The sequence below is a fragment of the Protopterus annectens genome, chromosome 1.part0 (assembly GCF_019279795.1).
Source record: "Protopterus annectens isolate FY-2018-M chromosome 1.part0, PAN1.0, whole genome shotgun sequence".
NCBI lineage: Eukaryota > Metazoa > Chordata > Ceratodontiformes > Protopteridae > Protopterus > Protopterus annectens.
The window spans coordinates 1699301901-1699446079 of NC_056725.1; positions in this window are offsets into that span (position 1 = coordinate 1699301901).

The window sequence follows — 144179 nt, forward strand, 5'->3', positions numbered from 1 at the left end:
ATGTTACAGATGCCAGTGGGAGGAATTCCACCTTTTCAGGGGATAATTGCTCATCCATCAGACCACATTCTTTTTATTTCTACCTGTCCTTCATCACATGCTGCCCAGGGCATGATAGAACCAGTTCTACCTTCCTATGTAAGAAAAGGTTTTTATTCAAGGATGTTTTAATGCCAAAGAAAGAAAAAAGAAAATGCTTGGAGTCCAGCTCTGTATCATACTTTCATAAATCTATTTGTGATATTGCCCAGATTCAAAATGAAGTAATTTCACAACCTATCATATCTTCTTCCTCATTCAAGTTTCCTGGTAACACCAGAATTAAAAGGTACTCATGATCACATCCCTATTCATCCAGACTTCAGGTATTTCTTAAGGTTTTGTGCATCTAGATCACATTATCAGTTCTCTGCCTCACTCTTTGGGCTATCTACTGCACCAAGCATGTTCACAAAGTGTCTAGCTCCAGTTATAGCTTATTGAGGACTACAGGTTATCCACATTTTTTTTTATATTTAGATGACTTGTTTATCTTTGCAGAGTCTTTTTCAAAGTGTCAGGAATGGCTCACTTGGGTGAGAGATCTCTTATGTAAGCTAGGATTCCAAGAGAACATTCAAAAGTGTTTTTGATTTCATCACACAGGACTGTGGTGTTAGTTATTACCTCAGTTCAAAGAGTTTTTGAGATCCTTGTCTAGCTCTTTTTCTAAGGTTTTCCACTCAGACGTTAGTCACTGTGAGGGAATACCTCAGGATTGCCAATATCATGGTATCTGTGATTCTCATAATAGCCCTGGCAAAGACTCCACATGATGAATGATACTCCATACCTTAGATGTCCTCAGGCAACTCAGGTACTATGATATAACTAAAACTTTCAGATCTTAGGATCAAGGGAGAACCTGTATCAATATAGAATATTTCCAAATGGTTGCCTCAAGCTTCTACCTTTTGTTATACTCATCACAGTGAACTACTCCAGGCAAGGATAAGGCCCACTCGTCTAAGACCTTGTCTTCATCTATGGCTTTTTGCAAAGGGTTGGATTCTAGAAGTTGCAAATTGGTCCTCTCTGCATAGTTTTACAAGGCACTACAAGCTTGAATCCTTCTCAAGATCTAGATCAGGCTTTGCTAGAACCACTATCTGTGGACTCTTGGAACCTTTCTTTTTCACCTTCAAGATGTAATAAACTAGGGAAATCTTCCTGTATAGCCAAGGCTATTGCAGCAGTGATCAATATGATGAGCATAGCACAGTTGTGAAAGTAAACTTGGCATAACAGTAGATATTTGAATAATCCTTACTGCAGTAGCCTCTCCCTTGCACCACCCCTATTTTTAGGTATGTTGTTTATTCCAGGATGTGGGTGTTTATTTTGTTTTTCCTAGTGTTGTTCTTTCAGGGCTTAGCCTCCATCTCTGTGTTGACAGGAAAGCTCTGAAGGGCATAGCACCCAAACCTGTTTTTTTTAGTCAGCTCATCTTGAGAGAACTGATGGTTTGAATAAGTGAAAGGTGTGCTGAAGCTTTGGAAGCTGATTGGCTGCTATATCTTTTGCAGGATACAGCTCATATAGCAAAGGCTACTGCAGCAGTGATCATTTGAACATCTATTGTTACAGTAAGTTAACTTGCAGAACTGTACTTTCTCTTCCCCATTGATCATTTTTTAAAGTCTGACAGCCTCCACAATTTAACATTTTCCTCTCAGTCTTCTGTCAAAATTTCTGTTGTTACCCATTGCTGACACAAACCATTAGTCCCGTCTCTGTCTCTGAATATCTTTGTCTTAGGCAATTGAGAGCCATATGAACAAAATTGTATTCCCCTTTTTCTGCATTAACCTCCACAAAAACTTGCATTGTCTATGATAATACTATAAGCTTTGATTTCTTATTAGTGAGAATATCTACAATTAGCTGTAAGCCTGTTCTTTCTACTTTCTGCTGTTTGTCAGAGATTTCACAAATACTCAAGTCAAAGCTGCGGTATCCCTTGCTGCAACTTATTATCTACCTTGAGTGCATCCTGCTGTTTGTCCACTCTAAAGAGTTTTAAAGTTTAACAAATCAGTTATTTCACTTTGTAGAAGCTCAGGAAAAAACAATCTCACAAGTCATTTTCCTTTGCTTCCATTTGATTTTGGCTCAGAAGTATTTTATTCCTATCATACTTGGCATTACATTTTCAAGTGTTACCTCAACCTCATAATATATATCAAAAGTTAATCTGGAAAAAGCAAATAAAAAAGCGGGATAACAATAAGTGAACAGGAAAACAAGTTGATGGAGTGAGTGTGTGTGTGTGTGTGTGTGTGTGTGTGTGTGTGTGTGTGTGTGTGTGTGTGTGTGTGTGTGTGTGTGTGTGTGTGTGTGTGTGTGTGTGTGTGTGTGTGTGTGTGTGTGTGTGTGTGCGTGCGTGTGTGTGCGTGTGTGTGTGTGTGTGTGTGCGCGTTTGTCTGTGTAACAGATATATATATATATATATATATATAGAGAGAGAGAGAGAAAGAGAAACAGAGAGAAAATAAGGGAAAGAGAGAGAGAGAGAGACAGTGAGACAGTAATGGTCTTTTTTTTATGATCTCAACTTTTGGAAGAAAAGACAAAGCTGCAGAGAGTTAACACACACTGAAATAAAAATGTATTCAGACATGAAGAAAATGCAGAATCATAGCCAGGTCAAAAATTGTGATGACTATGTGAGTCAGAGTGTCATGTTTAAAGTAATTGGAAAAGAGTGAATTAAATCAGTAGTTCAAAGGGTGTCCACTTTGTCATAGTTTTTGGGAAGATGAAGGGCAAGTTCCAGGAAAGTAAGTTTTGAAATAGCAAGGCTATAGAAAGAAACTGAGTAACTATAGTGTGAAAAAAAGGTATTTGTAGGCCAAGTGAACACTCTGCCAGCCCTTTGTAGGTAATTTCCAAAAATATTTAATCATGAAGAGCTAGAAGAATTCAACTGCAGAATATTAAGGCAAAAACATAAAAAAATAAATGAAAGGAAATGTACCATACAGATATTATACAGAACTTTCAAACACATACTCAGCAAGAAAGGAGTTCTGGAAAGAAAAAGTGAGCTGTAAACAGACCACAAACAGAGAAAGCATAAATGAACCATAACAACAAGGTGCTGTCTGCCCAAGCATCACAAATGTTGTTTTACAAGAACTTAATGAGTAAAAGTCAGACTCAGTTCTGCAAAGCAGTTTAAAAGCAAGCAAAATATAAAACACTGGATTAAAAATCAGCTTTACATTTGCAGTACTTATAAAGACTTATAGTTTCCTTTGCAATAGACAAATAATACAAACGTTTAATATAGTTGTAACTAATCATTATAAAAAATATACATATGGAGATTTTGTTTTTAAATACTGAACAAAATGTGCACTCTGTATTGTGTTTATTACCTTTTTTTTATATCACCTCAAATGAGTGTGAATTTATTGTGTCCTGCTGATTTTTCATCTAGTGCAATCACCAGTCTGATGAGTTCAAAAAATATATTTCCAAAAGCATAAGCAGGATTTTGAACAAGATATAAACCTATGCTTAATTATTAATTAATTATGAAGGAGATGGATGATGATCATGAGAGGTTGAGGGTCAAGGTGTGAAAGCACAACCTTAGGCCTTCAACATGGGTGAGGGCATGAGAATTGAAGGCCATGTTCTATATGCTTGTTCATAGCTGGGAAGGGTAGCAGACAACTATTTCCGGGCTCCTGAAGGTCATCCTTCTGTAGGCATGGCTGTGGAATAGCAGCTTTATCTTCACTTGCCATGCCTATATACTGCAAAGTGATGGGTGCCAGCTTGTCAGTTTTCAAGTTTACACAGCTGTTAGCAACACTGGACCCCTCAGTAGGAAATTATGCAAGCATTACCTTGCTGTCTTACTGATCACTGGAAATGCAAGCAAGAGGCAATGTATCTTGCAGGGCAAGAGTGGAGGTGAATAGTCAGTGATATCTGCAAAAGTCAGAGTGCCCCTTGATTTGGACAGGTTTTGGGCTTGTTGGGTGGGTCTGGCTGATTTAATAGCTGGTGCAAGCTGGAGGACCCCTTTTATAAAGGAAATATTTTGGTGGACTCCTTTATTCTGGATTGCATTTTTATTTTATTATTTTTAATTATTTTACATTTGTTAACCAGGAAAGTCCAACTGGATACAAGTCCATTTTCAGAGGAGGCCCGGGGAGAAAAGCTCCACCTGTACATAGATACAGAAGACTTTACAATTATAGATTTTTTATACAAGAACATATAGATATATAGTCCAGATTTGCCGGAATACATAAAAAAATTACAATTATTAATTTTTATCCTAGAACGCATACATTTTTAAAAGTACATAGTTGTCCAAGTAGCCATACCATTCGATAGTACAATCCATTAGAAATGAGACATGTAATCATTCTTGTAAAACAGCTGATGTTTCAGACTCATTATAAAGACCATTTCTACATGCAGCCAGGGGTATATAGTTTTAGACTGTTATTATATAATAATTAATATAAATAAAGCAACATTTAAATTTTAAAAACTTTATATTTCAGTGTTTCATTTATAAATTCAGTGTCTGCTGCCCTTGAAGAATAAATTGTCTGTGTTACATTATAAAAATGGTAAGATGGTAATATTGCAATAGGCCAGGGAATGGATGTAAACTGATAACAGGTTTATAGTTACTAGGCATCTCATCCAAAGGAGGACATACTCAGGAAAGATTACCCCCACCCCCTTAAAATACAACACAGTATCAGCAATCCATTTACATGTGATGGGTATAGAAACCACAGTCTTCTACAAAAAGCCACAAGCATGCTACTTGTTGTGCTACTAACACTGCTGTAAAAGTCTATACCACAATAGTGATACCATTTGCTGGATGTGATGTCAGCTATGTATGCTCTAAGTCCTGAATTGGGAGACAGTGGAGGTAAGGACATGGTGGGGGAGATGCACGAGGGAGGAACAGACAATGGGAACTATAGCAGAGAAGACATGTCTACTGATAGGGTTGAGGAGCCTGTTGATAATAGAAGAGAGAGGTTTGTGAGTACATTGGATGAAGTGAGGTAGATAGCTCTCAGAGTGAGGTACTCTGCTCTACACAGATAAAGATGGACATCTGAGGAGTGTGGCTTGCACTGATGTGCCTGTCATGGGGGTCATAAGACATTTGTAAGTGGAATCATCTCTGAGGTATTGCTCCATGAGTGCACATCTAAAGCTAGGGAGTGATGACAGCTAGGGAGTAGTGGTTGCTAATGAGAGAGCAGCTACAGCACTGATTGAAAAATAATTATGTTTTCTTGGGTGTCCTGCAGTAATGAAGCAGCTAATATTGTTTTAGACATTTTGTAACACTTGAGTGTTATAGGGTTAACTATGTAATATCTGCTGCTTACAAACAGATGTGTCCTTAACTGTGACACAGACAACTGGTTCTCATTTGGTGACCCCAGCCCACCACAGGGGAAGCAAGGCTGAGATGGGGGAAGAGTGAAGGGGCTTGTCCTTCTTTCCACTCCTGGGGGTTAGTAGGGTTTCATGTGCATCTGAGGGCACAGTGGATGGTGCAGTCTCTCTGATGTAGACTGGATGGACCATCACTCATGCTGTGAGAAGAGAGTAAGGGTTACATGAGGGAAATATTCCTTGCAGAAGTGAGGTGATGTCCTCTGCAGATGACCCTTTACCCTTTTCTCCCTGGTACCTAGTCAAGTACACACAAATTAGGAATGTGGAGAATAAAATTAAAATGCAAACTGCCTCTAATAGCTATCTAGATGATTGCCCTTGATGGCTGACTTTCTCATTACTGATGGGGAACAAGTGGTCAAACTGGCTAGGAGGAGCTGATAATTGAAAGACAAAGAGGGCAAGGTTCTACAAAAATAAAGTAAATAAACATTTAATATACAATTTATAGATTAAATAATATGAATTTTAAGTACTTCTGTTTTATTTCATGCATAATTCGTTGTGTAATGAAATGACATATATTTTCAAGTCTACCTTACACTTTTTAATCATTGGAGATATAAGTTTTCCCTGTTTCCATTTAATAATTTGCATATTTAACATTATAGATATGTAATATAATAGTGCAATATATGCTTTTTGAATGGCAAAGACATTTCTCTGTTTCCCTCATTCTTGTGAAAAAGGAAACATAGTGCAAAATCTCAGACTGTAGCTAAAAGTTGTACTCAGAAATATGTTACTTTTTTCTTATGGATTGTAACGCACCTTCTCTGACCTGGGTGGATGACCTGTTTCTAAAAGAAGGTAAATTGACTTATTTGAAAAAAATGACCAACAGTGGACATTCAGTAACTCTTATCTTCTGTTCTCTTCTGCTATAAATATGGTCATTTGTAATAGCATGCTATGTCCCTGATAACTGTTTTTACAGGTTTCCTTCTGTAGTTTAGACTAAGTGGAATAACATTAGCATGGAATCTAAGACATACTGAAATACAACATTCAAAATTCCTTTTTACCAGTCAGTTTGCACTGACAATAAGATTCCCAGATTTCATAAATTTCATTAGACATATCTAAAGATATTTCATAGCTAAAGGGGCTAATTGACAATTATTTTTATTTAGGACAGAAATAATTAGGCATGTTGGAGTTTCTGACTTATGTTCTTGGTACTGATATACTTCATTTCCTTTCAACTGTATAGATTTTCACAGATTGTCCAGATTTTTGCATCATACCTTTGGTCTGTTTTTCATGAAATTTTGGTTTTCTACAAATCATTAAAGACTGAAGTCAGAAAATAATGACAGACATTTGAGTCTGAGACTTCATACCCTTCATAAAATCCATGCTAATGCAAACCTTATTATTCTATCAACTTTCTAAGTTTGTAAGAGCAATATTTAAAAATTGTCCCTATTTTTGGGCCTTTGTCCGCCCCATTATTTATGGTTTTGTCCAGATTTTTTTGATCTAAGAGGTTGAGAGGTATGCATTTGATTTAGAAATGAAGTGTTTTAGGGCTTCATTAAAGAGAACATTTTTTTTTAATTATTTCTGGTCTCCAGCATAAGTCAACAGGTTGTTAGCCACTGAAAACACATTCCCTGGGATTCAGCAACTCTGCACGGTGTGCAGGAATAGTGCAAGAGCTGCTGCATGCAATATGGCCAACGAGCAATCCAGGAACGAGCTCCTGGGACGTGCATGAGTGCTCTTACCCTATTCCTGCATGGACACAGCTCCTGTATGCTAATAACCCCATTTACTGGTGAAAACCATGCACATGAGGTGAATTAGCGATTTAGGAAGCAGGCATGCATCTGTGCAGGAATAGTGCAACTTGCAGAAATGTATTTGGTTACTAACTGAATACATTTCTGCAAATTACAAAACGGAGGCATGGCAGCTAGAAAGAAAGCATGTAGTCAATGTAGCAGGCATGCCAATGGCCAAATATATGGCCATTGGCATGGGAAATACTTTCAAAATTATAAAAAGTAACTTTTATTTTTTTGGATGATTTCAGCTGTTTAAGCATAGGGCAGCGATGTGCAAACAGGATTGGCCCGAAAATAAGGAAAAAAGTTGGAAACAAGCTTTTAAACCTAAATCACCATTCTGCCATAATAGTCAATGGCACGCATAAAACAACAATACCATGGAATAGTGGTTCCTAAGGGGAAGGCTGAGTGTCAGTTTTGTAACCATGCATTAGCAGTCAGTTTTATGCAAATGACGGGAATGATACTGAATCACTGATTTCCCCTCACTTTTAGCTTGCACCCAACCGTGTAGGTGCAGCAACACCATCGTATAAGCATAAGAGGTAGATGACCTCATAAGGGGAAGGGTCATGCATGCTGTAAGCTTATTGGAGTTCTGTGGCCCATGTTTGCCCTTAGCTAAGCACAGCTAAGGAAGGGGTGTGTTTCTGAGGCTGTCTAGCAGTGTTTACATTGCCTAAATGGGTGTGCATGCCACGCACCAGGTTTTAAACAAAAAAAAAAAAAACCACAGGAAATAGCAGCTCTGTTCATATCTGAGCACTGGTATGCATGCCATGTCTCGGGGCTTAAACAGGAAGGCAATGGGAAGGGAAAGCAGCAGTAGAAAGGCAATCAAGGAGAACTAGCATAGCTGGCAGGTGAAATGTATCAGAATCAGCCAATTACTCAGGCAGCAGGCCAGCCCAGCACACTACTATAAACTATGCAAACACCTTTCACTCTGATTTTGCTCACAAACTCTACACCCGGGATTCAGCAAACTCTGCACAGTGTGCAGGAATAGTGCAAGAGCTGCTGCACACAATATGGCCAACGAGCAATCCAGGAATGAGCTCCCGGATGTGTACACAGATGGGGAAATTTTACCTGACAAAACTAACAAAATAATAGGGGCTGTTGTCGCTTTCATACATCAATATGTGGAAGAGGCTGAGGGTGGTGAGGATGAGAATGTTGACGACCAACCCACAGTGAGGAGAAGGAGAAGAGTGTACAGACCCAGGGTAACAAACCAAGGGATACATTAGCTGGAGATAGTGGAGCACTATAGGGTGGACAGGGACATCCTACAGAAAATTGTTGAGCTGTGCCAGCCACACCTCACACACAGAACCAACAGAGGGGAACCCATCCCAGTGGATACCAAGGTATGTGTAAGGTTAAGAATACTAGCCACAGGTACCTTCCAAAGGTCAACTGGGGATATCATGGGGATCTCACAGGCATCTGCATCCAGGGTACTCCACCAGTTTCTGGATGCCATATCAGCACATGCCAGTGAGCACATATATTTCCTCAACACCTGTGAGGTATTGACCAGCAATATGCATCTCTTCCACCAAATAGCAGAATACCCTGAGGTAGTGGTGCAATAAACTGCATGCACATACACATCAAAGCACCACCCAGTGAGCGGGGTAGGGTCTACATAAACTGCAAGGGCCTCCCCTCCATCAACTGCCAAATCATGTACGATGCCCAGGGCATTATCTTGAATGTGTGTGCTGGCAGCCCTAAAATCTATCAGGACTCCCACATCTGGCATATGACACAGCTGTATCAGAGATTTGCCAGTGGGGACATCCCATATGGTCACCTAAAGGGGGATGCTGGTTACACACTGGAGCCGTGGCTGATGACACCCATCAGAAATGCACACACACCCAAACAAGAACTCCATAATGAGGCACACACGCAAACCAGAATCATAATAGAGTATGTGTTTGGGATGCTCAAGTCGTGGTTCCGGTGCCTGGACATATGTGGTGGATCCTTGCAGTACTCTCCAGCTATGTGTACACAAATTTTCATTGTATGTGCCATGCTACACGATATGATCCTGTGGAAGCAGCTGCAGCAGGAACAACACGGGGCAGGGCCACACAGCCCCCCACCATTACCAAGGCCAGCACATCCTATGTATTAATGCAGTAACATGTAAGTATGGGTTTAATAACAGTGGAGCACAGATTACTTGAGTTGGCCCAATTTACAGGATAGATTGTTGCATGTGTACAATATGCAGGGGTCTGTGTGTTAGGTTGTTGTGTCTTCTATATTGTGTGGAAGTGGTCAACATGTAGGCATGGAGGGTTGTGTCTCAGTGGCCTATGGCCAGTACTGTTGATGACATGGCCATGTTCTGACAACTGCAGTGCCAACCACAATGCATCCCAGTAAGACCCAATTCAGCAGTCATCCATACTCACTGTTCAGATGTCAATATCTGTCACCATCTGAAAGATGGATATGCCATGAATGTGGGCCCACTTGTCTGTGTAGTATGGAATACTGATGCAGTCTGGCCAATCACTGGCAGACCACCAAAGGCACAGTTATGAAGTAATGAGCGACTGCCTATGTCCCCGCACAAGGCAGCATAAGGGGAATGTCCAGGTATATCTATGACTCAGCTGCAAGAAGCTTCCATATCACTCATGCACTCAGCTCACCCCACCATCAGCCACAGGTTTATCACAGGTAATATCCCTGCTGTTGGGAATGAGTACAGTATGACCCCCACTTCTGTATGGGAATACCCACAAAATACAGCATGCTGAAGTGGTGTCCCATGAAGGTGTGTCCCTAGCTGTAAGCAGCACCCTGCCAGCATCCAGACCAATGGATTAATATGGACAAGAACTATTGCCATTAACACCTCACATACTAACCCTGTCACCCCAGGGGAATCTAGTGGCTCGCAGCCTGCGAATGTAGGAGTGACAGAATGCACTAGCCTGCATCACTACTAAATGTCCTACAGTCCTTTGTCAAAGGCCTGTGCCTCACCCATACTGCAAATGCATGTTATATCATGGGGTCCCAACTAACAATATAACACAGTCTAGTAATAGTCTCACAGTAAAACTGGATATATTTGATACCAGGGAATGCCGATAAGTGATCAAACACCAATCAAACCGTAAACACCACTTGCATAAAAAGCCAAACTCTTACCAGTTCGAGTATATATTTGCTGTTGAAATAATCACCATAACTGGAAACGGACTATCACAAAAACCAATAATAATGCCAAATGGCTTGTGTTCAAAATGAACTCCTCATTGCAGCGACTTATTCCTCATAAGTTTAATGCAGCACACCTTTCCATTTAAAAGTCACTGGTTTATTGACAAAATGCTCAAAAGTGACTGAGTAATCCCTTCAATAGCATGTCCGAGGTTAACACAGACAACCGCTACTTGCTTACAACATAAAAAATAAAAAATAATGATAAACTCACAATAAATGAAATAACGACGGACTAGTTGGAAACGGTTAAGCGCTTTCATCCATAGTTCATGGGCTTCATCAGAATGCCTTCATTTCAAACTGCCCGCCTATTAAAACTTTTTTGGCGCCAAACTAAAATTCTCATTCAACTTTTTTTAAAGAAACAGTACTTAAAAATACTAACTATTCACACTGTAAACAATAAAACCTAGTCAGATGTCTAACACTCTTGTAACTATGAACAATCTTCACTTTACTTTTCACAGAAACTTGGATATACATCGTACAGTACTTAAAATTAGTACACCTGCTTTGCTTTAAAAAGCGATGATAAAAATCAGTAATGAAAATCATCAAACCGCTGATAGTACGAATGTCTTCCTGCTAGCCCACCCATCATTTTCTACTATTGAACCAAGAAATTTATTTATTACAAATCAAAAAACAATAAAGAATTTTGGTATAATATAATTTTCAAAAATATATTTATAAAATGTAATATATATAATGCTAAACTATACAATGTGATGAAATTAATTATATACGACTGTGAATGCAAATGATTATTAATCAAAATTGTAGTATGTTGTGATTGGCAAGTGTACTGTCAATCTACTGGTTAATTATTCACCATGTTATATTCACAAAATAATAAATCAACAGAATAAAAAATGTATGTAAAATGCGTCTTGTTGTTACTTATTTGCTACATGATTGTTATGTTAAACCCTTGTAATATGTGGTCATGAACCTCAAAATAATTAACTCACTGTTAAAATGTATACTGTTTGTTTTTGAAAAATGTATATTATATTCTACATATTTGCCTCAAGTATAGCCTTAAGTGATATACTATCATTAAAAGCACTGAAAGGTGAAAGCGCTTAACCGTTTCCAACTAGTCCGTCGTTATTTCATTTATTGTGTGTTTATCATTATTTTTTATTTTTTATGTTGTAAGCAAGTAGCGGTTGTCTGTGCTAACCTCGGAAATACTAGTGAAGAGGTTACTTAGTCAATTTTGAGCATTTTGTCAATAAACCAGTGACTTTTAAATGGAAAGGTGTGCTGCATTAAACTTATGAGGAATAAGTCGCTGCAATGAGGAGTTCATTTTGAACACAAGCCATTTGGAATTATTATTGGTTTTTGTGATAGTCCGTTTCCAGTTATGGTGATTATTTCAACAGCAAATATATACTTGAACTGGTAAGAGTTAGGCAAATAAAGGCTTACAGTGGCCCCTTTGCTATGTTCCCCACTGGACACCTGCAATAACTGTAGAGTCTGCAAATGTAACCCAAAAAGGGAATACCATGCCATATACACATGCCCTGTATGGACAGACACCACTAACTCCACTGAATACTTGTATCGTGCTGTCAATGTAGGTGCAAACATGACCTCAGTTCCATAGCCAGGTCTCACAAAATGAGGTCAGGAATGCTACATCAGAAGATAACAATCTGTCCACACAACATGTCCCAGAGACCTCAAGTGCACTTTCACATGTCAAAGAACATGTGTGTTGGAAATGTGCACAACCCAGACACTGTACATGTTATGGAATATAGATCACATACATGGGAAGCAGTGCACATCACTGGCCACCCACAGTAGTAACCCAGATGAGTGGATGGGGAATACAATACCCACCTGTGGGGAACCACTCCAGGGACTACACCCCTAAGCCACACTGAAGACTATTGTCACATGGCCTGATGCCAAGGTATTCCCTTTACCTAGCCTTGAGCAGCCTTCAGGCCCATTCACCTACCACATACCTGTGAAGCAATGAACCTATGCATCTCAGTACTGGCAAGTGTGTGTGTGTGTGTGTGTGTGTGTGTGTGTGTGTGTGTGTGTGTGTGTGTGTGTGTGTGTGTGTGTGTGTGTGTGTGTGGAGATTAATGATTTTGAAGCCATTCACACTCACTACACCTCCCACTGCCCCACTTTAGCACACCTGCTGATGTCATTCACCTTGAAATAACCCTTTGGCCATGTTTCTGCCATATAAGCTCTGTGGTGCTTATAATAACTGCATCATACTGTAGTGTAGCAACCTAGTTAGGTAGGAGTTCTAATCCTAATCCTGCCAACTGTGATAATGTGTGTGTTTACCAAAGAGAGTGTGTGTCTTTGTTAACACCTGATTTTGTGGACATTCACACTTACTACACTTCCCTTACCCCCTCCTTTAGCACTGTTGCTGATGATATCTTTCAATAGCTCTCCAACATCTAAGCTCTCTGGTGTGTGCAATAACTGTGTAACACTGTAATAACGGTACATAGTCAGGCAGGGGTTTGAAACTCAGTACTGGTAAGTGTTTGTTTGAGTGTGTGTCATCAGTATCCTGTGTGGGTGTTGGGGGATTGTGTAATGACAGGATCCATTGTAGTTCGGGTTTTGCTACATCATTATATTGATGACCTATATGTCTCAATATCCACATTACAAGGCCAACAGTTTTCAAACGCTGTAGAGGTTGTTGTAGACAATCCTCAGCCATAAATGTGTACAGCCATGTGCAATTACTATGTGACAGTATGAATTAGTAAACAATATAGGCAACCGTTATAATACCCAGATACCACTCTCCACCCACGGATCATGCACAAACAAACTTGGCTTTTAATCTCTTACTCCCTTTCTTACTTTGTCTCTGTCTCTCCCTTTCTCTCTCCTTCTCTGATGGATGTGGAAAAGTACATCTGTTTTGCATAGGCAGCAGCTTGAGTTTTGTAAGTAATGCTCATGATCAGCTGATAGCCTGTGCATGAATTTCAGACCCCACTTGCTTATTGCATGTGGAACAGCTATGCTATCATTCCTATAGCCAATTGTATGGAAACACACTCCTATAACTAAACACTTCTTGTGGGTGATGGCCCTTTCTTTTCCTTCACTGTAAGCAGGACTTCATGTGGGTGTTTGACAAACAGCATCACAGAGAGTAGTTGGAAATACCTCTTAAAACATACACTGTGGAGACAGGCCAACAAACAGGAGGGGGATGTTCCAGACATGGGAACAGAATGTAAGTATTACTGTTCTACATTTGAAGTAATGCTGGTTTAATGGGGTTTATGTGGATATGGCTGTTCTACATGATTTACAGTCTGGCATGACAGTGTTATGTGGTTGAGGAAACTCTCACCTGTAGGGCTATCTGCAGACTGGCCAGAGTTTGGAGTCTTACATGTGGTGTTACTCACACATTTCTTATCTTTAGAAATGCAGTAGCATACTCTGATGACTGCAGTCAGTACATGGTGACATTCATGTGAGTTACTGACTTCATATCTCTCAGAAGAGATATGTCGCAACAGACCCTGCTACACCAGGAATTGCCTCAGTTTATCACAGCAATATGTCAATATTGGCTCTGTGTTTGTGCCGCTGTCCCTCAAGTCTGTCACCCTTTGTCCATATATCATGCAGTAAGAGGTGCGTATGTACAGTATATCATTATTTACTGACATCATACCTGATAACAAGCTAATGAGATATCAGACTGCTAGACATGTTACATATAGTAGGCCTTATATTTGAGGACAAAACCTGCACATTCTGTTGTAGTCTGTACAGTAGTGAGGTCTGTGTACTTATGGTGGTTGTTGACAGAGTGTGTATTGTGAATATGTTACTTGGCCTGTGTACAGTCTGTGGTAGATGTCATTGTTCTTGGTCCTTTTCTATCTGACATTACATGCTGCTCCAGTTTATGGTACCCTATCAGAGTATATGTTTGTAGGGCCAAACTGACACACGTCCCATACCACAGTCAGGCATCAGACTACACTGTGTATTGGGCCAGTATATGTAGGGTTAGCGTGTGAGTGGTACATATAAAGATGGTTTTGTTCACACAGTCCATATACTGTACTATTAATTAGGCTTCCCATAATGTGACTGTGACTGTGTTCAGATTGGTTGTGGGTATGCATTTTCACACTGGTGTCTGTTTCTCCATGCTGTTACATGTTGTTACATGCCAGTAGTGCCTGCTATATTTGCAAGTCGATGTGCATTCCCCCATAGGAAACTTGTGTCAGTGTTGAGGCAGTCTGTCTGTAGTTTGCTCAGTGCTTTGTGACATGCCTAGCAGCTCAGTGTATTTACCTAGTGTGATGTTATGTCCAGATATTTGTCAGATGTACTGTTGCCTGGCCACCATAAGTGTTGTGTATTTCTGAAAAAGTAGTGGGATGCTGTGATAGTGATTTTGATAAAGAGAGTAGAGTTGTTTGTGAAAAATTTAGGTTTAGAGGTTATCCCTCTGATGTAACTACAAATGCTTTGAGAGAAGTTAATTGCATAAGATATAATGAAGCTACATCCAATGAAACTGTTAAAAGTAAGAAAGATTTTAGTGTCCGTATACAAATTAGTAACTCAGTTGATAGTCACAATATCAAGAAGTTAATAACTAACAATTGGAAAATATTACAAAGTTCAATTGAATTTAAGGATAGATTAGGTGATAGACCTCAGTTTATGTATAAAAAAGGCAAAAGTTTTAAGAGTTTGTTTCAAAGTAAGATGGACAAATCTATTAGTGTAGACACTAAAAGGCTAGGTATGTTCAAGTGTTTTAACTGTAAGTTATGTGATTATTTGTTAACGTATGTATGTGAAGTCATTATCAATGGCTTTAGATATAGTTTTAAGAAATCTTTTAGTTGTAAAAGCAAGTATGTTGTTTATTTAATTTTAAGTCAATCATGCCCTTCTTTTTATGTTGGGCGTACTGTCAGAGAACTGTATAAACGTGTATATGAACACAAGCATGCTGTTGAGATAGGGGATTTAAAGAATGCTTTAGCGAAGCATTATGCCAACAGTAAAAGCAGCATTAAGTTTAAATTTATAGTTCTTGAAGAAATTTGTAATCATGACAGAAGGTTTGATGCAGAAAGTGAATTAAGCTGGAGAGAGTATATGTGGCAAGTGAGACTAAATGCTTGTTTTCCACCCGGCTTAAACAACAGAAATGAGCTTATAGCCTATTTAAAAAGAAAGGGCTTGAAGCATCACTTAAAGGATGCATGATTATTTAATTATTTAATCATTCAATTAGAAGTCTGATAGTATGTGCTTTAAAAAAGCAGTGGTTTTAGTCATTATTCAGTCTGAAGAAGTCACTATATGTGATGAAAGTGCTTACTGTTTAGTGCTTTGTCATTAAAGCTTTTTTGTTATCTTTGGGTGATCCTTGCCGTCTTTTTATTTTCATTGTTTACATTAAGTACGGCTACTGTTTGGTGTTTTTGTCTATATACATATATATATATATATATATATATATATATATATATATATATATATATATATTTACACATGTATACACACACACATATATATATATATATATATACATATATATATATATATATATATATATATATATATATATATATATATACACACACACACACACACACACACACATATATATATATAAATATATATATATATATATATATATATATATATATATATATATATATATGTATATATATATATATACACACACACACACACACACACACACACAACAATACACACATATATATATATATATATATATATATATTAATATATGTGTGTATTTACATGTATACATATATCTCCATATGTATATATGGGTCTACTGTATATGTTCGAAAACTCACGTCTTCGAAAATAAACAGTAGACCCACACCTCCACGAAAGTGCACTTGTGAAACTGCACTTCCGAGAACATTGGTTCAACAAACTGATAAAAAACAATAAAGCATTGTTTATGCAGGGGGGCAAGCCCTCCTGCACCCCCCATGTGGGGGGCTGTGCCCCCACACCCCACTACTTAAATATACCAACTCGGAGATCGCATTACAGTGGGAAAACACATAAATTCCCTTTCCCCACTATAGTGTGCTTCAGCACCCGTGTTCCTTAATGGTTCGTTGAACTGTTCTTCGTGGAAGTGCACTTTCACTTTAAGTGCACTTTTGCAAAACCGAAAATACACCGTTCGTTTTCTAACAAGTGGATTTTCTGTGTTTTTCAGTAGACCCGTATATATATATATATATATATATATATATATATATATATATATATCCATATCCTTGTTATGTGCAAACGTGAGTGTTGTATATACCTTCCCAAATGTATCCCACGATATTTAACTGATATGTGTATATTTAGATATAACAACATACTGATTCAACACTATTTTCACTAACAAGTACTGAACAATTGTAGAAGTCAAAGCAGTTGTTCACTACTATTCAGTATGTATACTGAAAGATATATTTGAATAAACAACAGCCATTGTCACAGCTTTAATGGCTTAGTGGTTAACTGCTGTGACCATAGTGTACAATGTCCTGGGATCAAGACCTGCAAGGGCGATTTATTTTGTTGCTAGGCAGAACAAGGACTGTTGGATACAGAGTGGGTAAGGCAGTTTTGAGCAGCTTTAAGAAGGTTTGTGTGGGTTTGTGCGATGGTAATCAGTGTTAATGTACGGTTAAATGAAAAGGTGCTTACACCATGTAGACTTCGCTTACCAGTGCGCAAATGTGCTTAGCATTTATATTTAAGCAATGCTTAAACCTGATAAGCATAGCTCAGCCGTGCTAACCAGTGATCACATTCCAGTCTGATGAAATAGCAGGGTAATGACATCTTTAATGATTGTATTTAATTCCATGTACATAATATTCTGTGTGCTGTTATTACAGTAGCAAGGGGTGTGAGTATACTGTATGGGACACCTGAGTATATATGGCTAGTACAACAATCTTTTATCTTTGTATGTGTTTCGTACATGGGTAGTATCCTAGGTTATATGCAGTCACACTTGCATTTATTGTATCATTACATTACTACTATTAACACTGCTTTCCCAAGTAAGAGTAGATTGCAGATTGTAGTACTGAAACCAAACACCCCTGCATGCCAAGCTGGACTCTAAGTACTGACTATCATGTTCTCAGTGTGTGAGCTGTGTGTTATTAAGCATTTGCTACTGGATATTGATCTGATATGTGGATATTAACTGTAGACTACTATGTGTATAGGGCATGTCATTGAGGGCTGCTGTCATGTAGTAATGGCATACCTATCAGTGTCAGACGTGTATCTGTCAAAATATTCATCCTAATGCATAACCTGTTGGCTAGCTGATTTCTTTCTGTCCTTTGTACAGATGCACAGATGTCAGGTATCCATATTTGCTGCTTACAGGCAATCTATGCTTGACTGACACTGACATGTCTGCCCAGCTGTGTTATGAATGCCACAGCTAGGAAATGCCACCCTGTATACACCACATGCCATGAATACCTCAACTAGACTACCACAGTCAATGGAGCATGCTTGGGTATAGGTCTCCAACCCAGTCACTGGCCATGTTATGTAATATATGTTGCATACATATCAATTGAAGCATCTCACTGGCCTTCTGCAAGACAAAACCAGATGATTGCATGTTGCATTTAAATGTCACCCTGGGGATCACTCAAGTAGCATCAGTTGATAGATGGCCTGCTGACAAATGTCAGGTGGCATGAAATCAGTGTGCCCACATCCCCTACTCTTCTCATCTCTCCATGGACATTAGCCTGGTACGCACCTAAAAACACCTGAACCTATGGACCCCACTACTGACAAATGTGTCAGTGTGCATTACTGAGAATAACAGTGTCTGTGTGTTTGCAAACTTGTAGTTGATAATACGCTGAGGGGCTTCTCACCCACTACACCCCCATTGCCGTAGTTAGAAATGGCTGCTGCTGTAATGGACATTAAATATACGTTGTTGCACTCTTCACCCTATGGGCTACCTGGAGTTTGCTGTACCAGCAATACACTGTATTTCAAATGGGTAGATAGGCATGGGTTACCCTCTGAGTCCTGGCAAGTGTGTGTATGTGTGCAAGTGTGTATATTTGTAGTATACAGCATTCTGAGGCCACATTCTCCAAATACAATACACCTTGCCATACATTATAAGGGATAGTGATGTTGCTGACATAAGAAAGCCATGACAAATCCTCACCCTACTATCCCTGTGGCATGTGCAATAAATGCATATCCCTGTAGTAGCACTGGTTAGATAGACAAGGGGCTGTTTTGCAGTCCTGGTCAATGTGTGATTGTGGGTATGTCAGAGCATTAGCATGGGTTTCAGTGAGTAAAATATCCAATGTGGGGTGTGGGTGATGGGTATACTATCTTTACACCATGGTACCCTCAGTACATGTCCCAAGGTCCATTGTATGAGGATCAATGTCACCATCAACCATACAGGTAACTGATTACACTATCCAGCCAAATGATGCAGGTGTTGTGTGCAAATTCTCTGTAACCGAATGGACTCACTGACAAGGTAGTTAGCACTGATGAACCCAGGTCTCTCAGATGTGTCTATGACTGTTATGTGTTTGTCAATGTGTATATGACAGTACGTCATACTATGTATTATTCATTAACACCCAGTACATCCCCCATTACCATACTGTACAAGGCCTGGTGATGTTCTTCACTTAACAAGAAACTCGGGACACACCTCATCCTAAAAGCTGCATGGTGTGTGCAATTAAGGCCAAACACATTAGTAGCAATAAGTACCAAGGTAGGGGTTCTGCTCTCAGTGTTGCTAAGTAAGTGTGTGTGTATGTGAAGGGATCTCCTTCAGTTTGCAGAAAATACATGTCCAAGGAGGTCATTTGTCTGAGAACTGACTGGCAAACACTAACATTTCAAAGGAATCATCTTGTGGAAATTCATTCCATCAAAACTAGTAGTAGATGTGGAAATGCCCTCTTCCCCACTGTACAGCTGTACAGTGATACTGGAGTTGGTGTATATATAGTTAGGTGTGGATGTTGTGGGTACAGCCACCCTCATTGGGTTCATTGTTGTGTGTATCCCCCCGCTTAGTCTGCTGTAATACTGTACAGTTTATGTTAACAGGTTAAGTAGTTGTTAATTCCACTATGTGTGGTTCTCCGCCACCCTATACCCTCCAAAGTTGAGGGCTGTACCACCCACACCAGCACACATATGTTTACCAACTGCAGGATTGCACTACATTGGGGAAGAGGACATATACCCTACCAGTACCATTGTTAATGACATTAAACTAGCAGACTGATTATTTACTGATGTGATGTTTTGCCCTTTATGTCCTGGTGGAATTACATAGGCTAAAATGAGTTCACTGCAAAATTATGTACATCCATGTGTACAGTATTCTCTGTGTATTGCATCAACACCAAAGCCTCTGTGTGTGTTATTCACAAACATTTGGTGTGTGCCACCCATTACACTGACAACTGTCCACTGTAGAAGAGCTGCTAACATCAGCCACCATGCACTCACCTGTATGCACCCCTCAGACCTATCAGCAATGTGGCATATGCAGTAACTATTATACAAACCTGTTACTTGTGTTCAGCTGTACCCAGCATATGACACAGTTAATTTTCACCACAGTGCCATACCCCTTGTAGGAAACAACAGCAGAACCAAAATCCTGCTGACATATAGACACCTACAACACAAACTGAATACGTTATGGAGACCACAATCAGTCAGTGTTAATAACAGCTATAATGCATCATGGCATGCATCCTGACATGTAAGCATTAAACTTTCCAGCTGAAAACATGTTACACAGCATTACATTGCTAAAACTTAGTACATTCACCCGGTGCATCAGAACCATATTAGCATGTCCCTGCATCAGTGGTATGGATGACAGGGATGTGGCACAGGTATCATCATATGCATAGGGAGTGTTGTGGTTTGCCAGAGACCCAGGCTGAGCCATTTGGTTGTCGTCATGTGTGTGTGTTAGGGGGTTTTGTTATCAACTGGGCTGTGCAGATGTGGTGTGTGCAGGTATGGAGGTGCCCTAGCTGTGCTGGTGATGTGTGTGCATATGTATGCACACAGTTCTGCCATGTGGCTGCCCTATACAGGGCTTTGTTGGACAGCTGCAGACCATACATGGCACAGTATACAGTTCACCGTGTCCGGCCACGGACATGAGAACTGTGCCTGCCAGGGGTTCCATGGGCACTTCCAGGTAGAATCCCAGATATGGTACTCTCCCTTGATGATGAGAAATGTCTTCTAGATCTGGGTCCCTGTTGGGACCAGCCAGGACAATGTGCATGTGGTCTGCTGTGTTGTGGTGTGGACAGCACCCCCTGCAGTGCTGGTGCTGATACTGCCAGTACAGGAGTGGCTGTGACTTGTTGCACGTTCACGTAGACCTCCATCTGTTGGCATTGCTGACCTATGTCAACGTGGCTGTCGCCCTACGTCCACAATATGCTCTAACATAGACATTGCACGGTCAAGGATTCCCACCATCACACCCAACCATCTATGCAGGACCTCTGCAAAATAACGGTGGGCACCTGCAAGATCACGGATGTTGTCAAGTATGGATGGGCATCTGTTTATTTTCTACATTAATGTTGTCCCACACTTCATAGTCAAATACATGACTGTCTGCACTGTTTGCCATGGTATATGCAATGGTGAGGTAAGGCTACATCTCCCACTCCTGAGTGCTACCTTTCAGACATGGGATCCATTCCATAGTTTGTAAGATGTGTGCAAGCCATGGCTGCCTCTGTTGCAGGTTAGTAGGCAAATTTCATGGACATACTTCTTGGGCAGCAGACCATTACTTGGTGTGACATTGAGGCCCTGTACTTGATGGAAGGTGCGTACTCAAGAAGAGGGAATGCTGTCAGTACCTCAAAAGCTGCTTTCACAATATGTTATTTGGAGTGTGTGCACACATATGCTTCCAGTGTTTGTTAAGGTATGTATTCCCCATATTTGTTGTCCTAACATAGGATTCCATATAACACATTCATTGCTCATGTTAGGATCACATTACAGGTTGTAAAATGTGTGGAATGTGTTATTGTGATATGCTGTTGTGTAGATCTATAACAGTTGTTATTGTAATAATGGTGTATACACTGTTGTAGTCACTGTATAAGGGTAATGTTTCAGAGATGTCCCTACTGTAGGTCATTTGTCCCCACATTATGTTCATCTCTGTCCACACATATTGCATTGACAAGTTGTTAGGTATACTGCAGGACTCTTACATGCCCTTCAGATATGCAATCATGGTGTCCACTGTGATGCAGTGCAGTTAAAAGCTAAAATAAGTGAACATGTACAGCATGCATTATGGGTAGGTGTTAAATGTGTGCATGGCAAATACCATGGCCATAACATGGCCGGTATATTAGCAAACCTGATCAAAACAACTCCATACTCACCAGCTACAGGCTGCTGCCCCAGTTGTATACCAGAGTGACCTACATAGTTGTGTGTGAGATGTAATGTCAGTAGCCACACCTGTGGCATTGGTACAGAATGGGAGCAACATTTCAGTACATCAACAGTACAAACCCACACATCTGTTCATTACCATACTGCAGCAACAGACTGTTATCTGACATATGCATGAAGATACTTTACAGACGAAGATGGATAAGCAACAGTGGTCTACTAATGGGCCCTGGGGCCTTACCTGCATGCTCATCCATTGCATGGGTAGCACCCACCTCCACAATGCTATCGTCAGGTTCCTGGCTTGGCTGGCAGGTGGGTGCCCAAGGCTGGTGAGGAGCTCCACAGCATGTTTCAATGGGGGATGGATGGCATGACCTGCACCTGTGGCTAGCTGGTTCCTCCTAACTGCAGCAGTACACTGACAGGCATGGTGGATGAGATCAGTGCAACGATGTCGCACCTGCTCATAACTGTGGTTATGCAGGCCGACATTGTTTACCCTGTGGGCGAGCTTATTTCACAGGGCGGTCCTCTCCTGCAGATTATGGTCCGTGCATCCAAAGAGGATTCTGCAATGTTGTACAATGAAGTTTATTATTATATCATTCTCCTGGGGAGTATATGCAGGGAAACAATCAAGGGACATGGTACCTGGAAGACCTATACAGGAAAAAAGGTCAGAGCAACTCATACTGCAAGGATATAATAGCTATTAATTGACATCTATCTCTCCCCCACACCATAGCTGCAACAATAATCTGAACACACAAATCAGTGGGTATGTTTACACCAAACCTACTGTTGGGACATATATCCTGTTGTTCAACAAATATTGAAATGTGTTTCTATTCATGTTCTATGTTGAAACACTATCACTGGTGGCATGTTGCGATCAATGTAACCTGCATGCTGTTGTAATGGCCACTGTGGTTCCATATATGCATGCGTTTTGTTTGCTATGCAACTGTTTTAAATCTGGTGTTTTGGGTTAATCAGATTATCTATGCATCCTGTTATAACTAATCCTGGATTGTTTTGACTATTACTAACCCACATATGTTCTAAAACTGCAACACCATAGCATGTTTGGAAAGGCCATTTCCAACAGACCCACCTCTCACACCTCATCTGGCTGTGGCACCAGGTGACAGCACATGTGGGATGCCCTGGAACCTCCTTATCCACTGGTCCTGCACTACCTTCAGGTGGAACCACATCAGGGGATGTGGTATGTCCCTCCCCATGAGAGGGCACAGACAGGATCCTGTCACCAGAAGTCAGGTCAAGGGTCTGGTGCATAGAGAGCTCCACAGAGAATTGGGAGGTCTGCTACACCAGCTTGAGGGTCTCATGGCACAATTAGAGGGTCAGCCTGCCCCTCCTGCTCAGCCTCCAGCACAGCCACCTTCAGGGCCTTGAAGGTGCAGTGGTGACTGCCTATGGGTGGGGACCTCAGTCCCACGGTTTCCATTTGGAGGCTCATGGGCTTCCAATTTCCAAAAACCCCTCCCCGTCCAAGGTGTTTACCCCCCACATGTGTCATATACCACCCATGTATGCTGTCTTGTCTGTCTTCTGACCCAACCTACCTCTCCAAATATACCTACTATCCTTCACTAACATCCTACTCTCACCCTAACAAAAAAAGGGCAATCTGTTCCCAAACAGAATTTCACACCATACATAACTGTCCATTTTGCACCAGCTTACAACTGCTTAAAACTGACTTAATCACTCTGTATCCAACAGCCCTTGTTCTGGCCAGAAAATAAATTATCAGCCCTTGCAAGTGTCTAACCCAGGACCCTGTACACCATAGCCACAGCAATTGACCACTAAGCCATCTGAGCTGCAGCAAATATGTGTGGTGTTTTCTCAAACATTTCATGCAGCACAGTCATTTAACAGTAGGGAAAAAAAAAAATATATATATATATATATATGTATGTGTTTGTGTTTGTATATATGTAGACATACATGTCTATAGGTTCCCTATTAGAAGACCGAAGATGCATTCTTTCAAATGCGTCTTCGTCAAACTCAAAAGACGGAAATGGCAAAAGATCGAAGTGTCGTTTAAGCAAATTCTTTCCCTGGGAAAAAATTTGCTTGGCCACTTCGTTACTTTGCCATTTTCGGAACTGTAGTGCGGTCTTAGAGTTGGTATATTTAAGTAGGGGGTATGGGGGGGTGAAGCCCCCCCACTTAATGTAATGTTTAAAGTGTTTTTTTTTTTTGTTGTAACAGTGATTGTTTTCCCTAGGAAAAAAATCGCTGTTCTGACAGTTTGCAATTGTAAGCCTTTGCTTACATAGGGTCAATTAATCACCGTTCACTTTTTTAAGCATTCGGGGATCTAATATACACCCTGTATATATATATATATATATATATATATATATAGAGAGAGAGAGAGTGCATTCAGACATCAAATCCACACTCTGAACCTCCTTCCTCCACAGCTGAACTGTTCTGCCATGCTATGAAACAAAGCGTCAGATGTGGACACAGCCTAACATTAGGAGGGGGTATATAGGGACAGATCATAGGTATGCCTATTACAAACCTATGAAGTTTGTACATGATACATTTCACATTACCATGACTGTTCTAAAGATGATGGGGACTGAAACTCATGTGTCTATCATGACTTCATTACTTCCACCATCAACTATTTGCCAGATTAATATAGATGTTTGGAGGAACATAACAAACACTATGATGGCTTAAATTTTGACATTCTGTGCAGATCTGCATAGTTGACAGGTATGGCACACTGCCCACAGGGCCAGATGCTATGTCCATAGCAGTTGTTCAGCAGGGCATCATTACAGCAAGTCTTGATGGCACATATACATATTTCAACATCATCTATCGCATTATTACAGACCAAGTACTACATTCAATTGCACTCTGACATGTTTCACATACCTGTTTTATTATTGTGCTCTCTTCTGTTACCAGTTGGATGTCTTCCATGTTTGTTTGTTTTTTTTTTCATATTTTTGTTTTTTAGCATTATTTTTTTATCTCTCTCTCTATCTATCTCTATCTATCTATCTATCTATCTATCTATCTATCTATCTATCTATCTATCTCTCTCCACTACAGGGATCAAGCTGGTTTGAATAGGTTGCAGCATGGCTTTTGTAGGTGATGCTCATGATCTGGTGATGGCCTCTGCACCAACTGGTGTTCCCCACTTCCTAGCTGCATGCAGCCAGCTCCGTAGGACTTCCAATAGCCAATGTCATAGCAACCCACTACTATAAATGTCTACTTCATGTGGGCATTGTCCCTTTACCTTTCCTGTATGAAAGACACCCTTCCTGTGTGTGGGCAGCAGTGTTACAGACAACAGGTAACAATACCTCTTACAACAGGACTTTTGGACACAGGCCAACTACATGTTTGTATAAGGTTCCAGACATAGGAACAGTGTGTGAGTATTGCTGTTATATGCTTTGAATACTGCTAGTTTTGCAGGGTTTGTGTGTACATGATAGTTTTGCATGGAATGCAGTCTGTCTGCATAGCTCTCAACTGTGGGCCTATCCACATCATGGCCAGAGGATTAGCTGTTATGTTTTATCTGTTCACCACACAGGTCTTGTCTCTGACATATCAGTGCCATTCTCTCCGTTGATTGCTATCAGTACATGGCAACATCCATTTGTGTTTCTGACTTCATATTCCTGAGTAAGGGTATGTTGCAACCAATCCTGTAACACCAGCAACTTTCACTCTGTATAACAGTAATATTTCAAATATGGCCCTGTGTTTCAGCCTCTGTCCTCCACCTATGTACCAGGCTTTGTCCAGATGTCATGCAGTAAGAGGTTGTTAGGTAATGTCCTATCATTATTCAGTGCTGGCATTCCTGAAATCATTCCAGTGATGTTGTGGACTCCCACACAAATTGTGGGGTAGGGTCATATATATGAGGGCTACTGCTGAACAAACCATATGTGACCCTGTACAGACCAGAGGTCAGTGCATGGAGAACACTGTTATATGACATTGTAAGACATTTTATGGGGGAAGGGTATTAAATGTTTTTAACCTAGACTGTTACAACATGTGTGGGATATCAGTAATAAGAAACATTAAGGTATATGACTGTACATTTTCATACATTTCACCATGGGAATAGTGGTGGTCTAGAGCTTACTGTCTTACACACAGTTCTGTTTGTCAGGGTGATAGTGACATTTTAAGTTAAGTATTGTTATGTAACATATACATTTACATTGTGACAACTAATCCTTTTCCCCCTAAGGTTGAGTACATAGTGTCACTGGTGGCTGCTGAACTTCATCTGTAATTAAGTGCTGATTGATTCTTATCTTCAAGGCAAGTGTGTTTTTTACTGTTTTACTACTTGAAGGCTTTAGCCTAGACAGTAAAATATGTTATGTTTTGCAGATTACTGTATCATATGTTTTGTTTGAGAATTTCATTAAATAGGTTATTATGTATTTCAAACACCTAACTGCTGTAAGAAATGGCATAAACAACTGAAATAGTACACAAATAAACATTTCTATGTATGCAAACTTGTGTGTGGTGTCCTGTCCTTTGCATTGTGTGTGGGTATATGTTTCATGCAATAATTCTCATTTGTAGGAAAGAATCAGACACTGGCCATTTGAAAATGTGGCAACTGTAGGAATAATGGCTGTTTGATATGCTGTGCACCCTCTATATATACTCTCTCTCTCTCTCTCTGTAGATATATATATATATATATATATATATATATATATATATATATATATATATATAAGTATTTATATATTTATATGTGTATGTATGTGTATGCACACACACACACACACACACACACACACACATATATATATATATATATATATATATATATATATATATATATGTGTGTGTGTGTATATATATATATTTGGGCCACCTAAATTCCACTCTTCAAATTTTCCCTTAAAGCTACCTTCCGCGAACTATACTACTGATCTAATCATCGTATACTATAACTAAAAAGATCATCTCTACTTGACTCCAAGTAGACTATTCTCTATCTGTTAAGCCTAGCACTTGCTCCTACAGTACTTATTACCTTGATACGGTGCTCTTGTCATAGATAGTACCCCAAAAAGGCAAACCCCCATTTCTCGGTCATCCACGTCCCCGGAATCTTCTTTAAAGTTTTTTGTCTATTCCTTCTAGCATGTCGAGGGATCAGTTGCTAGTGTCCTCTCCTGCTCAGCTGGTGAACCTGGGAATATTGAGGCAATGTTACAATTGCCTCATGTACACAGACAACCCTCTCCTCCTCCCACAAAACACAAATACATGCGAGAGATGCAACTATACAGCCAAACTGGAAGCTGAGCTCTCTCAACATAGGACTGGCAAGACCAGTCGGGAGGAGAAGGTTACCACACACACTATAGACCCAGTCTCACATAGTACCATCACAACCTCAAATCATACACATAAACACACAAAGACATACTCGGAGGCTCTGATCAAAAATCTACCAAAACAGCAGAGGCCACCAAAGCAGACACCCAAACAACCACCACCTCAGAACACATCACCTGAAACACATAGACCTCACAGTCAGAGTGTCAAACAGTCACAGCCCTTAAGGCCAAACAAAATGCCAGACACACTAGTCATTGGTGACTCCATAGTCAGACACACTGACGCCCCGCTCACCAGACTGAGTAAGGAGAAGGTCACAGTAAGCTGCCTGTCGGGCGCTAGAATCCGCCACATAACGCAAGCACTCAGGTCTCTCAACAGCAGGTACAAATACGACTCAGTCATTGTCCACGCTGGTGTAAACGACCTGAGACGTACCTCCTGGACTACATGAAAAGAGACATCGAGGAGCTCTCTGATTATGTAGCCCAGGCAGGTATGACCCTGACCTTGAGCAGTATCCTACCTTCACCAAGAATGATGCCACAATACAGAGATAAGATGATCAGCTTTAACAATTGGCTTAAACACTGGTGTCATTCAAAGGGGATCCAGTGTCTGTCTGCCTGGGATGACATGCTGGACAAGCCACGCTGCTTCAAGGGACGGCTTGCACCTGTCACCCTGGGATTCGGATATTGGCAAAGGCTCTTGCCACCCCATAGTGCCTTTTTTAGGCAAAGCTCAAATTCTAAACCTACCACCCTAGAACACAAAAAAGGAAAAAAACTAAGGGTAATGCTGCTCAATGCCAGAAGTCTGAATCTCAAAATGCACGCACTCGAGGCCCTTCTCAGTATGGAGAACATCGATGTCTGTGCTGTGACAGAAACCTGGTTTAAGGCTCCTGAGAGCACCCCAGCACTATCAGGTTTTACCTCATATCATGCGTTCCGGCCCCAAAATCCGGACAATACCAAGAAAGGAGGGGGTGTATCCATACTCATCAAGGACTCCCAAATCTCAAGACTGGTTGCAACGCACGATGCATCGGAGACCATCCAGGTGCAATTAACCATAGGCAAGACTGCTCTGCAAATTGTAGCATGTTACAGGCCACCCTCACAAACTCAGGAACCTCACATGGCCTTCCTGAAAACACTAGAGGGGATAAATGTATCACCAAACACCATCATACTAGGTGACTTCAACTACCCTAATATAGACTGGGAACACTACTCAAGCCCAAACACCCTAGCTCAAAAGTTCCTGGAATTCATAAACTCAAATGCCATGGAACAACTAGTTACCATACCCACAAGAGGAGATAACATACTTGACCTCATCATCACGAACATGGGAGCACAATGTTCAACACCGGAAGTATACCCCTCACTGGTGAGATCAGATCACAAACTAATCTCGCTGGAGGTCCTCATCCCACCCCACCTGAAATAAAAAGACCACAGTAAAGAACTTCGAAGCCGACTTCACACTTCTAAAGACTAGTCTGCTCTGCTTTACGGCCCCCGAGCCTCCGGAAAACAGTACACATGCCGCTGAATCACTTACAAATGCCTTCTACCAGCACCTGCAGGACTGCATGGATAAGGCAATCCCAAGCAAAACAAAGACTCTCTGTACCAAAGGCAAGCGTCCAGTCTGGTGGACGCCAGCCATAAACAAACTCTACAACAAAAGGAGGAAGCTACTACAAGATAGAGCAAAATCCTTAAAAGGTAAGACACCCTTGATCACTATAAGTAAAAACTAAGAGCTCTCATAAAATCATCCAAAGCAAATTTTGAGAGAAAAATAGCTAAAGACTCAAAAGACAATCATAAGGCCTTCTTTAGCTATGTTAGAAACCTGGGAGGAAACTCCCAGATATGCTCAGAACTAGTTCAAAATGATGTGAAGATTACTGATCCTACGGACATTGCCAACATACTGGCTGACAGGTTCAGTGCAAACTTCTCCCCCCCTCCCAAAAGGAGAGATATCTATACCAAATGATTGCAGCGCCCCAAACATCTCCAACGCCCAAGTGAGAACTGCTCTCCAAAGCAAAAACACAGCATCCATGGGACCTGATGGTGTCCCGGCTGTGTGCTCCACGAACTCAATGAGGAATTAAACCCACAGCTAGGACAGCTGTTTAATCAGAGCCTTACCTCTGGATACACCCAGGAGTGGCGACTGCAACTGTGGTCCCACTTCACAAAGGCGGTGCCTCCACCGACCCTGGAAATTACCGCCCATTAGCTTGACAAGCCTTATCTGCAAAGCCATGGAGAGGATCATAATGGACCTCATAAATAAAGACATAGGGAATTTGCAGACTTTGGATCCAACCCAGTTTGGCTTTGTTAAAGGCAGATCATGCCTTTTAAACTTGGTTGACTTTTTCGAAACAGTCACCAAAGCCATTGATGAGGAAAGGCAGTCCATACAGCCTACCTCGATCTGGCGAAGGCCTTGATACAATACCCCACTCGGGTATCATTGAAAAACTCATCAGCTTAAATATTAACCCATACATCACAAGATGGGTTGCAAACTGGCTGAGTGACAGAACCCACAGGGTCAGAGTTGCTGGCGCCATGTCAGACTCAAAGCCTGTCACAAGTGGTGTCCCACAGGGCTCAGTCCTAGGCCCACTCTTGTTTGGCATCTACTTCTCCAGTACAAGCAAACACAGGAGGGTTATGGCTGACAAAGTTTGCAGATGACTGCAAACTGGGCCATAGTAGAAAACACATCTGACACAGATATCCTTCAGAAGGGTCTCACAGAAATGGATAACTGGTGCCAGAGCCATGGCCTAAAGTTAAATGCCAAAAATGCATAGTCATACCCTTCGGAAAAACAAGGTTACCCCTAGCTACCAAATAGGTGGCAATCCACTGAGCACAGAAGAAGTTATCAGGGACCTGGGGACCCAGGTTGATAGTAGTCTGTCATTCGACACCCATGTAGCTAAAGTAGTTAGGAAGACCTTCTACATTGCCCACCTTATCATGAAGGGATTCTCATCTAGATCAAGGGAGGTCATTGTCTCCCTCTACTCATCACTCATCAGACCAATGATTGAGTACAATGCCCCATTCGGAATGTATCTGACCCGACACTTGCAGCAGCTGGAGAGGCCACAAAAGTTCCTCACCAAAAGGATAAAGGGTCTCAAAAATCTGTCCTATGCTGCCCGACTGAAAGAACTCCAGCTCTATTCAGTGGCTTACCGGTTGCTCAGAGGTGACCTTTGCCTAACATACAAGGCCATGTCAAACCCAGATTTGATGAATATGCTTCACCTCAAAAAATCTAGATCCATCAGAGCCACAAGGGCGGGAGACTTAAACCTCGACACGGCTATTAATAGGACGTGCTGGAGGGATAGATTCATCACCCAAAGACTCCCTATGCTGTGGAACAAAATCCCGGTATATGTGAGGCAGAGCACCTCGCTGGCCTTGTTCAAGAGAAATCTTGACCAATGGATGGGAGATCACAGATATACCCCAGGGATTACCTCAGTGTCACTGCTCGACAGAGGCACAGCAAAATAATGGGTATATTTCCCCATACTAAAGGGGTGGCGTAAGCCACAAAACTATGGGCTAGGCTTGTAAATGCCCTTGGGCAGATAGCCTAGTATGAACCTATGAACCTATGAACCTATATATATATATATATATATGTGTGTGTGTGTGTGTGTGTGTGTGTGTGTGTGTGTGTGTGTGTGTGTGTATGTATATGTATATATGTGTGTATGTATATGTATAATTGGATTGTTTAGTACTTCCACATTATACATTTCCTATGGTAGACTGACTGTTTTGCATGACATGTTACAGAAATCATACTGATATCTTACAGTTGAGATGGCTTACTGTTAATTTATTGTGGCTAGGTCGTGCAGAGTCCTGGGTTCAAGTCTTGCAAGTGCTGGCTATTGTGTTGCAAGAGAGATCAGCTCAGCTGTGTAGGAAGGGATTATGGCAATAATTACAAAAGATCTCTATTTTGGTTCACTTCACCCCCATTAACAATGCCTTTGGTCAGATGTTTTGCAGCGAGAGGTTCAGAGTGTGTATCCAAAGTGTGAATGCAATATATATATATATATATATATATATATATATATATATATATATATATATATATATATATAGACATAGACATATATATATATATATATATATATATATATATATATATATATAGGATCACTACTAAATATTGAATTACAGAATCCCGAGAATTTGAAAACCTAAGACCAGACTCTTGAGATTCCGTAATCTCGAAAGTAAAAAAAAAAAAAAAAAGAAATATCAAATCAAAAAAAGATTTAAACAGGTGTATGCAGGGGGGCAAGCCCCCCTGCACTCCCCACACACCCCACACCTTAAATATACCAACTCTGAAATCGCACTACAGTGGAGTGAATGGCAAAATTTCCATTCCACTCTGCATGGCACCATTTTGCCATTCACTCCACTGTGGTGCAATCTCAGAGTTGGCATATTGAAGATGCATGGGGTGTGGGGTGCAGGGTGGCTTGCCCCCCTGCATAGGCTTTCTAAACTGTTTTTTTTTTTTTTTTTTTGAGATTACGGAATCTTGAGATTCTGGTCTTCATTATTCAGATTCTCGGGATTCCGTCTTCGATATTTAGTAGTGATCCCATACATATATACATATATATCTATATATGTCTTGATATATATATATATATATATATATATATATATATATATATATATATATACATACATACATACATATATAAATACATTCTCCCTACTGTTGACTGACTGTGCTGCATGATATGTTTGAGAAAACATCACACTTACATAGAGCTCTAATGGCTTGGTGGTAAATTGCTGTGGCTGTGTTGGGCAGTTAACTGGGTTTGAGACTTGCAAGGGCTGATTATTTTGTTGCTGGGTAGAAAAAGGGCTGTTGGATACAAAGTGATTAAGGCACTTTTAAGCAGTTGTAAGTGGGTTTGCGTGGGTTTGCGTGGTGGTAAGCAATGCTAACTTCCGGTTAAATAAACTTACAGACACAGCCTGACATTGCTTAATCTGTGTAGCCATTGCTTGCCCCATGCAAACAGGCTTAAACCCACTTACTACTGCTTAAAACTGCTTACTCTCGCTTACCCCATGCTAATTTCTTTAAAAGAAAAGAAAAAAGGGGTGATAGAAATGTGGTGAAAAAGGGGGCTTGTAGAGGGAAAGACAATAGGGAAAGTAGCTAGGAATGTGCAGGGAAGGTCCATAGTCATCCATTTCTTCTACAGCAACAGCTGTGCATATATACTGAATTTGGTGGTAGATTTGGACACTCAAACTCCTGAGAGAGGGGTGAAGACAACAATAATATGTTGTGAAGCCAATTAGACCAGATTATATGTGTCCTGTGGACACTTGTGCAAAATGGACAGCTATGTATGGGGCAAATTTTTTGAGGGGAACAGTTTGCCCTTTTTTTTAATGTGAGAGTAGGATGTTGGGGAAGGATAGTAGGTATATTTGGGGAGGTAGGTTTGGTAGGAAGACAGACAAGACAGACAAGACACCATATATAGGCAGTACATGACACGTAGGGGGTAAACACCTTGGATGGGGAGGGGTGTTTGGAAATAGGAAGCCCATGAGCCCCAAATGGAAACCATGGAACTGAGGTCCCCACCCATGGGAAATCACCGCTGCACCATCACGGCCTCAAAGGTGGCTGTGCTGGGTGCTTTGCAATAAGGGCAGTCTGACCCTCTAAATATGCCACATGGCCCTCAAGCTTGTGTAGCAGATCTCCAACTTCGGAGTTCGCTACGCACCATTCCCCAGACTTGACTTCAGGTGACAGGATCCTGTTTGCACCCACTCCCGGGGGGGGGGATCCCCATCCCCTGAGGCAGTTCCACCCAAAGGTGGTGCAGGACCACCAGTCGAGGAGGTCCTGGGGTGGGTCCAAGACGTGCTGGGGCACAGTGCCAAGGCCAGATAAGATGGGATAAGTGGGTCCACTGGGACTGGCCTTCCCAAATGTGCTATGGTGTTGCAGTATTAAAACATATGTGGGTTAGTAATAGTCAACACAATCCAGGATTAGTTATAACAGCATGCATGAATATTCCCATTAACACAAAACACCAGATTTGGAAAAGTTGCATAGCAAACAGAACACATGCATATATGGAACCACAGTGGCCATTACAATGGCATGCAGGTTACATTAATAGCAACAGGCTACCAATGATATTATTTCAACATGGAACATTAATAGAAACACATTTCAATATTTATTGAACAATAGGACATATGTCCCAACAGTAGGTTTGGTGTAAACATACCCATTGATTTGTGTATTTAGATTATTGTTGCAGATATGATGGGGGATGTAGTACTCACAACTTTAATGATCATTGCTCTAATCATTAAAGTACAGGTATTATTACAATACCATATGGCCTTGGATTGGGCAGTGGTATGTTTGTACACAGTGTATACTTCATCTGTCTTATAGCTAAATTCTACATCTCTTACCTGGTAGACAAGTGGATGGAAAGTATGTTAACACTACCTGACTGTTTTTACACATTTTCCCAGATTCCAAGTTGATATTATGCACCTACCTCTCAATCTGTTAATGCACACACTCTGAACAAAGCTTGACAACATGGGGGTACAAATTCGGACATATTTTGAATATTGCTCTCATAAACCTGGAGTGTTGCTAGAGTGACAGGATTTGTTTTAATATAACATGTTTTGAAGTTTTTGAGGTCTGAAAATCAAATGTATGTCATTATTTAGTGACTACAATTCTGGGAGCATCCCACTGATTTGCCAGGGGGACAGAGGAACAGGCAGAAAATATGAGCCAATTATCTGGACATTATGAAAAAATTTGTACAGTTGAGAGGCATGATTATGCATATAGCTTACTACCACTCCCAGGATTCGAACCATGGCTGTCTGCTAAAAATACAACAATTGAAGCTTTAGCAGAATTTGTTATTTGGATATTGCTGTCTGTTCCTTCGGTGCTTTCTTTCTAAATCTCTCTTGGTTGCACATTCTGATCTTGTAATTACAACAGTCTTATACAGATATTCCTAGACATTTTTTTATGTAGCACAGTGTGAGAAACAGTGGTTGACACAACAGTACTATTCTGATATCAGATGTTATGCTAGATGTCATGCCATACTATACCAGAGTAAACACTACCAGTCCGGGATTTAAATCTTTATTGGCAGGTACAGTTTTCTTATCTGACAGACCTGTGGAGGGAATGTTTGTTAACACTACCTGACTATTTCTACACATATTCCCAGATTACAAGTTAATATTATGCACACACCTCTCAATCTCTTAATGCACACACTCTGGACAAAGCTTAACAACATGGGGGTACAAATAGGGACATATTTTGAATATTGCTCTCATAAACTTGGAGAGTTGCTAGAGTGACAGGATTTGTTTTAATATACATTTTCTATAGGTTTTGAGGTCTGAAAATCAAATGTATGTCATTATTTAGTGACTACAATTCTGAGATCATCCCACTGATTTGCCAGGGGGGCAGAGGAACAGGCAAAAAAATATGAGCCTGACATTCAGAAAAAATCTGTACAGTTGTGATGTATGATTATGTATATAGCTTACTACCACTCCCAGGATTTGAACCATGGCTATGTCTGCTAAAAATACAGCAATTTTAAGTTTCCAGAGTGTGCTATTTGGAAATTGCTGGCAATCTCTTCAATGTATTCTGTCTAAGCCGCTCTTGGTTGTACTATCTGATCTTGTACTTACAACAGTCTTATACAAACATTCCTAGATATTTTTTTATGTAGCACAGTGTGGGTAACAGTGGTTAACACAACATTACTATTCAGAGAATACAACAATAAATGCCATACAATACCAGAATAAACACAACCAGTTCAGGATTTAGGGCTTTCTTGTCAGGCAGTTACAGTTTTATTTAAATATGACCTATATTGGACTATTCCTGTCATATTGTCTGGTTTATTCAGTACAAACCATACACAGGTTTTATACCACCAGGTGACTTTCTACTACTTTATATTTAATTGGTATGACTGCTACAAGCAGGATTGTTACTCACCAGCCTTGCAACACAGCCTTTGTAACCTACTAGCATGGGCTTCCTGATTCACAGCCCGCTCAGCTGCAGCTGTAAGAGAAATAGAGAAATATTTAGGCATACCTATCCATTATATACACAGGCTGGACATTAGTAAACAGTTATTAGTATGAGTACTTACACACTGCTGGGACATCACCCCTCTGCCTTGCTTCTTGGACCCAGTCATCCAAGAGTGCCCTCTTTCTTCACTTCAAATCGGCATAGTGGTGCCGGACATGCTCACCTGTCTGAGGGATACCAGTGGCACTGGTGAGATCATGGGTGAGATGGTCCCAGGCTTCCACTTTATATTGGGAGCCTTGGTTACTGGCCCTGCAGCAGTCTCTTGTCATGGTTATGCACCAGGAGTCCTACCATGACCTCGGACTCCTGTATGCCCCAGCGCTGCACACGGAAGTGCATGCCCTCACCAACTCCTGCCATACTGCCTACAGTAGGAAGCTGCAACCAGTTATGAGCTGTATTCCCACCTGTGCAGTTTAAATATGGCCATTTTCCTGCCCTTTGCCATGATTGGATGGTTTTGAATATGCTGAGGTAAGTTAATCTATGGGCAAACCTGCTTAGCTAAGGTTGACAGTGCTTAAAGGGACAGGTTCAGCACTGCTTACCAATGGGCAAATCCACTTAGCTGGACTAATCATTGCTTAGCAGTCACATTTACGCACTGCTTACACCTGGTAAGCAGAGCTGTGCAATGCTTAACATTGCTTATTTTTCATTTTATAGACTACCTGCTATATGGCATTGATTCCTCATTCATTGCATATTATAAATTTATTTACTGTCCCTGACATCCCCCAATGTCCTTTCATTACATTTATTCATGTGTGACAATACTGTATGAGGCACTTGTGTTTATATGGGGGTTTCACAGCTTTATTAAACTGACACCTCATATCTGGACCTAATGCAGTACTCTGGTTAACAAATATATGTTATTTAGTAGCTAATAATAAAAAAAAATGTTTATGTACTGCTTTCACATGTAAAATGCAAATTGATTACAGTGTGGAATCAAACCAGGAATGGTTGTTTGCAAAGTGCATGTTCTAACCACTACACTACTGCAGTACTGCTTATTTTGGATGTCTCTTGGTATTTAACTTCTTGTGTTGTTTAATCTGGACTAAGCATAGCTAAGCAACAGGCACACCTGCGAAGCTGCTCTTAAACTTTATCACATTTATAAAAAAATATATTTGTTGTATTATTTTATTTGTATCCTTCAGAATATCCCTGCTAATGCTGAATCTGTTATTCTAACAACTTTCTGCTTTGTGGGACAATTGTCCCTTTTGGTTTTGTCCACATTCCTTATTCTGACAGATTGGGAGATGTGTGTTATGTTCTTATGCTACCTGTCTTATCCTAACAACTTTTGGCTTGGTAGGTGCGATTGTCCCTTATGGCTTTTACCAGATTTTTTATCCTGACAGTTTGGGGGTATTACAAGCCTTCTCCCTCATTTTAAATTGCTGAAAGGCACTTCAGGAGTGCAGGGTGTGTGTGTATTGTGAGAGCTCTGCTCTCAGACACAGCTCCTGTGCTCATGCACCAAACCTTGTCTGTTTTAGAGCATGGCAGTGTGCCTTCATGAATATGCATGGCGCACTGTTGTGCTGAACAGGAACGGTCCCTGCCATGCAAGAATAACGTATTCCTGCACGGCTGCTTGCTGAACCCCAGGGATTTTTTTTTCTGGGGGAGTAATTTTCATTTAATTCTGTATTACCATTCACAAATGCTGACTGCATGGTAATAGAGCTCTTTGCCATTGTTGCACTGTAGCCTGTTTAGTTGTCATTATATTGTCTTCATAAATTGTGCTATTGTTATTATGTGGTATTTTTAAAATGCTAGTTCTGATGCACTGCTGTGTTTGCCATTTTGATGCTAGTAACTTATTGTGACACAACCTTCTGCTGTAGTAGAAACCTTGTCAGATTGCTTAGCCATGATACCGAATGCCAAAAATGCTGCTTGATTGGCCCAGTATGTAAAAAACAAAACCAACTTTTTTGTTGAGTGTTCTATTTCCCTCAGTGGGACTCCATAACATGTTGTGACTTTGGTTTAACCATTATACTGCCTTTAAAGCATTTGCTGAGACTCTCATCACTGCAATTTTAAGTTCAATTTTATGTATGTGCCTTAGCCCAGGCACCGTGCAGTCTTTTAAATGATAATAGACATAAGTCTTAACACATAAATATAAATTAGAACAAGCTAAGTAAAACAGCAAATTAAAAAAAAACTATTTAATTACAAACCAGTTCTAACAATTGTGTTTTTAACCCTGTCTTAAATTCTGCTAAAGTGTAAGAGTTCTGAAGCCAGCTGCCTTGATAACTAAATGAACAACAACCAGATGATTTTAGATTATATGGAAAACTGACAGCAAGTCTTGTATACTTGAACAAAGTGTATAACCAGTATTATACCTGTGTAGTAGCTCTGATAATTAAGGGGGACTATAGTTATGAAAGGGTAGGTAAACTAGGATAGGATCTTGTAGGTAATTCACTGCTTTATTGGTAGCCAATGGAGGCTCCACAGAATCAGAGTGATATGATGGAATCTTAAAATCACAGTTAGTAACTGAACTGTGGAGTTTTACAGCAGCTATAAACAATGAATTTCAGAGTCTGGTAGATTAATGTATAATGCACTGCAGTAATCTAAGGGGAAAAGACTGAGGCATGAGGCTCTGTGCTGAGATCACTAGCAGGAATAAGGTGCTTGTTATGGGTGATGTTCTGTAGACACAAACATGACTATACAACACCTGCAAAAGTCTGTTTGTTAGGAGGTAACAAAACAGGAAATACAATCCAAACCATGAAAACATCCAAAAAAGGCTCACTCTGGATAAAAAACACAAACCACTTTCATTTTCCACTTTGTCACAACATGTGTAAGTGCTTTCATCCCGGTTTCAATTTTTACAGGAACTTCATTACACAAACCATAAAATCACAGACACATTTTTAAATACTCCTGAGACATAACATCACTTCCTGTAGCATATTTAAAGATAAAGTAATAAAATATTGTAGGTGAAATAAACATCTACAAAAACACATTGTAAAATTACATTCATAAGATCAGCAAGTGTGTCCTAAATCTGTTTATAATAAATTCAGTCCTTCAGTTTCAAAACCAATTCAAATAATTAAAAAAATGTCTTAATGAACAAGTATATATTTTGACAAATAAAAAGACATGACGACCTAAAACATACATAGCACCCAAGCCAAAGCTCAAACCCAAAACCCTAGAATTAAGAGTCTGATACTCTATCAAGTGAGCCACTATCTGCATGGTCCATTAAGCTTTAAAAGACTAGCAATAGATAAACATTTGTTTAACCCAGACCAACGGGTGGAGTCTAGACGTAGTTCAGCTTTCTCTAATAGATATTGCCACGCACCTCCCCTACATGAAGGATAAATAGTGTCAAGAATAATAAACTTAAATCTATGCCCAGAGTGTTGTATGATGTGCTTAGCAAGGACATTGGTATCACAATTATCCCTGATGTTTCTAAGATGTTCTCCTATCCTGTTCTTGAGTTTACACTCAGTTTTGCCAATGTAAAAATAAGGACATGACTCACATAAAGCACCATAGACAGCTCTTTCTGTATAGCAGCTAAATCTATTCTTGATTTGAATTCTCATCCCATTAATAATTACTTCCTTCACCTCTTGTATATAAGGGCAAAACTTGCATGACCCACATTTATACATGTGGCTGTTTTTGTGGGGTTTCCTTTGATGTTCAAGTAAGAGTTTTATATTGTTCCCCTTACAAAATACACACAAAGTGAAAAAAATGCCAGGTAAATCCAAACGTAGCCCAGAAGAGATGATAAATGAACTAATAGCAAGAGCAGTATCCTTAACGCAAGTTTATTGTTTTTTACAAACACATGTTTTCGCTACTGTTCGACAGTAGCTTCTTCAGAGAAACAGAACCAACAGAAGCGCCAAACATTTAAACTTGTAGATGACGTGAATGCGTTGTCACGTCACAGCAAATTACAAAATAATAATGTGCGTTGACTAGCTACAATGTGTTAGTACAACTATAAGCTGCATATACATTAACCAAATCGATGCTGTGTTTTAAAAATATATATATACAATAAAAACATTAAGAAAATTAGTACTAAGAAAATTAGTACTTCTAAAAAAGTCAGTAGCTACTTCAGTAACGCATATTATACAATGTCAGCTATACTACTACACATTTTCTAAAATTCATGTACAAGTAAATTAGTCAATAAATTGGTAATTCAGTAAGCTGTATAGTTTTACTATTTGATTGTTTAATTAATATATACCAAGTGTATTTTAAAATATGTATATCCAGAAAATATTCTTCTTTACAAAGAATATTTTAGTTGATAATATAATAATACAAATAGTAATAATGAGTAAAAAGTGTCACAAGTATAAAAATCACATGAAATAAGGGGATCTTCTTTTTTAAAAATGTGTACCTATAAGGAATTTTAATTATAGATTTAATTATTTACAAGTTTTGGGTACAATATATTAACAAGTCATAGCATTTTATCTCAAAGTACTCCTTAGTTTTAATATACAGTTGATATTGCAATTTTCATTCAACCCAGGTGTACAAAACGCGTCTAATGTTAGTTGCCATTCTAATTCACTAGCTTCTAAAAGTAGTGAAAAAGGACCTCCTCTAATAGAATAAGGTACATGGTCTATAGCTAAAAAATGAAAGCTGTGACCAGGGTTGTTGAAAATATGTTTCACCAAAGCATTGTCCACTTTATTTTTCTTTATAGCATAGATGTGTTCATACAGCCTTTCACGTAGTTTACGATCTGTTTTCCCTACGTAAAAGGCTGGACAACAATCACATGTAGCTAAATAAATAATAGATTTAGTCTCACAGTTAATTTTATAATTAATGCAATATGTTTTATTTCTAATAGTGAAAGAATTTGATGTTCTCAAATATTTACAATAATTGCAAGAACCACAAATAAATGTCCCCTTTTGTCTCGAATTGAAATCGGTTTCTTTATTTCTTTCGAGAAGCATTTTAAGATTGTTACCTTTCTTATATACTATAATAGGGTTTTGTCCTAGTTTTTCTGAAAGTTGTAAATTGTTCCTAATAAAATACCAGTTCTTAAAAACTATGTGTCTAATCTGGTTAGAGTTAGTATTAAAAGTGGTAATAAAACTAGTAGTAAGTTGTTTAACAAAAGGAATATTAGAACAGTTCTGGTTGTCCATAGTGTTTAAAGTAGAAATGTCAAGGGGGGGCTAGTGTGGTTGTCAAAGGTGTTACAACTATCTTTGACAAGTAATGGTGTAAAAATTCCGTTAAGTCGTTTTAAACCAACTTCTTGAATCATCTCATCAATAAGTACTAAGGGATAACTACGATTAAGGAACATATTTTTCATAAACTGACATTCTCTTTGAAAAGTTGTATCAAAGGAGCACATCCTAGCTGCTCTAATAAGTTGCCCTTTAATTATTGACCGTTTTTGTTTGAATGGATGGGAGCTCGAAAAATGGAGAAAGGAATTACAATAGGTAGATTTTCTGAAAATGGATGAAAAATAAATGTTTTTTACAGGATCTTTGTTGAGTTTGACGTCTAAATAGTCAATCTCTGTAGTAAAGAAATGATGGGTGAATTTAAGGAAGTTAGTTGTAGAATTGAAAAAATCAATCAAATCTAATGCTTCACTTACATTCCCATTAAAGAGAATGAAGACGTCATCTAGAAATCTGGTGTAGTATTTAATGCGTGGCATAAACTCTGGGTTTTTGAAGATGCAATGTTTTTCCCAGTATGCTACAAATAAGTTTGCCACACTAGCACCACATGGTGAACCCATTGCTATCCCTTGTTTTTGTAGGTAGTATTCTTTATTGAAAATAAAGAAATTAGATGTTAGAATTATATCTAACAGTTCGGAAACTACATCAATTTCTCTTTGAGTTGCATTAAGCTCCTTTAAAATGAGTGTAATCCATTCTACCGCCTCATTGTGTGGAATAGATGTATATAAGTCGACAACGTCAACTGTAAGGAAATTGTTAGAAATATCAAAGGTCAAATTGTTGATACTACTAAGAAATGACCATGAGTCCTTACAAATTTCCAGGATGTTTTTTATATATTTTGAAAGGATGTTGTCCACTAATTGTGCACAAGGATATGTCATAGATCCACGGCCATCAATAAGGGCTCGCATAGGAGGGTTGTTAAGATCCTTATGTATTTTAGGGATCCCAAATATTATGGGAACCTTAGGAAAGAGAATGTCAATATAGTTGTAAGTATCATAATCTATCTTGGCTCCAATGAAAAGATCCCTAAAATAACCTCTGATTCTAGAATGAGATATGTTCATTTCATTTGGTGAGGATAAGGTATATGCTGGACTTTGTAGTACTGTTAACATTTTAGTAATGTACTCAGGGTTATCAAAGATAACCAAACCACCACCTTTGTCTGGTTTAATCACCCTCACGGGGGATGCACAGAGGTTATTAAAAAAATTGTTAAACAATAAGTGTAGATTGAGTTTCCTCACATAACATTTTAAGTCAATAATAGTTAATAGTTACACTTATTGTTTAACAATTCAGTGTTTACAGCTCCAGACACTTTAAGGTCTAGTAGTACATTTAATCCCCCTTTACATCCCGCGTTATTAACTTTCGAAAATATGTGTGAATTAGACATTAGACATCTTAGTCAAACGTCATACCTAAGTAACAAGTATGAGAAACCTAACATATCGAGAGAGCAGTTGACCTCTTTTAATAACCTCTGTGCATCCCCCGTGAGGGTGATTAAACCAGACAAAGGTGGTGGTTTGGTTATCTTTGATAACCCTGAGTACATTACTAAAATGTTAACAGTACTACAAAGTCCAGCATATACCTCATCTTCACTAAATGAAATGAACATATCTCATTCTAGAATCAGAGGTTATTTTAGGGATCTTTTCATTGGAGCCAAGATAGATTATGATACTTACAACTATATTGACATTCTCTTTCCTAAGGTTCCTATAATATTTGGGATCCCTAAAATACATAAGGATCTTAACAACCCACCTATGCGAGCCCTTATTGATGGCCGTGGATCTATGACATATCCTTGTGCACAATTAGTGGACAACATCCTTTCAAAATATATAAAAAACATCCTGGAAATTTGTAAGGACTCATGGTCATTTCTTAGTAGTATCAACAATTTGACCTTTGATATTTCTAACAATTTCCTTACAGTTGACGTTGTCGACTTATATACATCTATTCCACACAATGAGGCGGTAGAATGGATTACACTCATTTTAAAGGAGCTTAATGCAACTCAAAGAGAAATTGATGTAGTTTCCGAACTGTTAGATATAATTCTAACATCTAATTTCTTTATTTTCAATAAAGAATACTACCTACAAAAACAAGGGATAGCAATGGGTTCACCATGTGGTGCTAGTGTGGCAAACTTATTTGTAGCATACTGGGAAAAACATTGCATCTTCAAAAACCCATAGTTTATGCCACGCATTAAATACTACACCAGATTTCTAGATGACGTCTTCATTCTCTTTAATGGGAATGTAAGTGAAGCATTAGATTTGATTGATTTTTTCAATTCTACAACTAACTTCCTTAAATTCACCCATCATTTCTCTACTACAGAGATTGACTATTTAGACGTCAAACTCAACAAAGATCCTGTAAAAAACATTTATTTTTCATCCATTTTCAGAAAATCTACCTATTGTAATTCCTTTCTCCATTTTTCGAGCTCCCATCCATTCAAACAAAAACGGTCAATAATTAAAGGGCAACTTATTAGAGCAGCTAGGATGTGCTCCTTTGATACAACTTTTCAAAGAGAATGTCAGTTTATGAAAAATATGTTCCTTAATCGTAGTTATCCCTTAGTACTTATTGATGAGATGATTCAAGAAGTTGGTTTAAAACGACTTAACGGAATTTTTACACCATTACTTGTCAAAGATAGTTGTAACACCTTTGACAACCACACTAGCCCCCCCTTGACATTTCTACTTTAAACACTATGGACAACCAGAACTGTTCTAATATTCCTTTTGTTAAACAACTTACTACTAGTTTTATTACCACTTTTAATACTAACTCTAACCAGATTAGACAAATAGTTTTTAAGAACTGGTATTTTATTAGGAACAATTTACAACTTTCAGAAAAACTAGGACAAAACCCTATTATAGTATATAAGAAAGGTAACAATCTTAAAATGCTTCTCGAAAGAAATAAAGAAACTGATTTCCATTTGAGACAAAAGGGGACATTTATTTGTGGTTCTTGCAATTATTGTAAATATTTGAGAACATCAAATTATTTCACTATTAGAAATAAAACATATTGCATTAATTATAAAATTAACTGTGAGACTAAATCTATTATTTATTTAGCTACATGTGATTGTTGTCCAGCCTTTTACGTAGGGAAAACAGATCGTAAACTACATGAAAGGCTGTATGAACACATCTATGCTATAAAGAAAAATAAAGTGGACAATGCTTTGGCGAAACATATTTTCAACAACCCTGGTCACAGCTTTCATTTTTTAGCTATAGACCATGTACCTTATTCTATTAGAGGAGGTCCTTTTTCACTACTTTTAGAAGCTAGTGAATTAGAATGGCAACTAACATTAGACGCGTTTTGTACACCTGGGTTGAATGAAAATTGCAATATCAACTGTATATTAAAACTAAGAAGTACTGTGAGATAAAATGCTAGGATTTGTTAATACATTGTACCCAAAAACTTGTAAATAATTAAATCTATAATTAAAATTCCTTATAGGTACACATTTTTAAAAAAGAAGATCCCCTTATTTCATGTGATTTTTATACTTGTGACACTTTTTACTCATTATTACTATTTGTATTATTATATTATCAACTAAAATATTCTTTGTAAAGAAGAATATTTTCTGGATATACATATTTTAAAATACACTTGGTATATATTAATTAAACAATCAAATAGTAAAACTATACAGCTTACTGAATTGCCAATTTATTGACTAATTTACTTGTACATGAATTTTAGAAAATGTGTAGTAGTATAGCTGACATATAATATGCGTTACTGAAGTAGCTACTGACTTTTTCAGAAGTACTAATTTTCTTAGTACTAATTTTCTTAATGTTTTTATTGTATATATATATATATATATATATATATATATATATATATATATTTTTTTTAAAACACAGCATCGATTTGGTTAATGTATATGCAGCTTATAGTTGTACTAACACATTGTAGCTAGTCAACGCACATTATTATTTTGTAATTTGCTGTGACGTGACTTAACGCATTCACGTGATCTACAAGTTTAAATGTTTGGCGCTTCTGTTGGTTCTGTTTCTCTGAAGAAGCTACTGTCGAACAGTAGCGAAAACGTGTGTTGTTTGTAAAAAACAATAAACTTGCGTTAAGGATACTGCTCTTGCTATTAGTTCATTTATCATCTCTTCTGGGCTACGTTTGGATTTACCTGGCATTTTTTTCACTTTGTGTGTGTTTGGATTTCAATACCCCTTACAAAATATCCAAGTAGGTCTATCTCCCAAAATCCCTCTGACGTTTGTCTCACCTATCAAAAGTGCCCAATTTTTCTCCAAGATGTTTTTGATCTCATAGGCATCAATAGAAATAGTTGTATTGAAACTTGATCTATACTTATTTGCCTGTTCAGTTAAGGTTCCAGAATTGGATCCTATGGTTTCTAATGATTCACAACTATAAATGTTTGAGGGGATATAATGCCCAATGTTTACTCCTGTGTGTAAAAGAAGGGTAAAATGACCTCACTTTTTAGAGATAACCTCTTTCATTATATTTGCCACCACTGAGTGGGGATTTCCTGTACTGATAAACATACACTCAATTTTTGACATTCATTCAAAAAAAAGAATTGTATAAGGTGACCATTCGGGTGGCTCTTACAAATTATCCATTTAAAACCCCTCCTTTTTTAATGTGAGGGTGACAAATTGTAAAGTGCAAAAAATTATTAGAATAGGTCACCTTATAATATATTTCAGACACAAATCTATTATTTTGGATGTCTTTTCTCAGTAGAATGTCCAAATAGGCGATTTCAGTATCACCGAAAGTGTGTGTGAATTTCAAAAATGTGTTGAATTATTGATGTAATCAAGGAGGGGACCAATTAATTCTTTTGGTCCATCCCATACAATAAAAATGTCATCCAAAAAGCAGGTGTACAGATGGCAGAATGGGAAAAACTGAGATGTAATTAGAAATGTTTTCTCCCATTCCAGCATAACGATATTAGCATACATGCCTCTGCATGCTGCCCCCATTGCTACTCCTTCTTTTTGGACATGTAGTTGTTTTTCAAACACAATAAAGTTTTTTTTTAATACCATCTCAGGTAAATGTTCTAACATATTAATTCTGTCCTGTGGTATATTTCTGTCCCCCATATAGTCACAAAACCATTGAATTCCTGTCTTATGAGGAATAACAATGTAAAGATCCTTTACATCCACAGTTATGAAAGTAAAGGAGTTGTTGAAGGTGACAGTATTTATTTTTTCAAAAATTCCCAAGAATCCTTACACAGTAAAGGTTCAGTTTTTAATAAATCCTTAACCTCAAAGTCTAAGAACTTTGCTAATGGTTGGGTGATGGACCGTCTAGCATCCACAGTAGGGCGTAAAAGGGGTTGGTGCATGTCCTTATGCATCTTTGGTATTCCAAAGATAGTAGGAGTAATGGGATGGTCAATAAAAAGAAACTGGAATTCTTCAATGGTCAACATTCCGTCTATAAAAAGATTGTGCAATTATACAGCAACCCCCCCCCATTAATATTCCAAAACATGCACGCTGATTGGTCAGTGTGCACGTTGTAAATCAGACTTATACTAATGGAAAAAATCCAGTCGCCCGGACTTTTTCCATTAGTATAAGTCTTTTTTTTTTCTTACAGCAATGGAGAAAGCAAGATCTACGTTGCTTTTTAGAAAGTGTCTTACTATGTTAAAGGAGTTTAACATAGCGAGACAGCTTTAAAAAAAGCAACGGAGAAAGGAAGATCTCCACTGCTTTTTTTAAAGCTGTCTCGCTATGTTAAACTCCTTTAACATAGCAAAACACTTTCTAAAGCAACGGCAAGATCTCCATTGCTTTTTAGAAAGTGTCTTGTTATGTTAAAGGAGTTTAACATAGCAAGACAGCTTTAAAAAAAGCAACTGAACTTTTTCTGTTGATTTTTTAAAGCTCTCGCTATGTTAAACTCCTTTAATATAGCGAGACACTTTCTAAAAAAACAACGGAGATCTTGCTTTCTCCATTGCTTAAACCCACAGCTCTGATGTACTGTGTAAGCGTACGCATATGTACTTCAGAACTGCCGCAGAATACCAGACAGCTGTGGAAGGGCAGCAAGGAGGCATTATACAATGCCATTATTTAAGAAAACTAAGTATTTTTTTTCTTAAATAATGTCATTGTATAATAGCAATAACCAACTTCTGGGTGTGGGTAATGCTGGATTTACCCACGATTGTCTTTGTTTGGCCACTCGGGCTTCACCCTCGTGACCAAACCACACCAGCCGTGGGTAAATCCAGCATTACCCACACCCAGGCATGGGTTATTGTTTAAATATCCCCTGATTTGCCTGTAAGCCAAGTGTAGTTCATTTATTGAACTATGGGTGTATGTAGGGGTCTCCAGAATCTCTTCCATTTTTCTAATGTAGTAATTTTACCACATAAAGACCACCCCACCCCCTTTATCTGGTTTCATTACCCTTACATTAATGTTTTGAAGTCAGGAAATCAAGTTCTACAAGTTCATCAGGGCATAAATTGTTCTTGATGGATTGTTTTTTAATTTTCTCACAATGTGTTCTAATATTTAATTCACACACCCATTCAAAGGTGTCTAAAATGGGCACAATGGGAGGGTTGTTTGTACTGGAAATTTTAAGGGGGTGAATAACAGTTTCAACCCCTTGAAATAACAAGTTTAAATTTAATTTCCTGATATATTGTTTTAAGTCCAACATTATGTTTACCAAATCTGCAGATTTATTTGGTGTGAAAGTGAAGCCTTTTTCTAATAAGTTGCATAAATGTACACTGATATCAAAATTGGTAAAATGATATACTTTAAAGTCCTTTTCTTCATTCAGTTGAATGACAAGAGGTGGTAGTAACACACCATTGTCCATTTTAACACATGTATTGTTGAGGTCATCAGAGTTTATGATCACTGAATTTAATTCCTCCCTCGATTCCTTCTCCATGATCCCCTGTAGCGACCCCTGTTTGATCTGTTGGTCTGCTGTTGATGGGTGAAAGTCTGTTTTCTCCCATAGTTGGAACCACCCTGGTTGCGTTGGTTCCTGATCCGCTTTGATCTCCTCAGAGTAGGAAAGTCCCCCCCCTAAAAAAGAATTATCCAAATTGTTGTCCAATAGATTCTTGACAGTCAATATTGTGTTCTGGTTCTTGGTCATAAACTTGTATGTTGTTATAAGTCCATTCATGGGAAGGGGGAGGAGGGGGATATGCATTATTAGTGTTATAGTCTTTTTTCATCCCTAAGAATCTTTTTTATTTTTGATAGTGTCCATCTGTTCTTCTATAGATCGAAAAATGTGTGTTTTCAAATTTGTTTGTTGGAAACAGAGGATCTTTTGTGATTTTATTATCCAGCAGCTTGACTTCCTGGCCCAGGCATTCTATCTGGGCCTCATTATGTTTAACTACCATTTCCATGTACTCCAGACCAAAACGGTCAAACAGTATGATCAAGTCTTTGTGAAAGTGTGAGTTAGTAACAAGGCCAGTGGGGTAATGCCACATGCATAATCCCTTTGGTACTATTCTCTTATTAATACAATCATTGAAATAGCTATTGTCCATCTGGAGCTTTTTCACTTTTACTAAAATAAGGTCAAATTCACTCAAGTTGTAATTAAATGAATGATTTGTTTCACTCTCCCTAGTCCGCTGATTAAGAGTGCATTTTTTGCTTAACCAATCTTTCAAAGAAGTGTTTATACCAAACAGTGAGTTGCTAGCAGTACTGCCATGAAATGCATTACCATTTAAAATGCCATTTGACATACCACTAACCTGTGCACCAATTTGCTACATGATTCTCTGAGGAGAAGTCTGGTTTAAGCTGGCCATATCTAAACGTACGACATGTTCGGCTATTTCAGATGTCTCCAGGGTGCTTGGTATAGAATGAAAAGTTAACTGAGATGAGGTTGATCATTCCAAATGCTCCATTCCCTCCATTAACTGCTGAATCAAGACAGTAAGGTCGCCAGGCGAGGAAGGTGACTGTGATACTTCATCGGCATTCTCCATGTGCAGTTACCGAAAATCTCTCTTTCTTTAGTAAAACCAAGCTGAGTTGACAACTAAAGGGTTCCAAACTAAAATACAAGTTGTAAAATGTCCAGTGGTACCAAGAATATTTGTTGAGGTGAAGAAAATTAATAAAACAGGAAATATAATCCAAACCACGAAAACATCCAAAAAAGGCTCACTCCAGATAAAAAAACACAAACCACTTTTATTTTCCACTTTGTCACAACATGTGTAAGCGCTTTTGTCCCAGTTTAAATTTTTACAGGAACTATGCTATGTCTCAGGAGTATTTACAAATGTGACTGTGATTTTATGGTTTGTCTGATGAAGTTCCTGTAAAAATTGAAACCAGGACAAAAGCGCTTACAAATGTTGTGACAAAATGGAAAATAAAAGTGGTTTGTATGTTTTATCTGGAGTGAGCCTTTTTTGGATGTTTTCATGGTTTGGATTGTATTTCCTGTTTTATTAGTTTTCTTCATCTCACCAGATATTCTTGGTACCACTGGACATTTTACAACTTGTATTTTGGTTTGGAACCCTTTAGTTGTCAACTCAGCCTGGTTTTACTAAAGAAAGAGAGATTTTTGGTAACTGCACATGGAGAACGCCGATGGAGTACCACAGTCACCTTCCTCGCCTGGCGACCTTACTGTCTTGATTCAGCAGTTAATGGAGAGAATGGACTGTTTGGAACAATCAACCTCATCTCAGTTAACTGTTCATTCTATACCAAGCACCCTGGAGACATCTGAAATAGCTGAACATGTCGTCCGTTTAGATATGGCCAGCTTAAACCAGACTTCTCCTGGGAGAATCATGCAGCAAACTGCTGCACAGGTTAGTGGTATATCAAACAGCATTTTAAATGGTAATGCATTTCATGGCAATACCGCTAGCAACTCACTGTTTGGTATAAACACTTCTTTGAAAGACTGGTTAAGTAACAAATACACTCTCAATCAGCGGACTAGGGAGAGTGAAACAAATCATTAATTTAATTACAACTTAAGTGAATTTGACCATATTTTAGTAAAAAATTAAAAAGCTCCAGATGGACAATAGCTATTTCATTGATTGTATTAATAAGAGAATAGTACCAAAGGGGTTATGCATGGGGCATTACCCCACTGGCCTTGTTACTAACTCACACTTTCACAAAGACTTGATCATACTGTTTGACCGTTTTGGTCTGGAGTACATGGAAATGGTTGTTAAACATAACGAGGCCCAGACAGAATGCCTGGGCCAGGAAGTCAAGCTGCTGGATAATAAAATCACAAAAGATCCTCTGTTTCCAATAAACAAATTTGAATACACACGCATTTTTTTGATCTATAGAAGAACAGAAGGACACTATCAAAAATAAAAAAATAAAAAAGATTCTTATGGATGAAAAAGACTATAACAATAATAATGCATATCCCCGTCCTCCCCTTCCCAAAAATGGACTTATAACAACAGAGAAGTTTATGACCAAGAACCAGAACACAATATTGACTGTCAAGACCTATTGGACAACAATTTGGATGGTTCTTTTTGGGGAGGGGGACTTTCCTACTCTGGGGAGATCAGAGCGGATTAGGAACCAATGCAACCAGGGTGGTTCCAACAATGGGACACAACAGACTTTCAACCATTGACAGGAGACCAACAGATCGAACAGAGGTCACTACAGGGCATCAAGGAGAAGGAATCGAGGGAGGAATTAAATTCAGCGATCATAAACTCTGATGACCTCAACAATACATGTGTTAGAATGGACAATGGTGTGTTACTACCACCTCTTGTCATTCAATTAAATGAAGAAAAGGACTTTAAAGTATATAATTTTATCAATTTTGACATCTGTGTACATTTATGTAACTTATTAGCGAAAAGGCTTCATTTTCACACCAAATAAATCTGCCAATTTGGTAATCACACTTTTGGACTTAAAACAATATATTAGGAAATTGAATTTAAACTTGCTATTTCAAGGAGTCGAAACTGTTATCCACCCCCTAAAAATTTCCAGTACCTACAACCCTCCCATTGTGCCCATTTTAGATACATTGAATGGGTGTGTGAATTAAATATTAGAACACGTGAGAAAATTAAAAAACAATCCATCAAGAACAATTTATGCCCTGATGAACTTGTAGAACTTGAATTCCTGACTTCTAATACTAATGTAAGGGTGATGACACCAGATAAAGGGGGTGGGGAGGTCCTTATGTGGAAAAATTACTGCATTAGAAAAATGGAAGAGATTCTGGAGGCCCCTACATACGCCCATAGTTCAATAAATGAACTACACGGGGCTTATAAGCAAATCAGGGGATATTTACACAATCTTTTTATAGACGGAATGTTGACTGTTGAAGAATTCCAATTTCTTTCTGTTGACCATTCCATTACTCCTACTATCTTTGGAATACCAAAGATACATACGGACATACACCAACCCCCTTTATGCCCTACTGTGGCTGCTAGAGGGTCCATCACCCAACCACTAGCAAAGTTCTTAGAATTTGAGGTTAAGGATTTATTAAAAAACAAACTTTTACTGTGTAAGGATTCTTGGGACTTTTTGAAAAAAATAAATACTGTCGCATTCAACAACTCCTTTACTTTCATAACTGTGGATGTAAAGGATCTTTACACTGTTATTCCTCATGAGACAGGAATTCAATGGTTTTGTGACTATCTGGGGGACAGAAACATACCAAAGGACAGAATTAATATGTTAGAAGAGTTACTTGAGATGGTATTAAAAAACAACTTTATTGTTTTTGAAATACAACTATATGTCCAAAAAGAAGGAGTAGCGATGGGGCAGCATGCAGAGGCATGTATGCTAATATTGTTATGCTGGAATGGGAGAAAAAATTTCTAATTACATCTCAGTTTTTCCCATTCTGCCATCTATATACCTGCTTTTTGGACAAAATTTTTATTTTATGGAATGGGCCAAAAGAATTAATTGACCTCTTCCTTGATTACATCAATAATTCAACACCTTTTTTGAAATTCACACACACTTTAGGTGAGAATGAAAGTGCCTATTTGGACATTCTACTTAAAAAAAGACATCCAAAATAATAGATTTGTGTCTGAAATATGTCATAAAGTGACATATTCTAGTAATTTTTTGTACTTTACAAATTGTTACCTCCACATTTAAAAAAGAGGGGTTTTAAAGGGACAATCTGTAAGAGCTGCCCGAATGGTCACCTTATACGATTCTTTTTTGAATGAATGTCAAAAATTGAGTGTATGTTTATCAGTAGAGGATATCCCCACTCAATGGTGGCAAATATAATGAAAGAGGTTATCTCTAAAAGGGAAAATGGCAATTTTATCCCTTTTTTAAACACAGGTGTAAATGTTGGGCATCATACCCCCTCAGTCATTTATAGTTGTGAATCATTAGAAACCATAGGATCCAATTCTGGAACCTTAATTGAACAAGCAAACAAGTATAGATCAAGTTTCATCACAACTTTTTCTATTGATGCCTATGAGATTAAAAACATCTTGGAGAAAATCTGGTCACTTTTGATAGATGAGACAGACATCAGAGGGATTTTGTGGGATAGACCTACTTGTGTTTTTTGTAAGGGGAACAATATAAATAAACCCCACAAAAACAGCCACATGTATAAATAGTTTCATAGGTTGGTACTAGGCTATCAGCCCTAGGGCCTATACAAGCCTAGCCATAACAATTCCCTAGCTATTTCTTCCTACAGTATTTACTTCCCTGGACCCCTGTCTAGCAGGGCGACTGATGTGATCCCCAGGGTGAATTTCCTATCTCCCTTCCAATCATCAAGGTTCCTTTTGAAGAGGTCCAAAGTGGCACTTTGCTTGACATGTATGGGCAGTCTATTCCAGAGTCTGGGGAGTCTCTGGGTCAGGAACCTATCCCTCCAGCTTGTTTTGTTCATTGTGATGACAAGGTTTAGATCCCTGGAGTGTGTCTCTCTGAGGGATTGGGATTTCTTTAAGTGTAGCATGTCCAACAGCTCTGGGTTTGACATGGCCTTGTATGTCAAGCAGAGATCGCCTCTGAGTAGACGATATACAACAGAGTGCAGGTGGAGTTTTTTTAGATGGTCAGCATAGGGCATCTGCTTTAGGCCTGTGATTCTTTTAGTGAGGTATTTCTGAGGCCTTTCCAGTTGTTGCAGATGTCTTGAGATGTACATACCAAATGGGGTATTGTATTCTATAATGGGTCTAATGAGGGATGAGTACAGTGGGATAATGACCTCCTTTTTTCTGGATGAAAAGCCCTTAGTGATGATGTTTGCCACATAGAAGGATTTTGTAACTGTTGTGGCGATGTGGTTATTGAAGGTGAGACCACTGTCCACCTGTGTCCCTAAGTCTCTTATCACACTTTCGGTGTTTAGTGTACTGCCACCTATGTGGTAATTCATGGGTACATGTTCTTTTCCCAAAGGGGATAGCTATACATTTCTTAGCATTGAGCATGAGTCCATGGCTCGGGCACCAAGAATCTGTTTCTGTAAGGCCCTTTTGTAGTATATCTACATCATTTGGGGATTCAGTAATTGCTTCCAGTTTGCAGTCTGCGAACTTTGTTAGCCAGAGTCCCTTAGTGTTGGCCTGTACTTCAGAGAAGCAGATGCCAAACAAGAGTGGTCCCAGGACTGAACTGTGAGGTACTCCACTTGTCACTTGTCTGGAGCTGGATTTAGAGTCAGCTACTTTTACAGTGTGAGTTCTGTCAGTAAGCCAGTTGGCAGCCCATCGAGTGACATAGGGATTAATGGCCAGCTTAGTAAGTTTATCTATGATTCCAGAGTGGGGGATGGTGTTGAGGCCTTGGCGAGTTCCAGATAGGCTATGTGGACCATCTTACCCTGGTCCACAGCTCTGGAGACTGACTCAAAGAAGTCAATCAGGTTCAGGAGACAAGATCGGCCCTTCACAAACCCAAACTGCATGGGGTCCAGTGTTTGAAGGTTGCCAATGTCTTTGTTTATAAGTTCCATGATAATACGTTCCATGGCCTTGCAGATCAGGCTAGTCAGACTGAGGGGGCAGTAGTTTCAAGGATCCAAGGTGTATTACCCTTGTAGAGTAGGATAATTGTAGCTGTGCACCACTCAGTGGACACAAAGCCTGAGGTGAGGCTATGATTAAACATGACACTTAGGTGAGATGCCAGTTCATTTTGTAGTTCATGTAGTACACAGCCTGGGATGTCCTCTGGTCCCATGGATACTGCATTATTAGCTTTGGAGAGAGTGTTTTTTACCTGTGTGGCCATTATTACTGGAATTTGGCAATCTTTCGGTATTGAGATGGGCCCTTTAGGGGATGAGAGGGGGGTGAAGTTGGCACTGAATCGATCTGCCAGGATACTGGCAAAATCCTTGGGATCAGTATATTTAATGCCATTCTGTTGTAGCTCAGAGCAGATCTGAGCATTGCCATATAGATTCTTGACACAGCTATAGAATGCCTTGTGGTTGTCTTTGGAATGTTTGAGGATTGTGATTTCTTTAAGTGGAGCATGTCCAACAGCTCAGGGTTTGACATGGCCTTGTATGTTAAGCAGAGATTGCCTCTGAGTAGACGATATGCCACAGAGTATAGCTGGAGTTTTTTTAGACGGTCAGCATATGGCATCTGCTTTAGGCCTGTGATTCTTTTAGTGAGGTATTTCTGTGGTCTTTCCAGCTATTGCAGATGTCTTGTGAGGTACATACCAAATGGGGCATTATACTCTATAATGGGTCTAATGAAGGATGAGTACAGAGGGACAATGCCCTCCTTTTTTCTGGATGAAAAATCCTTAGTGATGAGGTGTGCCACATAGAAGGATTTCCTGACTGCTGTGGCGATGTGGTTATCGAAAGTGAGACCACTGTCCACCTGTGTCCCTAAGTCTGTCATTACACTTTCAATGTTTAGTGTACTGCCACCTATGTGGTAATTCATGGGTACATGTTTTTTTTCAAAGGGGATAACTATACATTTCTTGGCATTAAGCTTGAGCCCATGGCTCTGGAACCAGGCATCTGTTTCTGTAAGGCCCTTTTGTAGAATATCCACATCATTTGGTGATTTAATAATGGCTCCCAGTTTGCAGTCATCTGCGAACTTTGTTAGCCAGAGTCCCTTAGTGTTGGCCTGTACTTCAGAGAAGTAGATGCCAAACAAGAGTGGTCCCAGGACTGAACCCTGAGATACTCCTCTTGTCACTTGTCTGGAGCTGGATTTGGAGTCGGCTACTTTTACAGTCTGGGTTCTGTCAGTAAGCTAATTGGCAACCCATCGAGTGACATAGGGATTTATGCCCAGCTTAGTAAGTTTATTTATGATTGCAGAGTGGGGGATGGTGTTGAAGACCTTGGCGAGGTCCAGATAGGTTGTGTGGACCGCCTCACCCTCATCCACAGCTCTGGAGACTGATTCGAAGAAGTCAATCAGATTCAAGAGACAAGATCGGTCCTTCACAAACCCAAACTGGGTGGGGTCCAGTGTTGAAGGTTGCCAATGTCTTTGTTTGTAAGTTCCATGCCCTTGCAGATCAGGCTTGTCAGACTGATGGGACGGTAGTTCCTGGGATCCAAGGCGGATCCCCCCTTGTGGAGTGGGATAACTGTAGCTGTGCGCCACTCAGTGGGCACGAAGCCTGAGGCAAGGCTATTATTAAACATGACACTTAGGTGAGGTGCCAGTTCATTTTGTAGTTCATGTAGTACATAGCCTGGGATGTCATCTGGTCCCATGGATGCTGTATTCTTAGCTTTGGAGAGTGCGGTTTCTACCTGTGTGGCTGTGATTATTGGAATGTGGCAATCTTTTGGTATTGAGATGGTCCCTTTAGGGGGTGAGAGGGGGGTGAAGGTGGCACTAAATCAATCTGCCAGGATATTGGCAATATCCTTGGGATCAGTATATTTAATGCCATTCTGCTGTAGCTCAGAGCAGATCTGAGCACTGGCGTTTAGATTCTTGACATAGCTATAGAATGCCTTGTGGTTGTCTTTGGAATCTTTGGCAATTTTATTTTCGTAACTAGCTTTTGAGGATTTTATGATGAACCTCAGCTTCTTACTGAGGCTGGTGAGGGAGGTTTTTGCATCCTGGGATTTTCCTCTTTTCTACAACAGTTTCTTCCTTCTGTTGTATAGTTTGTTTATAGCAGGGGACCACCAGATTGGCTTCCTTTTTTTGGAAAAGAGCATCTTGGTTCTATTTGGGATGGCACGATTCATGCATGAGTTGATGTGCTCATACAGTGCCTTAGTGTGGGATTCTACAGTCGAACTTTCAGATCCTGTCTGCATGGGTGTCGTGAAGTTTGTCACTTCTGACTTCAGTAGCAGGAAGTTGGCTTTGGAGAAGTTTGTTAAGGAGGTTTCCTTACTGGGGGGGGGGGGGTGTGAGGGTGGGATCTGGATGTCAAGGGTGATTTGCTTATGGTCAGACCTGACCAATGAGGGGGTGACCACAGGTGTAGAGCATCTATCTCCCATGTTGGTAATAACCAGGTCTAGGATATTGGAGCCCCTGGTGGGACAATGGATTAGTTGATCCAGGGCATTGGAATTTACGAATTCCAAGAACCGTTGGGAAAAGGAGTTGGTACCCGCTTAGTTTTCCCAGTTAATGGCAGGGTAGTTGAAATCTCCCAGTATTAGGGTGTTTGGGTGTATCTTAATATTTTCCAGTATGTTTAGAAAGGTGTAGTGAGAATCTTGGGGCATGGTGGGGGATCTGTAGCAAGCTACAATTTGGATTGCAGTCTTACCTAGTGTTAGTTGCACCTGGAGAATTTCAGATGTATTGTGTTGGGCAACTAGCCTGGAGGTGTGAATATCCTTGGTGAATATGGACACTCCTCCACCTTTAGTGTTTTGGTTTTGGTTTTGTGGCCAAAAAGTGTAGTAAAAGTTGTAGCCTGGTATTGCAAGGGTGTTCTCTGGAGCCTTGAACCAGGTCTCAGTTACTGCGCAGATATTGATGTTCTCCATTTTTAGGAGTGCCTCGAGAGAGTGCATTTTGAGGTTTGGACTTCTAGCATTGAGTAGCATTACCTTTGGATTTTGCATGCTTGTATCTGTTATGGTGGTGGTTTTATCCTTTGAACCTTGCCTAAAAAAGGCACTATAGGGGTGGCAAGAGCTTTAGCCAGTAACCTGAATCCCAGGGGTGACAGGTGCACACCATCTCTGGCAAAGCATCATGGTTTGTTGATCATGTCTTCCCAGGCAGACAGATACTGGATCCCCTTTGAATGACACCAGAAGCTTAACCAATTGTTGAAGTCAATCATTTTGTCCTTATACTGTGGTATCATTCTGGGCAAAGGCAGGATGCTACTCAGGGCTAGGTTCATACCTGCCTGGGCCACATGATCCAAGAGCTCTTCCATGTCTCTTTTCATTTAGTCCAGGGAGGTACGTCTCAAGTCATTCACTCCAGCATGGACAATGACAGAGTCATATTTATACTTGTTGTGGAGTGACTTGAGTGCATGCGTTATGTGGCAGATTCTGGCACCCAAAAGGCAGCTGACTGTAATTTTCTCCTTGTTCAGCCTGGTGAGTGGGACATCAGTGTGCCTAACTATAGCGTCACCTATGACTAAAGTGTTGGGCACATTGTCTTGCCTTAGGGGCTGTTGTTGGGTGGCACAATGGTGTTGTAAGCTATGTGTTACTTTGGTTGTGACTAGTGTTTGTTTGCGTTACAGCTTCAGATGTCCTTGTTGCTTGGGCAGGTTAATATTAAGGGCCTCCGCATATGTGGGTTTAGTATTGCTATGTGTGGGTGTTGATGGTGTGGGTTTTGAAGGGCTATGAGTTGCTTGAGGTGTACTGCAGGTGTTAACCTTCTCCTCTTGACTGTCTAGCACAATCTTGGCTGGAGAGAGCTTTGCTTCCAGTTTGGCTATATAAGTGCATCTCTCGCAGGTTGTAGTGTTGGGTGGTAGGAGGAGAGGATTGTCTGTGTACATGAGGCAGTTTCCGCATTGCCACAGTATGCCCAGATTCACCAGGTAGACAGGAGAAATCACCGGAAGCTGACCCTTGGACATGCCTGTTTAGGTGCTTTTTTTGTAAAGTTTAAGAGCTGTTTTCCCTTACCTTTGCAAGGTACTTTGCATTTATAGGCTGTTTAGTGCCTACGATTAATTTCTCCTTATTGACAAGGAGAGTTGAGTGCTTGTAGCAGTTTCAGGCTTCCTAGTGCTTTCCAGCAGGTTCTAGAGTAAGTGCTAGTCACAGGGGTTCTGATTTTAGTGCTACTACTGTGAAACACGCGAGTTCTAAGGGAAAATGTGAACAGCAGACTTTCTGGCACCTGGAATAGTTTATCTGTAGCCTCACAGTGCTGCACGATGCGAAAAATGTGCAAACACACTCGTTTTTAAGCCAGAAAGTTGAAAGGGATAGAAATCAGCCCAAAAAGGCTAATACAATTACAATTTCAGAGCTGGAAACCACTCCTCTACTGTTAGATAGGCAGTATAATGCTCACCACTCCCACTAGTAAGCAGTAGGACTTCCCTCTACCACAGCAAGGTCTGGATAGCTCTGAACACAGAAAATAAAGTCCTGAGACAAGCAAAGCCTGGGTTATGGACTGGTTAGGAAAGGTGGGAAACAAGCAAACAAGATAGTATTTTTTTTGTTGAAACAGGCTAAACAATGCAATAATACAGTAAATAAACACAGAAAAGGCTAACACACTTGAGTGTTCAGTCTTATTCTTGACTTCTGGCCAATGCCTGTATGAAATTTGCATGCTCTCCCTGTGTCTCTCTGGGGTTCTATCTCAAACTCATCCAATAATGGAGTTGAGAGCAGCAGTGCAGTCTCTTGATGACCCTATAGGGAGAAGAGTTGTATAGACCAATCACTTTGTACATCTATTATGGTGAGCAGTATCTACAAGAGAGCAGAACACAGATCACAGACTGAGTGCTGTATCAGATTTAAGGTGTAAAATATGGCTCTAGGTGATTTGGTTGTGTTGACTAATGCCTCCAAATGCTATGTAGGTTGAGGATCCTGCCTAATCTGACTTATGCTAGGGACCCATGTTAACAATGGAAGGGGTGTATGTACCCCTATTGGCCAGTGCGTACCCACCATACAGGCCAAAGTCAGTTGCCCAGCTTGGGTTACCTGGGACAGCTCTGATGAGTATAAGCTGGATGTAAAACCAATCAGCCTACCAAACCTGAACTAAGAATTCAATGTATGGTCACTAACAGGGCATAGCTTGGAAGTGAATGACATGATGGACATCCTATGTATCCAGGAGACAAGGTGAAAGGGCAGTGCAGCAAAGCCACTTGGCTTGTTGTCCAGTGTCTACTACATAGGAGGAGAACAAACTAGAAATGGTGTGGAAATTGTAGTGAGGCTTCAGAAGACAGTGAAGGATGTCATCGGACTCATGGCACTCTGACTCTATTGTAATGAAGGGGCAGTGTTCAAAATCTTAGCCTTTTGATAGTGAGGAAAAGAGTGTAGTCAGACAGCTGTTACAGGACCTACTAGACAAAAGCAGGACAACATGAATTGGTGTTGATAATGAGTGACCTGAATGTATATATTGGGCAGGCAAAACAGGATATGAGGACTGCCTGGGTCCACATGGGCAGGCAAAAGGAATAAAGAAGGAGAGGCCATTGCAGACTTCTGTCTGGCAAATGGCTTGATGGTGCCAACATATGGTACAACAAGAGAGAGAGTCGCAAGACTGCATACAAGTGTGGCCAGCATGCAACTCAGGTAGACTTCTTCCTTGTAAGGAAATGTTGGTGGGGTAGAATCAATGATTGCTGAGACAACCCCAGTAAAACAGTTGGCCCACAGCATAAACCACTGGTTGCCAAAATCAGCTACAAGCAGTGGTCATTAAGATCAACAGAGACTAAGTTAAAGACTTGAAAGTTGAGTGGAGAGAAAGCACAACAGTTCAAGGAATTACTCAAGGTTCCAGCATCTTAAGAAAAAGAAGAAGAAGAGGAAATAAGTTGAGTTGAAGAAAAATGGCTGTACTTCAAAACAACATCTATGAGGACTACAGAACAGATATGTGACCAAGGCAGGTATGGAAATAAGGTACATAAGGAAAGCTGATGGTGAAATGCAGAAGTCCAGGAAGTTATCAAAAGAAAGAATGAGTGAGAGAAAAGATGGACCAGTCTAGGAAGGAATACTGGTTCTCTAACAAAGAAGCTAAGAGAGATGCTGCAATAGCAATGTACAAAGCATCAGAGGCTCTCTACCAGCTTCTGGAAAGCAGCAAGGTAGAGAGCACAAAGAAGCCATATCAGGTTACAAGGCAAAGAAAGAATGAAAGATAAAGAAGACAGAAACCTTTCATAAGGGATGCCAGTGACAACCTGCTCACCAGTCCATAGGACATCAAAGGCAGATGGAAAGAATACTTTCAGGAGCTTCTGAATGAAGAAAACCCCACAGAAGCTGTACTTCCTCGGACACAGCCTACAATGAAAGAAGAGGAAGAACCTACCCTTGAAGAAGTAATAACAGCACTGAGGAAAATGAAGTTACAGAAAGCAGCAGCCTCAGATGAGGTCAGAGAAGATATGATAAAGATGTCTGGTTTCATAATGGAGAAATGGCACTTGAGGGTATTCATAGCAGTATGGGGAGAAAAACATATCCCAGACCACTGGAGAATAAGCAAACTAGTGCCAGTGTTCAATAACAAAGGTGGCATCCACAACTGTGGGCAGTACAGAAGTATCAAACTCCTGTCACACATCATGAAAGTTCTGGAAAGAGTGATTGATAAATGAATAAACAGAGTAGTAGAAATTAAGATGGGAGATGAGCAGTTCAGTTCCAGATCAGGAACCAGCACAAAAGTGCCAACATTTGCAGTGAGACAGATACTTGAAAAGAAGCTAGAGATGAGGAAACAGTCCAACTGGACATACCTAGACTTGAAGAAAGCATATGACAAAAACCCAAGAAACTGATTTGGCAGTCCTGTTGTAGTTTGAAGTCCAGGAAACATTGGTAGAATTAGTGCTGGCTATGTACAAGGGCCCCGTGACTCAAGTAGGAATACTGTTTGTTCTCACAGATGGGTTTTCAGTGTGAGTTGCTGTCTGTCAGAGTTCATCTCTCAGCCCACTGCTGTTCATAGACTATATTAACAAACAGGTCAGAGGGGACGGATCACAAAAGTTGCTGTATGCAGATGATGTGGCACGACAAGCAGGCATTGAACAAGAACATCAGCAAAGGATAGGAAATGGAATGCAAAAATTAAGGCATGAGCATGAATGGGGTGAAACTGAATACAGATAAGACAGTTGTGATGTCAGCAAACTGAGGAAATCTGAAGAAGCTGAAAACTGAGATAGAAGGAAAAATAGTGGAACAGGTTAACAGCTTCAAGTAAATGGGGAGTGGATGAAGAGAGGGAAGTCTGAAAGAGGAGATGAAAGCTAGAATCAGAGGTGTTGCAATCAACTGGCATAGTGTCAGATGTAGTATATGATAGAAGAATGCCAAAGAAGCTGAAAATTATGGTATACAAAACAGAGGTGTGACCAGTACTATTGTAATAGTACAGAAACCTGGGCAGTAAAGGCAGAGCAGTTGAGGAAACTAGAGGTGATGGAGATGAAATGCCTGAGATGGGTGATCAGATGCACACTGTAGGACAGGCGAAGAAATGAAGACATATGAGAAGAAGCCAAAGTAGCCCTAGTTTCAGCAAAAGTCAAAGAGAACAGATTATAGTGATTTAGGCACATGTGCAGAAAATCAGAAAACAACATGGTGAAAAAGATTTGAGGCAGACAGGAAGAAGGGAAGAGGAAACATTGGCATCCACAAAAGAGTTGGTTTGATTGTGTGAGAGAAGCGATAGTCAGGCATGAGTGTCAAGGAAGGCAGGAGAGTGGCATTGAATAGAGATAGATGGTAACAGTCGTCACAACACCCCAACCTCATGTACAAAATAGGAAAAAGGGGGCAAATGATGATGAGTCTTCTCTACCTTTATACACTACTTGTGCGGTAGCTGCTCTAAATGTGTGGAAAGCATTGTAACCTTGCACTGCTAGGGTGCTCTCTGATGATGTAAACCAAGTCTTGTTAACTGGAAGGATGTCTATATTCTCCAAGTTGAGAAGAGCTTGCAGGGGTGGAGTTTCCTGTTTAGCTTCCTGGCATTAAGCAGTAACACCCTTATTCTGAGCTGGTTTAATTATGTCAGTAGGTTTTTCAGTTGACACTGCCAAAAAAAAACATGCACAATGGGAGTGGACAAGGATTTAGCCAGTAATCAAAAATCTAGGAGAGATGTGCAAACCATCCCTGGCAAAGCAGTATGGTCTGTCTACCATATCCTCCCAGGCAGACAAATATTGTACCCCATGGAGTCACACAAAAGATTAAGCCAGTTATTAAAACCAATTATCTTTCTGATGGTATTGTAGCATCATCTTTGGAGAAGATAGAATGCTGCTTGGAGATAGACTTTTAATGTCCAGGGACCCAAAGTCTGAGAAATCTATCATGTGTCTCTTCATATAGTCCAGAGAGGTATAATTTACACCCACATGGACTAGATGGTACTTGTGATGCGATGACTTGAGTGCATGCGTGATCTGGTGGATTCTGGCCCCCAACAGACAGCTAATTGTGACTCATGCCTTGCTCATCTTGGTGAATGGAACATCTGAGTGTGTCCAATAGAATCTCCTGTGACTGAATGTTGTGCTGTGAGGTGGTATGCCTTATAGGCTTAGAGGTGTAGACACCTTTAGATGATGCTGTTTGTCTTGGTGCATGTTGTCTTAGCAGAGTGCTCTACAGATTGCTGTGGATGCTTGTTTTGTATGATACATCTGAGAGGCCTTTGAGGTTTGGAAGATTACATCTAAGGGGGTCAGCACATGTGGGTCTATGTGTCTAGACCATATCATGTATAATGGTTGTGGTGTGTGTTTGTGTTACTGACATCATGTGTGGTGTTGTTTGTGTTGCTAAGTGAGAGTCTTGCCTCTGTTGACATTATCTGACTACATCTCTCACATACCACTTGTGTTGCTAAGTGAGAGTCTTGCCTCTGTTGACATTGTGTGACTACATCTCTCACATACCATTTGTGTTGCTAAGTGAGTCTTGCCTCTGTTGACATTGTGTGACTACATCTCTCACATACCGTTTGTGTTGCTAAGTGAGAGTCTTGCCTCTGTTGACATTGTGTAACTACATCTCTCACATACCATATCAGTTTGCTTTATAATTAGGCGGATGTCAGTAAGCATGAGAAAATTGTTGCATTCCCTCAGGATACCCAAATCCTCCAAGCTAGCTGCAGGGATACAAGGAAAGTGCAAATTCATGGCTATAGATCCTTAATTTGTGCTTCATTAGTTCTGGATGGAGCAAGTGTGCATATAGTTTGCTGGGTATGTATAGGGTTGGGGTGTCATTTAACAGTAACAATCATCTAGAACCAAGGTTCACACTGCCAGCTGGATAACCCTGCTAGTCTTACTGCAGCTGTTCTTTTGTACCACAAACTCACATGCACACTCATCCCCTCCTGTCACAGCTATTAATTCTTGGGCCTCATCTTTCTCCAAATTTGCACAATTAAGTCCTCCACAAACATTTCCATTTGTAAACCCTCCCCTCCCCCAGTTCCCCATTCCTCCGCCATTCACAGGTTTTCACAAAACCTCCAAAAGATCTCCAACACCTCTTACTGGGCCTCTGGTGACTCTTTCTGTCACAGGCAACTCAAGCTTGGTAACACTGCTTTCCACCTTCTGCTGCCTAAGTCATCATGCCAAGAGTTCTTGTGCTCCCTAGTAGCCATCAAAAAACACCCGTTCAACAGCAACCCTTCTAAACTCATGCATATCATTCAAATTCTCCCTTGCATTTTCCTCAAAAAGGTAGTGTCTTAGTTTAGATTTGAAGGTCTATATTTTTTCTTTGATGAAGATTTTTTCTGGAATGTGATGCCATGCAGTGTGTGCTAGCTTGGTAAAGACCTTTCCTTCCACTAATCCAAGTAAAAGGTGATCATACAAGTAGGATTGCCTCTGAGTGACTTCTTAGGTTGTAGAAAGAGTTTTTGATCGCTAGACTGTTAAGGAAAGTAGAGTAGTATTGCAAGTTTAGAATTTTGTAAAGCAGAGTGTCAAGCAGTAGGCTGGCCCTGCTGTTTACTTGCAGCCAATAGAATTTGCTCTGAAGAATTCAGTAATGTGCCTGCGGTTTAGCAAGGAAAACGAAGCAAATGATTTTGTATTCTGCAATTTGCAGTATTTGTGAGCAGCCAACAGAAATTATGGAGACTGTATATTCCAGTTTTAGGAGTGGTGCATTTTTGCCAAGGGCTTACTGTCTGTCTGTGCTACATGTTATAGAATATTTTTCAGTTGCATATTTTGTATGTGCTCTTAATGATTGATCTTATCCCATGAATACATTATCATAGAAGTATATGACATTTTGATTCTGATGCCACATAGAATCTGCAATGACATTCTATGTACCATATTACTTCTTTCTGCCCTGAATTCTTTGGGTAAGACTGCTGACATTTTCAGATTAAAATGGTGCAAAACAAATTACTTTTGCTTTTATCAGCTGAAATTACCTGGAAGACATATCATAAGCTTGAATTTACACCCAGAAGTTTAAGAGAATGTCTTGGGGCAGAAGGGTAGTCTATAGTCTTTGTACAACATAAGATGAAAGAGCTTAGAAAGACCAGCTATTTCAGTGAAATTATTTTGAATTTCCTCAATCAGCTTACCTTTGTGTAGTCCTCAGGAGACAACAAGTTATGAGATTGTCTGTCCTTGATCAGCTTTTTACTGAGGTAAGAGCTTGTTTTGGAGAAGTAGTGGTTAAGTTTAAGGCAACATTTTTGTTGTGAAACTCTCCTAAATTTGAAACTCCTTTTTATTTGGATATATATATAGCTACATGCTCTGGAATGACCTGGCACATCTCTTGAAGTTGATCTGAGGAAAACTTCTTTTTACTGTTTTCTCAACAGGTGATAGAAGGGGAAGCGTAGATGGCTGAAAAGTTTTTTTTCCTGTGAATCTTTATCATTGTTGTGTCTTTTTTTCTTAGCTGTTATACAAAGCGCTTACTTAAGGTGATGTCTAATGTCAAAATAACATCCCAAGTAAAAATAACATACTACAGTGATGTTACTGAATGCATATCATTTTTGTAGATGTTGCATTAAAATAGAATTTCAGCTGCATTGTTCCCTCTTGAATACTTATAGCTGCCCAAGGTGCCAAGTTTTGAAGCTGCCACCCTTTTCTGTGTCAAAAACACTTCATATGTTACCACAAACCAGTTGGGAAGTAAAATGCGTGGTTTTGCTTTTTTTATGCAACGGATTCAGACAACAGGACACTGCTGTACAGAATGGAGCAACAAGCAGACATGATCATTTGCACTGATTGCATCTTGCTGAAAAAAAAAATTATGATATGAATTCAGTTGGCATATGTACGCTCAGATAAGGCATTCTCAACTGAGTGTGTTTTCTTTAATATTGTTTCATCACAGTTTGGCAAAACAGCACTGACTTATAGGAAGTGAGCCAGTGGTGTACATCAGTATGTGTGTGTGTGTGTGTGTGTGTGTGTGTGTTTTACTTTTACCAATTGTTGTATGATTATGGAGATAGTATATATAAGCAGAGGGGTTGGGGTGGTGGGTATAGGGGGGTTTGCCCCCTGCAAAAATAATTTTTTCTGTTTTTTTTTTTTTGAATTATGGCTGTTGACAGTGAAAAACTGAAAAAAAGCATGACTCACTGTTGGAAGAGTCAACTGATCATCGGGAAAGCAATTTAGCCACGTAATTGGCAGGTACAAGTAAAATCGCATACATACTAAGGATATTTCTTACAATTAAAGTTGTGCAAAATGTAGTACAGGGAGTGAGTATGAAAAATACAATGAATCTAATCTACAGGAATCTAAGGTACTCTTCCTTATATAGAGCACAAAATAGTAAATCCACCCTTTTAACCCACTCTTTGTCACCCCTAAAATGAAGCCTCCCCTACCTAGTGGCAGTTTTACTCACAAAACACTGTATCAAAACACAGACATACTTGAATATCACATTCACTTCAACAATTTTTATGTTCATTTCCATCTATCTGTGTCTTGAGGCTCATAAGAAGAAGGAGGGAATAATAGCATCCGAGTAACTCTGCAAGTATGTTAGCCACCGATTTTAGCAGATTCTTATTTGGGACACAATATACTTATAATCTGACTGCATAGCTTTTAGAGAGGTTATTGATTTATTTATTTTCTGGGATTTGTTAAGTGAACAAAATGTGATGAATAAATAGCATCATAAACTATCCAAGGACCATTTAATACATTTTGATTTTATCATATCTGAGTTTAGCAGGTGAGCATGGTGAAGAATTTTAAGGTTGTAATGCTTTTCTCTAGTTATGAATGTGCAAATGCTTATTATGAATATGCAGAGCTAAATAAAATAACAACAATCAGCCATAACACTGCATAAGTGCATTCATATAAAACCTTCTAAACTAAAAAGAAATGCAAGATTTAAAGCTTTGTTAGCTTTATTCTAGTTTCAGTAGCTCTATAAAGAGAGAAATGTGCTTTATAGTCAAAACCAAGCCAAAAAAAAAAATGATTCTAGGTTAGATTTTGAAAACTGTCATAAAGTCTAAATGTAAAATTCCATTTTATTAATTAGCTCTATGATGGAATTTATCAGTGTATAAATTACATACATCTAACAGAATGGCTGATATAATTATTAACAAATTTTGATATTGTTCTCATAACAGTAGTAGGAAATGTGAACTCTCAGAATTGATGTCACTGTGGTGTGAGTGTGTGATCTACATATTAACCACCTTCTTTGTTTTGAAAAACACACCTATTAAGGTCAAGGATATAGTAATGCCACATATCAAGTTTGGCCCATATTTTATGTCATTTATTTAAAGTTCAGTTGAGTGGAATTCTAGCAGGTTTAACTGCTTCAGCTATGAAACATGAAGGATCGCACAGAAAGGGCACAGTAGCAATAAAATTGCCTTGCTTCTCCAGTAGCCTTTGACATTTAAGTGCCTTTCAAGATTATGACTCATATGCACTGCAGTGGTTCTATATTTCTCATTTAAGTGCATAAAGTTGCCTGAAAAGATTAACTGTGAGTGGTCTGTGAATTGTTATACATTTCATTATACAAGCATAATGAAACTCAAAATAAAAAAGACTTTTAATTAAAAGGATGGGAACCTCATAGAACTGCAGTGTCCCAATGTGAGTAATGAAAAGATTCGGCAAATGGAAAGTAACCTATAGTCTGTAGCAGCAAATTCAACAGAAAATGAGACATGTAGAAAAACTAATGAACAGTTCAGCTAAAATGCATTCAGGTGACATTTTTTTTCATACAAAAGGCCAGACAAAATAGTATGTGTATATATATATATATATATATATATATATATATATATATATATATATATATATATATATAGGATACTACAGACAGCATAATATTTGACTTTAGCATTGTTTTAAAAAGTAGGAAAAGATAAATTATTTTGGATGTGGTTGACATTCTAGTCATAATAAATGAGGTGAGTTTTAGAGGTAAATTTATTTACTGAACCAGAAAATGATGTATTTACCCTGGATTATACTTAACTGGATGAAGAAGGTCGCAAAATATGTTAACTGCAGAGCTTTATTCTGTGTAGCAGTTATTTAGTAAGGGAAGAAGAGGTTCAAAAACAAAATTATGATCTAGTCCATTCAGTGTAGATTTCTAGGTAAAACACGTTAGACAGGCTATAAGTACCCTACTCTAAACGTGTGTTGAACTGTATTTAGTCAAGTTGTTATGGCTTGGTCTGAGACATGGCTGAATTCATAAAGGTACCACTACATGCATATGAACTTTTTGAATTCAAAAACATTCTTAACATGGTGCTGAATGGTGCTAGTACAAAGATATGCAGCACCACACAGGGCTGGCTCCATGGTCGTGCTGAATGCTAATGAGACAGTCCAGGATGCTAATTAGCCATGAGCTCTTTCTACTGCAGTTGCCTTCAGAAAGACATTTACACACCAAGTGATTCAAGAAATGGCTCAGATGTGTAGATAAGCATGGCTGGTGCCACCATGCTGTAGTAATGAACATGAAAAAAGCTGTTCATCTACCAGAAATGAAGGATTGGGTGGACACTAGCCACCAGGGATTACTGTAAAATTGTGTACCTTAATGGCATTGAGAATAGTACTGAGGTTGGGTGGGGAGGAAACATTAGCCACCAGAGATACTACAATCATGCTGTACTGATACTTAAACAAGTATGGGGATCAGGGTGGAGGGAAACACTAGATAAAGGAAGGGGAGACAACTCAGAGACATGTACAGGGACTGTGGTATGTATGTGTGTGTGCATGCTTGTGTTTGAATGTGTACTTGTGTGTGTGGGGGTGGGACAGTGACAGGGGGGATGCATATGCCTACTTGATGTGGCCACAGCAGTTAACTACCACAATGTCTTAGTAGTAAATGCGATTTAGAGACATCCAAATTAGATGATAATTAGGTCTTTCCTCATATCTGATTACATGTCTCTAAATTGCAAAATACTGCTTCATGGGAGCAGGACTGTAGATTTCTCTATAGGCCCATTAATGAATCCTGGGGACAAACTGGTGCTTGCAAAATAATAATAAAATATAATGCATATTACTTTACAGATGTAAGCTTCACCTCTGCAGGGGAACCTGCCTCATAGAATTACATCATGTCTACCAGCACTGCAGAGATTAATTAAAACTTTCTGAAAAGCAAAAAATGCATGTGATGATGATCATAAAGCAATGACTTCATATGAAATCAGAAACCCAAACACCCTGAAGTCAGACTTTAAGACAAAAGTAAATGTTTTAAGAAGTCAAAGGTTGCTAATAAGTAATATCCAATTTGTAGCTATGGAATGTGCAAAATTTTTCATCAGCCTGTCTAATGGTTCATTTTGGCATTTTTAGTGGCTTCTGACCTTCAGTTTAACAAATGGAAAATGTAACATCTTACTAAATTGTCAGAGCTCTTCGTTTGCGATCTGTTTTCCTTTTCCAAAGAGTTTCACTCTTCTTTTCCCTTTGTAGATATTCACGTTAACTGGAACACGACCATTTCTTGGTATTGCATTATCCTTGTTTGAATTATGGTGAGGGCTGCACTCATAAGCTACTCAAGACTGTATAATTATAACCCTAGGGATCAGTCCGGCGTTGAATCATATGCATCCCCTCACATTTCCCTATTATCTAGTGCCTCGCCACCACATGCACACTGATGCCTACACTTTAGACAGCCAGCACATTTGTGTAATATGATGGTGAAACCAGCATTCGATGTCCCATGATTTGGTTATTTTAATAGTATCCATGCTGTGGTGCTAGTTATTCTGAGTTAACCATTCTTGAATTTAGTTTGAAGCAAAACAGCTTGTAGACATTGAGAAGCTGTAAAATACGTTTTCATTTTATGTATTTCAGACTATTAAAATCTGGTATTAGCTTCTTTTTCATATTAAGTGGACCCTATCAAACCAGATAATATTAAGTTATGGTATTTTTTATGAAGTAAAAGGTCACTGATAAGTAATATCCAATTTGCAGCTATGGAATGTGTAGATCAATATGTGTGCACAACTTTAAGAAGCTTCCTAGGGGCTTGCAGCGATTCTGACTGCCCTTTTGTAGTAAGCTGTTGAGATATAAGCATGTATATCTGTGAAGTCTGTCTCTTAATCAGTTCATTTATATTTTGTAATGCTGCTATCCATCCTGATGTGTTTTTTTTTGTAATAAAGCATATAAACAGACTACCCTCCCTGTTAATAATCTATACTAGGGAGGAATGAGCGATGTGGTGCCAGAATGGGATCCAGATTCCTCAGGTTCGAGACCGAGAGGCACTCAGTTAAGATTGGAGGAATACAGAGGAGTGAATCATCCCTACTGCTCAAAAAACTTGAAAAACAGGTCAGAAACAAATTTCAGGTATTAAAACTTGCTCAAGCTATTTCTTATTCACAAAATATGAAATGAGGCATTCAAAATGCTCTAAACAAATTTGTAAGTAACAGAAATATTCAAAATTATGATATACTAACAGAAATATTCAAAATAACTATGGAAAATGTTTGAAATAAAGTCTGAATCGCATAAAATAAATAAAATAAGGGAAACAACCACATTTTTCACTAAGCACTACTTTTTCACATTAATCAAAGCTATTTGAGTTGTCTTAAGTTTAGGAAGTGTTCATATGTTTGTGCAGTCTTACAGTACAGTTATTTCACAAAATACAGCCATTTCAAAGCATATTTTGCAAGGTACAGTATTTTGAAGAGTTTATTGTGCATTTGAGTGTTATTACAGGCACATATAGCAGCTTGTTCATATATAATTACAAGGGCCATTTTTCACAGTGTGTTTGGGCATAATTTGTTGGCATGGGTGAAAGATTTCATACACCAGCTCCACTTGTGTTCGACAATAATGTTGCAGAGGACTGGAGAGTGTTTGAGCAACAGTACTATATTTTCATACAGGCTACATTTTCTGATAAAGATGACCATACAAAGATAATTTATTCTGCTTAATTTAGTTGATTCAGAAGTCACAGAAAGGGAGCATTCACTTGTGTGTGCACCTGCTGTCTTTACAGGAGAGGGGGAAAACCATCAAATAGTTGTACTGGCTGAGTCAAGGGAAGACCCCGAGTGCTTAAAATGTAAATTTAGAGAAATGAGTAACCCCCAAATGAATGTTACAATGGAAAGGCACTTATTTTACACAAGGGATCAAAAGCCTGGGGAATTGTTTGGAGCATATATAACTGATTTGAGAAACAAGGCTAAAACCTGCAGATTTGGTGACTTATGGGATGAGTTGATAAAAAACAGACTTGTATGTGGTATTAAAGATGATGCTATGAGAAAGATTTTGCTTCATGACAGTGATTTAACTTTGAATAAAGCCATTGAGATTTGTCAGATATATGAGCTTACAGAAAAGCACACAAATATGCTCACAAATGAGAAATGCATGCTTACAGATAAGGCTGACCTTGGAAGGTACTGCAGTAAAGCCAATGTTGATAGTATGCAGCATGTGGTTAAAAGAAACAGACCCAAGCACATGGCAGCAACTGTAAGCCCTGAAACACACACAGGGAAACCCGATAGCATTCTAGTAAGTTCCAGAGCATGCACAGTCTCAGTGAGGCAGAAGAGTGAGTCAGCAAACTCAAAGAATGGGCCTTCACCCAATTTCATAGTCAACTGTCGTAATTGTGGTGGAAGTCAGGAGCCTAAAACAGAAAAATGTTTAGCTTTTGGACAGCAATGTCACAAATGCAATAAGTGGAATCATTTCAAAAGGTTTTGTAAATCAAAAGGGACACTTCTTTTATTACAAGGGAACATTCCAAGAGACAAGTTGATCAATTAGAAAACCATGACCCTACTTTTTATGTTGATGGTGTGTCTGTGCTTCATGAAACAGTCAATGCAGTAGATTTATGGGCAAAGAATGAAGTATTTTGTACTGTTCGGATAAATGGAAAACCCATAAAATTCAAAAGTGACACAGGTTCAAAGGGTAATGTTATGTCTGCAGAAACATTGCTAGAGTATGTGCTGGTAAAAGCTTGATTTGGCAAAGTGTGTGAAACTTGTTGCTTACGGTGGTGAAGAGATTCAAACTAAAGGCTCAGTGGTGTTTTCATGTTACTCTGCTGGGAGAAGATAGAACTTGTTATTTTATGTAGTCAGAAATAATGTACAGTCATTATTAGGGCTCAGAGACAGTTTGAAAATGGGACTGCTTTCATTTAATAAGGATGTTCATCATGTTAGTTTTAAAGACCGTTACTCTAATTTTGCCCAGTATATTTTGTCTATCTATGCTGATATTTTTGAAGACAAATTAGGCAAGCTTCCCATCGTGTACCCCATGAAGTTAGACCCAGATGTCAGCCCAGTTGTCAGGCCAGCCCAGAAAGTTCCAGTAGCTATGCAGAACAGAGTCAAAGCCAAGATAGATGAAATAGTGCAACAAAGTGCAATTTGTCCAGTAGAAGAACCAACTGAATGGGTATCCTCCATGGTGGTAGCTCATAAGAAAAGCTCAGATGGTATTGGAATATGTATTGATCCATGAGATTTGAACAAAGCACTGAAAAGACCACATCATCCAATGTGCACAGTCAATAATGTTGCAGCTATGATGCCAAATGCCACTGTTTTTTTCTGTCTTAGATGCAAAGAGTTCATTTTGGCAAATTTTGCTTGACAAGAAATCTCCATTGCTAACTACGTTCAGTACTTCTTTAGGCAGGTACAGATTTTTGAGAATGCCATTTGTGTTAAATTCTGTTACTGAAGTCTTTCAATGTGCAACGGAGCAAATTTTTTCTGGATATCCTTGTGCTATTATAGTAGATGATATTCTAGTAGGAGGTGATGGTGAAGCTGAGCATGACAGAAACCTGAAGAAAAGTTCTGGAAAGAGCATGCCAAGTGAATCTTAAGTTGAATCCTCAGTAGTGCAAATTCAGATTACGAGAAGTTCCTTATGTTGGTCATTTGTTTACCAGTTCAGGCTTATGACCAGACCCTTCCAAGCAAACAGGAATTCTCGAGATGACAGCTCCAGATGACGTTCAGTCCCTTCAACATTTTCTTGGCATGGTTAACTACTTAGGCAGGTTCATTCCAGACTTGAGCCAACTAGCAACACTGCCCAGAGAGCTAACATGTAAAGATTTATCCTGGTCATGGTAGGAACAACACCACAGAGCATTTGATGTCCTGTAACAGAGAATTGCCATTCCACCAACTCTCAGATACTATGATGTTCACAAACCAGTTACTCTTTCCTGTGATGCTTCAAAATTTGGTCTTGGTGCAGTCATTCTTCAAGAGGGTCAACCTGTTGCCTATGCATCCAAAACTCTAACCCAAACTGAAATGCAGTATGCTCAGATAGAGAAAGAGCTTTTGGCAATTGTGTTTGCATGTTCGAAGTTCCATGGTTATATTTATGGTAGACCTATCCAGATCAAAACAGATCACAAACATCTAGTCACTATTTTGAGAAAGCCTATGCATACAGCTCCAGCCAGATTGCAGCGTATGATGTTGAGATTGCAGAAGTACAGTTTCAATCTTGTCTACACGATAGGCAAACTTCTTTATATTGCTGATACTTTATCCAGATCTCCCAGAAATACCACTGAACAGCATGAAAATCAAGTTGGGTATCTGGTTGTTGATTCTGAAGTCATGGAAGCACAAAATTTTTCTTCCGCATGTCTTGATGAGATTAGAAATCATACAGCCACAGATCCTGTTTTACAGAAGCTCAACCACTTTATCAGTCAAGGATGGCTGTCAAAACAATCTAGTTTACCTCAAGGAGTGCAACCTTATTTTCCTTACAGAGATGAGATTTTGTCTGACAATGGTATCATCATGAAAGGTTAAAAAGTGATTGTTCTAAAGTATTTGCAAGAGGAATATATTATTATCTTGCATCATGGCTGCCCAGGAACTGATTCTACTAAAAGAAGGATGAGAGGACTAATATTTTAGCCTTCTATGTCACAAGACATTGACACAGTGCTTTCGTCTTGTTCTACATGTAATAGTACAAAGCCACATCAACAGAAGGAACCACTTCTGCTAACCAGATTCTTGGACTACCGTGGTCAAGTCCGCACAAAGTTATTTCTGGCAATGGCACACAATTTACTAGCCAGCAACTCAAAAGATTCACTGATGAGTGGGACTTTATTCATGTTATGAGTAGTCCTGAGCCTGTAGTCAAATGGTTTGGCAGAACATGCAGTTCAAAGTGTGAAACAGTTACTTGCAAACTCAAAACAAGACAATAGTGATGTTTTGCTGAATCTCTTGAATCTGAGAAATATTCTTCATGATAAACATTTTGGTTCATCTACCCAGAGACTTCTGTTGAGGCAAAAAAGAACCACATTACCAGTCAGCAGTAGTTTATTGATTCCAGGGGCTACAAATAACAGATCTGTGAAAGCCTATCTGTTAAAGAAGCGCTTATCCCAGAAGTCTTATTACAACAAATCCAGCAAACCACTCAATCCATTACATGAAGGAGTGACAGTGAGAATGCAAACATGCAAAGGTTATTATCAGATTAGAGTCATGAAAAGTATTTGTCCAGAGCCGAGGTCATACATTGTGGAATCACATGGAGTAGAGTTTAGGCAGAATCAGCAAAAATTGATGCTGGTGTATAAACCTGTACCACAGCACCTAGCCTGTGAGAAAGACTCTATCTCAGAGTGAGTTATCCAGCATTCCAGTTCCAGAGGACGTTCCAGGAAATATCCCTGTTCCTGAGATGAATCCAGAGGTTTCTGATATAAGTTGTTCACCGAAGACTGTCTCTGTTGCTAAACCCAGTTCTGATTACCGTATTACTAGAGCAGGTTGCATTTTCAGACCATATAACAGATACAGGGCAACTTGGACATGAACATTGTGTTTGTTTCTAATGTCTATATTATTGCATGTCTTATTCCAATGTCATTTCATTGAGGGTAATCTATTTAAGAGGGAGAATGTAGATCAATATGTGTGTACAACTTTAACAAGCTATCTAGGGGGCTTGCACAAGTGTATAAATACTGAACACATGCGAGCTTGACTGCCATTTTGTAGTAAGCTGTTGAGATATAAGTATTTATGTCTCTGTAGTCTGTCTGTTAATCAGTTTGTTTATATTTTGTAATGCTGCTATCTATCCTGATGAGTGATAGAATGTACAAAACTTTTCATGAGTTTGTCTAATAGTTAATTTGGGCATTTTTAGTGGCTACTGACCTTCAGTTTAGCAAAGGGAAAATTTAACTTCTTGCTCAGTTTTCAGACCTCTTCATTTGCTATTTGTTTCTTTTTCCAAACAATTGCATTCTTTCTTCTCTTCTGCAGATACTCATTTTAATTGAAATATGACCATTTTCTGGTATTACATTATGCTTGTTTTAATTATCTCATGAAAACTTAAAAGGAGAACAGTTAGCACAAGCAAAGTGATTACAATTACTGCCTCACACCAGCTGATTCTGCAGTTCAGTTCTTGGTAGGGAATACCTTCTCTTTGGAATCTGCCTGTTTGACCATGTGTGTATGTGGATGCTTTGGCTTGGTGCTACACCCCAAAGACATGCAGATTGGTGTATTGCCAGTAGAGATGCATGTCATGATTGTGTTTGTGTGTATGTGTGTTAGTGTATGTGAGTGCGTATACATGTGAGTCAGTCAGTGCACGTGTGTGTGTGTGTGTGTGTGTGTGTGTGTGTGTGTGTGTGTGCACATGTTCATCTCTGCATCTGCATGTCAGTGTGTCTGTACGAGTGTGTGCACATTTGCATACTAGCCAACATTAGTTCCTCTGCCTTGTGCAGAATGCCTGCTAGAAAAGGCTCTGTCTCTCCTGCAACCCAGAAATGGATAAAGTAGCATCAAAGAATGAATGGGAGCAGAAGTGGGGTGTGGTCTGACAAAACTTTAGAATGACAAGGGCTGAAGACAGTAAATACTTTGCCTCTATGTTCTAAGTTTATATTATCTGCAAACTGAGAATACTAAAGAATATTTGATTTCTTCTGGATAAGTTTATCGCTGAATCATATTTAGGCACAATTCAGTTAATATTACATGTTACAGTCAACTTGTCTCCTTTATTTTATTCACAGAATTTTATTCTTGTGGAGTTTTATATTTTCCTGAATCCTCCCCAGCCAATGTTTTAATGCAGGAATTGTAATATGGTATATATATTTTGCACTGCAGCTAGTTACAGTGATATTTTATTTTTATTTATTTATTTTACATTTGTTTACCAGAAAAGTCAGACTGGGTGTGAGCCCATTTTCAGCAGATGCCTAGAGAAAAAAGCTCCACATACAAAATAGACAAAATTATTACAAAGACAAGTTGGACAATTTGTAAAAAAGAGAAAAAAAAAGAAAAAAGATCTTCTAACATAGTCAAAAATGATGCATTGCATACAAGTATAAGTGACAAAATAATCATGTTACAGTTTAAGGAAAATACAAGTAGACATTGTACCATTTTGTCAAGTAGAAGTTTCAAAGTACAGTTAGATATCTGTTATAAGGTAGAACTAAAACTAATGATTATGAGGTAAAAAGACAGACCAGAAGAATGTCTTGCCTATAGGAGCTGCTGTATTTGAAATTCAAATTATATGGATTGTGGTGGAATTGGGTAGGATAATAGTTAGGGGGTATAGAATCTGGAAGACAGTGAAATCAGAAACGTTAATAAATTCATCGTGTGTTAAAGTACTTTAGAAAGCTACTGTTTATCTTGGACAGTAGAAGTAATTAGGGAAAGTATATTTTATCCTGGAGAATTACACGGGGAAAGACATTTGTTAGTCAGATGGGCTTTCAGCCTTTTTTTTTAAAGTGAGTGATATTAGTGAAAGTTCTTAGTTCTAGAGGTAGGGAGTTCCAGATTTTGGCTACATAACTAAAAAGTGTCACCTGAGGAATTTGTAGATTTGATAACTTTTAGTAAGGGGTTGTTGGTGGAACTTACTAACCTATGGTTAGAATATGGTTCTAGTAGGTTTTGTAGGATAGGTCTTTTGCCTGGCTGGTTAAGTAATTTGTGTACCATTGTCAGCTGGTTATACTGTAGAAGATGATGGAATTCTAGCCATGATAGCATTTTAGTACTAGACAGTGATGTGTTCTATATGGGGAATCAGTGACAAATTTAGCGATTTTGTTATAACATGTTTCGAGTTTACCTAGGTCTGATTTTCTGAGGTTCGTGAGTATGGCTGAGCCACAGAGAAGTGTTGAGAGTAGATGAGTTCCTGTGATAGGTATTTTGGTATTGTTGGTTAAGAATTTTATTTTTATATAGAGTACCTAATCTTTTGTGTACCTTCTTAATAGTTTGTAATATTTGTTGGTCGAATCTCATGTTATGATCAAGAATGATGCCTAAGAGTTTGGTCTGTGTAAAGGGTTCAATAGTTATGCTACCTGCGGCAGTTATGGAAAAATTGGGTGGAGGTTAGTGGCTGTAGTAGGCTGGAAGATTATTAGCTTGGTTTTATTAGGTTTGAGTATAAGTTGAGCATTGGAAAGCCATGCTTCCTCTGCTGTGAAGGATTTTTGTGCTTTTCCTGTAGTTCTTGAAGGATGTGGGTTGCACATATTATTGTGGAATCTTCTGCATATTCGACTAATGTAGCTAGAGAAATAGCTGTGTTGTGATTATTAGTGAAAATATTTAAAAGAAGGGGACTAAGAATGGAGCCTTGAATTACCCCTAATGTGACTGGCAATAATGAAGAGATGTCTTGTGACCACTTAACTGCTTGGTGTTGGTCAGTTAGGTAGCTTTGGAACCAAGAGAGAGCAGATGAACTAAGATTTAGGCCTGATAGGACAGTTAAGTTTTTGATGGGAGACCGTATCGAAGGCTTTGGACATATCAAGGAAGACTGATAAGACTATTTTACCTTCACTCCTATGTAGGTTGACTGTGTTGGTGAAGCTTAAGAGGGCAGTAGTTGTACTATGATTAGGTCTGCAACCATGTTGGGATCTGTCTAGGAGATTACTGACTAAGAGGTGGTGCATAAAGCAACCATGTTGGGATCTGTCTAGGAGATTACTGACTGAGAGCTGGTGCATACATTGAGAATGTATGCATCTTTCTAAAATTTTGGATAGAGGAGATAATATAGCAATAGGTCTATAGATATTTGTGTTGAATTACCTCTGTTATGGAGGGGGATTATATAAGAGACTTTTCAGAGGTGTGGGACTTGATGTTCAGTGATTGATTCTCTAGAATAGATGCAGGGTAGGGTATAGCATCAGCTGTAATGTTGTGGTTTTCTGTTGGAAGGTTGTCAGCTGCAATGGTTGTTAATTTCATTTTTTTAATCAATTTTTTATAGTGTTTGTTGAGACAGGATGGAAAGAGAAAGTACTGTTGTATTTTCTAAGGGTAAAGTATCTGGTGGCGAACAATTATTTTTGGATAGTGCTAGGATACTCTCAGTGAAATATTTGTTAAATTGTTCAGCAGTTGAACTTGAGTTTGGGGTGGTTATGGGGGGTAGATATCTGTCCAGGGTACAGGATAACTTTGATAGCTGATTAAAATGTTTGTTTTTTTTTTTTTTTGATGTGTTATTTGTATGTTGGTATAGTCATTTTTTATCTAGCTTGATGAGAGTTTTGGCTTTGTTTCAGAGTTGCTGGCATGCTAGTCAGTTTTGTAGAGATTTAGTAGTATTCCAGTGCTCCTAGGCTTTATCTCTAAGTTTGAGAAAATGTCTAGTCTCTTTGGTTAGCCAACGGGTGATGTTTGTTTAGTTCTAACTGTCCTAGGGGAATGAGGTTATTAAGGATATTTAGAAATGTGTTCTTGAAATGTTCAACAGCTGTGCTTAGGGGTAGCTCTTTGAGAATAGACCAGTTGCATTGGCTAAGTGTGGTTACTACAGTCTGGGGATTGAGATTGTTTTTGTTCCGGAGTTGGCGGTAAAGAGTAGCTTGGGGAATATTGCTCTTTTGGCTCAGTAGGAAGGTTGGTGAGTGGTTAGCTGTCAGAGAGACAACTCAAGTGTTGATAGTACTGGGTTTTGTTAGGGAGAGTCCAGTCAAGGATAGATTGTCTATTTGACTTTTTATCTATTCTAGTAGTGTTTTGGATAAGCTGTGTAAATCCATACAGGTTTATATGATTGTTGGGTTATGTGCACTACAAGTTTACCAGTCTTGCCAAGGCCTTTAACACCATCCCCCACTCTGGAATCATAGATAAACTTACTAAGTTGGGCATTAATCCCTATATCACCCAATGGGTTGCTAAATAGCTTACTGATAGAACCCACACTGTAAAAGTAGCCGACTCCAAATCCAGCTCCAGACAAGTGACAAGTGGAGTACCTCAGGGTTCAGTCCTGGGGCCGCTCTTGTTTGGCATCTACTTCTCTGAAGTACAGGTCAACACTAAGGGACTCTGGCTAACAAAGTTTGCAGATGACTGCAAACTGGGAGCCATTATTGAATCCCCAAATGATGTGGATACTCTACAAAAGGGCCTTACTGAAACAGATGCTTGGTGCCAGAGCCATGGGCTCAAGCTCAATGCCAAGAAATGTATTGTTATCCCCTTTGGGAAAAACATGTATCCATGAATTACCATATAGGTGGCAGTACACTAAACACAGAAAGTGTGATAAGAGACTTAGGGACACAGGTGGACAGTGGTCTCACCTTCGATAACCACATCACCACAACAGTCAGGAAATCCTTCTATGTGGCACACCTCATCACAAAGGGCTTTTCATCCAGAAAAAGGAGGTCATTGTCCCACTGTACTCATCCCTCATTAGACCCATTATAGAATACAACGCCCCATTTGGTATGTACCTCTCAAGACATCTGCAACAACTGGAAAGGCCTCAGAAATACCTCACTAAAAGAATCACAGGCCTAAAGCAGATGCCCTACACTGACCTCCTTAAAAAACTCCAGCTATACTCTGTCGCATATCGTCTACTCAGAGGCGATCTCTGCTTAACATACAAGGCCATGTCAAACCCAGAGCTGTTGGACATGCTACACTTAAAGAAATCCCAATCCCTCAGAGCTACACGCTCCAGGGATCTAAACCTTGTCATCACAATAAACAAAACATGCTGGAGGGATAGGTTCCTGACCCAGAGACTCCCCAGCCTCTGGAATAGATTGCCCATACATGTCAAGCAGAGTGCCTCTTTGGACCTCTTCAAGAGGAACCTTGATGATTGTATGGGAGAAAGGAAATTCACCCCAGGGATCACGTCAGTTGCCCTGCTCGACAGGGGTCCAGGAAAGTAAATAATGTGGGAAGAAATAGCCAGGGAATTGTTATGGCTAGGCTTGTATAGGCCCTAGGGCTGATAGCCTAGTACCAACCTATGAACCTATGTTGAAGTCTCCCATTGTTATTGTTTCTTGGGAAAAGGCTTTTGTAGTCCACTGAAGTATGATCTCTGAAGTAGTGAGGTTGTTCCCAGGTGGGATATATGCCACTGCTATGACTAGGTATTTGTTATTATTAATTTTGCGAATAAAATCTCAGCATTGTTGAAAGATGGGATGTTTGGGTTTAGAGGTTGAAGTGTTAAGGTTATTTTTGAAAACTATTGCTGCCCCTCTTCTTTCTCCCATTTCTGTCTTTTCTGAGAATGTTATGGCTGGGAGGGATAATCTCATTGTCTTCAGTTTGTGGTTTTAACCAAGTTTCTGTTAGCACAACTATGTTAGGTGAATATATAGAGAGTGTGGAATGAAAGTCTTGAACTCTGTTGATTAGACTTCTGATATTTAAGTTCATTAGTAATAGATTTTGCTGAGGTCTGTTGAGGAGGCTTTGCTAGGTGAGTGTGAGGTAGTTATGGGGCCGGGGTTTGGGTGTATGTCACTGCTAATTAGAAGTTATGATGCTGTGTTAACTATAATGTTGAAGAAGGTAGTGATGGCTTTATGCACCCTGAGAGAACTGAGCTGTGGGGTATTTATTGGTGGTATTTTGAAGGTGAACCGATCTAGGAGAGTAGTACTGAAAATTGATGGTGATATTTTGAAGTTAGTTTATGGTGTTTGGAGTGGTGTAGGACCTGTGGGTTTTTGGTTGAGTGGTGATATTGTTTGATGTGTGTAAGAAGTTAAGCGAGCAGCTAGGGAAAGAGTAATAAGTATTATAATTTTTTGGGATAACATTTTATTTTTTGAAAATAGATGGTCAATTTTTGAGTTTTGGTATTTGTTTATTGTTATTGGAATTATAGCATGAAGACTTTAGTTGTCTGGTTAAAGTGATTAATAAAGTAACTAAGGATGGTAGTTTGACGGTTAAGAGGGAATGAAATGGTTAAAAGTTACACGATGAAGGTGAGTGGTAGTGGGTAGAGCTTAGGCGGAATTATGTGATTGGTTAATGAAACATGGTTAATTTATTATTGCATTCTGTGGATGGGTTGAATTGTTGTGATGTGAGTAGTTAGGTATGTTTAACTTTAGGTATACTGGGAGTGAGTGGGATATGGAGATAGGGTAGGGGAGTAAAGTGAGCCCAAGTGGAGCAAGGGTGAACAGATCAGGCTGGAAGAGGTAGCAGGAAACCCACTAAAGTTCAAGGAATTAAAAAAGAGATGAAGAAATAAACAATCATTTTAAGCAGCTGTATTACGGAGAGTAGCAGATAAACCAAAAAAGAATGGCTGTTAATTGGCCTGGAGAAAGAAGGTAAGTGTGAGAGAGTGAATTACTGGTAAAGGAGAGCACAGTGAGGGTAAGGAGGGAGTGCAGTACGTTTAAGTATCTGGTGGGCAAGATAAGAAAAGACAAGAGTAAAAGGTAAGTGCTAGGGAAACAGCACGGCAGCAGGAGGGCAGGGTTTAGATCTGTAGTGTGCTATAGCTGTAGTTTTAAACAGGCAGGTAGCAGTAATAATAACACAAGTTAACATACATTCACAGAGGGGGCACTTTTTGTAGTTTTGGTTTGTGTTTTCCTGACTGGATTTAGGAGGCAAGTTTTCACGACAGTCTTGGTAGAGGGAAGTCCACACAGCAGTTGTAGCTGTATTGCATTCACAGAGGTGGGCACTTTTTGTAGTTTTTATTTGCATTTTCCTGACTGGATTTAGGAGGCAAGTTTGTTCAGGAAAGCAGTACAACACATTATTGTAAATACCTGCACTATAATACAGAAATATTGAGCTGGAGTCAGTAAAGCCTACACAGTAGCATGCTGATTTATATTCAGAAAACAGCTCTACATGGCGTACAGAACTGCACAAATGTTGTAAGCATTGTGGCATTCTAATTACAGCATAAGCAGCTGAACTGTTTGCTAAGCAACAAATCCAAGATGGAGGAGCTGTTCAACAAGCTATAAAGCAATTGTGTACACTCAGTACAGGTTTTGGCCTTGAATTCCAAAACCTATTGCAATACAGCCATGGAAAGTAATCTACACAGAGAGAATGTTAGGAGCTGCTGTTACTCTTCTGCATGTGTATGTGCAACAGGTCCAAGCCTATGTTACTGCTGCTGCTAGTAAACCTCACCCAAGAAGAAGAAGGGTGATTAGACCCCATTTAACTTTTCATGTTCTGTATGGGGTGGAAATAGCAGAGTGCTACAGGGTGGATAGATACACGCTACAGGAACTCTGCAACCTCTGTTGTCCTCAAATGAGGGCAAGGGCAAACCAAGTGGAACCAATACCTGTGGAAACTAAGGATGTGTGGCACTTAGAATATTAGCTACAAGAACCTTCCAGAGACTAACAGCGGATATGCTGGGGGTATCACAGGCATCAGCATCCAGAATCCTACATCAATTCTTCCAACAAATTAACTGGTCCCCCCTCAAAACACTACCACTAGATGACAGTGTTCAACACTTTAACACCACCTTCCTCAACATCCTAAACAGCCTGGCCCCCTGCAGAATAGCTAGAATAAAACATCACCACAAACCCTGGCTTAGAAACAACACCAAAGACCTACTAAAAGAAAGGGACAAGGCATGGGAATACTGGCTACTAACAAAGCAATGGCAACCTTCTACTTTTCAAACAACTTAGGAATAAAGCCAAATTCCAGATAAAAGCTGACAAAAAAGCCTACTACATCACTGCGCAGCAAAGAAACAAAAACAACCCCCAAACATTCTGGGCCACTATAAACAAACTCCTGCAACCTGGTAATACGTCCACTCCCAATCCTACCACACCCCCATCAAATGATAATATTGCAACACAATTCAATTCCTTTTTCATAAACACAATTCACTCACTTATTGACTATGACCAAAACAGCACTACTACAATCCCTGTTGCCTACAATGAGGGCGTAAACTGCTTCTCCTTTAACCCCGTCCCAACCCATACCATAAAAAACTACTCAGTAACCTCAAGCCCACCAGCCTAGCTGCTGACAACCTCCCATCAGAATTCCTAAAAGCTGCCACTGAAGTCATAGCCTACCCCATTTCTATCTTCATCAACCGCTCTATCACTGAGAACGGTGTCCCACTAATCTGGAAAGTCTCCTGCATCACCCCACTGCATAAAGGTGGCAACTCTACTGAGCTTACTAATTACAGGCCCATTGCCATTCTTTCACCTTTCTCCAAAATACTAGAAAAATGTATTCAATCGCAGCTTCTAAACTACCTTCTCTACAATAACCTCCTATCAAACACACAACATGGTTTTCACCCCCAACACAGCACCAGAACTGCCCTTCTCAGTTTTACTAACACAATAAATGAACACAGAAATCAGAATAAATATGTCTCATCCATCTTTCTAGATCTCTCAAAGGCATTCAACACAGTTTCACACCAAAAACTGCTGTTAGAACTGGCCACATTACATCTCAGTCATTCTTCCCTAGCTTGGTTCCACAGCTGTCTAACCAAACGCCAGCAGGCTGTTAGATGGCAACAGGAGCTATCATATTTGCTCCCTGTTAACACAGGAGTTCCACAAGACTCCATATTAAGCCCCCTACTTTTTACCATCTTCACAAATCAACTCCATAAATCCACATCTCTCGCCTCTGTCATCCACTATGCAGATGACTCTACCCTGATATGCTCCGCCCCCTCTCTGACACAACTACAGGCTATAACACAACAATCCTTCCTAGAAGTAGAATCCTGGCTAACTAACACTAACCTCATATGGAACCCAAACAAGACCAAACTCATGCTCTTTCTCCCCACCAAAACACCCAGTCCCTCAGCCACTTTTCAAATCCAAACCTCCAACAACACAATCATAAACACCAGCTCACATACCAAATTACTAGGTGTCACAATTGATAGCAAATTGAAATTCGACCTACACCTCTCTCAAACCATTAAAAAAACACACATCAAACTAGGCTCTCTTTACTGAATTAATCCTTTCCTAACTAGCCATTCTAGACTAAGCATCACCAGGACTCATCTCTTATCTACTGTTCTCTCTGCTTCTCCCATCTTTACAAACCTAAACAAAACTGACCTTACCAAACTTGAATCAGCCTACAATAAAATAGCCAAGTTCGCCACTAGCTCCCCATATAGGTCCCACCAGTGCTCTGCCCTACAACAAATAAATTGGCTAGAATTTCCACAACAACTAACCTATACCCAACTTGTCTTTACTCACCAACTAATATACCAGCTAAACAGAACCCCACCCTACAACAATTACTCCAGCCATATACCAACACTCGGTAACTCCAATCCCCCACAAAAAACACTCATCCAATTATCCAAAAGCAACAACAAAGCCGAGGATGTCCTCTACTCCCACCACATTTCTAAATTTTGAAACAATTCCTCAACACATCCTAAATGCTACCAACATACACCAATTCAAAACTCTGCTCAAAGATCACTTCACTAACAACTGGCTCTGCTCCCGCACCAAGCCAAGCTAATACCACATAAGCCCACATCAAATTTCATCCCCTAAATTTTATAGTCTCCATGTATACCCCACTCCCACTTGTTAACACCAACTATCAGCTACCTACAATAAGAGTATAATTTGATCATTTCTTTTTGTTTGTAAGGGTATATATATGTACACATATTAAAGTATATTCACATGATCAACTAAAGATGGACCCCTGCCCTAAAAAAATAATATATATATATATATATATATATATATATATATATATATATATATATATATATATATGACTTTACTATATTGTATATATTGTAATAACTTTTGCCTTTTCACTAAAGTGCCTATTGTATATTCTTCTTCTTCTTTTTTTGGCTGCTCCCATCAGGGGTCGCCACAGCAGATCACATGTTTCCATTTCTTCCTGTCCTCTGCATCTTGCTCTGTCACACCAACCACCTGCATGTCCTCTCTCACCACATCCATAAACCTTATCTTAGGCCTTCCTTTTTTCCTGTTACCTGGCAACTTCATCCTTAGCATCTTTTTTCCAATATACTCTGCATCCCTGCTCAGCACATGTCCAAACCAACGTAATCTTGCCTCTCTGGCTTTGTCTCCAAACCTTCCAACCTGGGCTAACCTTCTAATATACTTATTCCTAATCCTGTCCATCCTCGTCACACCTAGTGCAAATCTTAACATCTTCAACTCTGCCACGTCAAGCTCTGACTCCTGCCTTTTTGTCAATGCCACTGTCTCCAACCCATATAACATAGCTGGTCTCACTACCCTCTTGTAGACCTTCACTGTCACTCTTACTAGCACTCGTCTGTCACAAATCACTCCTGACACTCTTCTCCATACACTCTATCCTGCCTGCACTCTCTTCTTCACCTTTCTTCCACACTCACCATTACTCTGAACTGTTGATCCCAAGTATTTAAACTCATCCACCTTCGCCACCTCTACTCCCTGCATCCTCACCATTCCTCTATCCTCCCTCTCATTCACACACATATATTCTGTCTTAGTCCTGCTGACCTTCATTGCTCTTCTCTCCAGAGCATATCTCCACCTCTCCAGGGTCTCCTCCACCTGTTCCCTACTCTCACTATAGATCACAATGTCATCTGCAAACATCATGGTCCACGGTGACTCCTGTCTGACCTCGTCTGTCAACCTGTCCATCACCATTACAAATAAGAAAGGGCTCAGAGCTGAACCTTGATGTAATCCTACCTCCACCTTAAATGCATCCATCACTCCCACCACAAACCTTACTAGTGTCACACTACCCTCGTACATATCCTGTACCACTCTTACATACTTCTCTGATACTCCTGACTTCCTCATACAATATCACAACTCCTCTCTAGGCACCCTGTCATATGCTTTCTCTAAATCCACAAAGACACAATGCAACTCCTTCTGACATTCTCTGTACTTCTCCATCAACACTCTCAAAGCAAACATTGCATCTGTAGTGCTCTTTCCTGGCATTAAACCATACTGCTGATCACTAATCATCACCTCCTTTCTTAACCTAGCTTCCACTACTCTTTCCCATAACTTCATGCTGTGACTGATCAATTTAATCCCTCTGTAGTTACTACAGCTCTGCACATCACCCTTATTCTTAAAAATCGGTACCAAAACACTTTTTCTCCATTCCTCAGGCATCCTCTCACTTTCCAAGATTTCATTAAACAATCTAGTTAAAAACTCCACTACCATTTCACCTAAACACCTCCATGCTTCCACAGGTATGTCATCGGGACCAACATCCTTTCCGTTCTTCATCCTCTTCATAGCTATCCTTACTTCCTCCTTGCTAATCCACTGCACTTCATGATTCACTATCCACACATCATCCAACCTTCTCTCCCTCTCATTCTCTTCATTCATCAGCCCCTCAAAGTACTCTTTCCATTTGCTCAACACACTCTCCTCGCTTGTGAGTACGTTTCCCTCATTATCCTTTATCACCCTTACCTGCTGCACATCTTTACTAGCTCGGTCCCTCTGTCTAACCAATTGGTACAGCGTCCTTTTCTCCTTCCTTAGTGTCCAACCTTTTATACAACTCGTCATACGCCTTATCCTTAGCCTTCGCCACCTCTCTCTTTGCCATGAACCTCATCTCCTTATACTCTTGTATACTTTCTTCATCCCCCTGACAATCTCACTTCTTCTTTGCCAACCTCTTTCTCTGTATACTCTCCTGTACTTCTTCATTCCACCACTAGGTCTCCTTGTCCTCCTTCCTCTTTCCAGATGTCACACCAAGCACATTTCTAGCCATCTCTCTTACTAGCTCTGCTGTAGTTACCCAGCTATTTGGTAACTCTTCACTGCCACCCAATGCCTGTCTTAATTCTTCCCTGAACATCACCTCACAATTACCATTTTTCAATTTCCATTGGTCCTTTGGTCCATTGGTCCATTGATCCTTGGTGCTGCCCTCACACTCATCCTCCTCTTCTTGATCACCAATGTCATCCTACAAACCACCATCCTATGCTGCCTAATTACACTTTCCCCTCCCACCACTTTACAGTCTCCAATCTCCTTCAGACTGGCCCTTCTACGTAAGATATAATCCACCTGTGTGCATCTTCATCCACTCTTGTATGTCACCCTATGCTCCTCCCTCTTGTTAAAATACGTATTCAACACAGCCATGTCCATCCTTTTTGCAAAATCCACTACCATCTGACCTTCTGCATTCTTTGCTTAACACCATACTTACCCATCACTTCTTCATCTCCTCTGTTCCCTTCACCAACATGCCCATTGAAATCTGCTCCAATCACCAGTCTCTTACCCTTGGGTACAGTCATCACCACTTCATCCAACTCACTCCAAAATTTTTCTTTCTCATCCACATTGTATATTGTACTTTCTTTATTGTGTCTAGATATTTCTGTTAAATTTTAGGTAAAACCAACACTGTACCTGTCAATGTTGTTCTTATTTTATTGGAGCTTTTCTCCCCAGGCCTCCGCTGAAAATGGGCACACACCCAGATGGACTATCCCGGTCAACAAATGTAAAATAAATAAAATAAATAAATAAATAAATAAATAAACACATTTCTGAATGCTATGCCACAGCATACCAATCACTACAAACATTTTCCCCTTACACCTCAGGACAGAGTTACAACTATGCAAGATTACTACCCTGTAGCACACTTCCCTGAAGTCCTGGGTCCCATAGGCTGTATGCATATTGAGATCAAAGCACCACTCGGGGAACAGGGAAGGGAGTAGATAAACAGAAAGGCTTCTGCCCCATTAACTGCCAGGTCATGTTTAACACTAAGAGAATAATCTTGAATGTGTGTGCTGGTAACCCCAGGAGTTACCATGACTCCCATATCTGGCACAACTCTCAACTCTACCGGAGGTTTTCTAAGGGGGATATCCCATAAGGTTATTTATTGGGTGATGCAGAGTATGTATCTCTTTTATTAGTATTTTAAAATTGAGGTCTCTTAATAGGTAAATTGTATGTATTATAATAACATTATTAGGTTATTATCATTATATGTTTAGTTTATTATATGTAGTGTTTTGATATATATTTTTGAACATCAATTTTACATACACGTTTCTTTATTTTTTTTCATATTTATATGTATATGTATATTTTTATATATTTTTTTTATATATTTTCTATACATATATTTTTTATATGTCATATATATATATATATATTCATATATATATATATATTTTTTTTATATTTTACAGCAAGTAGAAATTTATTAATGATTGATTTTCATTTAATATATGTATAGTTAGAATGTAATATGTATTATTTGCATACACAGCTTTAGATTGCTTATTTAAATGTATTAATGTGGTTGAAAATTCATATATATTCATACTCATACTAGGATTGAATTTTAAATTGATTGATTAATTGATTGAATTATTGTGCTGTATTATGGGTAGTATATAATGTTCTTATTAGCAGTTTGAAAATGTCTGATGAAGGCTGGAGTAACGCAGCCGAAAGCGCTTACCATTTTATTTGTATTCTTTTCGCAATAAACTCTGGTATATTTTCACCATTTGTCCGTTTTGCTATTGTGCTTCTGGATTTGTTTTTCAAGTTTGTGGTTTGTTCTTACAGTTTGATGCAGAGTATGTGCCTGAACCTTGGCTGATGACTCCCATCAGAAATGCATACCCACCCACTGAAGAATACTATAATGAGGCACACGCTCAAACAAGAAATATCATAGAGCATATGTTTGGTTCCTTAAGTCACAGTGCCAGTGCCTAGGTATATCAGGCAGTGGCCCGCAGTACAATCCCAGTACTTATGCTGAAATTTTCACTGTCTGTGCAATCCTTCATAATATTATCCTGAGAAAACAGCATCAGAGGAGGAATCACCAGCCTCTGCGGATGTCGGTAGACATAGATGTGCACAATATGCCCTTTTCCTGGCCAAACAGCACACATGCTCATCACCTAAGGGATATAACTTTCATCCTATGCACATACATATAGTAAAATTGATGCAAGGCAACTCACAGCCTTTACTTACCCATGTAGTGGCTGTGTACTGCTAACATCACACAGAGTTAGCTCTGAATTAAAACACTTGTAACTGCTGAACTATCAAGGTAAGTGCTGGACTTGGAATAGGAAAATAAATGGCTAAGAACACAAATAAATGGCAGATCCTTGCATGCTGTTACTTGCTAATTTATCTAAGTAGAAGGTGTGTGAGTTTTATTACCATGACATCAATATGTGGCAGGACTGACTTATGTCAATAGTTGTGTGCTATTTATCAACTAATAGGCCTCATGCATCAAAGATACACACAATACAATAACCTCTTACAAAGCAGTACAATTTTCAAAAGAGCATCACAGACACACACACACACATATATATATCTATCTATATATATATATATATATATATATATATATATATATATATATACTAAGCACTCAGCCAGCTATTCACCCTGTGCATCAGTGTTGTTTGGGGAGGGGGGCAGGCGGCCATGGCTGACACAAAAGTTAGTGAGTGTGTGTGAGTAAAAAAGACAGGCAGGCAGAAATTTAGATAAATAATCAAATGGCCAATGAGACAAAATGAACTGCAAGCCTCATGAATGACCCATGTCCCTGTTACATATGTGTGTTTGCATCAGCATTCAAGGTGAAACTTGTGTGTGAGTGTCTGAAAGAACACAGCCAAGATACATACTTGCTCTACGTCCTCACATGTCAGACACATGGGAGCCACAAAAACTGGCTCTGTCAGGATTTGCACTGTCACATCCATGCCCATGGTCAGATGTCCTGGTCCTACTTGGATGAGGCTGATGTCTACTGGACAAGCTTTCCTCAAGAGTATGCCCAGGACCACAACCCCATGACCTACCACATCTGGGTGTGGACACTTCAACCACTGATAAAGCAGTGTAATTAGTGCCACTACAGGAGCATGACTGGACATGGCTACATTGGCTAACAACAGATGATACTGCTGACCTGTGTCCACACTGATGCTGTCCCCCTCCCAGTAGATGGTCCATCACAGACACTACCCATTCCATTGTGTCATTCACCCAATCCACAGCATTGGTCAGATGGCGGAGGCAGTCCCGCACATCAGCCTGTACCACATCCACATCGCTAAGCATGTCCTTGGAGGCCCTATTTGAACATGCTTGCGCCTCCATGATGGCCCTAAACATACATTGAGTGACATGTAATGACACACCAAGATCAGGTGTAAGGTGGACTGCATGCCTCCCCCCAGCACTCCTAAAAGCCATCCTGCATAGCACCTTGCCCACACTTTGGCTACAGCCAGAGTCAACCAGCAAAGAAGCTGCATTAACTGCACTACCCTGATCAAATGTCTCACCCTCCACATGTCCAATATCTGAGGGCTTAGTGGAATAGATATGAGTAGGCCTATTGACTGTGTCTGAGGGAAATACAGGGAATGGCTGAGTGTCAACCTTTTTGTCAGATTTAACCTCTGCACCCCACAAGTGGGCCTCTGTTTAACCACCATCATCATCAGAGTCTACTAATACTCTGACATCAGGTAGTAAGTGTCCTACCCCACTTCCAGCATCAGGATCACCTGTGGTAATAAGCAACAAACACAGGAACAAAATGAATACTACACTAAATATTTAAAATACTGTAGTAAACAAAAGGAAGCACTCCACGGCTGGCACAACACAGACGATTTATTGATTGAATAGACAAACTGGTTAGCGCTTTCACGTTCAGATAAAACGTTTCTTCAGACCTCAAAAAATATACATTCCCATCATGCATTTATATATAATATGGAATGCTCATTATTCAATTAATCATAGTAATAATTGCTTTTAAGGTGCAAACAGTGCTTAAAGAGACATGTTTCATTTCAGTATAGATGATGTTTAAAAATATATAATAATAATACAAATTCTAAATATATAACTTAGGACAACTTTTTAAAAATATGTAATAATTTGTGTAAAAAATTATTATTAAAATCATTAGTCAATAAATTCATAAAATGAAACATATATCGAAATTGATAGTTCAAAGACATACATTAAAATGAACAATATATGGATATGTGTATGCAATGTGATTACATGGGAATTATTTGGAAATATATGCAGACTTGAATGTGTCTTTACATAAAGGGACCTATTTGTTCTCTGTTAAGATGTTCTTTGGGTGAATTACACAGAACAAATTGTGTGGATGTGTGTGTATATATACATATGTGTATGTTGTGTCATCTTAAAAAAATTTTGAAAGGTGTATGTAAAATGTTTGGTCTGGGCGAAGTCCGCTGGAATTGATCTCAGCTTGAATCATCAGAAGATCAATATGATGGGTATGTTGGCGGATTAAAAAGTTCAAATTCAGGCAAGAAACATATTGAATCAATGTTGGTATGGCCTAGCCATAAGGAAAGGTTTTAATGAGAATTTCTCATTCAAGCCATGTCCCTTATGGGCCTGAAGTCTAATGATCCATTTATTTTCTTTTTCCTCAGTGTAGTTTTTGATGTTGCCTAATCTATCAGTTCTCATAATCAGTTCCAATACCATGAATTTAAATCTGTGTTTTGTCCCTTCCATAATAATGTGTTTTGCTAATGCATTGTTCTCATTTTCTTTGTTAATAGCATAGATGTGTTCTCTAACCCTTTCTCTTAGGGTTCTGTTTGTTTTTCCTATATAAAAGGAGGAACAACATTGGCATTGTGCTATATAAACAAGGTCCCTAGTTCTACAGTCTGCATATTTATCAAAAACAATTTTCTTTCCATTATCTGGATGTGTAAATTCATTCCCATTTAGCATATAACTGCATTGATTACAATGTCTGCAGGCAAAGGTCCCTTTTCTTGTTGACTGTAAAATATTATCACTGTTGTGATCATTGTGTTCATAACAGAGTAGCCTTTTTAGAGATTTCATGTTTTTATAAGTGATGTTTGGTCTATCACCCACTATTTCCTTTATCCTTTCATCTATCATGAGTAACTGCCAATTCCTATTTACTATTTCTCTTATTTGATTATTTTTGTTGGTATATGGTATAATTAATCGAGTTTGTGTATTTTGTGTAGTTTGATTCAAGTTTCCTTTGTCTCTATTGCCATGTCTATGAAGATATGGTTTCGCTTTTCCTTTTCTAGATTGGTCACATTCCATAATGACTTTTTCAACATTAGTCTTGTCATAGCCTCTCATTACAAAGTTCTTCTTCAATATTTCTTGTTGTTCTCTATTTCTTGTTTCATCTGTCACCAACCTGGATACCCGTAGTGATTGATTCTTAACTATGTTGGGAAAAATGTGTCTGGGGTGCATGCTCTCCTGATGTAATAGATTGTTTCTCCAACATTCCTTTCTATAGAGATCTGTATCAATTTTCGCTTCAGTCTTTGTAATTCGTACATCCAGAAAGTCAATATTCTCAACGGAGAAAGTATGTTCAAAATTCAAAAAATCCGTTGTTCCATTGATGTAGGTGACAAACTCGTTTAACATCTCTAATGTGTTGTCCCAAACGAGAAAAATATCATCCACAAAACGCTTATAAAATTTTATATTTTCTGAATATGGATTGTTGTTTTATATCGTCTCTTCCCAATATGCCATCACCAAGTTAGCATAGGAGTTGGTTACTGGTGTCCCCATTGCTGTTCCCTTCTTCTGTAAATAATATTTCCCATTGTATGTGAATACATTATTCTCTAGGATTATTTCTAGTATCATCATGTATCTTATTACTAGATTGCTTGGAATGTCCTTTTGAATAAGTAAAACCTAACATAGTCAATCCCTATATTATTTGGAATGCATGTAAAAAGGGACGTAACATCTAGTGTTACCAGAATATCCTTCTCAATGTTGGTGTTGCTATCAATATAATCTGCATATTCATATAAGAATTCCTCAGTATCCCTTAGCACAGATGTAGTCTCATTCAACATGGGTTTTAACTGTTTTTCCAAGTATATTGAGAGGGGCTCTGTTGCCCATCCCCTTCCCGAGACAATGGGTCTCATGGGAGGATCATGTGAATTTTTATGTACTTTAGGTAGCCCTCTGTAAGTGGGAATGAGTGGTTCTTTAACCAAAAAGTACATATATAGGTCATTATCAATTATACCACAGAGTAGCATATCATACAACATCTCTTGTATATTTCTTATCACTTTGTTCAGAGTTGCACTATTTAAAATTTCATAAGTATCAATGTCATCTAACAGTTCATTCATTTTTGTGACATACATATCTTTATCCATTATCACTACTGAGCCACCCTTATCTGCTTGTCTAATAACAATATCATTATTCAGTTGTAACCTTTTCATAGCTTCATTCTCATCTTTACTTAAATTGTAATATTCTAATCTTTCATTTTTGGCATAGTTATTAATTAGATCATTCTCACATGATTTTTCAAAAGCTTCTATAATGTGATTTGATGGTGGTATAAATGTGGATGGCTTCTTAAAAGTATTGTTACATGAATACACATTATTTTCATCATTGCCTAAAAACAACTTAAGATTCAAGTTCCTGGTAAACATTTTCATATCTAATATAATATCAGTGACATCAGCATGTTTGGATGGAATAAAGGATAAGCCTTTATTCAGTAAGGAGCTCTCAGCTTCACTTAAAACATACCTCGAGATATTAATGGTCAGTCCTTCTGTATTGGGCGAAGTATCTTCTTCTGAAATTCGTATATTTCTTCGGAACCTTTCCATTTCTTTGTATTCATTGTTTTTGGCCAAACTCTCCGCTCGGTGTGCTTTATCGGGTATGGAAAAGAATGATCCCCTTCCAATTCAAATAAGGTGTCTTCCTGTATAGAGATACATCCATTCGTGGTCGCTTTGTTTTTGTTGATTCCATTGGGCACATCACGTTGAACCTCATTTATCATGGAGCCTGCCCCTTGGCAGTGATCAGCTGTCGTGAGTTGGTTTTCTTCGTGTCTTTCATTTAAACGCTCCCTCCGGTCAGTGTTCACCTCCCCTTCAGTCACGTGAATAATGGCCGTCTCCTGCCTTAATCTGGAACCCATCCGTTCCTTGTTGATGGTTGCGTAGTTTTGTGATGTCAAAACGTCAGGATCTGTAGTTATAACCTTCGTCGAAGCTTCCTGGTTGGATATGACATGCGCAGTGCTTCGCGTAGCGACCTCTGCATACGAATCACGAATCAGCATTTCTTTTCTGTTGTTGAAATGAATTTCTTTGTTGGAATTACCAGTATTATAATTGTCTTGTTTCACAAAATCCCTCGGCCAAGAAAAGACCTGCCCCTTGATAAAGTCATTATAGTCCCTTTCCAACTTCTTCTTTTTATCTTGTAATAGTTTATTGTCTAACAAAGATAGAGTGGTAGTCAAATCATTGTGAAAAACTACCATATCTTCATGTTTCAAAATATTCTTAAGCTTGGTTTCTAATGTCTGTATGTCTTTTTTAAGGCTGTGCTCTATCAATTGATATTGTTCGATCAATAGTCTAATGTATCCATAGCTTGTTTCAATATTTAATCTCTGCCATTTAATCAGGACATCTGGGTATGTATTGCTGAAAGTCGGCATTTTCAAAACCCGCAATCCCCTCGGTATTACCTTAAAGCAGAGGCATGCTTCCATGTGTTGCCTCTGCCATTGCGTGTTCTATAGCTTATAAAAGTTATTTTCCAGTTTCCTAGTGAGTTGAAGTATTTCCATGTTACGTGGGACATTACCCCGTTTCACTCCTTCCGCTGTGAGATGATTTTTAGTTAGTTTGAGCAATGGATTATTATCAAAAGTCAGTATCTTATTGAAAATAGAAGACATAGTCTCCGCATTATCAGGTATTTCATTCATATTTTCCATAGTGCCAGTTGCCATGTCCTGATGCCACAGGAATAACGTAATATCAGAAAAAACACGAGTGATTTCAGGTAAGGTGCTTCCCAAGAGAAAAAACAAAAATACTGTAGTAAACAAAAGGAAGCACTCCACGGCTGGCACAACACAGACGATTTATTGATTGAATAGACAAACTGGTTAGCGCTTTCATGTTCAGATAAAGCGAAGCACCTGCGCATGTCATATCCAACCAGGAAGCTTCGACGAAGGTTATAACTACAGATCCTGACATTTTGACATCACAAAACTACGCAACCATCAACAAGGAACGGATGGGTTCCAGATTAAGGCAGGAGACGGCCATTATTCACGCGACTGAAGGGGAGGTGAACACTGACCGGAGGGAGCGTTTAAATGAAAGACACGAAGAAAACCAACTCACGACAGCTGATCACTGCCAAGGGGCAGGCTCCATGATAAATGAGGTTCAACGTGATGTGCCCAATGGAATCAACAAAAACAAAGCGACCACGAATGGATGTATCTCTATGCAGGAAGACACCTTATTTGAATTGGAAGGGGATCATTCTTTTCCATACCCGATAAAGCACACCGAGCGGAGAGTTTGGCCAAAAACAATGAATACAAAGAAACGGAAAGGTTCCGAAGAAATATACAAATTTCAGAAGAAGATACTTCGCCCAATACAGAAGGACTGACCATTAATATCTCGAGGTATGTTTTAAGTGAAGCTGAGAGCTCCTTACTGAATAAAGGCTTATCCTTTATTCCATCCAAACATGCTGATGTCACTGATATTATATTAGATATGAAAATGTTTACCAGGAACTTGAATCTTAAGTTGTTTTTAGGCAATGATGAAAATAATGTGTATTCATGTAACAATACTTTTAAGAAGCCATCCACATTTATACCACCATCAAATCACATTATAGAAGCTTTTGAAAAATCATGTGAGAATGATCTAATTAATAACTATGCCAAAATGAAAGATTAGAATATTACAATTTAAGTAAAGATGAGAATGAAGCTATGAAAAGGTTACAACTGAATAATGATATTGTTATTAGACAAGCAGATAAGGGTGGCTCAGTAGTGATAATGGATAAAGATATGTATGTCACAAAATGAATGAACTGTTAGATGACATTGATACTTATGAAATTTTAAATAGTGCAACTCTGAACAAAGTGATAAGAAATATACAAGAGATGTTGTATGATATGCTACTCTGTGGTATAATTGATAATGACCTATATATGTACTTTTTGGTTAAAGAACCACTCATTCCCACTTACAGAGGGCTACCTAAAGTACATAAAATTCACATGATCCTCCCATGAGACCCATTGTCTCGGAAGGGATGGGCAACAGAGCCCCTCTCAATATACTTGGAAAAACAGTTAAAACCCATGTTGAATGAGACTACATCTGTGCTAAGGGATACTGAGGAATTCTTATATGAATATGCAGATTATATTGATAGCAACACCAACATTGAGAAGGATATTCTGGTAACACTAGATGTTACGTCCCTTTTTACATGCATTCCAAATAATATAGGGATTGACTATGTTAGGTTATTACTTATTCAAAAGGACATTCCAAGCAATCTAGTAATAAGATACATGATGATACTAGAAATAATCCTAGAGAATAATGTATTCACATACAATGGGAAATATTATTTACAGAAGAAGGGAACAGCAATGGGGACACCAGTAGCCAACTCCTATGCTAACTTGGTGATGGCATATTGGGAAGAGACGTATGTACGAAACAACAATCCATATTCAGAAAATATAAAATTTTATAAGCGTTTTGTGGATGATATTTTTCTCGTTTGGGACAACACATTAGAGATGTTAAACGAGTTTGTCACCTACATCAATGGAACAACGGATTTTCTGAATTTTGAACATACTTTCTCCATTGAGAATATTGACTTTCTGGATGTACGAATTACAAAGACTGAAGCGAAAATTGATACAGATCTCTATAGAAAGGAATGTTGGAGAAACAATCTATTACATCAGGAGAGCATGCACCCCAGACACATTTTTCCCAACATAGTTAAGAATCAATCACTACGGGTATCTAGGTTGGTGACAGATGAAACAAGAAATAGAGAACAACAAGAAATATTGAAGAAGAACGTTGTAATGAGAGGCTATGACAAGACTAATGTTGAAAAAGTCATTATGGAATGTGACCAATCTAGAAAAGGAAAAGGGAAACCATATCTTCATAGACATGGCAATAGAGACAAAGGAAACTTGAATCAAACTACACAAAATACACAAACTCGATTAATTATACCATATACCAACAAAAATAGTCAAATAAGAGAAATAGTAAATAGGAATTGGCAGTTACTCATGATAGATGAAAGGATAAAGGAAATAGCGGGTGATAGACCAAACATCACTTATAAAAACATGAAATCTCTAAAAAGGCTACTCTGTTATGAACACAATGATCACAACAGTGATAATATTTTACAGTCAACAAGAAAAGGGACCTTTGCCTGCAGACATTGTAATCAATGCAGTTATATGCTAAATGGGAATGAATTTACACATCCAGATAATGGAAAGAAAATTGTTTTTGATAAATATGCAGACTGTAGAACTAGGGACCTTGTTTATATAGCACAATGCCAATGTTGTTCCTCCTTTTATATAGGAAAAACAAACAGAACCCTAAGAGAAAGGGTTAGAGAACACATCTATGCTATTAACAAAGAAAATGAGAACAATGCATTAGCAAAACACATTATTATGGAAGGGACAAAACACAGATTTAAATTCATGGTATTGGAACTGATTATGAGAACTGATAGATTAGGCAACATCAAGAACTACACTGAAGAAAAAGAAAATAAATGGATCATTAGACTTCAGGCCCATAAGGGACATGGCTTGAATGAGAAAGTCTCATTAAAACCTTTCCTTATGGCTAGGCCATACCAACATTGATTCAATATGTTTCTTGCCTGAATTTGAACTTTTTAATCCGCCAACATACCCATCATATTGATCTTCTGATGATTCAAGCTGAGATCAATTCCAGCGGACTTCGCCCAGACCAAACATTTTACATACACCTTTCAAAATTTTTTTAAGATGACACAACATACACATATGTATATATACACACACATCCACACAATTTGTTCTGTGTAATTCACCCAAAGAACATCTTAACAGAGAACAAATAGGTCCCTTTATGTAAAGACACATTCAAGTCTGCATATATTTCCAAATAATTCCCATGTAATCACATTGCATACACATATCCATATATTGTTCATTTTAATGTATGTCTTTGAACTATCAATTTCGATATATGTTTTATTTTATGAATTTATTGACTAATGATTTTAATAATAATTTTTTACACATATTTTTAAAAAGTTGTCTTAAGTTATATATTTAGAATTTGTATTATTATTATATATTTTTAAACATCATCTATACTGAAATGAAACATGTCTCTTTAAGCACTGTTTACACCTTAAAAGCAATTATTACTATGATTAATTGAATAATGAGCATTCCATATTATATATAAATGCATGATGGGAATGTATATTTTTTGAGGTCTGAAGAAACGTTTTATCTGAACGTGAAAGCGCTAACCAGTTTGTCTATTCAATCAATAAATCGTCTGTGTTGTGCCAGCCGTGGAGTGCTTCCTTTTGTTTACTACAGTATTTTTGTTTTTTCTCTTGGGAAGTACCTTACCTGAAATCACTCGTGTTTTTTCAAATATTTAAAATAATTGATATGATTACAGACTAACACCAGTCCTACTATTGCAGATGGTACAGCAATGCACACACTCATTACACCCACCTCCCATGTACAGGTAAATGCAAATGTATGACAAATAATCATCAATAATCAAAAAAACATTTTGCTTACCATTCGCAGATGATTCCACACTTGTTAGGGAGGATAGTCTTTACAGAAAAGAAGCAAGGGAAGTGCACAAATTAAACATCACAATGGGAGTAACACAGGGAACCGGTGAATACACAATTGCCTATATGTCCATTAAGAATACTTTTCTTGGCTGACACATCCACCCGCAGCCATGAGTAATGAACAAGTGTGTCATATAAGTCTATTAATTTATCAGTAGGTTCATAAAAAAAAGAAAAATCCCCAGGAAGTATTACTTAAAATTTTATATATTTTACTATACAAGCAAATCTAAAACTTGCAATATGTAAGCTTACCTGGAAGCTCCTCCTGGGACATAGTTGTCCTCCAAGACACATCAGCACCAACAGCAATCACATGTTGGTGTGCAGTTTGCACTGAGCTGTCTGCATCTCTGACAGTAGGCAGGAACTCTTCATCTGGTGTTATTGGAGGCTTGGTAGCAACCCCCCCCCCCAATAGCCAGCTGTTCATAGGCAACTGCAGCTGCATATCAGTGACCCTATGACACACCTGATCATAAGTCCTGGTGTGACCCTCTTTGGCATTGACATCATTAGCTATCTGGTTTCAAATCTGGCAGCCATATCCCCACCTCCTCTCTCTAGCAGAAAGACACTGTGTTGCCTGAACACCTGCAATTTGACATAATTTTCAGAAAGGCTGATTTCTAAGCTGGGGTGCCATAATCCTATGTGACATAAAACACAGGAGAATACAACACATAAATATCACCTAACTAAAATCCTGCTTATATACATGTATTTCTCAACATTAAGCACTGGAAACACACATTTCAGTTATAAAATCCGATGGTTATGTGGGTGTACTGTATCACATTCATGCACAACTAATGTTTGGTCCAAATGAAGGAATACCACTTTAGTAATGTATTATGACTCCCACTGAAATAACAGGATGACTACACATTTTCAAGAGAATAGAACTTGAAACACACTTTTGTTCTGGCAACACAAAAATAGTAGGTGGCTCCCCACCCCCAAAACAAGAAACAAATGAAGGTTTGTACAAACCAAGGACTACCAGATAATTTGATTGGTATATATGCTTTATATGCTTTCAAAACAGTTCTCACAATGTGTACACATCTACAACAGAAAAGTCAATTTTATATGATTGATATCCACCTCTCACAGTACTCAGCGCTCCCATGGAGATTTTGCTAGGCCATCTCAGAAGCATAACACGTGTCATTGACATGGTGCATTACATTTCCCTACAATAACATAGAAGATTATAATGTAACAATTTTAACAGTAATACTTCTGATGAACGTTAATAACCTGCTTGTCTAAAAAATATAAATCAACGAAATATACACCAGGATCTTTATTAAATAAAGCTTTTGGGTCTGCACCCTTCATCAGTATAACTTAACATATAAAAAATCACCATTTAAATAGGAGAACATAAAGTCACATGCTTCAACCCAACCCACCTAAAAATAAAATTTAAAGCTACAATGAATCAATAAATATATGCAAAGTAGCACATAAAAAATCACATCTATAAAGCATATATATTTTTATAAATAAACAATTTTATACTGTTTCATATGAAATCACATGCACCATACTTAAAAATTAATAATTAATAATTACAACTTAAACTTATAAAACTTCTCTCTGTCTTTTAGCCAGAATGGGCTTCAGACTAACTGAATTATTTAGGCCTGGGGCTACATCAGCTTGAAGTCTAATAATCCATTCTAGTTCTTTCAATTCCAATAAATTATTAATGTCACCCTTCCTCAGACCTACCTCTACCTTACAAAGGACCCTAAATCTAAAAGTATGTCCTACACCTTCATCCAATATATGTTTACTTAAGGCATTGGTGGGCAACTTTCTCCTGATTTCAGACCTGTGTTCCACCATTCTCTCCCTCAATTTTCTTATAGTTTTGCCTACATAGAATGAGGTGCAACACACACAAGTAGCCAAATATACTACTCTCTCCTCATTACAAGCAGTAATTGTTCTCATGGTAAATGTCTCATTAGTTATAGGATGTGTAAATGTATCATCACCTATATAAATGTCATTGCAACAAGTACAATTATAGCATTTCACTGTTTTAGCCACCCTTCTATCATCTCTATTTTATTCTGAAAATCCTTGTAGCACAATTTCTGCTTCAAAGCTTCAGAGCTCCTATAGGCGAACCTAGGTTTATCACCTACTATAGACCTAATCTCAGGCATAGCCATTAAAATTGCCCAATTCTTCTCAATTATGCTACAAACACTATGAGAATTTAGGTTATAAGTTGTCAAGTACCTAACAGCAATATTATTACCCAACATCACCTGTCTAGTAGCATTATTCTCACTACAGCCTCGTAATATAGGTTTATACCTGGACTCTCTTTCAATAATTACATCTTTAATTACTTTATTTATAAATTCCTTCGAATAACCACTCTTCTCAAACTCCATTGCCATAGCATTTACCTGCTCTTGAAACACTTCATCCTTTGTATTTAATCTACTCAGCCTAATAAACTGTGCTTTCAACGTTCCTTTGAAAATATGAGGGCATGCATGCTGTTTTTATTAACATACCTAAGGGCATCAACATCTTTTCTAAACACCTTGGATTCCAAAATATTAGATTCCTTAAAAATTGTTACATCCAAAAAATTCATAACACTATCTGAAGTTTCCATCTTGAAACTCAGGAAACTAGTTGAATCATTCAAGTACTGCAAATACAGATCCAAATCCAGCAAAGTACCCTTCCATAATATAAAGCAATCATCTACAAATCTCTTATAGAATGACACATATTTGTTGAACTCAATACTCTTATCTAAAATAACTCTTTTCTCCCATTCATAAAGTACAAGGTTGGCATAGGTGTTGGCAACGGGCGTAACCATTGCCACACCTGTTAATTGAAGGAAAGGTTCACCATCAAAAATAAATACATTATGTAATAAAACAACTTCTAAAAGAGAACAGTCTCAATGTCTCTTCCATTCATTTTAACCTCTTGACACAAAAATTCACGTATAGCATTAACACCATATTTGTTAGGTATTACTGTGAAAAGTGAAGCAATATCCAGGGTAACCAAAATGCAGTTATCCATATTATTAATACACTGCCATTCATATAAGCTATTCAAAAAATCATTTGTATCTTTAAGCACAGTTGTACATACTTTCAAATACTTCCCCAAGATGCCCTGCAGGTATTTCGAAACAGGTTCAGTGACCCAACCTCCACCAGAAACAATAGGCCTCAGGGGGGGTCACTAATACTTTTATGTATCTTGGGTATACCATATATTTGGGGAATTCTTGGGCAAGGAACAGTTAGATAATTAAATAGATCTATACTTATATCATCATTTATTTGAAGGTCATAAATGACCATATTCACTTCACTAATTAATCTTTGTACTTCAACAAAAGAAATCTTTTTAAAAGTGGTGACATCATATAAAAGATCTTTAAACCTCATAAAATAATCATCTCTATCCATCACCACCACTGCTCCCCCTTTATCAGCTTGCTTAATTATTATACTAGTACACATTTGCAACTGTCTTAAGGCCATAAATTCAGAACATGATATATTATAAACATTCTTACGCACTAAATTGCTCTTATAATACTTCCGTAGTTCACATTCAACAATGTTTGAAAATGCATTCAAAATGGGACATAATACTAGCATAAACGTACTCGATCTTTTAAATAAAGATGTATTCAGCATATTATCTTTAAAAATCATTTTGAGACTTATATTGCGTACAAAAATTTTTAAATCAATAATTGCCTTAACTATATCATCCCTAGCATTAGGGATGAATTTCAACCCCTTCGCGAGCAAAGAGAGCTGGGGTTCTGTTAAAACTAGTTTTGAAATATTAACAGTACTTTTATTAAGTCCATTGCTCGAAAAGCGGGGTTGTTCAATAATTGCAAACTGTTGTTCCATATCAATGTCTCCAACAGAACAACTCACATTTTTGCACAAAGTCCCATCATTAAAACCTACAGAGATAAAGTTCTCACTAGCATAAATAAAACAGACTAGCGTTTTGCGGTCTTGTTGTGTAACAAAGGACTGCTCACTTTCCTCTTCATCGACAGCGTTTGTTGCTGTTGTTGCTGATGGGTTAAATGGGAGTCCAACGATTTTACTTGTATAGCAACCTTCTCTGGCTGCTTCAATAAAAAAGGAGAGAAGGAAGTAATCTCCCTTTGTAGAGATTTTTTAGTTAACTCGAGTACATTAGTCGACGAACTCTCCTTCACTTTGGGACGCACAGAGTCATTCCATCTACCCTCAGCAACGTCACTACCAGACGGTGCCTCCTGTAGCACTTTCTCATTATCATTTAAAGCTACATTCACTTTTTCCACAGCAACAGGTTTTGAAGCGGATTTCGTTGGTACAGTGTTAGGTATAGCACCAGTGTTCACATTATTCGTTGGTTGATCAAACACATCAAGCTGATCTAATGAACCCAGCCTGTTACTAAAATTATGACGATTGTTTTTTGCCACCGATAGTTTTCTATTTGGGACAAATTGTTTAAGTTCTTCTCTGGGCCAAGAGAAGATTCGATTCTGCTTAAAGTCATTAATGTCCCTTTGTAATTTATTCTTTTTCCTTTGTTGTAGCTTCATGTCCATAGATTGCATACGGGCCAAAAAGTTTTGGTATAACTCTAGTGAATCGCTAAAGCCAGGCATATTAATGATGGTATTCTCAAGAAGTTCTATTTCTTCAATCAACCTGTTCTCAACAGGCTCAAAAAATGTTAATAATTTATTGGAATTGAAAGAACTAGAATGGATTATTAGACTTCAAGCTGATGTAGCCCCAGGCCTAAATAATTCAGTTAGTCTGAAGCCTGTTCTGGCTAAAAGACAGAGAGAAGTTTTATAAGTTTAAGTTTTAATTATTAATTATTAATTTTTAAGTATGGTGCATGTGATTTCATATGAAACAGTATAAAATTGTTTATATATAAAAATATATATTCTTTATAGATGTGATTTTTTATGTGCTACTTTGCATATATTTATTAATTCATTGTAGCTTTAAATTTTTATTGTTAGGTGGGTTGGGTTGAAGCATGTGACTTTATGTTCTCCTATTTAAATGGTGATTTTTTATATGTTAAGTTATACTGATGAAGGGTGTAGACCCGAAAGCTTTATTTAATAAAGATCCTGGTGTATATTTCGTTGTTTTATTCAAGCAGTTGCAGTAACACCTATTGCTGAATTAAGAAATATAAATGCCTGCCAACAACAATATATGTATGTGTATATATATATATATATATATATATATATATATATATATATATATATATATATATATATATATATTGGTCCCCTTGACTTCATCGACACGCCGAAACACCGACGCTAAGAAGACCGACTCGAGAAGACCGACGAGACACATGATCGACAATGTGAAATCCCGACAGCCGAAACACCGACATGGGCAATGTGTGAGCGTGATTCGGTAAGTGTGCGATAGTGAGGGATTTAGCATTAGGGAACGGACAGGTAAGTGTGTGCTAGTGAGGGATTTAGCATTAGGGAGCGGACAGGTAAGTGTGTGCTAGTGAGGGATTTAGCATTAGGGAGTAGACAGGTAAGTGTGCGATAGTGAGGGATTTAGCGTTAGGGAGTGGACAGATAAGTGTGAGATAGTGTGGGATTTAGGGTTAGGGTGCGGGAAAGGTGAGTGTGCGGTAGTGATGGACTTTATGTGTAGTGGCGGGTTAAGTGAGTTAGGGTTAGGATGCGGGTAGGGTAAGTGTGCGGTAGTGTCGGACCTTAGGGTTAGGGTTTGGGTTAGGGTTAGTGCATGTATAGTTGTGTGTTATGTGGAGTTTACATTTTGTGTGTCGGTGTTTTGGGTGTTGGTGTTATGGTATTCGGTTTTGTGAGTTGCCGGTTTTGTGCGTTTTCGGTGTTTTGGTGTTGTTGTTTTGAGTGTCGGGTTTGTGGCGTGTCGGTGTTGTGATAGGGATCCATATACATACATACATATATATATATATATATATATATATATATATATATATGGGTCTATATTAAATTAGCGAACGCTTAGAAAAGTGAATGTTAATTCATCGACCCCTTTTAAGCGAAAGCTTAAAATCTCGAACACCCGGAGCAGCAATTTTTTTCCCTGGGAAAACATTTGCTGTTCCGAGAAACACACAACACAAGCACACCAAAAAAACAGCAATCTACACACATACACTTAAAATACTACATCTACCCTATACTAAACCGTACATACACTACTATCTATCCACTTACCTTAACCCAAACCCTACCCTAAGGTCCATCACTATTTCACATTTACCTGACCCGTGTCCTAACCCTAACTCACCTACCCCGCCCTAACCCTAATGTCTGTCACTATCGCACACTCACCTCACCCGCGTCCTAATCCTAACTCACCTAACCCGTGCTTTAACCCTAATGTCCGCACAATTGCACACTTACCTGAACCCGACCCGTACCTTTCCACCACAGTGCTGAAAATAGAGAAGCCATAGAAACGGCCAACCAAATTCTTTCCCTAGGAAAAAATTTGGTGTTCTGCAGCTTCACTATTTTCAGCATTCACTGTTTTAGGTTCGATATTAGAACATTCGATGTGTTAAAACTTTGGTGTTCTAATATAGACTCATATATATATATATATATATATATATATATATATATATATATATATATAATATTGCTTTGTAATGTTTTACAAAATCTAGAAAGTACTTGAATAAAACAAGCATATCTTAGCAAAATCAAAAACCTTCTCTGCAGATAATCACCTTCAAAGAAATAGTAATCTTCTGTTATGTCCAAATACACAATTCTCCTTACCTTCAAGTTCCCTGGATACATGGTTACCTTTTTTATAGTCCTGATTCAGGCCTCTGAGCACAGCATAGATGCAGATGAGGTGAGAATGCATTAGAATTGCTGAATGCCAAACTATTGACTTCATGTTGTTGTGTCTTTCGGCTTTTCCCGGTTAGGGGTCGCCACAGCGGAACTCCGGTCCGCTAATGATTGGCAGTAGATTTTTCCGTGCCGAGTTGCCGGCCCTAACACACAACCTTCAATGAACGTGCACCCATTCATGCATGTCTCCACACAAAAGACGCTCTAGCTGAGAATCGAACAGGGCAATGTCTTACTGTGAGGCGACAACGCTACCGGAGCACCACGCAGATGTAAATATAGTGTAGGCCCAACCTCACTGTTAGTTGCTAATGGATTGCAACTATGAATGATTAGTGGGAGGGAGAAGGAAAACACAACAGCAATTCAGACTATGTTACCTGCATTGGGTGTGTTACCCAGGATACACCTACAAAGTGTAGAAGTAACTTTAGCAAGCTCTTAAAGGGAACAAAACAGCATGCATTTATCATTTTATGTTCACTAATAGCCAAACTTTCATGCCTGTGCTGAAAAACATTTTTCACTGTCATGTATTTTTATTGGGTCTATATCAGAACAGCGAAGAGGCATTTAATCGAATGCCTCTTCATCGACACATAAAGAGCGAATGCACTAAAGCGTGAACACTCAAAACAGCGATTTCTTTCCCTGGGAAAGAAATTTCTTGGCCTTCCCTGTGTATTTTTGCCCCTTTCCCCACTGTAGTGCAATCTTGGAGTTGGTATATTTAGTTAGGGGTGGTGTGGGGGGGCAAAGGCCGCCACATTGTTATGTTTGAAATTGTGTGTGTTTGTGTGTTTGTGCTACCAATTTTGTTCCCAGGGAAAGAAATTGGTGTTCTGAGCATTTGCGCTTTAGTGCATTTGCTGTTTATGTGTTGACAAAGAGGTGTTTGATTAAATGCCTCTTCGCTGTGCTGATATAGACACATTTTTATCATACATTTAAAGGACAAAGATACAAAATGCACTATAGACTGCATGTCTGAGTACAGCACAGATAAGAGAATAATGAACACAATAAAAAGAGAAGACAGAGCATCACTGGTGCAGACATATTCATAAATGGTTGTGTGATCATTGTACTAAATATGTAAGCCGCACATGTACAAACAAATGATCGTGTGCAGGTGTATACATCTTGTTAATACTTTAGAGGAAATGGGAATTGTATGCACATGATTTGCTTTCCTACTGCAAAGTTCAAATTTAGAGTTGTGTAAAAATTTCTAACATGTTAAAATATATTCTGTAATTTTTTAAATTTTAATATTTGAGTGGTGCGTGGCTTAGTGCAAACACAGTAAAACATATAACTATTTTAAATTTAATGGAAGTTGCCTTAAGAAATGCAACTCTGATTAGCACCATTATGCAGTGGTCAGCTGCTTCTATGATAAGGACAGCATAAATGAGACCTTTAAATTAAATATGTGTATAGCACACCTGATGAACACAATGAAATACAAAGCACTTAGAATATGTACACCATGGTTCAAGTCCCACATTTTTCTTTTAATGATAAAAGTTAATAATATGTTTGCACATTGCTCACCTCTGTGCAAACATGCCCTACTGCTGTATACAAAAAGATACACTGTAACTTTCTAAAAAAAAGATACATTATTGCTTCCTTTGTCTTCCATCCTGCAAAAATGCTAAGTGGTGTTGCGAGGTGGTCAGTACTCATACACAGTAATGACTGTAAAAATTGCACCTGCTGCTTAGCTCTCCATGTTGCAACAGGTGTAAGTTCATAGCCACAATACAGCTGAGCCAGGGTTTTAATCCAGCAAACGCTAAGTTTTATTAATGCTGTTTCACTGCAATTTATATAAAAAATAAATCTGTATAGCAGGTGGATTGAGCATACACATGATATCATATATATTAAATGTGTAACTGTGGGTAGCAGTGCAATTATTGTTCTGCAATTAGCAATTTTGTTTTCTGACCTGGAATGGACTTCATAATTTACTGACAGTCAGGTCACATACATACATGCTTAACCACTCAACTCTTTACCAGCACACTCCAAATTTTATTAATGCCTTTCCAGTTCATTTTGAATAAAAATTAACAATATAAAGTTAATTATACCTAACAATATGTATAGCAATGGATATTATATGAATTATATATGTGATGGGGTACCCTAACAATTATATTTCTGTAATTAAAATTTTCTTTTTTGCCCTGGGTTAGGCTTCATACTTCACTGACAGTCATCTGCACAACTCCCATAACACAAGTATAGCTGAAAAACAGAATGTATTGTGTGGTCTGACCCAAAATTTGGAAATCTTTCCTGCAAGTAATACAATTATATGATTTTCCAGCATATTGTCAATCATTACTCCTGCATCATACATGAGAATCCATAAACCAGGACCTTGTCAGGTCACACACATGCATGGTTAACCTCTCACTTTTTAATGTGTCTGTATAATAAATGAGCATATCTGATAAGCACTTATTCTTTGGCAATGAAGGAATAACACCTATGGGGAAGAATATGTGTTCCCTAATTTGCATATGTTTGAATCCACATTGTGCTAATTACTAAACACCTATGGGGAAAAATATGCATTCTCTAATTGATATAGGTTTGAATTCCACATTGTGCTAATTTATTTATTTTACATTTGTTTACTGGGAAAGTCTGAATGGGATAAAACCCATTTTCAGCGGAAGCCCAGGGAGAAAAGTTTCACATATAGAGACTATACAAAAATTATACAAGAATTTATACAGAACTTATACAAGAAATTATACAAAAAGAATACCAGACATATAGTACACCAGAAATTACAATTATATTCTATTATAGCTGACATTTGTATTATATAATCATCTGATATAATTCCTTATTGTAGTTCAGGCATTGTAGTTTCTCAAAGTAAGCTGAGGAAAGGTTTGTAGGGGGGAAATTGGATAGAAAAATATGAGGTTAGAGATTATCTGGACATGAGAGAGAGCATAGATTATGAGGTGGTGAGGGAAGAAGAAAAATTATGACCAGAAACTATTAAAACTAGTTAGCCTTGAGTAGTACAGGAGCAAAGCCAGGTGTCACGAAAATAATTTTTAAGAATATTTTTGAATTGGTTGGTATTTGTGTTGGTTCTGATTCTGTGAGGTAGTGAAATCCACCCTGTTGCCATATGATGAGAAAATCGGGAGTCCCCTGCCGTATTAGTGGATTTGGACACTTGTAGTAAAGATTTATTTCTTGGCCGAAGACTTTGATTTGTGGTATGGGGCTGGAGAATATTTAGAAGCGCAAGTTTTTTTTTCAGGTTGATATACTAGTTTATGTGCTAAGGTTAATTGATTATAAGATAGAAGTTGTGGAAGTCTAACCAGGAGAGGTTCTTTAAGGAGTGACAGTGGTGGGTATGATGTGGGCAGTCAGTTGCAAATTTAGCTATTTTATTGTAGCATGTTTCAAGTTTAATTAAATCTGTCTTTTTTAAGGTTGGTGAGAATTGGGGAAGCATACAGAAGTGTTGATAGATAATGGTTTCTAGCAATGGCACCCCTAGAGGTGTTAATTAAATACTTTTTATTTCTGTAAAGAGTACCCACTGTTTTGTGAACTTTCTTAATTGTTTGTTCATAGGTTCATAAGTGTGTACTAGGCTAACAACCACAAGGGCCTTTTTAAGCCTAGCCATGCATCCCAAATCTCTGACAATTTCTGATATCCTTGATAAGTGTAAGCATGGGCCTGGAAGATGAACCATTTACAGGTTACCTGTTTGCATTAGAGAAACATGTGTCAAACAAGGGTTGAATTTCCAGTTTCCCATCCAGTTGTCCAAGTTGCACTTGAATTGAGTTAGGGAGGAACTCTGCTTCACATGGATGGAGAGCCTGTTCCATAGACGGGGTAGTCTCTAGAATACATACCTATCTTTCCAACAGGTCCTACTTATATCACAGGCAAGGTTTAAGTCTTTAGAGTGGGTAATTCTGGTACTGTTTGTTTTGTGGATATGCAGGAGGTCCATCAGAGTGGGGTCTGACAATGCCCTTTATGCAAGGCATAGATCTCCCCTCAAAAGCCTGTAAGAGAAAGAATATAGGGATAGTGCCTTGAGGCGGTCTGCATAGGACATATTACTTATGCCCTGTAATCTTTTAGTGAGGAACCTCTTTGGACGTTCCAGTTGTTGGATATGCCTGGTTAGATACATACCAAAAGGTGCATTCTACTCAATGATAGGTCTGATGAATGCCAAATACAGTGGAACAATGACTTCCTTGGACTTAGATGCAATATCTTTGTTTACAAGATGAGCAACATAGAATGATTTCCTCACCACTGTAGACACATGATGATCAAAGGCTAGATTACTATCTATGTGTGTCCCTAAGTCCCTGACTATTGGGTCAACTCTAAGGGGTGTGTTTTCAATATGATAGTTACCAGGGATGGATGACTTCTCAAAGAATACTATTATGCATTTCTTGGCATTTAGTTTTAGTCTATGGGTCTGACACAGGTTATTTGTCTGTGTCAGCCCTCCTGGAGAACATTTGTGCCAGTGTGAGATTCAATGACAGCTCCTAATTTGCAATCATCTGCAAATTTAGTCAGCCAGAGACCACTGACATTGGCCTTGATGTCTGAGAAGTAAATACCAAAAAGGAGCGGGCCAAGGACGGATCCCTCTGGAACTCCACTTGTGACTGGCCTCTTTGTAGCAGTGGACTCCCCACTTCTAACTTCCTTGGTCTTATATGTGAGCCATTTGGCGATCCACCTGGTGACATATGGGTTTGTACCTAACCTCTTGAGTTTGTCAACAATGCCCGAGTGGGGTATTGTATCAAATGCCTTGAACAGGTCAAGGTAGGAAGTGTGAATGATTTTGCCTTCATCCATTGCTTTGGTGACCTTCTCAAAGAAGTCCACCAGACTGAGTAGACATGATCTGCCCTTGACAAAGCCAAACTGAGTAGGGTCCAGTGTTTGGAGGTTTACTCTATCTTTGTTGATAATCTCCATGATAATTTTTCCATGGCTTTACATATAAGACTAGTGAGAATTATGGGTCTGTAATTTACAGGGTCTGTAGATTGCCCACCTTTGTGCAGAGGGATGACTGCTGCCTTCCTCCATTCATGTGGCATGAAGCCTGTTTGGAAGCTACAGTTAAATAGTAATTTCAGAGGCCCTGATAGGTCATGTTTCATGCTATGTAGAAGGTATCCTGGGATATCGTCTGGGCCTATTGATGCAGTTTTCTTGGTCTTAGATAGAGCATTAAGGACCTGTTCCCTAGTGATACTAGGGGGAGTTATATTTGATGATATTTCCTGAGGGAAGGTTGAGGGGGAGAGAGGAGTAAAGTTGGAGCTGAATTTATCAGCCAGGAGGTTTACTATATTTTCTGGCTCAGTATAGGTGGCTCCATTTACAATGAGCTCTGCACACAATTGTGTATTGCCTTTGAGATTGTGGACATAGCTAAAGAATGCTTTGTGGTTGTCCTTGGCCTGGGAGGCCAAACATACCTCAAATTTGGCTTTGGTAGACTTTATTTGCCTTCTGAGTTGTTTGTTTAGTTTGATGAGAGTGCTTTTATCCTTCTGGATGATTCATCTCCTAATTTTTGCCATGAATTTCTTCCTCCTGTTATACATCCAATTGATTTTGTGATTCCAGCAGGGTGGCTTCTTTTTCAGTTAGTTCTGTACTTCTTTCTGGTGGGTACAGCTGCCTCTATGCAGCTAGTAACATGCTTGTACAGGGTTTTTGTGAATAGTTCTGCATAGGCAGAAGTGTTCTCAGGGTTTATAGGGGCATGACATTTTGCCAGGTTCTCACTTAATAGCAGGAGGTTAGCCTCAGATAGTTCCTGAATATTCCTGGTTGGGCTGGTGGTCAAGGTTTTATTTTTTTTCAAAGGAGAGCATTTTGTGGTCTGACCTTGCCAGAGAAGGCATTACAGTAGGGGATGTGCAGCACTCTCCCATATTGATGAGGACCAGATCCAGTATGGTTGCACCCCTGGTTGGTGTATTGACTATCTGGTCCAGGGAGTTTGTGTTTACAAAATCCAGGAATCTCTGTGCATGTACGTGTGATGTCATTTATGTTATATGTAGGTCAAATCTTAGGTTGTTATCTATTATTACTCCTAGTGGTTTTGTTTGTGAATCAGCATTAATTTTAGTATCATACCTAACTGTGATGTAGAAGGTGCTGGGGGTGAGAAGATCATTGTGGGTTGGATGATCATGAGTTTTGTTTTATTGGGGTTGAGTATGTCCTGATGGTTAGAGAGCCATAGCTCGATACCTGAGAATGATTTTTGGGTTATATCATGGAGATGCTGGAGGTTATTAGTGGTGCATATAAGTCTTGTGTCATCTGTGTATTGGATAGTTGAAGCCAGTGGGGTAGCACAATGAAGGTTGTTTGTAAAAACAGTGAAGAGTAGCGGCCCAAGAATTGAGCCTTGAGGTACTTCTAGTGTAATGGGAAGAGGGGGTATAGGACATTAAGCCATTTTACTGATTGTTGGTGGTCCTGTAGATAGCTTCAGCACCCCTGAAGTGCAGAGGGGCTGAGGTTTAGTTTGGAGAGTGTATTTAATAGTTTGGGATGGGAGACCCTATCAAAAGCCTTGGACATGTCTAGAAAGACTGTAGAGGCTATTTTACCAGTGTTTCTGAGTTGGTTGATTGTACTGAAGCTGAGGAGTGCAGCTGTGGTACTATGATGGGGCCTAACACCATGTTGACATGTTGCTAGCATGTTGTTGATGGTAAGATAATGAATCAGTTGGGAGTGGCTATATCTTTCAAGAAGTTTAGATAGTGGAGAGAGAATGGTGATTGGTCTGTAGTTGGTCAGCTCTGTGGAATTTCGGCCTTTGTGTAAGGGGATAATGTCTGCAATTTTCCATATTGTTGGGACATGTTGTGCTGCTATGGACCTGTTAATAAGGATCAACACTGGATAAGATATGGCTTCTTCAGCTGTTAGTTTTAAATATTCGTCTGGTAACTTATCAGCTGCTATTGAAGAGGGTTTGAGTTTTTTTTTTGAGTTGTTTTTTAATGGTAGCTGTGGGAACAGGCTGAAAGGTGATGGAGTTGTAGTTAATATTGATAGATTTGGAGGATAGTGATTGTTCTGTGGAATTACCTTTAATTAGAGATAGTACACTTTCAGTGAATTACTTTATTTATTTCAGTTAATTACTTTTATCAGTGTGCAAAGCCCCACAAAAATATGTCAAGTCATAAACGTTTATACTCCCCAAAACATCTTTTAAAAGTCAAGTCATCTAACAGGTATAGCAGCAGACACACCATAAATTAATGCCAACAGTCGCATTACCCTTCTTATTTCATAAACTGCCATCCTCTCTGTTTGACATTGTTGCTCTATGCTTAACATCGCAAAAATATGGTTGGCATGGTTGTGCAGGTTTACGCACTAGTTCTAAAATGTGATACCACAAATTGGTGGGAAAGCAAGTTAAATGTTACTGGATTACCTGTGCAGACATGGCAGGAACTATGAAAGAAGGTGCCTAATTTAGGGGTGTAAAAGAGTCCAGAATTTTCATTGCACTCCTTGTAAAGCACCACAGCTGTAGGCTGATTCAGGGGGACTATACTGGGTCTCAATATAAATCAGAGGCTTGGAACAGTCTAGCCAAGGCTGTCTCCAGTGTGACTGGCATTACATGCACTGGAGAGCAATGCAAACACCATTACAATGACCTGAGAAGTCGCAAGCAGGAATAACTCAACCAGTGGCTGGATGAGTTTAGGAGTGCTGACATCCCAGAGTTGTGTAAGTATTCAAATAAAGATACTTTAAATGATATACAAAGCTGGGGACAGCCAAGACCGGTATGCATAATGCTCTCCTCTTTTTCTCTCCTCTCTATTTTACAGCTGCCCAGGAGGTTTCAGTGAACAGGGAGGCCCATGCTGAATGCTTAGAAAGACTGAGAGATGCAAGGAGTATGTATGTAGCCCAAATTAAAAAAAAATTAATATTGCTCTTCCATACATTACTAGCAAATAAAGCATGCATATCTTAACTGTAAAATTAAACATGCATGCTTCATTCTGTAACTCAAGTTGATTGCAGGAGTCAGTTGTAATAGTGTATTCAGGCGTGTATATTACTACGTCTAAAACTTAATTCATCGAATGTCATTACATCACAATGAATTCAGCAAAAGCTTGAAGCATTGAATGTTTATACCATCGAAAACAAACCATCTGAAATGCAACGGTCGGCCAACTGTACACCAGTAGTGAGAAAATGAAAAGTATACCCATACAAGCATGGTACCATGAAACTAAACATTAGGAACACCAAAACAAACATAAAGAACCTATTACACTGCACTAACAGAAACATCAATGTAGACTATAGAATATAATATTTACCAACTGCAAATTGCACCACACAAATAAAAGTATATATACAATTACGTGGTACATGTTACCGCTACTTTACAGTTTTAGAAGCATAGCAACTGCATTTAGGTATTCCTTAGTGGCATATTCTGACCTACTGCTCATCACATTTTGTAGTTTAAGTTCCCTGGACAGATGCCTATTTTTTCGAGGTTCACATGTACTACCTGATCTGATCAGAACGCGCAAATCATCCACTCTATTTTGCTCCCTCACAAGGACATTAACAATGGAAGGAATATCAGCAATCCGTCTACCTAGTAAACAATGACGACGATGCCATCCCTTCACATAGTTTTGTGTTCTAGGTAAAGAGAGTACACTCAAATCATTAACATTCCAAAAGGAAATGGGAAACATCGGAGGGAATCTGGTAACAGTGCACCCCCTTGTCTGTTCCTTTCTTGGCCTTCCAAGTACATAAACCTCAGCAAAGTACTAACTCTTTCCCATCACAGTGGAATGTTTCAGTAACACACTTAAAGGTTGCTAAGACATCTTCCTCACGTAGAAATGCTAGTGCAAGACATCTATTCACATCTAATTGGAAACTAACATTGCTACCATACAACTTAACAAGTCCCAATGATTGCACCTTTCTCCACACAGCCTGCGTGAAGTGAAAAAAACATCCCTTACTTACAACAGAGTTGAAATTGTGCCTCACACTTTTTATTGACGCTAACTAGAAATCAGTCATGATATACATCACACTATAGTGCAGTTCATTAGCAGACATTAGCTCATGCACACAGTCCCACAGATAGTTATAGGCTTTGTAAGATTTATGTGATATTAAGGCAAACATGAGTGGTAAACATTTAGTTATGGTAGGAAATGTTACCAACGCGTGAATTGTATATAGTTGCCTACACAACTTCCCTGTAGTCAAAAATATTCCGTCCATAAACCATATAGTTGCATTTGATAGATTTCGAAGATTGTCTACTGTAGTGAACACTAGAACGTGCATATTACTGTGCACATCAGCTCTTCGAGACTGAATACACGTTCCTTGTCTCAATGTACATTCTGTAGTATCTACATGTGCTATATTGTTAGCGACCTTTCTGTAGCTCAATATTTCCTTACGTCTAACCCTATGCACTTGCTGCAACACAGAGTGATGTGAAGGCAAAGATGTTAAACTTTCTACAGACGTACTTACAATCACATCGTCAATAAGTAAAGCTGCTGTGGTACTGTTACAGCTGGCACTCTGTTTTAAATGATGACATGCTGTATACTTTTCTACTTCACCAATGTCAGGAGCATGTAGGTGACCGACTGACTTTACTAAATGGTCACCTTCTACTACTTGCTCCGTTATTGCTCTACCTCTGCACTTTTGTACATGCTTTAGCCTACAGCACCAGTATTGTCTACCTTTATATGTCCTTTCCAGGTTATACAAATATCCCTCTAACTGTAACATTTCTTCTCTCCTTTGAGACATGACACATGTATATGCGGAACCAAGTGTTCCCGAGGAGTTAGGATAAGCAGTTGCGGCCATATTGCATTTCATCAGAAATTCATGAACGTAAACGTGTGGCAACGCGGTATTTTATATAAGTTGTACTTCCCTTATACTGGAACTCATTATTTTATCTAATTACTGATTGCTGAACATGTTTAAACATTTACTAACTTTATTAGTTACGTAAGGGAAACTGCTTCTCACTGTTTGCTCAGTACAATATCACACTACGTACTACATGTCACTAGGCCAAGTATTCATTTACACAGGGTTAATTTTCACCATTTTAAGCTTTCGATGCTTCAAGCTTTCGCTGAATACATTACGATGTAATGAAATTCGATTAATTAAGTTTTCAACATAGTAATATACATTCTGTATTCAGATGTTGTTGATTCAAATCCCACAAGTAGCAAATGCATGCAAAAAATATTAAATATTAATTTCAACAAAATTGGAATAAATGTCATGTTGTTATCTTAATGTGCAATATTTTTAAAATATTTCTCAGTCCTATTCTCAGTCCTGTTTTGGATTTTTCAAAAGTATAGTTAATAAAAAGTTAAACATATATTTTTATTCTAGTAATTTATTGTATGTGACATATAATGTTCTAATTATCTATTTTTTTTTCTTTTTTCTCTTACCCGACAACTTAGCTCTCTTTTTTACTTTTATATGTGTGATCACACCATTTTGATGTTATAATTTTCTGACAACCAACAAAATGATTTCTAGCACAGGGAAGTAGGCCAACCAGTGCAGCTCAGCCTGCCACCCCTCCAATGGCTGCCACACCAATGCCCAGCACATCTGGGATGCAACCTGGCAGTACTGCCTCTGCAGCCTCTGCACATCCTGGGCCCTCAACATCAGGTAGCATTACTCCAGTAGCTGGTGCAGTGGTATCCTCTGGGAGTATTGCTGGAGATAGGGATTTCGTCACCCACCATGAGCTGCCAGGCATGGTGCATGAGGTCATAGAATGTACCATTGGTGCACACCTCAGCTGTCTGAAGAAGTTGCTTGTTGGAATGCAGGGAAAATACAAATGTCAAGCAATCCAACAGGAAGACAAGGAAGGGGACAGTGATGACAGTTCTGAGGGTGAGAGCAAATTTCTCACTGTCCTCATGCTTGTTGGGCATGTGCCTTTGAAGTCTCCTCCTATTCTCGGTCATGATGTTCCCCAACCTTTTGTGTACCTCACCATCCCTGTCTCTGTCTTGTTTGTCCACTCCAGTTTGTCTGCACCTGTTTCCTCACCTTCCCTACTTATCTGACCCTGACATACCTATGTCTCTTTCCCAACATTCCTCTCTGTTTGGAATAAAATAAAAAAAACAGACACCTGTCCCACAAACAAATTTTGTCCCATACTTGGCTCTCTACTTTGCACATGTATCCTCCCAACACACTTGATTCAGTCCAGTTGGCTATACAACATGATTGCATTGTTGTCACCCATCTGTGTTGTGGTGACAGTCCAAATTCTTCCAATTTGCTATTAATGTTCATATTACACTGCTGAAGAAGTGGATAGCTATGGTTCTTTCCTAATTCCCTTCTGCACATTCCTATATTGTTTCCTCTTTGTTTGTCCCCTATTTCACCACTTTCCTATTTACCCCATTTCCACACCTTTAATCTGGTCAAAAAATAGAATCACACACCACACACATGACAGAAATTCTCCTAATAAAGCCCTTCAGTTTTTGTCCTCTGCATTTGTGCTGAGTTTGGCATTGTGCACCAATGTCAAGCGATGGTGAATGGGTGTTCATGTCCTGTAGCACTGGTAGAACTAGTGCATTACCTCTGTGCAATGCTTCTTAAACTCACTGTGCCAAAGGAATACACAGTTAAAGCAGAGTAAAGGCAGTACTTTGAAATATTTACTCTAACACTTATTTAGATTGCTGAATGTAGAAAAATGCAAATCCATATGTATACTATTGACATAAATCAATTGACTGACGTTCATTTTTATATAGAATCATTGGATCATAGGAAGTTACTAGGCTAATAGCCCTAGGGCCCTTACAAGCCTAGCCAAGTTCTACCCTAATTTCCACAATCAGCACCTATTGCTCCTGTCCAAGAGGGACATAGGTGGAACCCCCAGAGTGAATTTGTGGTTATCCATACAATCATCCAAATTGCATTTGAAGAGGGCCAATGAGGTCCTCTAATTGACATGAAGTGGGAGTCTGTTTCAAAGGTGTGATAAACCTCTGGGAGACAAATCTGTCCCTCCAGCAGGTTGTATTCATGTCACATACCATGTTAAGGTCATTAGAGTGAGTAACTTGTGTACCATTTGACTTACGAATATGCAGCATTTCCAATAAAGCAGGGTCAGAGATTGCCTTGTATGCAAGGCAGAGATCACCTCTGAGTAGTCTGTATGAAGCAGAATAAAGTGACAGTGATTTCAAATGATCCACTTAGGACAGATGCTGAAGACCTTGAATTTTCCTTGTGAGGAACCTTTGTGGTCTCTCCAATTGCTGCAGGTGCTTGGAAAAGTACATACCAAAAAGAGCGTTGTACTCAATTATTGGCCTGATGAGGGAAGAGTACAGGGACGTTATACCTTCTTTTTTTCTGGAGACTATGCCCTTACTTATGAGATGAGCAATATAGAATGCCCTTCTTACCACTGTGGAGACATGGTGGTGAAAGGTAAGGTTGCTGTCAACCTGAGTGCCCATGTCTCTTGCCACTGATTACGTACTTAAGGTGTTGCTATTGATGTGGTAGTTAGCAGGAAAATCACTCTTACCAAAAGGGATGATAATACAGTTCTTTTTCCATTGAGTTTAAGGCCATGACTTTGCCACCAGTCATTTGTCTGTGCAAGACCCTCTTGTAGGATGTTGACATCATTTGGAGATTCTATGACCGCTCCCAGTTTGCAGTCTTCAGAAAACTTTGTCAGCCACAGACCTTTAGTTTTTGCTTGTACTTTGGAGAAATAGATTCCAAAGAGTAGAGGTCCCAGGACTGATCCCTGTGGAACACCACTGGTTACAAGTCTGCTGTTGGAGGTTGATTCCCCTATTTTGACTATATGCATTCTATCAGTGAGCCAGTTAGTGACCCATCTAATGATATATGGGTTGACACCTAGCTAGGTGAGTTTGTCAATGATGCCTGAGTGGGGATAGTATCAAACACCTTGGCTAAGTCTAGGTAGGCTGTATGCACAAAATTCCCCTTGTCCAGGGCCTTGATGACTGTCTCAAAGAAGTCCACAACGTTTAACAGGCATGATCTCCCTTTGACAAATCCAAACTGAATAAGGTCAACTGTTTGGAGATTACCTATATCTTTGTTGATAAGGTCCATGATGATTCGCTCCATGGCCTTGCAGATAAGGCTAGTCAGCCTAATAGGTTTGTAGTTCCCAGGATCAGTGCAAGCACCACCTCTGTACAAGGGAATAACGGTCACCATTTTCCATTCAGCTGGGACAAAGTCGGTGCTTAGACTATGATTCAAAAGAGTACCCAATGGTGTTGCTAATTCTTGATGCAACCCATGTAGGATACAGCCTAATGTGTTATCAGGTCCCATAGATGCTGTGTTTTTGGCCTTAGAAAAGGAGTTTACAACCTGCTCTTTAGAGATACAAGGTAGGGGATAAATGGTAGGGATGTAATTTGGTATGTGTGACAGGGACAGGGTAGTGAAGTTTTTACACAGTCTGTTGGCTAACAGGTTAGCTATGTCCACAGGCTCAGTATATGTGGTAACATTAACTACCAGTTCAGCACAAATCTGGGCCTATCCTTTTAGGTCATGGATGTAACTAAAGAATGCCTTATGGTTGTCCTTAGATGAGGAAGTTAATTTGGATTTGTAATTTGCTTTGGAGGACTTCACAAGAAGTCTTATTTGCTTGTTTAAGCTGAGGAAGGAGTGTTTCTAGTTTAGGGCTCATGCCCTCTTACTATTAGACAGCAATGTCTTCCTCTTATTGTAAAGCCTGTTAATGGCAATTGTCCACCAGGTAGGTTTGCTCTTCCTTGAGGAGCTTGTTTTGGTCCTATCAGGTACAGCCGAGTCAATGCAGTTATACAGGTGTTTGTATAAAGCATTGGTGTAAAACTCGGCATAGTTGCAAGTTCCTTCTAAGGAGGGAGGTGCAGTGAAGTTATTTATATCATCCCGTAAGAGGTTATAATGTGCTTTGGAGAAGTTTTTACTTTAGTTGTTGCTGGGGGGGGGGGGGGGTCAGGTGTGATAGTTACTTTGAATGAGACTGATTTGTGATCAGATCTCACCAGGAAAGACTTCACAGTGGGGCTGCTACAGTGGTTCCCCATATTGGTAAGCACCAGATCCAGGATTTTGGCACCCATTGTGCAAGTGTCAACCAGCTGGAGTTAACAAAGTCGAGGAACCATTGGGCAGGTGAGTTTGAGCATAAGTAATTTGCCCAGTCAATAGATGGGTAGTTAAAGTTGCCCAAAACCATGGTGTTTGCATATATCTTGATAGACTCAAGTAGATCCAAATAGGCAGAGTGGGTATCCTGATTTATGTAAGGCATCCTGTAGCTGGCAATGACTTGAATAGGTGACTACCGACAGTTAATTGCACCTGAAGTATTTCCAGAGAATCATATTGTTTAACCAATTTGGAGGTGTATTTATCTTTAATGAATATTGATACAATGCCTCCTTTAGTTGTCATGGCTTCAGTTTTTGGTCTGAACTTGTGGAAAGAGGTGTAACCTGGTATGGCTAGGACACTCTCCACAGCCTTGAACCAGGTGTCTGTGACTGCACAAATGTCTGTGTCTTCCAAGGTGAGGACTGCTTCCAGTGAGTACAGTTTCATGTTAAGACTCCTAGCATTTAGTAGCATAACCTTGAGATTGTTTTTAGATGGCATTTTTACATTAGGAATTTTGTCCTTGAGACAATTCCTAAAAAGACACTATGGGGGTGGCAAAAGCCTCAGCCAGTAGTCAAATTCCCAGGGGGTGACAGATGAAGACCATCTCTGGCAAAGCATCAAGGTCTGTCGATCAAATCATCCCTCATGTCATATAATATTTTGTTGTAGTCATTGCCTCTCACATCTGCAGGAATTATTACATGTACCTACATAATGCTATCCTGACAAAATGTGCAAAAAAATAGTAGATTGGGTTTGATTCAAACCATGTGCCATTTGTGCAATGAACATGAGCTCACTGCTTTTATATCTGCTGCCACAAGGAAAGCTAGGCAGCAACTGTATTTCTTATACTCAGTACTGTCTAATGTGCTGATGGCCATGCCTCACTACTTAGCATGCTTGCGTGAAAGAAGGTGAACCAATAATAACATTACTATTTTCCCATTTAAGCAGAGAACTGCATTTGCTCATCCCTTAACTCCACACAAATGGGGAAGGCAATAGCAACAGTTCTTAATGTCTTAAAAGGTATGAGACAATATTTCCAATATAAACTACAGTATGAGTACCATAGTATCTGTCAGCTACTTTTACCATAGTCTATATACATAAGTACTTCTCAAATTCAAGTTGTATTCATTAAATGTGAATCTTGCATGCACAAACACTTTGCCATCATACGCACAAACTGATTGCTCAGTGGTGTGCTATGAAATGAGCTGATTGGCATGTATTCATATGTTTATTGCCCAGTTATTCTACATTCCATTAGAATCCATGTAAAAACACCACTAAATGGAAGCTACTTGTTAGTGACTGAACACATATTTACTCAGACTCATGTGTGCCGTGCACCCAAGCACTAAAAAATGGATATGCCAGTAATAGTACCCAAATGTCAAATACACTGCAAAAATAAATAACACAACTGCATTTTACATCGTTTAAAGATTTATAGTGACAATGGACATTGAGATTGTCTTATGTGTCTTAATGTGGACATCAATTAATTGCAAATATGAACACATGTACATTGACACTTGCATCCATGCTGATCAAGCAATTGTGTGCATGCGTGACTGTAAGTGTGTATTGTACACAGCATATTGAGAAACAGGTGCATATGTCTCAGTTCTCCAACATGCATCCCTAACAACTTATTGTTTCTAGTTAGAGAAGCTGTCTTTTAAAGCATATCTCCACATAGGAACCAAAACAGAAAATCCAAAGTCCAAACTTTGCACACCACTCTCTTAACAGGATATGTGACCTGCATCTTATAATGATGATATCATCATCTATAAAGAACACTTTGACAAATGTAAGAGAGAGAACTCTAGTAGAAAGAAATCATGTGCTAATGGCAGAACAAACAGCTCTTTTCAAATGCTACAAAATTATTATTATTTTCATACTTCCTATTTTCTTGCTTGTGAGTTTAAGAAAAATTTCACATCTCCAGCATAAACTAAGAATATTAATCTAGTCTCCCACACATATAAAAAACAAGGGGAATTATTATATTTTCATATGCATACAATATGATCATCCATACACTTTTACATCCTCCCAGCAGCCCATGATCACAATATTTTGCTGCTTATACCCAGCTTTTATCTTGTTACAGTGTAACACCTCAATGTATTGCAGTGAAGAAAAACACTTTATTTCTTTACTATTACTAGCATAAACAGCAGTCACTGATAAGAATCCTACTCACATTTAAAATAGCACTGCATGCTATGCATTTAAAATGTGACATGCAATTTACTTCTGGAAATGTATTTTTCAAATAGTACTAAAAGGTTTTTTTTTGTACTTACAGTTACATCTTCAGTCTCTTCATTGTCCTTCTAAACATTAATGACAAGGTATAAAATTATACCATCAATTTAACACAGTCAACAAACTTCCATTTTTTTTTCATTCATTTCTTCTTGCAGAAACACACCCTGGAATTAATTAACAACCGTGCTGGCTTCATATGAACGCTATAGAATTTAAACTCCAGAAATGGAAAAGGCATTGTAAAACAAAATAGCATTGAAAAAAATTGAAAGGAAAATTAAAGAATAAATAAATGACTACAGGAAAAAGTGTATTACACTGACACATTCATCCTTCTCACATCTCCTTGACACATCACACCTTTAATGTCTGGTACATATTATCAGGACTTTAGATAATGCCAAATAATGGCAAATGAGTCAGACAACATCTCACATGCTGTTAGCATTACTGAGAATATTTGATTTTCAAACAATACAATGATATAACAAAATGTGTGCTAACATGCGTTCACACCCTCCCCACTGTAAAACTATCAGTAAACTGGACTTGAACCCTACAGCAGTTGTTCCATATTTTGATTATCACTGTGCTTACACCTTTTACTACAGAGAAAGCTACCTGAGAGGTGCATTTTTTCACTGAGAACTATCCAGAGTGCTGATGGCTGCGCACTTGTGCCAGGCTCATTTGCACTATGGAAGGCAGCCCAAATTAAAAGTTTCACTTGTTTTCCTTTGGAAGTGAACTCTTGTTCATTACTAGGAACCACTGCCAGCCAAGAGCATGTAATAACAAATGGCTAAACAGCAAAGAAAAAATACTTAAACAGAGGAATCATTATGAAAAAAAAGTTCTTAAAATGTGCATTTCTGATGTTTCTTAAACTTTGTTGTCTTGAAACATGAACCTAAGCTCCTTAAACGTCAGCATATTCAAACAAATTCTCTGGTTTTGAAACCCCTGACACCAAACAATTCACAGCACACACACTTGAGATTTATTTTATTTATTTATTTCGTTATTTGAAGTTTGTTTGCCAGGATGGTCCATTGGGCCGAAGGAGCCCATTTTCAATGGATTCCTTTTCTCCATAAATACAGTATATTAAATGACAGGTTATTAAAGTACAAGAAGAGTACATGAAACAAAAGTATATGTTAGTACAATTTGAAAAAAAACATAATTTATATCACAATTAGTAAAGTTTACAAATATATAGTCACTATCATTGCTAACAAAGATGTTAAGTCTAAACAGTAATACGTAGGTATTTACAAGTCAATTAGACTAGGGAGTTATTTACAATATGTATGTTGCCCCAGGGGAAATATGATCAGTGGGGGGTGGTGATATGTAGGTCAAATATGTTAGATATTTTTGTTAGGAGATTATTGACAGTATTTGCCACAGGCATGCACATATACTATGAAGAACAAAAAGTAAGTTGCATAGACTCAAGATGTGACATAGTAAATTAACATTATAGGTACATCAGAACCAAATTCTGGAAGTTGTCCTTTCTAATTCACAATTAGATGTGGGGATGACCGGGATATTGGCAACAGTTAAGCTAACCTTTTCTTCAATAATATAAAATAAAAATTTGCCACACTGCAGCTCTTTTATTGTCTTTATTTTGTGAGCAGCATTCCCTTATCTGTACTTCTCTAACAAACTCGCTATGAGATTTTCATTGCTTTTGATATCTGTTTCAATGAATTCTGTATTTACTTAGAATTGCAGACAAATTTTACTTAGGGGCACAAAGTGTGTTCATAAACAATTCATACATATGATAGGAATGCTGGTCTCCTAAGTCAGTCAGTGTACTCACAGACTTTTTTGTAAGTGTCTTCTCCTGACACACTTTTGCTAAGTGTACACCAAAGAGGACAGACTGTGAAACCTTGATTTTTCCTGCAGCTAGACTAATCATTAACACCTGTAAGCTCTTAGCAGGTAACACTTCTCAGTTGTCATCCTTGCACTGCTAGGGAATGTGCACACAATTGTATACTCCCTTACACCATGATTTTGTATGCTGCACATAGTGCAGATTATGGAATCCATGAATGATAATGGGTTAACACTTCATTTGCATATTCACAATGTACAGATGACTGAATCAGCACTTTATTAAGGTAATAATTAATACACATATTTGACAATTGTGGAATTGAAATAGCTAAAGCTATCATTGTGGAGAACGATAGAGTTAGGGAACATCTTTTGATTAAGATTAACCATGTCAATTCCCATATCACTGGTGATTTACTTTACAATGTTCAAACTGAAAGGTCATTGTACAACAACATTTTTTCCAGTATAGAAAATGAGTGTATAAAAAATATGAAAAGGAAGGCCTCCAAAATGGAGAGAGATCTCAAGGCATACAGGTTAGGAAATGCATATCCCAAACCTAGGCCCTTCAATTCTTATAGAAATGAATCTGGTGTGAACCACAATGAGGTGGATACTAACACTGACTTGAATTACCATGAGAATAGTACAGATGAAAATCAGGAAGAAATCCCTTTAGATTTTGTACCCCCTCCCCACAGGTCAGACAGGTTACGGAATCGGACTCCAGTATACTACAAACATTACCCACTCAAGAACCATTACAGGAGATAAATATGTCTGAACATTTTAATCATTCCAACTCCAATATTATTGTACAAAATGAGAAAATATATGAATTCCAACAATACAAGATTTTCAATTATAGTCGTTTGGACATTACCAGGGAATTTTTTGATTTATTTGTAAGAGGTTTCAAATTTATTCCTTTGAGAAAGACAAATGTTTCTAGGGCAATAGTGGATTTAAAATTATTTTTAAGAAAACAGAATTTGGGCCTTATTTTTGGTGATCACCACCACCACCTTGATCCTTCCCACAAAGTGAACACCGACACCCATTTAAAGAAAAAGAGCGTTTTCAATCCACCCCTCCATCCCCAATTAAGGAATTTAGAACGTCTTTTAGAAAAAGAAATAAGGAATACAGTCAGTTCACACTATGTTTCTTCCAATCTTTCCAAAAAAGAACTTGAACTTTTGGAATCTTTCAAGGGGAACAAAACAATTAGAATAATGCAACCAGACAAAGGGGGTGGGGCAGTCTTAATGGATGCTATACAATATGAAGCTAAAATGAAAAACAGCCTTGAGAACACCTACAATTATTCAAAAGCCTCCATTAATGAAATAAATATTTCCAAATCAAAAATCAATGTATTGCTGAATGACTTACTTTTGGAAGGTACCATCACCCTGGATATTTACAACTGTTTACATACACCAAATCCAAGGGTTCCTTCGGTATTTGGAATCCCAAAAGTACACAAAGATTACAACGACCCCCCTTTGAGGCTTATTGTTTCATCAGAAGGCTCCATCACAACACCATTAGCCAAATTTGTGGATGTGAAATTGAAAGAATTATCTAACCAAGGACAAACAGTTCTTAGAGATTCCTGGGACTTTTTAAGACAGGTCAAGTCGAATCTATTTTCAAAGGACATCATTTTTATAACTCTGGATATTGTAGACCTTTTTGGATCTATCCCCCATCACACAGGATTATTGTGGCTGGAAGATAGTATGGCACAAAATGGTTGTCTTTCTGATGATGATTTTAGGACTTGTCTGGTTTTGATGGAAACAGTTCTCAAGAACAATTTTATGTTCTTTCAAGGAGAATTTTACAAGCAGGAAAAGGGGGTAGCTATGGGGCAAAATGTTCGCCGACATATGCCAACATAGTTCTTACATGGTGGGAGACTCAATTTATCAATGAAAGTGAATTCAAAAACTGTTGGGTTCTCTACAAACGGTTTCTGGATGACATAGTTATTTTTTGGACTGATACTATTGAAAGATTTTTTGAGTTTTTGGATTATATAAAAAACACCACCACCTTCTTGGATTTCACCTACAGTATCAGTCATGAAGAATGTATTTATTTAGACGTCTTGTTAAGGAAAGATGATGATCATTTTACCTCAAGAATTCATAGGAAATCCACCTTCTCAAATTCCTATCTTCACTTCTCAAGTGGTCATCCCTTTGGACAAAAAAGAAATATTTTAAAGGGTCAATTGATCAGGTCCAGCAGGATGACCTCGGAAGACACTGAATTTTTAGAAGATGGCAAATATATTTTGGAGATGTTCATTCAGAGAGGTTATCCACCCCTCTTGTGTGACGAGATTTACCAAGTTGTTTTGCAGGGTAGAAAGACGAAATTTGCTCCCATTTTAGGACAGGATGAACTACTCAACATTACTGCTCCTACTCAAACAGGTATCACTGATGTAGGGACTACCAATATTGAGGAAGATAGTACTATTAAGCATACCCAGTCAGGTCCCACAGATACAGGGACCAACAATATTAAGAATTTCTCCAAAGCTTACATAATGGATTACACTGGAGATTCATCAAATCTTAAAAAAGTTATTCAAAGGGAATGGGATAGATTCAAGGAAATTACGGACTTAGAAATGGTTAAGAAGCAGCCATTACAATTTATATATAGGAGAGACACAAATTTAAAAAATTTGTTTGAGTTTGGTGGCAAATTTACAGGGAGAACCACTTCAAATAGAAAAGGTACATACAAGTGTGGTAGCTGTTCCCAATGTCAATATATAAAAACAGGGTCCACCGTTACAATTCCAGATAGAAACAAAACTATTACCAGTTCTGGATATGCCAATTGTAACACTCAGGGTGTAGTTTATATTGCCACATGCCACTCCTGTTCATCCTTTTACATAGGGAAAACAGAAAGGAAATTAAGGTCCAGAATTTATGAGCACTATTACGAAATGAAAAAAGGAAATATTAACAATGCTTTATTCAGGCATTCCAATGTATGCAAAAATCCTATTTTTCATTTTTTTGTTCTGGAGATTATACCCAAAGAAATCAGGGGTGGCATGTGGGAGACTAAACTGGAATATAGGGAATTGTACTGGCAAATAGTGCTGGACGCCACTAGGGAACCAGGACTTAATGATATGGTTTCAATCGTCCCAGTTCTAAAATTAAGAGCAGCAAAGTTGTGATTTTTTCATTTGTCCACTAGATGGTGCTATGGTATCATTTTCTAATCTTTTATACATCCTTTTCAATGTTTTTTACATTATTTAATGTTTTATATTCAATATGAGTTCTAACGTAGATTTAAAAATATATTTTTTCTATATTAATAGTTTTTATACCATTTAAGACAGGAGTATGAAATTTTCAACATTTTACATCTGTCAAAGTTTTTTAAATAAATGTTTTTTAAAAAAGGTTTTATTTAAATTAATCAATTAAATTATTATTCTATTAAGCAATTAATGAAATATGTATAAAAACAGGATATCCTTTTACTCATGTTGTGTGTTATCTGATGAAGATACTCGAAAACGTACTTGGAGGAGAGCGTTATTAAACTTTTGGAATTATTCCTGTGGTTTCTGTGATTCCTGTGGTGATCATTGAAAATTTTTAACATCTAAGGAGAACTATCCTACTACTACTTTTGTATTGCTGTACTCATACCCTTATTTGGGCTCCACGAGTGAATACTTTGGGTTGCAGTCTTGTTTTTCACTCTTTCCATCATTTTGTAAGTGTCTTGAAACATGAACCTAAGCTCCTTAAACGTCAGCATATTCAAACAAATTCTCTGGTTTTGAAACCCCTGACACCAAACAATTCACAGCACACACACTTGAGATTTATTTTATTTATTTATTTCGTTATTTGAAGTTTGTTTGCCAGGATGGTCCATTGGGCCGAAGGAGCCCATTTTCAATGGATTCCTTTTCTCCATAAATACAGTATATTAAATGACAGGTTATTAAAGTACAAGAAGAGTACATGAAGCAAAAGTATATGTTAGTACAATTTGAGAAAAAACATAATTTATATCACAATTAGTAAAGTTTACAAATATATAGTCACTATCATTGCTAACAAAGATGTTAAGTCTAAACAGTAGTACGTAGGTATTTACAAGTCAATTAGACTAGGGAGTTATTTACAATATGTATGTTGCCCCAGGGAAAATATAATCAGTGGGGGGTGGTGATATGTAGGTCAAATATGTTAGATATTTTTGTTAGGAGATTATTGACAGTATTTGCCACAGGCATGCACATATACTATGAAGAACAAAAAGTAAGTTGCATAGACTCAAGATGTGACATAGTAAATTAACATTATAGGTACATCAGAACCAAATTCTGGAAGTTGTCCTTTCTAATTCACAATTAGATGTGGGGATGACCGGGATATTGGCAACAGTTAAGCTAACCTTTTCTTCAATAATATAAAATAAAAATTTGCCACACTGCAGCTCTTTTATTGTCTTTATTTTGTGAGCAGCATTCCCTTATCTGTACTTCTCTAACAAACTCGCTATGAGATTTTCATTGCTTTTGATATCTGTTTCAATGAATTCTGTATTTACTTAGAATTGCAGACAAATTTTACTTAGGGGCACAAAGTGTGTTCATAAACAATTCATACATATGATAGGAATGCTGGTCTCCTAAGTCAGTCAGTGTACTCACAGACTTTTTTGTAAGTGTCTTCTCCCTGACACACTTTTGCTAAGTGTACACCAAAGAGGACAGACTGTGAAACCTTGATTTTTCCTGCAGCTAGACTAATCATTAACACCTGTAAGCTCTTAGCAGGTAACACTTCTCAGTTGTCATCCTTGCACTGCTAGGGAATGTGCACACAATTGTATACTCCCTTACACCATGATTTTGTATGCTGCACATAGTGCAGATTATGGAATCCATGAATGATAATGGGTTAACACTTCATTTGCATATTCACAATGTACAGATGACTGAATCAGCACTTTATTAAGGTAATTGTGTAGGTAAGGAACTTGTATCATAGTAAGGGAGTCTGCCTGGAACGGGAGAGCGTGATACTATTATTTGCTTTCAAAACTGATGCATTGGACCTTAAAAATTAGTTGTATAAGGTAGTAGATATGTTTTTGGTTAGGGACTATCCTCCACATTTTGTTAATCCCATTAGAGACTATGTTGAGTCTCAATGGGGAATAAAATATAAATCACTTTTTGGTGTGGCCAAAAAGCGAAGGCCCCTTGACATTTAAAAATAAATTTGAAAGGGATCTGGTTGTTCATTATAATCCCCAGGCAGAAGAAATTAAGGAAATTATTAGAAGCAATTGGAATATACCAAGAACTTACCATCACGATTATAATTTGTTGGGAGCTGAGCCTGCTTTAGTGCACAAGACTGGTTAGAACTTAAATAATTGGTTCAAATGTGGAACTTATTATAATAAACAATCAGGGACTTATTTTACTGTGAAGGGAAAATGTGGTTCCTGTTCCCAATGTTCTTATATTTTTGAAGGGGGGATCAGATGTGTACATGTTTTTACATTGCTAAACAGAGAGAAAGTTAAAATAATGGATTTATGAACAACAGTATGATATTCAACTTATGAATGTTAACAATTTACTGTACAAACATTTACAAAAAGTCCTAACCACAAATTTTTATTTTTGAGGTTGAAAGAGTAAAAAAACCTGCAGGGAAGCCAGTGGAGTGAACTTATTGAATACAAAGAGTTACTTTGGCAGATTAGACTAACTGCTTGCAACCACCCTGGTCTTAATGAAACTTTATCTATAGGCAGCATTTTAAAACTAAAATCTTATATAGTGTAACTTTTTATTTACTTGTGTTTAAATGAACACTGGGTCTATGTGTTTACATAGTAATGCATTTGTTACATAGTTATTTAGCATGTCACTTTAAAAGCAAAATGTTTCTTTACTGGTTGTTTTGGGAGCATGTGACCAATTCTTAGAGTTTAATAACCTTACAGTTCAGTTTTCTGATTAAATCTTATAATACAGGGAGACGAAAGTACTCAACTTTTAAAGTAAATAAAATCTGAACTTTTTTTTACTGTTAAAACAGTTTCTTGGATTTATTTGTTCTGGAGGCTGATGTTTGGTTTATTGGGAAAAGAAGGAATTGTTGACAGTTGTGTTTTATTGATTGTGGTGACATACAAGCAATGCAATGCCTAAACAGTAACTGAATTTTATCCAAATTGTTAACTTTTACAGGCTTTTTACTCCAGTTTCATTTTTTGTTACCTTGAGAGAGCTCTTATATACCTGCTGTTCAATGTGCACATATCTTGGCCAGTTCAAAAATGTTTTGGAAATTAACCCTTTCCTGACCTCTGGTAATTAAGGTTAGAGAAGATTCAGACAATGCTGACTTAGCTGTCACTTTTTATTGTCCAGTCCTATGCCAACACATCACTCTTTCTCTATCTATCTTTCTTTCTCGCTCTCTTTCTCTCTCTACCTAACCCACTAACATACATACACACACATGCACACATACATATATAGATGCGAGCGCACACACACACACACACACACACACACACACACACACACACACACACACAAATGCACAGCTTCCATTTATATAGTTGAAGCCTGGCTGATAGCCTGACTGAGCTATGACAAAATGAACTCAGCATTTGTGGTATTGAACTTGCTTTAAATCTCATTAATGTTTTTCATTTGGATCATAGAGGTAATGGGACAAATTGCCCTTCTTCGACCACTCCTTTACTCCTATAACCCCAAGCTTAAAAAGGGTTTATATTAGAAGAACGAAAGATCAAAATTGCGAAAATGCCGGAACTCAAAGTGCTTTTTGTGAGATCACAGTACAGTGAAAATCAGAATATTTACCCTTTCCTCACTGTAGTGCGATCTCGGAGTTGGAATATATATTTAGCAGGGGATGTGGGGAGTGCAGACCCCCACAATAAGGAGATCATGGTCTGGCATTTACGCTCTTTAGAGCATTCGTTATTTTGATCTTTTGTTCTTCTAATATAGACTCGCTTAAAAATACCATCTCCTGATTCATGCAATATTGGTGATAGAAAGAATTAGCCAAAATAACATCCATTCTTCTTTAGATATCACTGTTTTACTCTAACAAGAACATATGATTTTCAAGGCACCTTGTAGTGAGAAAATGCAGGAAATACAGGTCAACCTCTCTCTCTATATATATATATATATATATATATATATATATATATATATATATTATTTATTTATTTATTTTATTTTACATTTGTTGACCGGGCTAGTCTAGCTGGATATATGTCCATTTTCAGTAGAGGCCCGGGGAGAAAAGCTTCACAGCAGATAGATACAGCTTAATATAGACATAAAGGGATATTAAAAAAAATACATTTAGTTATACATGGCATGCAAAGTCATACGAGTCTAGCTTATTTACATTACATAACAAAAAAGAGAGCCATAAGAGAATGACTTACAAATTAGTTATATATAATAGAAGGAAGAAGACAAAAGGACATTTTTGACAACAGTGTTTAAATGTAGAAAAAAGGTTAGTTATGATATAAGTCGATTCAGCCAGCGTTAGTACATGGACACAGCCATTGCGAGTTAAGGAAGATTTTTAGATGCTTTTTGAAAAGAGGGGTAGATGAAAGGGATGTGAGATTACTAGGAAGTTTATTCCAATGGATTCCAATAGTGTTAGTAAATAGAGAATCACCTGATTTGTTATTGGATTTTAGGGTAGCAGCTAGTAATTTATTGGCTGAGCGAAGGGTGCTTACATTTTTATAGGGGTTGATTAAGTTACAGAGTATGGGAGTATTTGTAGGGTGATGCAAGATTTTGTGGGTGATGGTTAGTTGTTGGAAAAGAAGCTGGTTTTGAAGTTCCAACCATCCTAGTTTATGTAGATTTTGACAGTGGTGAGTACGGAATGTGGACCCAGTGGCAAACCTGGCAATGTTATTGTAAGCGGTGGCCAGCTTGTTTTGATTATTTTTAGATAGATTTGTAAAAATTGGGGATGCATAGAGAAGTGTGGAGAGTAGATGAGTTTGGGCCATAGTAGTCCTGGCTACAGGTGTAAGGAATGGTTTTAGCCTATAGAGAAATCCTAGTTTTCTATTCACTGATTTGATGGTTGAATTTATGTGTGAGTCAAAGTTGAGTCATGTATATGTCTGCGTGTACGTGTGTGTGCATGTGCATGTGTGTGTGTGCATGTGTGTGTGTGTGTGTGTGTGTGTGTGTGTGTGTGTGTGTGTGTGTGTGTGTGTGTGTATACACATCAAGAAGGGGAACAAATCTATCAGTCAAGTTCTGGACCTTCAACCATCCTTCATTTAAAGAAAAAGTAGAAATAATAGATGTTGGGTAGAAAATGAAAAAAAAATAATGCATCCATAAAGCTACATGTAGGAACATTTCCTTGCAACTCCCAGGCTGCAGATGCCATACATTTATGAGCCAAAAGAATTATTTTATATGTCCAAACTCAAAAAGAAATATGGCTGCACTGGCAGATATAACTGCAATAGGAACTTACCAGGCAAGCTGCACAAAATGCAAAGCATTCAACATAGGAAAAATAATTCACTCTCTCACGATAAGAGTGATCAAACACTTCTCAGACATCAGGCTTAAGGACCTCAGCAACAAGAAAAACTCAGAATAGGGCAGCAGTGTTGATAAACCAGCAAGCAAGCAGCGGTAATCTCTGCTGGTTTATCAATACTGCTGCCCTATTTGGAGTTTTTCCTGATACTGGTTTCATTGTCTCTGATACAGTTTGTGGTTCTTGGCTTAATGACATCAACAACCCAATATCTAGATATACTTAGGTCTGCAGGAACTATGTACATTTTGTTTTTCATATCATTTAGAGACTTAAATTGGGCTCTTTACAAGGCAGTCTGAACTCAAGGCTAGAGAAAAAAGAACTTGAATGGCATATTTGATTGAAAGCATATTGGAAGCCCAGACTCAATCGGACATGTTCCATTAAAAGCATAATACAAGTACTTTTTTATAGCTATAATATTTCATATCTATGCTTGAGTTTCATTTTCATTTTTTTATCTTTAGTTCATAGGTTGATAGGTGTGCACTAGGCTAATGGCCCTAGAGCCTTTACAAGCCTTGCCCATAGAAGTGCTCTTGCATCGTGCCGCCCATTAGTTCCCAGTGCCTCTATCAAGTAGAGCCACTGAAGTGATCCCCGGGGTGAACTTTCTATTTTCCATTCACACATCAAGATGTCTCTTGAAGAGGGCCAGTGAGGTGCTCTGCTTGACATGTATGGGAAGTCTATTCCAGAGCATGGGCAGCCTCTGGGTTATGAACCTGTCCCTCCAGCATGTTTTGTTGATTGTGGTAATGAGGTTGAGGTCTCTGGAGCATGTGGTGTGGACGGATTGGGATTTCTTTAGATGTAGCTTTTCTAACAGAGCTGGGTCAGACATGGCTTTGTAAGTCAAGCAGAGATCACCTCTTAGTAGATGATATGAGACAGAGAATAGTTAGCGTTTTTTAAGTCTGCCCATGTAGGACATGTGTTCATGGCCTAGGATCCTCTTTGTGAGGTACTTTGGTGGCCTTCTCAGCTGTAGCATGTCTAGTGAGGTACATGCCAAATGGGGCATTATACTCAATGACTGGCTTAATGAGGGAAGAGTAGAGAGAGATGATGACCTCTTTCTTCCTGGATGCAAAACCCTTGGTAATGAAATGTGCCACATAAAAGGACTTTCTGACCACAGTGGCAATTTGGTGGTCGAAGGAGATGTTGCTGTCAACCTGTGTCCCCAGATCTCTTATAATGCCTTCAGTGTTCAGTGGGCTCCCATCGATGTGGTAATTAGTGGGAACTGAGTTTTTCCCAAAGGGGATGACGACACATTTTTTGGCATTAAGCTTAAGGCCATAGTTTCGACACCAGTCATTGGTCTCAGTGAGGCCTTTCTGTAGGATGTCTACATCACTTGGGGAGTTAATAATGGCTCCTAGCTTGCAGTCGTCTGCACACTTGGTCAGTCAGAGTCCCTCCATGTTGGCCTGGACTTCTGAGAGGATTCAGGACCAATCCCTGTGGGACTCCACTTGTGACTGGTCGGCAGTCTGGCTTGGAGTCTGCTACTTTCACACTGTGGGTTCTATCTGTGAGCCAATTTGCAACCCACCTAGTGATATAGGGGTTGATGCCTAGTTTGGTGAGTTTATCAATAATTTCTGAGTGATGAATGGTATCAAAGGCCTTGGCCAGATCAAGTTAAGCTGTATGAACTGCCTTGCTTTCATCCACAGCTCTGATGACTGACTCAAAGAAGTCAACCAGGTTGAGCAGGCATGCTCTACCTTTCACAAAACCAAATTGCATGGGATCTAGAGTTTGGAGATTCCCTATATCATTGTTAATTAGGTCCATGATGATGCGCTTCATAGCCTTACATATCAGACTTGTCAAGCTAATGGGGTGATAATTCCCACGGTCTGTAGTCACTCCCCCTTTATGGAGAGGGATGACTGTGGCAGTGCACCATTTGGCAGGGATAAAGCCTGAGGTGAGGCTGTGATTGAACAGGACACACAGATGTGGTGCTAGTTCACTTTGTAGTTCATTTAGAACACATCCAGGGATATTGTCAGGTCCCATGGAAGCTATATTCTTGGCCTTGGACAATGCAGCTTTAACCTGTGCTGCAGTAATGCTGGGTGCCTGACATTCCTCCGGTATTGTGATTGTTCCTGTAGTTGGGGAGCGAGGAGTAAAGTTGGCACTGAATCTGTCAACCAGTATGTTGGAAATATCTGTTTTCTTAGTATAGGAGGTACCATTGTGCAGTAACTCAGAGCAAACCTGAGTATTGCAGTAGAGATTCTTGATATAACTATAGAAGGTTTTGTGGTTGTTTTTAGCGGCTGCCGCAATTCTGCCTTCATAGCTGGCTTTAGAAGTTTTGATGAGGGATCTCAACTTTTTGTTGAGGCTAATAAGGGTTTTTTTCCAGTCTTGGGACTTTACCTTTTTCTGCAACAGTTTCTTCCTTCTGTTGTAGAGTTTATTAATGGCAGGGGACCACCAGATTGACTTTTTTTTGGGGAGGAGAGCATCTTGGTTCTGCTGGGTATGGCTATGCATTTATGTATGTGTTCGTGCAGTGCATTGGTGTATGATTCTGGAGTCATGCATCTATTTTCCATTGACATGGGTGCCATAAAGTTAGCCACCTCTGTTTTTAGGAGCCCAAAGTCACGTTTGGAGAAATGTTTCATGGTGGTTACCTTTGCAGGGGGTGTGGGTGAGATGTGGATTTCCATGGTGATTAGTTTGTGGTCGGATCTAACCAGGGAGGAATTGACTACTGGTGTAGGGCAACTGTTGCCCATGTTAGTAATAACCAGGTCAAAGATGTTGCTTCCTCTAGTGGAGGTAAGAATGAGCTGGTCCAGGGCAATGGAACTGATGAATTCCAGGAAGCGTTGGGCCAGTGTATTGGTGTAAGAGAGGGGTAGTTGATGTCACCTAGTATGAGAGTGTTGGGTTGGACCCTAATAGTTTCCAGGGTGGAAACATGTAGTACTAGATGTTTAATTGCTTATTTTATTTTTGTATGAAGTTTAAGTAAGATTTTTGATTTTTACTCTTACTTTAATTGTAATACTTTTACTTATATTTGTTATCAGAGGATTTAATTTAATGTCAAGTTAAATTGTTCATATTATCATATGTTTGATCAATAGTATGGACTATCCTGCTGGTAAATGCTAGCATAGTGAGATCTTAGGAAGCCCATCAGTATATTAACAGAAACAGGTAAAAGCATTTTAAAATAATCATTTTGTGGTGAGCACAAACTTAGACACGTATTTAATTAATGCAACCACATTTAGATTCACAATTTTTATGTAGATGTGTGTGTGTGTGTGTGTTTGTGTGTGTGTGTCTATGTATGCGTATTTGTATGTATTTGTTTGTTTGTGTCTTTCGGCTTTTCCCGGTTAGGGGTCGCCACAGCGGAACTCCAGTCTGCTAATGATTGGTAGTTGATTTTTACATACCGAGTTACCAGCCCTGATGCACAACCTTCATATATATGTATGCATATTTATATATGTATATGTCTCTCTCTCTCTTTCTATATATATATATATATATATATATATATATATATATATATATATATACACACATACATAGATATACATATTACATATTTTTTGGTTTGGCAAGACTCTGTCCCTATGTGTGGCCTGTCTTTGACCCTTCCCCTCCCCTATGTTTTCTGAAGCTGGGAATCTTCACAAACACACACACACACACACACACACACACACACACACACACACACACACACACACATACAGACACACACGCACACATGCACACACCTTTACTCTTGTTTTTTTTTTTAGCTTGTTTTAACACTAGTACTGAGGGCATGTTCCTCTCCTGGCTCTTTGAAACGTCTTAGACTCACACACAATTGCTAAATCCTAACTGCACCGTGCCCTTATCAGCAGACTTCTGTTTTGAATTTTGTTAATTCTCAGTCTACTGCTCTCTCTCATCACAGCATTTCACTGCCATTTCTTTCCTTACATATTAAATTAATTGTATTTATATATTATTTATTGACATTTGATTAACAGGAAAGTCCGACTATGTAGGATCCCATTTTCAGCAGAGGCAGAGGGAGAAAAGTTCCATTTTTTTTTTGTTAATAATAAAATGTCAATGAGAGACTCCAACTGGGACCATCACAAAGCAATCTTGTACTTACTTTGATAAAGAGTTAACAGCACAAATACAAAAGCAATGTCTTTTGGCTTTGCCTGGTTAGGGGTTGCCACAGTAGATCACTGGTCTGTAGACTGATTGGCAGTGGTGTTTTTACAGTGTCGAGTTGCCAGCCTGGCACCCAACCTTCACAGAAGGCACACACGCACCTACCTGCATGTCTTTAAAACTCACTCAACCACAAGAAGGACATGCAGACTTCACACAGAAGGCACTCCAGCCAAGAATCAAACTGGAGAACCTCTTGCTGTGAGGTAACAATGCTGACCACTGCACCAGCATGACCAACCTAGTTAACAGCACCAGTAAAGATGCAACCTTTGAATGGATCACTGTTCCTATCACTATCACTGCCATTGACTATGATCTGTTTAAATGCTCTTGGAGGAAAGCCTTTGTTGCAATTTACATGGCTATTTATATGGAAAATAAAAAATAATATATTACTTGTTACTGCTATGTATAAGCTAGATCTGATGAAGCTCTGACAAGGGCAAAAGAGCTCATCTCATTTTTTAACTTAATAAACCATAGTTTAAAAAACAGCTCCAGCTTGAATCATGTTTTCTTATTTTTAATAAGAATGCAAAGTGATCTTTGACATGTATCTTACATAAGAAGTTGTGACAATGTCCCATTTTAGTAATTTGTATGTCAGTATCAAGAGCAGCAGTTCTTGTACCAGTAGTTGCCCCTTTTTGATATATATATATATATATATATATATATATATATGTATGTGTATGTGTGTGTGTGTGTGTGTGTGTGTATATATATATATATATATATATATATATATATATATATATATAGTAGCTGCTTTACTGCTCACATTGCTAGATTTTAAATGCAGTGATAACTGCTGCAGTAAGTAAGAATGTGACAAATAATGGTGCAGGAAATGCAAATATTTAAATCCGTTCTTATAGTTAGTGCTTCAGATAGAGTGATGATAAAATAGTAAAACAAATAAGTAATACTTATAACATTCTGATTATGCTCTGATAAACAGAAAAATAAGTTTGTTATAACAACATCCGTAGATACGAACCTAGCTATAACATTTTTGATATCCTAGTCCCTGTTGGGGAAACTTGCTGTTACAAAACTACTAAATGTTGTGCTGCCACACAGATAGCAGTCACTACAAAATGTCATCAGAAAGTAAATGGCAGCTTTTAAAGCTGTAACACATTTTATGCTGCTAGAAAAACAGAAGTTAGATGTGAAATATATTAAATGTATACAATTTGATGTACAGTTTATGTGTCAGTGTGAGGATGGCCAGGGTGGTGGTATGTGTTTGTTTGTGGGAGCATGAATAAAACCAGGTGAATGTGTGTGTGGTATCTGTATGTGTTTGTGTGTATGTGTGTCTATGTTGCAGCATGCTTGTGAGTGAATGAGTATTTCCATGACAGTGATCAACTGTGGAATGGCTTGTTTGTTGCTGGGTGGGTATCTGTGAATGTGTCTGTGTGTACTTGCTCCTGAATGTATGAATGTGTGTGTGTGAGTGCAGGGGATTGTCTTTGCCAATGTGATGCATAGGTTGTTAGGGAAAACCCTACTGCCATCAGGTCTGACAGTGCTAGTGTTAAGCAAGGGTGATTCATAAATATACAAATAAGTAAAAGTGAGCTATTTCTCATTGCAGACATAGCTGTATCTGAACTGCATTTTCTCACTATTGCATAAGATGACCTACCAGCAGAAAGAAGTTTTTGGAGAAAGGTGAATGGATTTCAATAGAAATAGTGCACTAGCCAATTAAAACATTTAAAAACATTTATGGGCAACATTTAAAATATTATTTATTTATTAAGCTGAATAATTTTGAACATAGTGTAATTTATTTATTATGTTTTATAAATAAAATAACAGAAACTGTTTTTCATTTCCTAAAACACTTTTGTAATTCTGTGCTTGTATATTTCCTGTTTAACAAACTGTGTCAGTTATATTACACAAATTCTGTCAATATGCCATCGCAAAATTTGAAGTAAACTTTGATTCCATCTATGTCACTAAAATAACGCTGTCCCTTGACTTCAAACTGGTTACTTCTAAAGCCATGCATTTTAATAATGGCATATCTGAATAGTAGAGAAGGCAATATATACTGTATGAAACATTTTAACTTAAAAAGATAAAAAGATGAAAGTTATTGTACCATTGAAACCACACATTTCAAATGCAATATCTGCTCTAAGTCAATTTCTACTTTTTTTCTAAAATGCTTTGATGCCATATGCAAAATATAGATTCCTTCTGTGATATCATTAGCAGAGTGTGGCCATGCAAAGAAAACTAGTGGGCAAAAGGGAAACAGAGAGAGACAGAGAAATAAATGCAAAGAGGGAGACACCACTGAAGCATTAAAGCCAACTTCTCAGTAAATGTCTGTGTTTTCAAAGCAAATTGTAATAGCAACATCTACATCACAGCAGGAAATGAAATACTGAAACCACAGGGGCTTGGATGTTTAACAGAACTACTTTATGTTAAGTACAAACTGGTCCACTAGAGTAATGGCCCATACATTTTCAAAGAAAATTAATGCCTGTGTCAAAACAAGATTTATCACATTTGTTTTACACAAAGACGTGCACATTTTCAATTTCTTTGAACTGTACTTCAGTAATCTATGATGAGATATGATAGATGGTCAAAGCAATAAAGCATGTTTCGTGTGTTATAGGTAACTAACCTACTTATTGGCCATAGTGCAGAAAATAAAACATTTGATTTTTAAGTATTTAACAAAAGGACAAAATAAAAATCTCTTCTTACTGAATAATGTACAAACTTCAGTGACCTTTTCTGTAAGTTGTGTGTAATAATGTGGTATACAATTTCAGATAGTCTTAATACCCCAATTTCAACTTTTTGCACTTTATTAAACAAACCATAAGACTGATGTATCTTGAAATGAAAAGCAAATATAATCTGAAGATGCTGGTACCAGTTTACTATAGCACTGCTTTCCATAATATATCTGAGAGGACCCAAACCACAGTTGTCTCCATCCAGGAAATTGGGATTTGCATAATTATTAAGAACAGGACATAAACTGTTTGACCCAATGGAGGGACATCTTAAAAAATGAGAAGGCCCAGTGAACTGAAATATAAATGGAAAAAGCCAATTCCCAAATAAGAGACAGTGTCATGGTATGGCTATATAAGTTAATTTGTGACTGTGCATTAAGCAGCCTGTTGGAGTGCAGAACATACATATTTGAGCTAAAAAGCAAATGCAAGAGAGCTGTCAAATGTTATAGGTAGATTTCCTGTGTGCTAAACATGACTCAGAAAGTGCTACAACACAGTTACAAGCAAGCATTATGAGAAAGAGTAGCCCCAGTGTTCTATTCTGAAACTAAAGCTAAGACTGTATCAGTGTTATAACAGTAGTGATATACACTGTAAATATATATGTCATAAACCTTATATCCCTTCTCCAGACACACATACACACAAGTGTGTATATCTATATCTATTGTCTATCTATTATCTATCTATATATCTATCTATGTAATCAATTTATCTACATCCATTAGTGAGCCTGGGTGCTGGTAAAGCCATTTGGTGAGAAAAGAACATATGCTTATCTCTCAAAGAGGAGGCACACCTCCTGCTAATGTTTTTCTGGTGAAGAAACCAGGGACCTTGTGGGACCCAGTGTCTCATGAAGGAAGAGCAGGGTTGTCTGAAGGATATGCCACTTTTATGAGCAATGGCAAAACTTCTGCGGTGGTGCAGCGGTAGCGTTGTTGCCTCACAGCAAGAGGTTCTCCTGTTTGATTCTTGGCTGGAGTGCAGGGAGTGCCTTCTGTGTGGAGTCTGCATGTCCTCCCTGTGGTTGGGTGGGCATTTGAAAGACATGCATAAATGGGTGTGCCTTCGTTGAAGGTTGAACATTGAGCTGGCACCTTGGTGTTTGTGAAAATCTACTGCCAATCATTAGTGGACCGGAGTTCCGCTGTGGCGACCCCTAAATGGGAAAAGCTGAAAGACAACAACAACATGAGCAATGGCTTCTACTGCAGCTACTGCTCCCTCCACCCCTGGAATACTTATATGGCATGTAAGAAGATGTCAGAACTACATACCAAATTCCCTGAAAGGTGACTGTGCATAGCTCCACCATGATTTCTTCTAACCATGAAGGGAAATGTGAGGCAAAACCACAGTCTGGTCAAATGATCAGAAAGTCGAGCGGTGTTTCACTTTGCACACACACACACACACACACACACACACACACACACACACACACACACACACACACACACACACACACACACACACACACACACACACACACACACACACACACACACACACACACACACACACACACACACACACACACACACACACACACACACACTCACAAATATACATACATAAAACTACAGGAACACAACAAAGGGTCTCTTGTTTCACTCACATCACTCATATAAAGCTGCTGGGGGAGCAGAAGCACAGCAGTTATATGATTGTTTTGATATGCATGGATGGGCTATGCTGTATTGATCTTTTTGGCTGCTGATAGTATGTATTCCCCAGACTTACTCTCTGCATTACTATATCAGAAACTGCTGCCAGCTAAAAGTAATATTACACATGTCCAATTTTTTTGTGATATAGAACTAACAGTGTTTGTAAAATTAGTTCAGTGTGGTTATTCTGAACAAGTTTTACATGATGCTTTTGTAAACTAGTCACTGCACCTTTAAAAAATAAACGGAGTAAAATAAAAAATGCACAGACTAGAAGTGAACATGAACAGGATAAAATGTTATTCACGGTGACTACATGGAATCATTTTCATTAATATGTAGAAATCTTAAGAGTACTGCAGATAAACCAGCACATGCAGGAGATGCATGGGATATGAGACCTGGTGCTGAGGCTGTTACTGAGATGGTATCTAATGCCTAAAAGACTTTTGAAAGAAGGAAGAAGAGAAAATAATCACCACTGGAGATGTGGAGAAGCAGATTTAGAAATGATGCATATGTTCTGTGCATACCAATGGGTATATGAGCTTTTGAGAGAGGTACTAGGGATATGGAAAGATATATTTCACCAGGACCAAGAAAAATCATGGTAGCTCTGTACATAGAGGATATAGCAAAGGGGCAGACAGTGGGAGGCCAGGGACCTAAGGTTGCAGGGCGTCATGGTTCCTGAGGTCAAAACAATTATCACAAGGAAATGGAAACATGGGCAAATGGTATCAGAACAAGATCTGCTTGAAGATGTCAGAAACTAGTCAAGACGAGGAAAGAAGGGCAGAAGGGGATAATGAAAGAATGGAACGAGGTGTTGCAATATTATCATATCCATGGGATTAGCAAGGAAAAGCACTATAAAAGTGGACTGTTGTGGGGGGGGGGGGGCAGTATAAAGTGAGAGCAGAAAATGGTTACCACTAACTGCCATTGGGAAGAAAGGTGCACCATGCATAAAGATTACACATACATAAAGTAGTTTTGCTTGATAAAAGCAAATAATAAAAAAAGAAACAATTTTATTTTTAAAAACTAGCATATTTTTCATTCTGATAAAAGATTGCAACATTACAAAATATAACTCCAAATAAAATAATGTTTTCATACAGTAGATCTAAAATTGTTGTCTCCTAATGATGATAACACTACTTAAGAAGTATTTAATAGTGGATGCCATAGTATGTCTTCATTAGTTCAAGAAGTACATATTTGGAAGCTCATTGGTTATAAACATTATTTGAATCAAAAATATGATTCTTAATACCAGTAATATGGTATATGGTATATAGTATGAATGCTTACCTTTAAATAATATGGAGGCAAACAATTTTAAAATTCCAAATCAGAATACAATATTAAATAAGCTGGAATTCATTCACCAAGTGTGGTCTCTAAGTATTTAACAGTAGTGCATGGGTAGCTTGAATTTGACTGAATGTGCAGTTTTATTCTCTGGTTCTAACTGTAGGAGTGGCAATGTAGAAAATTATTTATTAAAGACTGAATCACAGCCATATTTTTGAAGCATGCTATTTTAGAAGTGAGGTTAAACGACAAGGTTATTTTGTCCCGCACTGTTTGGTGCTTGTGGTACCCATTTGGTGTGTTTTTAACCATGTCATGAATGTGTTGACTAAGTGCTGATTGATGCTGCAAACAGACGATATTATTTTATGTGTAACCCTTCAGAAAAGTTTGGGTCAAGGTGTCAGGGTGCAATAAAGTCTTTTTGGCAGCATTTTTTCAGTAGTCATTTTTTTTTGTTTGCCCTTTTGTCATGCTACAGCTGATACATAGTTAGGGTTCTCAAAAAGCTAATGTAATTTTTTGTATTTTATAGATCAATTATATCTCTTCTACCTGCAGATGAGCTACAATGATAGATGTCTATCTCATGTAGAAGGCTGATCTATCAACAGTAAGGACAGTACTGCTGAAGGCAATGGATCACATACAATCACTCTTACAAAGATCACATGTACAAATGGGCATGGGTACAGGCGCTAGTTGCAAGTCACTCATTCTTATAGTACTAAAAGAAATGCATTCATACATGTATGCCATACTCAGCTAATAAACTATCCTTAGAGGAATTACAACACAAGAGAGTTGGGACAATGTCTGCCTTGAAGGAGTGCATCAGAAGGAGAGAGGCGGGTACTGCAAAGCAGAGCACAAATAACAAATTCACAGAAAAAGGTGGATAAAGCACACCTCAGACCATCAGGTCTGTTATTTGGGGTAAGAAAGTAGAGAAGAGTAGAGTGTGAAA